The sequence below is a fragment of the Protopterus annectens genome, chromosome 6.part0 (assembly GCF_019279795.1).
Source record: "Protopterus annectens isolate FY-2018-M chromosome 6.part0, PAN1.0, whole genome shotgun sequence".
Lineage (NCBI taxonomy): Eukaryota > Metazoa > Chordata > Ceratodontiformes > Protopteridae > Protopterus > Protopterus annectens.
Window position 1 is genome coordinate 395,028,090 of NC_056737.1, and position 144,179 is coordinate 395,172,268.

Sequence of the window (144,179 nt, forward strand, 5' to 3'; positions counted from 1 at the left end):
GTCAGAGCATTTTTTGCATATCAGCTATGGGACACAATCTTCCTTGTTTATAATGTACTATTACTACTGAATTTCTTTGTACAATAAATCAAGTAGTTTATTATCAGTATTGACTGTGACAGACATATGAGACTGAGGGTCATTATGCCCAGGTATGGTTTGGGTCAGCTGCATTTACTTCCTCTTGAAAAATGGCACCGCAGACTAGGACATCAGATAATGCACTCCTTTTAGTTTGTTTAATGAGAGATTACAAATCCTAAGCTACATTTATGTTTCTTAAACCCTCCATTTATGCAACAGACACACTTAACATTATGTTCAAACATTAAGAAGAAATCCTTTAATCCTTGGAGGGAGCAGGGAAGAAAAATGATTACCAGAAAGATGGCTTCCAAAAAAAAAAAACAGTTTTCCCAACACCAATTCATTAAGACTGCTTCTATGTTGTGATTATTCCAAATGTATGCAGTTACATTGATGTTTTTTCATTAGAAACTGGAATGGTACCTGAGTAAAGATTTAAAGTTAGGGGCTGCAGTGAACAAAGGGAACTATAATTCTTTCCTTAGTTTTATGTATATATATATATATATATATATATATATATATATATATATATATATACACACACACACACACACACACACACACATATATATATATACACACACACACACACATATATATATATATATATATATATATATATATATATATATATATACATATATGTATAGATATATATATATATATGTGTGTATATATATATATATATATATGTATATGTTCCTGTTACATGATTGAATGCTAGAAATAGCGAACGCTCATTTGTCGAACACAAATGCACGAAACCACAGCATATCAAAGCAACAGATCAGTGAATTTTTTTCCCAGGGAAAAAAATTCGCTGGCTGTTCTCTAAACTTTGCTGTTTTCTTCACTGTGGTGTGATCTTGGAGTTGGTATATTTAAGGTGGGTGGATGTGGGGGCACAGCTCTCACATCGGTGGGTGTGGGGGTGAAGTCCCCCAGTTTATTTTGCCTGTACATTTTTTTTTGGATCAATACATTTTTTCCCTGTGAAAACATTTGCTGATCCGTTCCTTCAACATTTTGTGGTTTCATGCATTTGGGTTCGATAGTAGATCAACATCATTCGTTATTTCTAACGTTCGATCATATATATATATATATATATATATATATATATATATATATATATATATATATATATAGGGTTGATGTCACTTACTCAAAGTGCAGGACGTCGAACAGCTGATGTGCAAAGTGATGATTCATATGGGGCAGGAAATCGAATGACGAGCGGTCAAACGAGGTTAGTCGAAAAAGTGCGTATTGAGACTGTGGAGGGAGGTTGTGCTTCAGTGAGGAACAGGGAAGTAGCCCATTTCCTCACTGTAGTGTGATCTCGGAGTTGGCATATTTAAATAGGGGGGTGTTGGGGCAGAGCCCCCCACATTGGGGGTGCAGAGGGGCATAGCCCCCCTGAAAAATAGTAGCGGTGAGCTAACTGTTGTATCTGTAACAGGGGAATATCGATATTATGGAATGCACTTTTTCATGCACACTATTTTCAGCATTCCTTTTTTTTTTAGGTTTAGATGTTATTTTTCGGTCGAATGCACGTTTGATGTTAGTGCATTTGACCTTATCATGGTAAACCATATTTTATATACATATATATATATATATATATATATATATATATATATATATATGTGTGTGTGTGTGTGTGTGTGTGTGTGTGTGTGTGTGTGTGTGTGTGTGTGTGTGTGTGTGTGTGTGTGTGTGTGTGTGTGTGTGTGTGTGTGTGTGTGTGTGTGTGTGTGTGTGTGTGTGTGTGTGTGTGTGTGTGTGCGCTTGGGTGTGCTGAACCAAATAGCATAACGTAATAGTTAAGGTGGCAGGTATGAAATTGTACACCTTGATTTTATGTGACTATTTCTGATTGCATTCTGTGTAACAGACAGAATAACACTTAGGTTTCTACTATATTGGTAAAACAAGGATAAGAAATACAGCATCACTGTGTAACACAGTTGCTTATACTCCACATGTGTGTATATATATATATATATATATATATATATATATATATATATATATATATATATATATATATTGCAAACTAATGGTGAGGGGACAGGGAAGTAGTTTATCAACCCCTGCAGTTTTTCTGACTGTACATCCTCTTCTTAAACTCACTGAACTCCTAACAGATGATAATAAACATTCCATCAGGGTTTGCTGATCACCGAAAGCAGCATTGAAAATGCTCTCAGATGGTCACTTTATGGAAGTATCTTTACAAAATATATATATTCTTTGAAGATCATTAGAAATCTTGGGGTATAAAATCATGCACAAAAACAAATCATCTGTGGCCGAAACTAGGATTATTTAACTTCAAGGCTCTAAAACATATTCTTTGAAGCAAAATTAAATGAAATAATATTATCACAGATATTTGTTGATGGTAGTGTATGAATTAATTTCTGATGTTGCAGTAAATCCTGCAATGCAGATTAAAGTACTGAAAAGAAATTCATTTTCATTGAAGATGAATATTGTAACTGTAGATCGCGGAACCGTAAGTCATTGTTTTTCAGTCATCCTCATAAAAATGAATAAAAAGTTGAAGACATTTGTTTATTTTGTATGTCATGTTATGGGCCATTTGGCACTGCAAAACAAAAACATCTTAACAGACCATTGTGGAAAATAATGGTTTAGTCTCTGTTTTCATTTTATAGGAAAACAAATTACAAATATGACTACATTAACTTTCAGTGCATCCTACCCATCAGAAAACAGTCTTACCTTTGCACCAGCACCATTAGTTATGTCTCCTCCTTACTCAGCCATATCAAGTTAAGTATAATAAAATCCTTACCCTTTGATAGAAGCTTACATGTTTCAAGTGAATAGCTGGTTGGACAAAGCATGCATATGCCTCATCTGTTGTTTGTGTGCTAAAATTTCAGTGTGACTTTCTGAACGTTCCTTAGGTATGTGTAACTTTAGCATGCTGTAAATACTATATAATGCAGCTAACATGATGACCAGCTGTTAAACTATATGTGTATGTATATATATATATATATTTATTTATTTATTTTTCTCCCCAGGCCTTTACTAAAAAGCATCTTTGCCCTGTCATCCTTTCCAAGGAATCAAAGGCAAGCAAATCAAATAAATAAATAAATTACAACAGTAAGAAAGCATGGGTTGTGCCAAACAATATGTACAAACTGGAGCAAGTCATATTTCTTTTCGCCTTACAAAAGGTTGAAGATAATTGATAGAAGTTTCTAACTTTAAATGAAACAGACAAAAATGAGCTACATACATAAGAGACAGCAGAAGTAACTCTGAAGAAGAAGAAGAAGAGATGTATCAAGTGCATCTAAAATGCATCAAACTCCCATGGTGCTTATACTCCTTGCCTGCGTCCCAAAATAAAGGAGCCATATGCTGCTTTAAGTGTACCGAGTGACTGTGAATCAATTATGCTCTGCACAATTTGCTTTAAGGTTTTGCCGCTCTTGCTAGAAAGGAAAATATGTAATCTGCTTCCATATTACCAATGTGTTGGCTTCTTCCTCCTTTGTGTCCATGTCATACTACCTTTGTCTAACCTGTAATCCAGTCTATACAAGTTTAGCTTCCTAAACCTGTCTTCTTGTTTTCTACCACACCTTGACAATTTTCAGTAGGTAAGTTTCAAATTTCCTATAGGGTGTTGTGCATTAGATACAGCACTCTAGTTATGATCCCATAAGAACTTGGCAAAGGAAAGCATCAGGTCATCTACAGATGTAACCCTGCATTCTGGTGATCCTTAATGCACGTCTGTCTTGTCTGAGCTGTAGCTGTTTCTCAAGTCTGTGTGTGTCTATAACTTAAGTCAGTGTCTTCTTGTTCTTCTGTTGTTCCCAGGACAGTTCCCCCTGTCATATGCTTATATTTGTCTTCTGCACCCCAGAAAAATTGTGCATTACTTTGCAATATTTAGAATGGGATCTTCTTTAACTTTTGGTGACCCAAATGTTACTTCAGTTTAGGCCACTTTGAAGTGAGTAGACCTGATATACAATAACACTTTGAACTGAGTAGCCTTGAATTACAATAACAACCCTTTTTTGCCATCTGTAGTCAAATGTATATAGCTTTGTAGCTCTGGGGTGATACCAGATAAAAGCATGAAGAGGATGAGACCCTGTGCTGACCACTAATGAACTCTACTATTTGTCATTTTTGTATAGTTTTTCACAATATACCAATTATCTCTGACTTCTTGTTGGGAATCAGTTGCCTATGACATCAGTTTTATATTTTTATTTTTCTCAAGTAGCCTTTCTTGCTGATACCAAGTGGAACATTTGATTGATGTCATGGTATGCTCCACCCACAAGGTTCACATTTATATTAGATGTCACTCAGTCACAAACTAGATTGGATTGCTTTGTTATTATCATTAGTGTCTCAAACTGTGGCAGTTGTTTACAGTTATGAAATCATCTTCAGTGAACTTGCTACTGATACTTTCCCTTATTGAATTTTATTTAAGACTTTATGATGTTCAAGTATGGAGGTGAAATCTGCTCATCCATAGTTATCAGCCAACAGATATACACTTCCTTAATGCCTGCCTTCTGAGTCATTCTTCTCCTTTTAAAAAATGTAATACTGCTGTTAGGTTGCACCACAGTGTATTGCATAGTGAAAGCCAGTGGTGTACTTTTGCAGGTTTTTTGCCCTTTTCTCAACCATATTTCAACCATGCAGTTGGTATTAATAATGTAGGGAGAAATATTGGGCCAAGTCCCCCCCTCCACCCCCCCCCCCATAGGGATATGGAAAAACATATTTTTTTATGTTTTTTCATAGGTTCATAGGTGTGTACTAGGTTAATGGCCCTGGAGCCTTTACAAGCCTAGCCCATAGTAGTGCCCTGGCATTGTGCCAACCGACATTAGTTCCCAGTGCCTCTATCAAGGAGAGCCACTGGAGTGATCCCCGGGGTGAACTTTCTATTTCCCATCCACTCATCAAGATTTCTCTTGAATAAGGCTAGTGAGGTGCTCTGCTTGACATGTATGGGAAGTCTATTCCAGAGCATGGGCTGTCCCTGGGTTATGAACCTGTCCCTCCAGAATGTTCTGTTGATTGTGGTAATGAGGTTGAGGTCTCTGGAGCATGTGGTGTGGAGGGATTGGGATTTCTTTAGATATAGCATTTTTAACAGAGCTGGGTCAGACATGGCTTTATAAGTCAAGCAGAGATTGCCTCTTAGTAGACGATATGAGACAGAGAATAGCTGGAGTTTTTTGAGTCTGTCCATGTAGTACAAGTGTTTAAGGCCTAGGATCCTCTTCATGAAGTACTTTTGTGGCCTCTACAGTTGTTGCAGGGGTCTAGTGAGGTACATGCCAAATAGGGCATTATACTCTATGATTGGTCTAATGAGGGAAGAGTAGAGAGAAATGATGACCTCTTTCTTCCTGGATGCAAAACCCTTGGTAATGAGATGTGCCACAGAGAAAGACTTTCTGACCACAGTGGCAATGTGGCGGCCTAAGGAGAGGTTGCTGTCCCCAGATCTCTTATAATGTCTTCAGTGTTCAGTGGGCTCTCATCAATGTGGTAATTAGTGGGAACTGAGTTTTTCCAAAAGGGGATGACGACACATATTTTTGCATTAAGCTTAAGATAATGGTTTCAACACCAGTCATTGGTCTCAGTGAGGCCTTTCTGAAGGATGTCTGCATCACTTGGGGAGTTAATAATGGCTCTCAGCTTGCAGTCATCTGCAAACTTGGTCAGCCAGAGTCACTCCATGTTGGCATGGACTTCTGAGAAGTAGATGCCAAACAGGAGAGGACCCAGGACCAATCCCTGTAGGACTCCACTCGTGACTGGTCGGCAATCTGACTTGGAGTTCACTACTTTCACACTGTGGGTTCTATCTGTGAGCCAGTTTACAACCCACCTAACGATATAGGGGTCGATGCCTAGTTTGGTGAGTTTATCAGTAATTCCTGAGTGAGGAATGGTATCAAAGGCCTTGGCCAGATTGAGGAAGGCTGTATGAACTGCCTTACCCTCATCCACAGCTCTGGTGACTGACTCAAGGAAGTCAACTAGGTTGATTAGGCATGATCTACCTTTCACAAAACCAAATTGCGTGGGATCTAGAGTTTGGAGATTCCCTATATCCTTGTTAATTAGGTCCATGATGATGCACTCCATAGCCTTACATATCAGACTCGTCAGGCTAATGGGGCGATAATTTCCAGGGTCTGTAGTCACTCCTCCTTTATGGAGAGGGATGACTGTAGCAGTGTGCCATTTGGTAGGGACACTGCCTGAGGTGAGGCTGTGAGTGAACAGGCCACACAGATGTGGTGCCCATTCACTTTGTAATTCATGTAGAACATGACCAGGGATATTGTCGGGTCCCGTGGAAGCTGTATTCTTGGCCTTGGACAATGCAGCTTTAACCTGTGCTGTAGTAATGCTGGATGCCTGGCATTCCTCTGGTATTGAGATTGGTCCTGGGGGGGGGAGGTAAAGTTGGCACTGAATCTATCAGCCAGTATGTTGGCAATATCTGTTGGCTCAGTATAGGAGATACCATTGTACAGTAACTCAGAGCAAATCTGGGTATTGCAGTGGAGATTCTTGATATAACTATAGAAGGCTTTGTGGTCTTCAGAATTTATCACTTGGAAAACTAGTAATTAAAATACTGTCTCTGAATAGAACATATATAAACCATTAACAATCACCATTTTATTGGAGAATACCACAGCACTTTCCCCCATTCCTATGGAATGGTTGTAGAAGGCAAAACAGGTTTTAAAAAGTTACTCATAGTTTCACTTAGCACCTCCACTAACTTCTTCAGTATCTGGAGGTCCAGAGCATCTAGTCCCTGTGGCTTGCTCCACCCATATCGTTCTTTAATTACCTTAACCATGTTTCCGTAGTTATTTACCATTATTGTCTATCGCTATCTGTCCCACTCCCTTATATATTCATTTTCTTTTGTGTTTCACTGTCATACACACTGAAGCAAAAAAGTTATTAAGCAAATCATCCTGGTCAGACATGATCTCTTCACTTTTCTTCTTTCACCCACGATCCAAAAACTTGTTACGGCTACTCAAGGAGTTATTTGTTAATGTAATTCTATGGCTTATTTTGTTTGTTTTACCTTTATACGCAACTATTTCAGCCTTTGTTTGCTTCCACCTCTTTCCCACTTTAAAAAGTGAAAGCCAATCAACTGCAATGACTATTAACTTCTAAGAACACATAAAACATGAGGAATTCCACAAGAGTAATCTGACTGACCTCACTGAAAATATTTTACACTTTTACTACCAAACAACATGGTAGTTAAGGGCTTTTTTTCTCCCCGGACCTCATCAGAACTACCAAACACTTCCCTTCCCAGATCACATGTCAAAATCAAGACATTAAATAAAAAATGTCAAATGAATGCATTATAAAAATACAAACTATTGCTAAAATCCTGAGTACACAGTCTTAAACTACTCTAACATTATACAGTAATGAAGAAAACCACAGACTGAAAATTATATTGCACCACTAAAAATGTTCAAAAAGACATAGTGGTTGTCCTCTAGAGAAGGATGTATGAAAATTAATTAAATACAGCTACAATCTATCTGAATGCTTTTTAAGGTGCTGCTGATGGAAATGCTGTCATTAAGCCCATGGGGTACCCCTGCATTCAGCATAATTGACCATATTAATTCTTTGAATTTGAGTTTTAACTTTGATGGGCCACCCCTGAGTTCAACAGGTAGTTGCTCTAAAACAATGAGCATAATTTTTTTTGTGTTCCCCACAAACTTCAGTGTGGTTATATAGGGCATTAGTTTCATTGCATTTTTCGTATCATGCAAATGTTCGTGAATACATTCCAGGAGTATATGCTTTGTCTACCTACATAACAGTGACATGAATAACAGTAAGCTAGGCACACTAGCCTAATGCTGTTACAACTATATTTATTGGTAAACTTAAAATTATAATGAAAAGTTTTAAGCTTAAATTAAATACTAACATAGATATAAGAACATTCTGAACAGAGTCCTTATTCAGTTGTTCCAGACGCTCTGGTAGAAGGTTCAAACACTTATGTTCCCCCTTTCTAATCTCTCTTTAATATTCATATTTTTCTTATACACAAAGGCAGGTTTTTCACCAGTTTTTAGTATTATGTTGTTATTACAAGAAAATGCTTTCAAATTCTGCTCAACCAAATGTTTAATATACTGTATCCCTGGACAGTACTTCAGGACCATAGCTGTATTAAATCCACTGTTATCATGGGGAATGGTATCAGCTCTGTCCAATTCAGTACCACAAAGTAGTTTGTGCCTGGTGGGTCTGTCTTTTAAAACTTGTCTCTTTATATCATGTACAAGTTTTGTGTGTGTGTGTGTGTGTGTGTGTGTGTGTGTGTGTGTGTGTGTGTGTGTGTGTCTATTTCTGTCCTGAAACATATTTATGAACCTTTCTGTTTCAATAGCTAAGACTTCATCCTCTGACACCAGTCTTGATAGACTAACAAGCTACAGTTTAAGAAGGCTTTTTTCTGGTATATTACACGACTCCAGTTGCATTGCAAGTACATTTTAGAAAAAGTGGGCTTGCAGTATAAATTTAATTTAAATCTTTTGCATACAAAATATTTTTAAATAAACACATCCAGGTAATTAATACCCATTCTTGAAGTACTGTAAGTAAACTTAAGAACTGGCATAGTGATCAAAATTCATATAATTCATTTTCTCTGCCAAAAGGTGTCATCTATGTAACATTGATATAGCCTTCACTTTCATAAAAAATAAAGGAAATATATATACGCTTTCCCAGTACCATAAGACAAGGTTGGCAAAAGAAGTTGTGCAAGCTGCTCCCATAGCTATCTCTCTCTCCTGCCTATAATATTTTCCTTCTTAATATATAAAATTGCGGTCAAGTATTATATCAATGAGAGCTAATATACTATGTATATCCATGGTCTGATGAAGCCAACATTCATTTAATGCCTCCTCAAACCACTGTAGACTTTCCTGGAGAGATATGACTGAAAACAGGTCTACTATATCAATGGTAGTAAATATAATGCTATCATCATAACAGTTTTGTTTGAGTTTGCCTAGGAAAGTCCAGGAGTCTCTTATCATGTAGGGAACTTTGTGTAAAAGTGTTTGACTTTCCTGTCAATAAAATAGCTAAAGAATGTGTTTTTGATCCAACAGCAACTAAGGAACTATATGTTTTGAGGGGTGACAAATGCTCTTACGTACCTTGGGAATACAGAGTATTACCAGCAAACTGGGTTCTTTTCCTCTAACAATTTTGCATATCTCATAGGAAATACTTTGTTGCGTTAATAAATCATACAATATTGTGTATATTTTTTTCTATATTCAATATTAAACTCATTTTAGATAGCTATATTGTTCAGTATTATTTAACAACTGAAACATGGCACATGAATACTCAATATTAGGCCTTCACCCTTGTCCAGTTTCATTATCCTGATTTCTCAGTTGTTAACCAACTCATTTAATGTATTTCATTTTTCTAGAGTTATATTTGTGCACCCACTATTTTTTTAGACTTATAAAGATTCCTATGTCAAGTCAGCATATTTGTTCAAGTATTTCAACAGCAGGATGTAGTGGGGGATTATAAATACTTTGACACAAATACCCTCTGTAACCATGTTCTCACTGTGTTGATGAAATACAATAGAAAAATTCAGCTTCCCAGTGAACATTTTAACTCTAAAATAACATCAGTTAAATCAACAGCAAAGGTAAACCCTTGTTCAAAAAGATCAAAGTGCATTTCAGTCAAAACACATTCAGTGTAATTAAACACATTAAAACCATTCCTAAAAGCTCTAGTACAATCATCATGCCGCTGCATAAATAACTGGTGTCAACATCTCTGTCTTCTGTTGTTGCCTTTCCCTGTCCCTCTCAAGCACCCCTCCTGTTGCTCAACAACCTTTTTCCTGGAGGAGTGAGGGGTATATACACATGACTGGCCTTGAATATAATACTTGGTGGTGTAAGGGATGAAACTCGGTTTCTTCTAAAGAAACATCCTGTGGCCCTGTGTCAAAATTGCTATCCTAGTAGGAATTATTCACCTAGGATGTATCAGGACTAATTATCTTCCCCTTATTTTTATTCTAACTGTTGTGTAGGGGATACACCAAATTGTTAGTATAGTCAAAAGCATTGTCTATAGTTTCTTCAGTTTTCTCTTTTTATTATCACAAATCTGTTGTTTAATATTGTTAAATACCTTGTTAATTTTCTTAATTTTATGTTAAAAAATCTTCCTGTAACTTATTATAGCAACCATTAAGTTCATTAAGAAACTAAATTGAAAAGTTCATTGTCAGTGATAATAAGGTACCTAATCTTGCAACCAAAGTCATTAAAAACTTCATATAAGTCTATATAAGTTTGATTGGGGTACTGCCATAACCGCAAACATTTGGGAGCATGTTAATGCTCTAAACGTTCTTTCATAGAAAGGTTATCCAGCTGTAAATTGCAATAGTGGCTTATTTTTTTTCTCAAGATAGATTAATTGAACCTGAAATCTCATACCTGTTGTGTTTGTAGAACATTCAGGTTGAATTTTAGAAGTGAGTCAGTTGTTAAGACCCAAAATAGATGTTATATTAGCCGTTTGTAGATAAATCCTTGTTTGAAATTCACTAGTCTGTACTATTCATAGATAATGCTCTCTGCATGAAATGCACACTTCGTTCTCTGTGAATGGAAGTTAAATTAACTTCTGCAATGTCAAGGATCAATGCAGGAATGGATAGCAACCCACCAGTTCAGAATGGCATCTGAATTTTATTTTAGCAATAAACTGCAATTTTATCATTTTAGAATGCCTTCATTTAGCATTTTTTACTGAATGTCTTGAATGTTATTGGTTGATTTGATATGTATAAAATCATGTGATGGAAAATGTTTGGTAGCTCTGATGATATCCAGAGAGATGAAAGTGCGTAACTACTATGTTGTGTGGTGATAAAAGTGTCAAATATTTCCATTGTGGTTAAGCAGTTTATTCCTGTGGAATTCCTCAAGGTTTGTCTATTTCCCACTGTCCTACATCAAGCAATAAACAGTTATCTCTTGATTTTTTGGTGACTCATTCTTTTCATCCTCCAAATGACAACGTTTTCTTTCTTAACACGTCCTGCTGTTTCTAATGTATGATTACACCTTTTTAGGAAGTCACTTTGACATGTTTCCAGATATCTCCTACTTCATCTTTCCTTTCTTATCCCTCTAGGTATCCCTGAAGCTGACTCAGACTATGCTGAAATCTGAATTCTACAGCTCAGCCATCATTATATTTTGTTTTAGAGCTGGGAGTAGCTTTCACAAGTCCTGCTATCTCCACTTCCTAATATTTTTTCTCATATGTTTCAAGAGAAGTAAGTCTGATTCTATTATTATTACATTTACAAGGTAGTCAGTAATCACAATAATTTATGTGCAGTACCTGAAGGAGGTAATTTGTAGCCAGAAGGCAGAGTGGGGAGAAAAGAAACAAGTATTGTGTAGGTGACCAGAATCATATAGCTATTTCAGAATCAGAGAAATAACAATTTGTCTGCTTGATCTCAATAAGTCTCTTCCTGTTCAAACACCTCTGACAAAAAAGAGAGCAAGTAAGCATTTCCTGTAGAAGTTACTATGCTTTAAATCATGGTAACTTTACTGGCTTAATACTAAAGAGAAAATGCATGTGATAAGTAAAACCTGTTTTGTACATCCTACCTGCACATCAGGGTAATTTCCGATAAACTGTTAAGTTTGCTGCTACTTAGAATGCTAACTTTGATTGTTAAGAGACGTTCCCTTTCCATTTGGGAGAAACTCTGCACTCTTGCTTGCTTGTTCAACCTTCACACAGTGAGTCATAAGATCTACATGAGCATGCTAGGGTATTGGGAAGACATTATTTGACTGATGATAATGTTCACTTTTCTTTGATGCTGACATGCCATTTGTTTGCAGTTGTTAGTAGGGTTTCCTTTACCTTTAGAAGAGCCTTTGATGGTCCTGCAGAATGTAAGAAAGTGAAAATATGAAGAATAAGCCAGGACACTGAATTAATGTCACAGCAGAAGAAAGTCTTCATTTATAGTGAAGCAAACGGCAGGCAAAGGTTGAGCAAGACACCTATGTGCAGGTCATTGTTTAATTAACAAGAGGCAGGTCACCACTTCATACCTTTTAAACTCTTAGTGCAAAAAATCTGGAGAGAGCCAAAAATAATGGGGGCAGGGACAAAGGCCCAAAAGTATGGACCCATTTTAAATATTTCTGTTACAGACTTACAAAGTTATTAGAATAACAGATTTTGTATTAACATGCTTTTTCTGAAGGTTATGAAGCCTAAAACTCAAATGTCTGTCATTATTTAGTGACTTCAGTCCTCAGTGGTATATCAGAAAAAAACACAAATTTTATGAGGAATGGACCAAAAATATATGTCAAAAATCTAGACAGTTGAGAGGTATGTACCACTTTTGTGCTTCTGTGCACAAACAGATAGCATTATCCTTTTAGACCTGAACTTAAATATGTAAAAGGACAAATGGACATCAGGCACCTAGAGAGCCTAGGGACTAAGAGAAGATGAGTTAGGTAGTCTAAATGTCCATGAAAAGGACAAAGGGGAATCTAGCACTATATGATTTAAATTTACAAGTTGTCTAAAGTCTTTGTCCTCCAGTTATTAAATATATAATATTATAATTGTTTATTGCAAAGTATAAAGCAAATAGAGCAAACATAAGGGAATCTGTTTTTAGTGATCCATTTATTTTACTTATTGCTTCTGTCTAAATAAGATTTTGAAGAGTGAGTTACTGAGGTTAGGACATATTTTACATGTTTTTGTAAACTGGTACCACTCAAAAGGTAATGCAATTCTGGGTGATTGGAAGAAGGTAGCAGCAAACAATTTTAATCAAGGTGGGCAATTAGTCAAGTAAGATGTCTATGCCCTGGACTGTGATCATCAGGTCAACTTTGGAAATCTACAGGTCCATAAGCAACATCATCCATGACCACCTTTCCCCAATGAAGATGGTAACTGCATCAAGAATAATTGTAACTGTTTATTCATTGCCAAGCATAAAGTCAAAATTTGTATTCATTTCCACTTCTCACAAATGAGCATTGACATGGAAACTCACATGCAATAACAAATGACATGTAAATTGTAGTTACAACCATGAGGTAAGTGGCAGGTTTTACAGAACACTCAGCCATCAGAAAAACATCACTAACTGCAACCTCCACTAACTCAAAATACCCATGGAGGAGCATACCACATCACTAATTCCTACCACTAAATGTATCTGCCAAATATCATGGAAAAAGTGAAGGAGTCACTTAAACTTGCCCAACAGACTGCTAAAGCAGCCTATTCTCCCTTTTTCTCTCATCAGACACCAGTTAGCTCCTACAGCCTTATTCAGAATGCTTAACTATTTTCTGTAAAAAGCACAATATGTGAAGACTGAATAAGTCAAGGCTAACATCAGATAAATGAATGCCATCATATTTCTATCACACTTGAACCTTATCCACAAAATCCCAATGCTCAGTTACTAACAGCCCTAAAAAAATTAATTTCTCAAGTCATTCTATGATTAAAAAATCTCTTTGCCTGTTCAGTTGCAGATATTTTGACTTTTTCTCTTCAATGTAACTGCAGTACAATACCAGAATAAACTATCAAGCTACCCAAAAGTGTTGCTCCAGCTTTAACAAATCTCTAATAGTGAAGGACAGAAGCTTCCACTTTGACTCTTTGTCCAGGTCAAACTACCCAAAAGTGTTGCTCCAGCTTTAACAAATCTCTAATAGTGAAGGACAGAAGCTTCCACTTTGACTCTTTGTCCAGGTCAAACTACCCAAAAGTGTTGCTCCAGCTTTAACAAATCTCTAATAGTGAAGGACAGAAGCTTCCACTTTGACTCTTTGTCCAGGTCATTCCCACCCAAATGGAAAATAATAACTTCAACTGAAATGGCTAAGCACTGCAAATTATTAATTGCAGGTAACACCTGATGCCACAGCATACCCCTCTTCCTGTATGAAGACATTCTAACACACTAGGTTGGGACCCAAACAGTTTCATCTTAGCCTGACATCTGACCTGTTAGCAACCCAGTATACATAAAAATGAGAAACCATGAGGGTAATCATGTGTTTGTAAAAGAACTCCAACAATTGCCTCCACATTCATTTAGCAATTTAATAAACAACATACTTGCAAATAAGCTAACAACAAACAACCGTTGACAACTTAAGTTTTCCTAAGTAATGTTGTTGTTTGTCTTTCAGCTTTTCCCAGTAAGGGGTCGCCACAGCGGAACTCTGGTCCGCTAATGATTGGCAGTAGATTTTTACAAAATGCCAAGTTGCCAGCTCGACACCCAACCTTCAACGAAGGTATGCCCATTTACGCACACATGTCTTTCGAATGCTACACAACCGTGGGGAGGACATGCAGACTCCACACAGAAGGCACTCCCAAGCCCAGCCGAGAACCAACTACATACTTAAAAAAAAAACCTGGACTACTGCCATTTTGTCTGAAATTAGTAACTTCCTTCTCATGACTTAACTGCCTACTCCAAACCACCACTGTTGCACAAATCAGCATCAGTTCTAAGAAGGTAATATCCTTCTTCCAAGTCAAAGACCACTCCTGTGGCCACATAACCACAATTAACTTGCCTTTATGCACTTATACTGAAACTATCAGCAACATTTGTAAATAACTGCAACTCATCTGATGATATCCATTTCTCCTGCCACACAGTAAGCCCCATTGGAATGTATGAGACATTAATTCATTTTCTAAGGATCTTGTAAATGGCTACTAGGTCTACAAGCAAATTTCAGCAACCCCAATAGATTTGTGACTTCCTTAATTCTAGCTTTCTTTTTCTCTAGCATCCCAACAATCATATTCTACAGTTTAGACAACTTAGCACTGGGTAGATGAAAAAGGCTTGATGAATCATCTAACTCTAAATGTAAAAATGTAAGAGCTTTTACTGGAATTTCTTGCCTAAATGCTACTAAAGGGACTCCTAACTCACTCTACAGCTACAAAAAAAACCCCTCCCCCTCGTGTACCCCTTCAAAGGCTTTGCCAATCAACAAGAAATTATTTAAATAACAAACTCCCTTAGACCCTGATATCATTTGTTCTAGCCCATAGTAAAGTGAAAACAAACTTCTCAGAGAGTGCCTTGCCTTATGTTATCACATCCCATAGACATGGCTTTGCCAAAATGAAACTTACCCTTAAGAAGCATTCCTAACAATGACCATTCCTCTCTTCTACTCAGCAACAGCTTACATGCTGCCTCAGTATCTAACTTCACCATGCAAGAGTCAGCAAATCCACTTATCTATTGCACTGCATTATCCAGTGATGCATATTGGACTCGAACCTCACCCTTTTTAATAAAATCATTAAAGGACAAACCCTCAGGAACTGAGATGTGATGAATAAGTCTGCACTCCCCCACCTTCTGTTTGGGAAATAAGACCAAATGTGAAACCCTGAACTTTGCAAAGAGGGATAGTCCAAAGGACCTAACACCCTACCAGCTTGAACCTCCTTATTCAGCAAACCTGGAAGGAGCTTCCATGCCAATAACTGATTGTAATTTGTACAATACCTGCTCACTACTTTCTACCTGTGACTTAACTGAAAAGTTGCTACAGATAAAAAAATAAACTCCTTCTTGAGGAAAACCTCCAAGAAAGCAATCAGCCCATCAGTTCTGATGGAGGAATGCCACAGCCAGACAGCTGGCCCTCCCTCCAAAAGGAAACCAATTCCTTCATAAACCATGCCCCACTACTATCCTGGAAATAAGATTGTCCCAAATGACCTAACAAGGCTCCATCATGAGACAACTGGCATACTGCTCTCCTTGTCTTGACTTATTATGTGAACACCATGCTCAGCTGTGTAGGCTACCAAAAAACGAGCATGTGTGAGCAAACCTACATGCCACACAACTACATCTACCCACTTCAAAAGATGAAAACACCTTATTCTGAATCTCTGACTCATTTTGACTTACCTTTTGGCTACCATCATATCTTATCAATCAACATCCCGAGCCAAGTGTTAGTTTGCTCACATTCCCATCAACGAAATTATAACACTGCCTTCAACTTTTTGAACCACTGATCATATGGTAGCTACACATTCCCTCCCTTCAATTGCTGCACCTCTCAAGTTGTTACCAGGTAGGGTAACAAGGGGGTACTCTGCTTGCAGTTCTTTTCTAAGACTATCAAATCCAACACCTAATTATCCCAAGACCTGATATTAAATTTCACCAGTCTCATCCTGCCCAACCCAGCCAATGCTACTAGGAAATCTTTTGATCCTGGTGCCTCTGCTTTTGCAATTCTTTGGCCTCATCCACATCAATCAGCACAAAAACATCTACAAATCCTTCTCACCAGACCTTCTCCTTCACTACCTGGTGAATATGACAAGTGATAAACACACTTTGACCACACCCTAAAAAAGCATGAATGCATTGTTGCAGCAGTTCAGAGGTCATCTGACCCAACTCCTCTACCTCAGACAAATGCCATCCTGAGTTCAACAAACCCACTGGTCCTTCACAGAGGTCTTTATTTTGCATTTCATCCTGTTCCTCCCTCTCTATCTAAAGTAATTCATGGAACTTCCCTCTGCTTGTCTTGTCTAGACTCTGCAACAATTCTGTAAATAAGCATTACTATTATTTACTACAACTGCCTCACATTGAGTTAAAATATTATCATCATTGCATGCTGCCATTAGTATCTGCTGTACAAGTGCATTTGCTTTCACCACTTGCCACTTGTTAGCTTCTCCCCTTTGCCATTTTGAACTTTGCATACCTGCAGCCTTCTGAGTCTTTTTTTTTTGTATTTCCACCTTCCTGCCATTATCTCATTGTGAATCAGCTTGCTGGCCCCTCATCACCTTATTTCTCTCATCATATGTGTATGTCACTTCTTTCTTTCTCATTTCTTTCTTCTACAATTTAAATATATATATTTGGATAAGGAGAAGGTCATGGTTAGCTGCCTGTCTGGTGCCAGGATGCAGAGCATCACATGCGTTCAAGTCTCTCAGCAGCAAGTACTGTTATGACTCTGTCATAGTACATGTTAGGGTGAATGACTTGAGATGTACCTCTCTGGACTACATGAAAAGAGACATGACTGAGCTCTCAGATTATGTATCCCAGGCAGATATGACCCTAGCCTTGAGCAGAATACTGTCCTCACCCAGGATGATGCCACAATACAAGCAAAAGATGATTGACTTCAACAATTGGCTTAATTTCTGGTGTCATTCTAAGGGGATCCAGTTTCTGTCAGCCAGGGATGACATGATTGATAGACCTTGATGCTTTGTTATGAGATGGTATTCACCTGTCACCCCTAGGTTTTCGGCTTCTGGCTAAGGCTCTTGCCTCCCCCCAGTACCTTTTTTAGGCAATGTCTCAATGACAAAATTTCCAGTGTAAAGTCTTCATCAAAAAACAATATCAGGGTCATGCTGCTAAATGGTAGGAGTCTTAACCTGAAGCTGCACTCATTGGCGGCTGTCCTCACCTTGGAGGATGCTGACATCCGTGCTGTCAGAGAAACCTGGTTCAAAGATGTGGGGAGCACCCCGGCTATACTGGGTTACAACACTTACCACTCACTCAGACCATCAGAGAGCGGGAAGTCCAAAGGAGGGGGAATATCTATTTTTATTAAAGACAAATATTCCTCCAGATTGGTATGCCTAAATGAGCCTCTCAAACTTCTCCACGAACAACTCTCTGTAGGATTACCCTTCAGATTATTGCCAGTTACAGGAATCCCCTCCATGAACCAGGACACCCACAGTGCCTAACTGGACCTCCTGGAGTCCCTCAGCATACCACCAAACACCCTAATTTTGGGAGACTTCAGTTACCAATCAATAGATTGGTCTAGTCTAACTACTCCAGTAACAGGGTGCTCACCCAGAGATTCTTAAACTTTGTTAACTCCAATGCCCTAGACCAGCTGGTTGACACCTCTACTAGGGGCCAAAACATCCTGGATCTGGTGCTCACAAACATGAGTGACCAGTGCACCACTGCAATTGTTCACAAGTCAGTCACCCAAGAAATAACATTCGGATCCAACCCTCCTCTAACTGGAACTAAACTAAAAAATATCTCCAAAGCTAACTATAAACTCTTATGGGATGATATTACTAGTTTCATGGCCCTACCACTACTGAAGGCAAGAATACTTATGCCAAGGCCTACACCAGTGCCTTCTGCAAACACCTGCACAGCTGCATTGAATCAGCTGTACCTGATAGGATAAAATTAAGTTTTTCATACAAGAACAAGACAGCTTGGTGGGCATCTGCCATAAACAGACTATATAACAGCAGAAAGAAAAATGCTGTCCAAAAACAGTGGAAGATGGTCCCCTAACTCTAAAGATTCCCTCTTTAGTCTAAATAAGCAAATAAAACACCCATTGAGAAAATCCAAAGCTGACCACAAATGAAAATTGGCCACCCTAGCCAAGGAAAATCACAAAGCATTCTTTGGCTACATCTGCAACCTCAAAGAAAAAACCCATACTTGTTCTGAACTTGTCATTAGTGGCAAAACATACACCAATGCAGGTCATATTGCCAACCTGCTGGCAGATAGGTTCAGTGAAAACTTCTCACCACTGTCACCACCCAACACACCACAAGACATCGCTCACACATGCCATCCCCAGAGATCTCTAAGGAACAGGTCCTAAATGCCCTCTCCAAGGCTAAAAACACAGCATCTATGGGAACAGACAACATCCCTGGCTGCATCGTAAATTGCTTAAAGTAGGAGCTAGTGACACCTCCTACTATACTGGTTAACCACAGTCTAAGCACAGGGTATGTTCCTGCAGATTGGAAAACTGCCACTGTCATCCCCCAATAAAGGGGGCTACTCCATGGACCCCGGTATTTACAGACCAATAAGTCTGACCAACCTCATCTGCAAGGCCATGGAAAGAATTATCATGGACTTCATCAACAAGGACATAGGCAATCTCCAAATGCTGGACCCTTCCCAGTTTGGATTTGTCAAATGGAGATATTGCTTGCTGAACTAGGTGGACTTCTTTAAGTCAGTCACTAAAGCATTGGACAAAGGCAAAACCATGCATACTGTCTATTTAGACCTGGATAAGCATTTGACATCATCCCTCACTCAAGCATCATAGATAAACTTACCCAACTGAATGTAAACCAGTATATAGTCAGATTGGCTGCTAACTGGCTCACTAATAGAACACACACAGTTAAAATAGGAGACTCCCAATGTACCACCAGACCAGTAACTAGTGGAGTACCACATGATTCAGTGCTGGGACCCCTAGTGTTTGAAATTTACTTTCTAGAAGTACAGGCTAAAACAAAGAGTGTATGGCTAACAAAGTTTGCAGATGACTGCAAGCTGAGTGCTGTCATTGAGTCCTCCAATGCCACTGCAATCCTTCAAGAGAGTCTTACTCAAAGCAACTACTGGTGTCAGAGCCATGTGCTCAGGCTAAATGCTAAAAAGTGTATCATCATCCCCTTTGGAATAGGAGACATCCCTGCCAAGTATCACATTGACAACAGCACTCACTCACTCACTGGGCAACAGTGGTCAGGAAAACCTTCTATGTAGCCCATCACATAAATAAGGGCATTGCCTCCAGAAAAAAATAGGTCATAACCCCCCTGTAATCTTCCCTTATTAGATCAGTTACTGAGTACAATGTGCCCATTAGTTGGTACCTCACCAGGCACCTCCAACAATAGGAGAGATCGCAGAGGAACCTTTTAAAGAAAATTTAAGGTGTCTAACACCTATCCTATGCCGATAGACTAAAATCCCTGTTGCTATACTCTGTGTCCTACAGACTGCTCAGAGGTGACCTCTACTTAGCCTACAAGGCATCCACAGACCCTGCCCTGATGGAATTGCTGCACATTAGCAATTCAAATGGCATTTGCTGCATCCACTCTAGGATCTCAACATGAGAAGTGAAATTCACAAGACCTGGTAGAGAGTCTGTTTCATCTCCCAGAGGCTGCCCCTGTTCTGGAATAAGCTACCTATTCTCATGAAAGAGAACCCTTTGGTGACTCTCTTCAAATGTAACTTGGATGACTGGATGAGGAATCACAAATTCACTCCTAGGGTTCTACCTGCATCCCTTCTGGACAGGGGCAGCAGGTATTGAGTCATGGCTATTACTAGCACCATTCTAATAGGGAAAAACTTGTCTAGGTTTGTAAAGGCCCTGGGGCCATTAGCCTAGTAACTCCTATGATACTATATATATGTGTGTGTGTGTGTGTGTGTGTGTGTGTGTGTGTGTGTGTGTGTGTGTGTGTGTGTGTGTGTGTGTCTGTGTGTGTGTGTGTGTGTATATATATATATATATATATATATATATATATATATATATATATATATGTATATATAGTAAAACATTTTTTGCAGGAAAGCCTGCACCCCCTCTTGTGGGGGGGCTGTTCCCCACACACCAGGTGCTAATTATATATACTAACTTAGAGATCGCACAATACTAGGGAAAGGGCATATTTCCCATCTCTGGAAAGTGAACTCACACATCTGTTGATCTTCAGTTTATTCAACAAATTGTGTAAGCTAAATGGATGTCAACATGTCAACAAAACGGGCATCAACATTAGGGAGTTTTGTTTATTTTATGCTCTGCCATATAGCTTCTCTCTCTCTCTCTCTCTCTCTCTATATATATATATATATATATATATATATATATATATATATATATATATATATATATATCTATATCTATATCTATCTATCTATATATATATATATATATATATATATATATATATATATATATATATATATATCTATATATATATATATATATATATATATATATATATATATATATATATATATATATATATATATATATATATATATGGGTCTACTCAAAATTATCTAAACTCACAAATTTCTAAACACAAAAATATCTAAACTCAAAAATATTGACAAATTGAAGTTATACTAAAGAAGTATTCATGCCCCCAGATTCATGAAACTCCATGGAAGAATAAGACTATTCTTGCATGGATTGGTTCATGTCCGTTTCGAACAACGGCGTGCCTTGCATATTCATGAAGGCACACTGCTGTTTAATCTACACAGACATGAACCGTGAACAAGTGCAGGGGGCGTGTCCAAGTACTGCACAGACACTAAACATGCACACTGCACTCAGAAAGTGCAGTATGGCACTTTGTAAGCCAAACTAGCATAATATTAGAGCTTTGCTCTAATATTATGCCAGTATTTCAGTGTCCACAGACAATGAAATGAAAAAAAAAATGATCATTTCAGTGTCCAAAAATGGCAACAAGAAAGCAATGCAGGGTGTGTGTGCCGTACGACACTTTTGAAATCTGCTAAAGAATGAAATGTGTGTAAATGCACACAAAACAGGGGATAAATCCCCAAAAGTAAAAAAGCACAAGTACAGACCCAAAAACATAGAAAGTTGATAGAGAACAGGTCATGCATCAGCATGAATCACATAAGGGTAGAAATCTGAAAGCAAATGTATGCCAATATTCCCTCACAGTAGTGCATATTAACAAAGCCACAAATGATGGGGGGAATAAATACTACATTAGGGACATGCCTGAAAAATTGCCCTCACACACTTAGAAAGTTGACAGATAACAGGATATGTATCAGCAGGAATGCCTGAAGGATAGAAGCCTGAAAGCCAAATCAATGCCAGTATTTCATGATTCCAGTCCCAAGTAGTTGTCACAGAACCACAATACACACCCATCTAACCTAATAATATAATAATAATAATATATAACTTTTTTTCACTAGCCTAAGGAATGTTTAAGTGTAGCTAAGTGGGCATGCACGTCATGGCCGTCCACTTAGCATAGCTTAAATATCCCATAGGAGCTAAGTGCAAATAGACAAGTGAAGTTTTTAAGCCAAGGTAGTGTAGTGGTTAGAGTTGTGGCTTTACATGCAGGTGTTCATGGTTTCACTTCCAAGTAGTGTTAAAATTATAATCTTAAATTATGCAACAACTTTTTTTGTCAACCAAGGTAGTGTAGCAGTTCCAAAAGTGAGATGTCAGTGTAGAAAAGAGGTGAAACCCCCATATAAACACAAGTACCCCATACAGTATAGTCACACAAAAATATAATTTAATGAAAGCACATAGGGGGATGTCATGGAAGGTAAACGTAAAATTATAATGTGTATATAAATATTATTTTATAATATAAAATTATAAGTATAATATGCTTAAAAGTGCCTTAATCATTCTGTATCCATCAGACCTTGTTCTGCCCAGCAACAAAATAGTCAGCTCTGCCAAGTGTCGAACCTGGGAAGTTGTCCTCTATAATCACAGCAAAATGCCACTACACCATCTGAGCTGGGAGAATCCAAAGTGCTTTAACAAACATATCATGCATTCTGGTCATTTAACATTAATGAATAAAAGGCAGTCCTAAGTGTCAAACCCATGACCCTAAACACTACAGTTAGAGGAATGTACCACTATACCATCAGAACAATAGGAATTGATGTTGCTTTTTCAAACATATCATGCAATAGAGGCATACAACATTAGGGAGAAAGCTTTGTGGAACCATTCATGTGTTGTATATAGACTCACACACTCACACACACACACACACACACACACACACACACACACACACACACACACACACACACATATATATATATATATATATATATATATATATATATATACGTCTGATGAAACATATATATGAAAAAGCAGAGTCATAATATAGATATACATATGTAAAAATATAAAGGAAGGAAAAAAATATATATATATGTATGTATATAAGATGCAGTGTAGTTATACCTCAGAACCATCCCTCTCAACCTGTTAGTGCAAGAAACCTGTACAAAGGCTGTAAAAGGGGTGGGGGGTGGGCCACATATAGGGGCATATTTCAAATATTACTGTTACAAATGAAGACATTTACTACAGCAACATGGTGCATTTCAGCAAGCAATTACTGAAGGATATGAGGGTGGAAACTAAAATGTTGTCATTATTTACTGACATAAATCCTTGGATCATCACCATGATTTACCAGAAAATTACAAATAAATTGTGGAACTGAACAAAAGTATGGGTGAAACATTCAACATTCTGTGAAAATCCTGGTAGTGGAGAGGTATGCTCAGAACCCCTTAGTGCAATGAATCCGGACCAAGCCTGACAAAGTGGGGGGACAAAGGCATGAAAACAGGAACCTATCCAAAATACATCAGTAGATAAGCTGAGAAAGTTGATGTAATAACACTGTATGTCCTAAGATATATCTACTGAAACATCACAGTTCCAGGACTCAATTGCTTCTTATTAGTTAGTGACCTCAATCCCCACATCATTCCACTGATGTGTCAGGAATACACAACAGTTATGAGGACCAGACCAAAGATATCAGCCAGACAACTGGACATCCTACAAATATGTTGACATAACACAACAGTAGGGAAACTACACTGAGCTACCAAGCAATGTCCAAACCACAATCAGACTGACATAACACTACCCAAGTCCAGCGCAGGGGCTGTACAAATGCATTAGCAAATATAACAGGCACTACGGGGATGTAACACTAGTGGAAAACAGACACTGGTGTGAAAGTGCATACCCCCAAAAAATTGCACCACAGTCACAGCGACATACCAGTAAGTAAACTGAACACTACAGTAAAATGACTGTGTGAGCAATAAAATCCCATTTGCCATTCACACATTACCCCTACATATACTGCCCCAAGTCACAGTGTAGTGGGAATCATGAGGTGTTACAGGACATGTCACAGTCTGCATGTACAAACATATACAGGCGATAGGGAACCAGAAACTGGGGCAGCATGCACAGTCAGATAGAAAGGGTCCATGACACTCACATGTACCCCTCCCTACACAGCCCAAATAACATGCACACACTACACTGCTACACAATACTGATAGTCTGTTAACAATGACCCGACATACACAGACCTCTCAAATGTACAGTTTTCCACAGAATGTATAGGTACAGGACTCATATCTAAGGCTACTTCCTAGTTACATGTCTGGGGGTCTTTGACATAACTGGTATGGTAGCAAGAATGAATGCAATAAATAATGATACTTATATATCTCTGAACCTCTTATTGCATGACATCTGGACAAAGCCTGACATAATTGGGGGACAGATGCCCAAACACAGGGGTATATTGGACATATTGCTGTTATAAATGTAGACAGTTGCAGGTGTTACTGGCTTTGTTGTAACATATCTTTTCTGAGGGATATGAAGTCAGTAACACCAATGAATGTTAACATTTACTGACTGCATTCCCCAGAGTATCCTACTGATTAGCCAAAGACAACAACTGTCTGGGGAACAGACCAAACATATGAGACACACATCTGGACAGTGTCTAGGCCTCTGGACAGTGTATAGGTATGACCGCAGTGAAGTAACAGAATGGAAATCACCTGACAGCTGAAAAACATGTCACCCAGCACCTTATGAAGTGCAGTAAGACCAACATGACACTCCCCCACACATCACCTCTGGGTAATTACCCATGTATATTCAAATATAGCATGCACTACAGGGATGGAACTGTAGTGAAAAGCAGAGAGTGGTACAAAAATGTCCACCCAAAAACATTTACACCACAGTCACAGCAACATAGCAGTACACAAAATGATCTCTAGAGTAGAACGCCTGAACAAATATATCCTGATTGCCAGTCACACACTACACCAACATATACTGGCCCAATTCACAGTGTACTGGGAATCCTGAAGTGTTACAGGACATTTCACAGTCAGCCCCTACAAGCATACAGACATGATAGACCATGAGCAGCTATAGCAGCATGCAGAGTCAGATAAAAATAAAGGATGTATAGCACTCATATCTCCTACTCGTCCTACCCAGCCCAACAAACATCTATACACAACACTGCTACACAATCTTGGCAGTGTTCACAATGGCCAGACAGACATAACTGTCATATGTACAGATTTTCAAAGAATTACTAGGGTGTGGAGCCATAATCCTGGCCACCACTGCATACCATGGCCAGGAGTCTGCCAGGTCATTGGCATGATAACTGGAGTGCAGTTGGTAATTAATGATATGCCATACCTCTGCACCTCGTAGTGCAGGACATCTGGACAACACATGATGTACTTGTGGGACAGGGGGCTGGAAAGAGGGATATATCACACATAATGGTGTTACAAACTGGCACAGTAGCTGCTGTTACATATATTGTTGTAACATAACATCCCTGAAGGTTATGATGTCTGGAACACCAAAGGATGTCAACAGTTACTGAATACAATCCTCACATTATCTTACCAACTCCACAAAAACAGATGTTGTTTGAGGAACAGACCAATCATAACAGTCAAACATTTGGCCAGTCTGGGGACAACATGCCAGTTGAGAGGTATGTCAGAGACATATCACTGGTAGATGTCAAGTCACCCAGTAAATGCATGTCCAGATGAACCCTGCCAATCTAGCAACCGTCCATGTGTATAACAGCACTAATGACAAACAATATGTACCTAATTCTGGAGCTTTGTCCTCCATGTTGTTGGTCTGTCTCCACATATCCTATCTTGTGAGGTATTTCTACCTACTGTCTGTGAAGCTGTATCTCCCACACCTCCATAATGTCCCCTGCACAGGCAAGAAAAATGGGCAAGGCCCACATGAAGGGCATACCATATATTGGAACTAGCAGCAGTGTCCAGGCCAACACCACAATACTATGTGGGCACCTACATTGCTTTATGGCCTCAGCAATACCTGACAGGATAACATCAACTCCCTCAAGGTACGCTGAATTCCTGTGGTGGACAGCAGCAATACACAACTACCATTATAGGTGGAAATAATTGCAGGATGGGCCAAGAAGGAACAGGTGCCTCATTTGGAAGCCATGTCACCTTGTTCTGCACAAGCAAGTAAGGTCAGAGGTGATGTACCTTAAGGCTGTCTTTGAGTGCAACTGGAGACATCCACCAAAGCCAACCACTAGGTCTTCCAGATGTGTGTCTGCAATTCCAGAGGCAACACACATATCTGCTCTGTAGTGGTGGTCAGTAACACCACATACACATATGCCATGGATATAGGCAACCGGCTGCAGACAGGTGATGTGTAAACATCACCCCAATGTCCTCCAATAGGTACACATGTGCATGTACAGCAAATGCCCCCCTCCCCTCATGATTAGGAAGCAGGTCTGTAATGCCCTCTCAAAGGCAACACATAGAGGTCTCCATTGGCCTGATACCATTCCTGGCTGCATCCAACATGAACACAGGCATGGGCTCTCAGACCCATTCTGCAGTGTAGTCAACCATAGCCTGAGCACCGGTGTCAACCCATCTGCACAGAGGACAGACAGAAAGAAAGTTGATAGAAAACAGGTTATGCATTAGCATTAATGTTCAGAAGGCTACAAGTCTGACACTGAAATGTATGTCATAATGTCATGACAGCAGTCCTCAATGAACTGGCCAAAAACCTCAATACTCTCCATTTAATATAGTAATATAATATCAATATCCAATAGGCGATAAATAAAAATATGCAGCCCAAATCCCCAAACCAAGATAGTGTAGTGGTCAGAATCCCAGCTTTGCATGGAGGCATACATGGTTTGAGTAATACAACAGGTAATATAAATAAGTGGTAAGTTATTTTTGTCACCCAGGGTCATGTAGCTGGTGTAAATGGGATGTGTGAGTGCATATAACATGTGAAAACACCCATGTATACATGTGTCCCATACAGTATAGTTACACCCCTTACTACTGTAATGAAAGCACATACAGACATGTCATGTAATGGAAATCTTGCACACTTACTAAATTAAGTCATTAGTGTGGTATATTATGAGAATGAACTATGAGCAATGGTTAGCAATACTCAGCAATGCTTAGCAGTTTTAACAACACATTTCTGTTGTCCTCACCCCTCTCTCTCTGAGGTTTGAGTGTCCAAATTTACCTCCAAATTTTGTACAGATTCATAGCTGTTGCTGTATAAGAAATGGACAGCTATGGACCTTCTGTACACCCGTCCTGCACATCTGTAGATATCTTTCATATTGTTCTTCCGTCTGTGTGCCCCTTTTCCACCATTTTCCTATCACCCCTTTTTCTTTTCTTTTCTTTTAAAGACTTAGTGCGGGTATAAGCATGAGTAAGTGGTTGTAGGTGGGAGTAACAGCAACAAAATTACCAGCACTGCCAGGTCTTGAAACCAGTGCCCTGTACACCATAGTCAGAGCAATGTACCACTACACCATTTGAGGTGTAGGGATTGATGATGCTTTTTCCAACATATGCTCATTCAACAGTAGGGAAAAGATTCCTTAGAATCAGTCAGGATTCGTATTTATACATATGCACATGTATATATTTATGGAGATAATATAAATAGTGGTATATATATATATATATATATATATATATATATATATATATATATATATATAAAATACACACACACACACACACACACACACACACACACACACACACACACACACACACACACACACACATTTATATATATAATATATTTATATATATATATATATATATATATATATATATATATATATATGGTTCTACCTTACTTTAATGACACGCCGGAACATCGACAGGGAAATCGCAAGCCCCAGAAGATCGACAGCGCAGAAGACCGACGCAACGGGACCTAGAAGATCGACAAGCAGAAGACTGACCCGACGGATGAAAGCACCGACGCCGAGGATGCCGAAATGGGAAAAGGCTGTGTAAGTATGCGGTAGTGACGGACGTTAGGGTGCGAGTAAGGTAAGTGTGGATAGGGGTGGGTTAAGTGAGTTAGGGTTAGGGAGCAGGTCAGGTAAGTGTGCGGTAGTGATTGTGTTTGGGTTAGGGATAAGTGAGTTAGGGTTAGGAGCGGGTCAGGTAAGTGTGCGGTAGTGATTTTGTTTGGGTTAGGGGCCGGATCAGTGCGTTAGGGTTAGGAGCGGGTCAGGTAAGTGTGGTAGTGACGGACCTTAGGGTTAGGGTTTGGGTTAGGGTTGTAGGTAGTTGTGTATGTGAGGTTTAGTGTGGGTTTGTAGGGATTTTGGTGTGCTTGTGTTGTGTATGTGTTTTTTGGACGGGGAATGTGTTTTGTTTGTTGATTGTGGTGTGTGAAGTGTATGAGGTTTCGTGTTTGTGTACCGTCGGTTATTTCGTTGTCGGGCATGTGGGATTTCATGTTTTTGTACTGTCGGTTATGTGGTTTCGGTGATTGCGTTGTCGGTGTTTTGGTGTTTCGTTTATGTGAGGTAGAACCATATATATATATATATATATATATATATATATATATATATGGATCTACCTTAGTACATCGACATGTTAAAAGAGTGAACACGAATTAACCGACGCCAGAAGATCGCAAGTCACTTCACCGACGCCAGAAGATCGACAAGGCAGAAGACCGACGGAGGAAGACACCAACGCTGAGAACACTGCGATGGGGAAAGGATGTGTAAGTATGCGGTAGTGACGGACGATAGGGTGCAAGTAAGGTAAGTGTGCGATGTTGGTGGTCTGTAGGGGTAGGGGTGGGATAAGTGAGTTAGGGTTAGAGGCGGGTTAGGTAAGGGTGCGAGTAAGGTAAGTGTGCGATGTTGGTGGTCTGTAGGGGTAGGGGTGGGATAAGTGAGTTAGGGTTAGGGTGCGGGTTAGGTAAGGGTGCGAGTAAGGTAAGTGTGCGATGTTGGTGGTCTGTAGGGGTAGGGGTGGGATAAGTGAGTTAGGGTTAGAGGGTTAGGTGAGTGTGCGATAGTGACGGACCTTAGGGTAAGGGTTTGGGTTAGGGTTGTAGATAGTTGTGTATGTATGGGTTAGTGTTCGTTTGTAAGGATTTTGGTGTGCTTGTGTAGTGTGTGTGGGTTTTGGATAGGGGATTTGTTTTGTTTGTTGGTATGATGTGTCGGGTGTATGCAATGTCGTGTTTGTGCACTGTCGATCTTCTGGCGTCGGTGAAGTGACTTGCGATCTTCTGGCATCGGTTAATTCGTGTTCGCTCTTTTAACATGTCGATGTACTAAGGTAGATCCATATATATATATATATATATATATATATATATATATATAGATATATATATAAAGAAACAATACATATATAGAAAAACATATATATATATATATATATATATATATATATATATATATATATATGGGTTCCCATCAGATAGTCAATCTTCTGCAAGTTTGAACCTCATATGGTCAAGACCATAAGTTCAAATTTGCAGAAGTTTGAGCATTTCAATGGAAATCTCTGTAAGGGGAGGTTTCCATTTTGTTCAATGTGGTGCGATCTCGGAGTTGGTATATTTAAGTAGCGGGTGGTGTGGGAGGCGTAGCCCACCACATGGGGGGTGCAGAGGGGCTTGCTCCCCTGCTTACAGCAGTTTATTTTGTTTTCTTTTTTTTTTTGATTTTTATCTATAGTCGAAGTTTTTTAACTTCGAACAGGATGGTTCAAACATTCCGTGTTCGAAGTTATTAAATTTTGACTATGTGATGTAGACCCTATATATATATATATATATATATATATATATATATATATATATATATATATCTACAGATATATATATATATATATATATATATATATATATATATATATATATATATATATATATATATATATATACTCATAACATGTAGTGGAGTTATACCTCAGAACCATATCTACCAACCCCTTACTGCAAGAAATCTGGCCCAAGGCTGTCCAAATGGGGAGACAATGTGACAAAACTAGGGACATATTTCAAATATTGCTCTTATAAATATAGAATGTTGCCAGAGTGACAGGGTTTGTTTCAGCATACATGTTCTGAAGGATGTGAGTTCTGAAACTGAAATGTATGTCATCATTTACTGTCAGAAATCCTCAGATCATCACAGTGATTTACCAGGAATATGAAAATAATACATCTGTGAAACAGACCAGAAATATGAGCAATAAACCTGGACATACTGCAACAATCCAGACAGTCCCAAGGTAGACTCAGAACCCCTTTGTGCAATGAACCTGGGCCAGGCCTGACAAAGTGGGGGAGAAAGCCATGGAAATAGGGACATATCTGAAATACTGGAGTAGATAAGTTGACACAGTTGCTGCAGTAACACCCTCATGTCTGTCCTAACATATATTGACTAAAATAGCACAAGTCCAACACTTGATTACTTCCCACTAGTTATTAACTGAAATCCTCATATCAGCTCACTGATGTGTCAGAAATACACAACCCTTATGGAGGCCAGGCAACACTACATCCTTCAAATATCTCAACATAACATCACATTAGGGAAACTACACTCAGCTGCTAAGCATGTCACCAAGCAATGTCCAAACTACAGTCAGACTGACACAACACCAACCCAAATCTGCTAGGCAGAATTACACATGTATTGGCAAATATATCAGGCACTACATTAATGCCACAGCACTGAAAAACAGACACCAGTGTGAAAGTGCATACCCACAACCATTTAAACCACAGTCACAGTGACATACTAGTAAGCCAAAGGAACAGTACAGTATAAGGACTGTGTGAACAAAAACATCTCAACATGTTTTCCACTCACACACTACCCCCACATTTACTGGCCCAATTCACAGTGTACTATGATGTCTGACTGTGGTATGGGACATGTCTCAGTCTGCCCCTACAAACATATACAGCTAATAGACCACCAGAAACAGAAGCAGCATGCACAGGCAGATAGAAGAGAAGCCAGAACACATACATCCACATGCCTCCCTACACAGGCCAAATAACATTGACACAATACACTGCTACACAATACTGATAGTCTGTCAATAATTGCCAGAAATACAAAGTCCTCTCAACTGTACAGAGTCCCACAGAATGTCTAGACTTTCCCCTCATATATAAGGACTCTTCCACATAAAATGTCTGGCAGTCTGATACATCAATGGGATAATGCCAGGAATGTAGGCACTAAATAATCATATACCATACCTATCAATCTCTTACTGCATGACATCTGGACAAAGCCTGACATAATTGTGGGACAGAGGCCCAAAAACAGGGGCATATTTGAAATATTGCTGTTATATACTGATAATGTTAATGTTGTAACAGGGTTAGTTGTAACATATCTTTTCTGAGGGATATGAGGTCAGAAACACAAATGAGTGTTAGCAGTTACTGACTGAAACCCCCATAGTATACTACAGATTTTCCAAAGACAAAAAATGTCTGAGGAACACACCAAACAAAGGAGTTCAAATTCTGGCCATTCTGTGGATGGCCCTACAGGTGAAAGTTATGTCAAACACATAACACTGTCAGAGTTAAAATCACCCAGGAACTCCATGTCCACACAAACCCTGTTAGATTAGCATTAATCCAAATGTATAACAGCAATACTTACATTCTGTCCTTATGTCTGGAACATCCTCTCCCATTCTGTTGGCCTGTCTCCACAGTTTTGGTTGTAAGAGGTATTTCCAAATACCCTCTGTGATGCTGTTGGTCACACACCACCATGAAGTTCTCCTCACTGGCAAGGAAAAGGGCCAGTGCTCACATGACTTACTCAATGATAGGAGTGTGTTGCCATGCCGTTGACTATATGAATAACAACACAGCTGTCCTACATGCAATTATCAAGTGGGGGACACCAACTGGTGCACAGGCCATCAGCTGCTCATAAGCATTACTGACAAAAGGCAAGCTGCTGCCTATGCAAAACAAATGTACACCCTACATCCTTGAGAGAGAAAAAGAGAAACAGTGAAAATAAAAATAAAAAACAAGCAGGACATAACCACCTACACTTGAATAAAATAAACAGGTATGTCAAACAAGTAAGCATGTAATGGACTGCAGTAGGGGATATGTAAGAATGGGAAATAGGAACTGTAACATATATGTCTCAACAAGACATGCTGTACTGATATATTGCTGATCAGAACCTATGGCCATAGCATCTGGGTCTGTCTGCAGTGACATAGATCATAGCTCAGGCCCTGAGTCACCCCAGGAAAGGATGGCTCACATATGACTACTACTGCAGTGTGTGTTACACAATATTGACTGTGACAATGCTAGGCCAGCTACTGGGATGCTGTACATATCCATATCGTATTTGTGAAGGCAACTATGATATACCTGGTTGTCTCAGAAATGTGAGAGACCTATACATAGTATTTGCATTATTTGCATAGTAAAGTACTGTTGCACATGTGTGTGTTGAACTGCATGTGATATACTGAGCTCATACCATTAAACTGTCCAGTGTTATGCACACTGACCATATGTGTGTCTCATATTTGTAGTCATTTACTCATACAGTTGTGTTATGTCTGGCAAATCATTAGCAAATCTGTAAAGACTGACATCACAACATCTCCTTCTTTTTCTTCTGGCTGTTCCCATTAGGGGTCACCGCAGTGGATCATCTGTTATCATTTCTGCTTGTCCTCTGCATCCTGCTCTGTCACACCAACCACTTGCATGTCCTCTATCACGATATCCAGGAACCTTATCTGAGACATTCCTATTTTCCTCTTACCTGGCAGCTTCATCCTTACCATCCTTTTCCCAATATACTCAGCATCCCTCTATAGCACACGTCCAAACTGATGCAATCTTGCCTCTCTGGCTTTGTCTCAAAACTGTTCGACATGGGCTGACCCTGTCATATACACATTGCTAATCCTGTCCACCCTTGTCCCAACCAGTGCAAATCCTAACATCTGTAACTCTGCCACGTCCAACTCTGACTCCTGCCTTTTTGTCAGTGAGACTGTCTCCAACCCATATAACATAGCTGGTCTTACTACCCTGTTGTAGACCTCCCCTTTCACTTTTACTGGTACTCGTCTGTCACAAATCAGTACTGAAACTCTTCTCCACCCTCTCCATCTTGCCTGTACTCTCTTCTTTACCTGTCCTCCACAGTCATCATTACTCTGAAATGTTGATCCCAAGCATTTATACTCATCCATCTTTGCCAGCTTTACTCCCTGCATCCTCAACATTCCACTACCCTCCCTCTCATTCACACATAGATATTCTGTCTTAGTCCTGCTGACATTCATGCCTCTCCGCTCTAGAGCATATATCCACCTCGGCAGGGTCTCCTAAATCTGTACCATACTCTCAGTACAGATCACAATGTCATCTGCAAACATCATAGTCAACGGGGACTCCTGTATGATCTTGTCTGTCAACCTGTCCATCACCATTGCAAATAAGAAAGGGCTCACAGCTGATGCCTGATGTCATCCCACATCCACCTTAAATGCATCTGTCACTCCCACCAACAGACCTCACCACTGTCACACCACCCTTGTACATATCCTGTACCAGTCTTACATGTATCTCTGCCACTCATGACTTCCTCATACACTAATACAACTCCACTCTAGGCACCCTGTCATATGATTTCTCTATGTCCAGAAAGACACAAAGCAACTCCTAACCTTCTCTGTACTACCTCATCAACACTCTCAGAGAAAACATTGCATCTGTAGTGCTCTTACCTGGCATGAAAACATACTGCTGACCACTATTCATCACTGCCCTGATTAACATAGCTTCCACTATTCTTTCTAGTGACTTCATGCTGTGAATGATTAATGTTATCCCTCTGTAGTTACTACAGCTCTGCACATCAACCTTATTCTTAAAATGGTACACAAACACTTTCTCTCCACTCCACATGCAGCCTCTCACTTTCCAAGATATCATTAAACAATCTGTTGAAAAATGCCACTGCCATTTTCCCTAAAGGGTCTATATTATAAGATTGACGTTTGAAAACATCGAACATATGGTCGATGTCTTCAAACATCAACCTTATATAAACACAAAAAGAAAAAAGTACCCTAATGGGTTTAAGCAGGGGGGCAAGCCCCCCTGTATCCCCCACATGGGGGGCAAGCCCCCTACACCTAAATATACCTACTCTGAGACCACACTACATTGCAGTAAATGGAAATCTCCCCTTACGGAGATTTCCGTTTACATGCTCGAGATTCTAAGCGTTCGATATTCTCATGTCGACAATGTCAGATTCGACATTGTCGGCTTTTGAGAATATAATATAGACCCTCTAAACACCTCCATGCTACCACAGGTATATCATGTGGATCATCAGGCTTTCCAGTATTCATCCTCTTCATAGCTATCCTTACTTCCTCCTTGGTAAGCCGTTGCACTTCCTGATTCACCATACCCACAACATCCAACCATCTCTCTCTCATTGTCTTCATTCATCAGCCTCTCAAAATACTTTGTCCATCTGCTCAACACACTCTCCTCACTTGTGAGTAAGTTTCCCTCATTATCCTTTATCGCCCTTATCTGTTGCACATCTTTCCTAGCTCAGTCCCTCTATCTAGCCAACTGGTACAAGTCCTTTCATCCCTCCTTAGTGACTAACCTGTCATACAAGTCATCATATGCCTCATCCTTAGCCTTTGTCACCTCTGTCTTTGCCGTGCACCTTATCTCCTTATACTCCTGTCTATGTTCCTCATCTCTCCGACAATCCCAATCCTTCATCCCCAACCTCTTTTTCTGTATACTGTCCTGTACTTCCTCAGTCCACCACCAGGTGTCCTTGTACTTCTTCCTCCATCCACATATCACACCAAGCACCTTTCTAGCCATAACCCTTATTAGCTCTGCTATACTTACCCAGATGTTTGGTAAATTGTCGCTGTCACCCAGTGCCTATCTTAACTCTTCCCTGAAGTCCACCTCACAATCATCCTTTTCCAGTTCCCACCATTTGATCCTTGGTGCTGCCCTCACACTCCTCCTCTTCTTGATCATCAATGTCATCTTACAGACCAACAGTCTCTGCTGCCTAACTACACTGCCCCCTGTCACTACTTTAACGTCTCCAATCTCCTTCAAACTTGGCCTCCTACACTGGATATATTCTACCTGTGTGCATCTCCCTCCACTCATGTATGTCACTCTATGCTCCTCCCTCTTGTTATAGTATGTATTCACCACAGCCATGTCCATCCTTTTTGCAAAATCCACTACGATCTCACCATCTGCATTCCTTTGCTTAACACCATACATACCCATCTCTTCCTCATCCCCACTGTTCCCTTCATCAACATGGCCATTGAAATCTGCTGCAATGAACACTCTCTCACCCTTGGGTACAGTCATCACCACGTCATCCAACTGAATTCACATTTCTCTTTCTCATCCATTGCACAAGCAACTTGCATATAATATGCACTAACAACATTCATCATTGCACCAACAATTTCAAGATTCATGAATATCACTCTATCAGACACTCATGTCATCCTCCAATAACACCCTTGACATACTGTTCCTTCAGGATAACCCCTACCCCCTTTCCCCTCCCATCCACACCCTGATAGCACAATTGTGACCTGCCTTAGATACACCTAGCTGTACTCCCCTTTCCATCTGGTCTCATGCACACACAATATATCCACCTTCCTCTGGCCATCATATCAGCTAGCTCTGTCCCTATGCCAGTCACACTGCCAACATTAAAAGTTCTTACCCTCACTACCACACTCCTAGCCTTTCTCCTCTCTTCCTGCAATATGAGTGTTAGACATCCTCCAGGGTATGTCTGTCAATGCAAAGGCTACTGTGCTATTGAATGACTCAAGTGTGTTACAGCAATATTAAGACAGTGTCACTAATTTTGCCCCATTGCCCCCATGTATGTGTGTGGTGTCCTACAGATGTCCTGCTCTAATGGGTTGAGAGGGATGACTGGGCAACAAGAGTATGAATAAAGTGTGCCATACTGACATACAACAGAAATGTATATTAGGTATTACCTGTGCACGTGTCAGTATGAGTAGGTGTATCTGCCCCCCTCATAACAACAGACATGGGTTGCAAAATGTCAGTTAAATAAGCTGTACATATTCTACACATGTGTAATCTTAGTTACTGTGCATCCAACAGAGTGACATTTCTACAGCTACTGGTTGTTGCATTGACCTGACACAGCCATGGGTACTACAATAAGCATGATTATCTGTTTGGAATTGGAGAGATGTCCAACTGTGTTATGACTGTGTGTCCATGCCTACTACCAACAGCTATATGAATACCAACATAGCTGTATGGACTCAGCAATACTTTACTTGTAAAGCCTGCCTCCACCAAAGTAGAGTAATCCCCTTTGCTGGGCAGCAGCAATACACAAACTTGGTCCCTATATTGGCTGTACAGGACAAATTAGGAGCAGGCAGCAACTTAGCATCAAGTCAGCCTTTGTCTGATCAAGCATATAAGATCATAGGCAAAGTACTCTAAAGCTAACTATGAGTACTAATTGGACACATCCACCAAGGCCAATCACAAGGCAATCTTCACATATGTCTGCATCTCAGAGGCAACAAACCAACCCACCATGCAATGGTGGTCAATCAGACCATATACACACACTCCTCTCATCACCAGTGAGCAGATACATATTGCCTACTGAAAGGCAACAAATGTAAGTATCCATGGGACCTGATAACATCCCTGTCCACCCAGCTCCATTACCCACTGTCATCACACCAAGCCTTAGCACCATCCACACCCCATCCATATGGAAGATGGCCAGTGTTATCCCTCTACACAGACATGAATGAGGAGCACAGGTTTATGAAATTAACTAGCCCTCATTGGGGGAAATATGGCACATCAGGACCAGTAGTTCAATGCAAGCAGATACAGTGCTGACAGACTATAGGGGTATGGTGTGGTTGTGAGTGGTGGCTACTGGTTTCAATGTAGCTGTGCAGGTTCTGTACATAATGTTGCCAAATGTATGAGGTCCTGTGATGTGTTTCCCTTTTTATGTCTTCCAAGTGCAATGTCACATCAGCAAAGGTCAACTTTCTCAGCAGCTGAGACAAATATAATCATAGAAGCCATACTACAAAACAATGCCATAATGTTTGGCCAGAGCCAGCAACATCTGCAGGAGAGGACTAGCCTGTGGGATGACCTTGTCCACAGGGTAAACAATGTTGGCCTGCATGTATGTACATACGAGCAGGTCCGGCATCATACAAATTACCTCATATGCCATGCCCTGCAAAGGGCTGCTGCAGTGGCCAGGGACTGCTCAGCCACAGGTGGGGGCCCAGCCATGCAGCCCCCACTGACACCCACCGTGGAGCTCCTCAGCAATCTTAGGGCACCCATCCCAGTACAGCATCAGAGTACAGACTCCCCACATGCTGGAGGTGTGTGGCACCCAGACAATGTATGAGAAGTGTGCAGGTAAGGCCCCAGTGGACATTACTAGACTAGTGTAGCAGACATACTTGTATTTGTAGCGTATCTACGTGCATGTGTCAAGTCAGATTGCAGTTGTGGATGGGGTTATCTAATGCACAGAAGTACATATCTATGGAGAAGGACAGCAACTTGTGTAGTATTGGGGGTTGTACTGCAAATGTGCAGACATGCTGCATCCATCCTGTACCAATGCCACATGTGAGTCTGCTGACAATACTTCTCTCCCACAACTACCTAGGTCCCTCAGGTCTGCATGTGGGACAGCAGCTTGAAGCTGGGGACTATGGAATTGTTCTGTTGTGGTTTGCCAGTACCCCAGGCATGTGAAGACCATGCACACAAATGTCACTCATAGCTATAGTGTTTTATGTGCATGTTCACTTGTGGTGGGGTTAACTGCATTGCATCACAGTGGTCACCACAAGGGCCTACCTAAAGATAATGTAACATCCCTGTAGCATACTTCACAACCTGTCAGTGCAAGACTTCTGGACAGAGACCAACAAAATGGGGGGGCAAACAGCCTAAGGTAGGGACATGTGTGAAACATTACTCTCATACAGCAGATATAAACAGTGTACACACCCCTGTTAAGATGTCAGGTGTTTGTGTGATATATATATATATATATATATATATATATATATATATATATATATATATATATACATATATACAAACTGAGACCACAATATGTTAGTCCGCACCTTTTCCGACCTGTAATGTGGCCTATGACATGAACAATTCACTTGTAAAACCAATCAATCTGTTGGGCACCAGATATGGAGTATACAAACCTTACAATAAGGTGGATGCATATGTGTGCACACCCTTCAAATAATATTTTATTGCATCAGCTTGTGATTTACTGACAGCATTCAGTCTGCTTGGGTACACACCTGCCATCTAGTAAAGGCACTCTGAGTAACACCAAATAACAGTCTGCTGCCAAGTAGGATATTCATGACATTTGCTCAGTTGCCTGCAACAGCAACAGCCATGGCTTGCAGACAGCTTACAAAGCAGCAAAGGGATCTCATATTTGAAAGCTATTAGACAAGAGTAGTGTACTACAGCATTACCACAGCATTGCATACACCATGGAACACAGTGGTGACATTTGTCAAAAGGTGGATTGAATATGGGACAACAGTGCTGTTGAAAAGAACCTGACGTCCCTCAAAAAATTATGACAAGACATGTCAAAACCTGGTCAGGGAGGCTGCCAGGAGACATACAGCAACACTGAGGGAGTTGCAGGAATCTCTTGCAAGTACTGGTGTTGTGTACTACATGTGAGAACACTCTCCCGTATCCTGCATACGTCTGGCCTATGGGGTAGGGTCAGAAGATGGAAGCATTTCCCCACACCAGAAAACATCCAGGAGTGGATACAATTTGCAACATAGCACATCAAGTCTCCCAAAGGCATGTGTGAAAATCTGTTATAGTGTAATGAGACTATGTATTGACCTCACAGCTGCAATACCAAATGGTATGTGTAGTGCACAAGCAACACCTCTCTTAACCTGAAGACCAACATCCCCATGGTGAATCACACTAGTGGCAGTGGCCTGCTGTGGGGATGCTGTTCCAAAGACAGAACTGGTCCTGTAGTCATGATGGTGGGAATTCTGAACAGTTCTAAATAACACCCACGTCTGGCCAAAATCCATCAGGCATCTGCGAGAACACTGAGGATGGGGAGGTTGTCAGCCTTCAACATAATAAAAACCCGAAGCATACATCCAAAGCTACCTAAGAATGGCTCCACCTGAACACACTCATGGTCATGGATTGGCCCAGCCAGAGCCTAGACCTACACCAGATAGAAAAACCCCAGTGTGACCCGACAAGGGCTGTGCACATGAGCTGCCCTTGCAATCTGACAGAGTTGGGTGACCTTTGCATGGAAGAATGGCCAAATAATGCCAAGCCAAGATGTGCCATGCTGATAGACACCTTCAGAAGAAGAGTGACTGCTATAAGTCATTTACAAGGTGCTTCAACAAAGTATAATTTTAAGGGTGTGCTCACTTATGCAACCACCATATTGTACATATTGCAGTCATTATATTTTACAAATAACACATTTGTTTATCGATTGGATTGTAGAGGTCATATGTCACATGAAAGGTGGGTAATATATTTGAATGCATTATTGCAGTCTCACCTTATATATTACAAGAACATGGCATGTTAACAGGGTTGTGTACACTTATCATATCCACTGTAAGCTTAGAAGAATGGTGGTGTAACAGGATTTGTGTGAACATGTATTTACTGCTGGTTTGGAGGTCTGAAACTCAAATGTGTATCATTAATTAGTGACGTCACTCCTCAGATCATCCCAGTTATGTATCAGACAAACACAGAGGTTATGAGAAACAGAGCAAACATATGAGCCAGACATCTACACATCCTGCAAGGATCTGTACAGTTGTGAGTTATGTTCTGTAGTACTTGCCACTGTGCTATACAGGTGAACAGCAATAATGTGCACATGGGTGCAGTCTGTGCTGGGGAAGGGCCATCACCTACTAACACTAATCACGTATCCCAGAGATCTATATTGTTAGTTACATGTAGTAAAACTGTCTGCAATGCATGATGTTGAGGGCCATGTGTCATGCATGTCACCATTTGGGTAATGCGTGGTATGTGTAACAGATTTGTGCCACCTCACCTGCAAGTGGCTGTGTGTGTGTGTGTGTGTGTGTGTGTGTGTGTGTGTGTGTGTGCGTGTGTGTGCGTGTGTGTGTGTGTGTGCATGTGTGTGTACCAGCCAATCTCAAAGTGCAGGTATTAATGTACATATGTTGTCTTCCCCTCACAGGTGACGATGGGGTTTGGGGTCCTTCCTGCTTGGAAACTGATGTCATTATCTCTCCAGACTCTGACAATGATGATAGGAATAGTGAGGTACAGGAGGGGTTGTCAGGGGTTGAATCTGTGCTATTGGTTGACATCCCACTCTTGTCCACATCATCCCCGCACACAGTGACAATGCCTACACATACCCTGTCACCAGTGGCTACAGATGATAGACAGTTGGCAGGTGGTGGCATTGAACAGGCTAGTGTGGTGACTATGGCAGGTGTGAGTGTAGACAGTGGCCATAGCCAGAGTACAGGTGAGGACTTACACAGGTGGATGGACAGGGGTGGTTGCAGGAGGACCACTGTTCATCAAGCCGCTGTCACAAGTGCCACAGCAGGTGTCACCAGATGCATGTTTTGGGCTGTCAGGATGTACAGGCGCGTAGTGAATGCCACACCAGACAAATACTCAGGGTGGTGGATGCAACCCTTCCTGATTTACTTGGTGACATACATGACCTTGTTGAGGCCACAGGTCAAAATACTGAGGTCATGAATAGATGGTGGGGTGAGACGTTGGCAATCCTTGACTGTGGCATATCTGTGCTAGAGTATGTGGTGGGAGATGGACATCAGATACGTGGATGTAGGTCAGCACCAACAACAGCTGAGAGTCTACGGGGCAGTACACCTTCAAACTCCCATAGTGGCAGTGACACCAGCATTACTGAAGGGGGGTTGCTGTCCACATCACACCAGAGCAGGCCATGGGCATGTGGTCCTGTCTGATCCCATCAGGGGCACAGATCCAGCAGACAGCAGTCACCATCAGGAAGCAGTACTGTATGTGGCCTTGGGCCTGGTGGTGCCAGTGATACCCCTGGTAAGATCAGTTCCCATGTCCGTGGCTAGAGATGGTAAACTGGGCACCCTGCCATGCATGGACCACAGCTGTCCAATGTACCCCTGTGTAGGGAAGCCACATGGCATGACTCTGCGCATACATATAGACACACATCTGTATTACAGGCAGGTCACCTCCAGACACACACAGCACCTCTGCACAACTCATCTATTGGATACCCCTCCAAATACACACGCATAATGTCAACCATATGGCCCAGCCTAGGCCTCTGGCAAACCCACACCACACCCTGTGCATATGATGATACCTGTGCCAAATCCCTGTCATCCATACCATCGATGCAGGGACATGTTAATATGGTTCTGATGCACAGGGTGAATATAGTAAAATGTAGCTATGTAATACTATGTAAAGTGTTGTCTGCTTGCATTTGTTATGGGTACACATACAGGTGTATGTACCTTATTAGCCAGGATGCATTATTGATGTTAGTACTACTGACTGAATGTAGTCTGACATGCTGTATTCTGTTTGTGTTCCAAGTGTCTGTGTGTCTGAAGGCTATGGCCCTGCAGACATTTCCAAGTGAGAGTATGGCAGAGTGGGAATACACCGACCGTGTCATAGGTAAGGTACAGCTTTCTATGTACATGTACCAGGTGTGTATGCTTGCAACAGTGCGTGAGAGACACTGTTGTCAGACAGTGTAACCTTGTATACATACCCCTTGTCACAGACAGGTAGCCTTCAGACATGTCAGCTCAGTGTTGTGTAGTACCACAGGCTAATACGTACAGAACATGTTACTGCAGTACTGTCAGCAGGTCCCCCACAAGCATAGCAATTACATTAACTGCAACAGATTCACCTGTCAACATCTGTTGGCCCTGCAATTTCTTTCCCATACACTCAACCCTGATACAGTTGATGAGGGCATGCATGATACTGTGAATGACAGGTTTGTGGTATGTATTTCTGAGTTTACCGGGTGGAACAGGGAGACAAAATGGTATATCCTTTGCATACACACAGTAAGGACTGACAGATTAGTAAACCTACATTTCCACCTTGATGTACTGTACTACTACATACACATGACATGCCCCACATAGATTATATGCATGGGACATCACACACTACCTCTTATAACACGTAATGTTCTGAATGCCTTCATGGATGGTGAGATAACCCACCAGGAATAGGATGTGGAGTCATGTATTGCTCCTACAAGCCTGGACAAGTGATAGTGTAGCCCCTACCTATGTAGTTATTTCTACTATAGTGCTATGCAGTTATCAGACGTGCCACGGAGCTTCCATGATTTCACCTCATCCCAAGGTACTTCTAAGGTGAATGACATTGGCAAGCCTAGTAAAGTAGGGTTATGGGAAGTTTACAGGGTGGTAAACAACTCAAAATAGTATCTCTCTCACACACACACACACACACACACACACACACACACACACACACACACACACACACACACACACACACACACACACACACACACACACACACACACACACACACACACACACACACACACACACACACACTTGCCAGTATTAAGGTTAGAACCCCTGCCTATCTAGTTATTTGTATTATAGAGTTACAAAGTTATTGCACATGCTAGAGACCTTACTGGGCTGACAACTGGCCAAAGAAAAGATGCTGAGAACTGCACAGCTGAGTTAAACTGTTACAGGTGTCAGAAAGTCTGCCTTCAAATTTTCCCTTAGATTTTATTAGTTCTTTCTCTCCTGCACTTCAAATTGCCTAATAGCTTTGCACTTTAAAAGTTTTTTTATCAATTATTCTAGCACACCTGAGAGCCATCAGCAGTAGTCATTCCTCACAGAATTAGCTCCAGTACTTAGTAGTTATGATCACCCCTCCTGGCATGATTAAAGTGCAGTTCTCTGTGCTTTTCCCCATTAACCTGGTGCACTTGGGAATTCTGAGGCACTGTTGTAACTGCCTCCTGTACACAGACAAGTCTCTCCTCTAAACTTCTAACACTCAGGCCTGTTAGAGTTACCTCTATATCACCAAACTGGATGATAAGCACTCTTCAGCAAAGACTGGACTAGCTGGTCAAGAGGAGAATGGTCAACACCTGCAACACACCACATGGAACACATGCCCCTCCAGAACACCCACTATCACAGCTCTGGCATACAAACAATAATCACACACCCACCTTTAGAGAGGAACTCAGTAGACATTTACCCAAACAGGGGAGACCACCAAGACAAACATCCACTCAGCAAACACAACACAGCACAAACCACAGGATACATATCTCACCTACACAGTGTGCCACTCAACCTAAGCTCTAAAGGTTAACTACCTTGCCTGATACAGTAATCATAGGTGACTCAGTAGTGAGGTACACAGATGTCCCACTCACTAGACTGAACATGGAGGAGGTAACAGTCAGCTGTCTATCAGGTGCCAGAATCCAACACATAATGCAACCAGTCAGGTCACTTAACAACAACTACAAGTATCACTCTGTCATCATCCATGTGTGTGTGAATGACCTGAGACACACCTCCATGAATGATATGAAAAGAGATATAGTAGAGCTCTCAGATTATGTGGGCCAGGCAGGTATGACAGCAGCCCTGAGCAGTATACTACTGGCACCCAGAATTATACCACAGTACAAACAACAAATGATTGACTTCAACAATTGGCTTAAGTGTCTGGTGTCACTCTCATGGGATCCAGTATCTGTCTGCTTGGGATGACATGACTGACAGACTGCAATGGCTTTCCAGAGATGGCCTGCATCTGTCACCCCTGGGTTACCAGGCACTGGCTAAGTGTCTTGTCACCTCTATAGTGCCTTTTAAGGCAGTGTACCAAATGAAATTACCACCATAACAGCTATATATATATATATATATATATATATATATATATATATATATATATATATATATATATGTATATACAATCTGAAGGTCATGCTGCACAACACTATACATCTACATCCTGAGATGCAGCCACTCAAAGCACTCCTCCCAATGGAGAACATTGACATTTGTGCTGTAACAGAGACCTGGTTTACAGCAGCAGACAGCACCTCTGCACTACCAGTCTACCAGTCTATAACTCATTCCACACCTGTCAGTCCCAAAACATGGACCACAGCTCCAAAGGTGGTGGTGTCTCCATATTAATAATAGATATGCACACATTCAGAATAGTATCCCAGCATAATGCACCTGAGAAACTTCAGATACAACTGACATTGGGTAATAGTGCAATTCAGGTCATAGCTTGCTATAGGTCCCCATCCATGTCCCTAGCCTCTCAATCTACATTCCTCAACACCCTGGAATCTATCAAAGTCCACCCAAACACTCTAATAGTAGAAGAGTTCAACTACCCCTCCATCAACTGGGAAAGATACTCAAGCACCAATACACTGTCCCAACGCTTCCTGGAATTCAGCAGTTCTAATGCCCTGGACCAGCTCATTCTGATATCCAGTAGAGGAAGCAATCTGGCATAGAAGCCATTAGGGACTTATTAAATCATAATGTTAGTTTCAAGCAGGATCAACAGATACTTATATGTGCCTTACTAGACATGGTTTTAGCTAATAATGTCTTCATGTTTAGGGACAAGTTATATTTGCAAAAATGGGGTGTCGCCATGGGCACCCCATGCACAAATACATATGCTAACCTGGTAGTTTACTACTGGGAAAAGAACCACCTTTTTAATAGTAGATATTATGATAAAGTCCTGCTTTATAGAAGGTTTGTGGATGATAACCTTATTTTTTGGAATGGAACAATAGATGAATTAAAGGATTTCATCTTTTATTTAGAGTCCACTACCAGTTTTCTGAGATTCACGATGGATTGTTCTAGTGAAGTTATTAGTTTTCTAGATATCAACATAAGCATAGATAGACATGGTAAGGTCCTAACTTCTTTATACAGGAAACCATGCTGGAAAAACACTCTGCTTCAGTTTAATAGCATGCATCCCCACCATATATTCCCCAACATAGTCAGGAGTCAGTTTATGAGACTCATTAGGCTATATAAGGTGAGCCACGAATTAGAGAAACAGGCTGATATAATGGAATGCCTCTTCGTTGAGAGAGGCTATGATAGAGGCATGGTCAAAGATATTAGGAATTTGATATTAAATAAAAATAAAAATAATAATAACGCTAACATAGGTAAAAAAGGGTACATTGGCTCTAAGAGGCTCACATCAGCTACTAGGGAGATGAATGATAAGAGATTAACTTTCACTACTAGATTCACTAATGACAATAAAGAAATAACAAGGATTATAAGAAAAAATTGGCATATTTTAACAATAGATTCATCTATTGCAGATATTGTGGGTATAACACCTCGTTTTACTTATAGAAATAGTAAAAAGCTGAAGCGGCTACTTTGTATTGAACATGAACAGAATTCAGAGAAACAATGTTCAGATAAGATGAGAATGGGTACATATCCTTGTAAGAAGTGTAATATGTATGGTTTGATTACTGATATACAAGTATTTATGCATCCGGATATTGACTATGTTTTTGAACCCAGATTTTTTGCTTCTTGTAATAGCACCAATCTTATATATTTAGCTACATGCGTACAATGTGAAGCGTTCTATGTTGGTTTAACAAAGAGAAAGCTTAAGGATAGGATGTATAATCATTCTTATGAGATCAAAAAGTCTAACCAACAGAATGTTTTAGCTAGACATGTTATGTTAAATGAGGGACATGACTTCAGATTTAGAGTGTTACAACTAGTAACCCCTAGAAGAAGAGGGGGTAGTAACATGAATTATTTGGAGACTTTAGAGCTACAATGGATTTTTAAACTGAGAGCACACTTATCATCTGGTCTTAATCAGTCTATAAATATAAAGCCCGTACTTGAAGCACGTAGCAATAAATGAAGATTTTTATACTTCATATATTTATTTATATTCACAATAGCATTAGTATTTGTTTTACCAATAAGTACAACATAGGGTCTTATTGAATACAGGTTTTTTTGTTATATATTTATTTATTTATTTATTTATATATTTTATACATTTTATATGTTTGTAATTATAGTTGTATTTATAGTATAATAGGCATTATTTCATGATAAATTAATTAACAATCAATAATTTTGTATATGAATTAATATAGTATAACAGGTATTTTTATTCTTTTTATATATTTTGTCATGTTATACATATACAGATACATACATTTTTTCACTACATGTATATGTATTTTCATAGATCATATATATTTTTTGGAAAATATGTGCTAGAAGTGATGAGTATTTGGTGGCTTTAAAACATTGTTATTTCATCACTCATTCGCATTATCTATTTTATTTAATCCCACTATTCTGTGGAACGCACAGTTACCTGGAGTGACAGGATTTTTAGGCATGCTTTATTCTTTTTGTGCTTTCTGCTCATAGTGTTTACAGAGATATTAGGCAGCTAGTATATTTCCATTGTATTGCACTGATTATTTAATTGTAGAATTGTCAATTTAATAGATTGATTAATTGATCATTCTTGAGTATGAGCTTTTGTATAAAAGTGGTTTTAAAAAATTTAGATGTTAAGATCTGAAGAAGCGTACTGGTTGGTACGCGAAAGCGCTCATCTGTTCTTTTTATTTGTATTTGTTCTAATAAATCAGTTGGATTTTTATACAGCAGTTTTTTCTCATGGTGGTTTCACTCGTGTATGACTTATATATATATATATATATATATATATATATATATATATATATATACACAATCTGAGGGTCATGCTGCTCAACACTATACATCTACATCCTGAGATGCAGCCACTCAAAGCACTCCTCCCAATGGAGAACATTGACAGTTGTGCTGTAACAGAGATCTGGTTTACAGCAGCAGACAGCACCCCTGCACTACCAGTCTATAACTCATTCCATACCTGTCAGCCCCAAAACATGGACCACAGCTCCAAAGGTGGTGGTGTCTCCATATTAATAATAGATATGCACACATTCAGAGTAGTATCCCAGCATAATGCACCTGAGAAACTTCAGATACAACTGACATTGAGTAATAGTGCAATTCAGGTCATAGCTTGCTATAGGTCCCCATCCATGTCCCTAGCCTCTCAATCCACATTCCTCAACACCCTGGAATCTATCAAAGTCCACCCAAACACTCTCATAGTATAAGAGTTCAACTATCCCTCCATCAACTGGGAAAGATACTCAAGCACCAATACACTGTCCCAACGCTTCCTGGAATTCATCAGTTCCAATGCCCTGGACCAGCTCATTCTGATATCCAGTAGAGGAAGCAACATCCTTGACCTGTGTTGATTGCTAACATATGGGACAGTAGCCAATCACTACCTGGTCAGATCCAACATAGAGTAATCACCACAGATATCCACATCTCACCCACATCCCCCGCAAAGGTAACCACCTTGAAAAGCTTCTTTAAAGCTGACTTTGGAGTCATAAGAACAGAGATGGCTAACTTAACAGCACCCACGCCAATGGAAAATAACTGCATGACTGCAGAATCATACACAAATGCACTGTACAAACATGTACATCAATGCATGGGACTAGCCATAAACAATAGAACCATGACACTCTCCACCAAACACTAGAGGCCAATCTGGTGGTCCCCTGCCATTAATAACCTGTACAACAGAAGGAAAAAACTGTTGCAGAAAAAGGTGGAGTCCCGAGAGTGGTAAAACTCACTTTTTAGCCTCAGCAACAACTTGAGATCCCTCAAGAAATTATCTAAAGCCACCTATGATGGCAGAATTGCAGCAGACACTGACAACAATCACAAATCCTTTGATAGTTATATCAAGAACCTCCACTCCAATACCCAGAAGTGCTCTGAGTTACTGCACAATGCTACCTCCTATACTGACCCAACAGATATTGCCAACATTCTTGACAACACATTCAGTGCCAGCTTTACTCCTCCCATCCCCTCCAGGGGAACAATCAGAATGCCAGGAGAATTCCAGGCACCCAGGATTACTGCCGGCCAGGTTACACCTGCATTATTGGGCATGAATACAGCTTCCATGGGACCCCACATTATTCCTGGCTGTGTTCTATGTGAACTACAAAGATACCTTGCACCATATCTGTGTGGCCTGTTCAGTCACAGCCTCACCTCAGGCTTTGTCCATCCCAAATGGCACATTGCTACAGTCATCCCTTTCCATAAAGGTGTGGCAAATACAGATCCTGGGAATTATCAATCCATTAGCCTGATGAGTCTGATGTCTACAGCTATGGAGCACATCATCAGGGACCTGATCGACAAACATATAGGTAATCTCCTAACTCTGGACCCCACACAGTTTGGCTTTGTTAAAGGGAGATCATGCCTGCTCAACCTAGTTGACTTCTTTGAGTCAGTCACCAGGGTAGTGTATGACAGTAAGGCAATGCATACAGCCTACATCAATCTAGCCAAGGCTCTTGATACCATTCTTCAGTCAGGAATTATGGATGATCCCACCAAACTAGGCATCAGCCCCTATATCACTGGAGGGTTGCAAATTGGCTCACAGACAGAACACACAGTGTGAAAGTAGTGAGCTCCAATTCAGACTGGCAGCCAATCACGAGTGGACTCCTACAGGGATCAGTCCTGGGTACTCTCCTGTTTAGCATCTACTTCTCAGGAGTCCAGGCCAACACAAAGGAACTCTAGCTGACCAAGATCACAGACAACTGCAAGCTGGTAGCCATCATTAACTCCACAAGTGATGCAGACATCCTATAGAATGGCCTCACTGAGACCACTGACTCATGTGGAAAACATGGCCTGAAGCTCAACACCACAAAATGCATCATTAGACCCTATGGTAAAAATCTCAGTTCCCAGTAAGTACCACATCGATGGGAGCCCATTGAACACTGTAGGCATTATTAGAGGGGACACAGGTTGACAGCAACATCTCCTTTAACCACCACATTGCCACTGTGGTCAGGAAATCCTTCTATGTGGCACATCTCATTACCAAGGGTTTTGCATCCAGGAAGAAACAAGTCATCATCTCTGTGTACTCTTCTCTCATTAGACCAACCATCAACTATAATGGCCCATTTGGCATGTACCTCACTAGACACCTGCAACAGCTGGAGAGGCCACATAAGTACCTCAAAATGAGGATCCTAGGCATTAAACACATGTCCTATACAGACAGACTCAAACAAATCCAGCTATTCTCTGTCTCATATCACCAACTTAGAGGCAATCTCTGCTTGACTTGCAAAGCCATGTCTGACCCAGCTCTTTCACAAATGCTACATCTAAAGACATCCCAATTTCTCTGCACCACATACTGCAGGGACCTCAACCTCATTACCACAATCAACACAATATGCTGGTGGGACAGGTTCCTCACCCAGAGACTGCACATGCCCTGGAATATACTTCCCATACATGTCAGTCAAAGCACCTAGATGACCCTGTTGCAGAGAGATCTTGATGAGTGGATGGGTTATAGAAAGTTCACCTCAGGGATTACTCCAGTGGCTCTACTTGATGGGGGCACTGGGAACTAATGTCAGGTTGCACAATGGCAGGGCACTTCTATGGGCTAGGCTTGTAATGGCTCCAGGGCCATTAACCTAGCACCCACCTATGAACTTATAAGATGAGTGACATCGACATGACTGATAAAGTAGGCCAGTGGGTGGGTAACTTATCTAAATACGTCTTCCTGCAAACATACACACTTAAAGACACACTTATACACCTACACACACATTTGCCAGATCTGAGGGTAGAACCCCTGCCTATCTAGTTATTTGTACTGCAGTGTTACACAGTTATCATACATGCTATAGAGCTTACTGGATTGACAACTGGCCAAAGGTGCTGATAAGGGTAAAGACATCAGCATGACTGATAAAGTATGCCATTGGGTGGGGAACTTATCAAAATACTTCTTCCTATAAACATACACACTTTCACACACACTTATACACTCACACACATTTCCCAGATCTGAGAGTAGAACCCTGCCTATTTAGGTATTTGTACTATAGTGTTACACAGTTATCACACACACTACAGAGCTTACTGGGTTGCCAACTGGCCAAATGTGCCAATAAGGGGAATGACATCAGCAGGACTGATAAAGTGGGGCAATGGGAAGTGATGTGGGTGGGAATGGCCTAAAACAGTTTCACCTACAAGAAAACAAACACACACACTCTCATTCTCACATACACAACTGTCACACACGTACGGTTGCCAGTATTGAGATTAGAACCCCTACCTATCTCGTTACTTGTATTGTAGTATTACACATTTATTACACATGCTACAGAGCATATAGGGGTGTTCAGTGTCCAATGGTACTTCTAAAGTGAATGAAAGCAGCAGATCATGTGAAGTAGGGCAATGTGAAGTATACTGAGTGGGAAGAGTCTCCTAATACTTGGACCTATAGAGACACACACACACACACACACACACACACACACACACACACACACACACACACACACACACACACACACACACACACACACGGAGGTGATGTGATATTATAAAGTCAACCTCAGTACTGTTACATAATGGGGCTCACATTTTATGGTGGCACATGCAACTGTTTACAACTGGTATGCCACTGTCCACAGCAGAACATCACTATATGCCATTCAGGGTATCCATGTGTGTGACTCACTCTGTCTGTGTCACCCTGTGTCTCTCTCTGTATCACTGTCTGTCTCTCAGTTCCCCACATCTATGTGTGTGTATGCTTGACATATGTTATCTGTTGCCCATATATATATGTGAATCTTATGCAACAGATGCATTTATATCACATATGGGCCACCTACAGCTAGCTGAGGGTAATTCTGCCTGATATGTGTGTGTGGGGACAGTTGAGGTATGTATAGCTGTCTGTATGCATGGATATATATATATATATATATATATATATATATATATATATATATATGTGTGTGTGTGTATATACACTACAGTCATATAGTCTGATATGGGTTCCAACATGTCCTGTGATTCTGTAAGTGTAGGAGTATGCCCAGTGTGACCTTCTATAGTTAAGGTGTGACTCCATCCCAGAGTTAGGTGTACTCCAGTCCAGGGTTTTGTGTGCTACAGCCATACCTCTCACAGGACTTTCCTCAGGGTATGTGTTTTGTTTAGCAGACATTTTATGACATACCTGTAGTCTGAAACTGCAATGTATTGTGTCATTACCTAGTGCCAGACATCCTCAGATCATCACAATGCTTTACCAGAGGAATACTAGTTGTATGATCCATAGACCAATATTATGAGGGCAGCTATGTAAATTCTTGCCCAACAAGGCCATTCGTGAGGTGTGGCTACAGCCAGTGTAGTAATGACACACAGCTGTATAAACAGTCCACCAACCTGGTGACATACTGGCTGAGGATCTCCTGCTTGTGTGGTATCTTTCTAACCTGACATGTGTCCTTGTGTGTGCATACCTCTGACCTGTACATTTTTTGGCAGGATGTCCAGGAGTTTGTCTAGAAGTTTCATTCTTTCTATGTAAACTTATATATTTATGGCAAATTAGTTACATATAATTAAAGTGTGATGTTACAAAATAATACAGACATTACTGTTTCAGAATACATAACCTTCAGACCATTGCCGCTACTGCAAACCCCTCACCCTAACAACTTTCTCAGTATGTAAGGGCGATATTTACAACACATGCCTATCATAGTGCCTTTGTTCCACTTTTATTTCTGCCCTTGTCCACACATCTTACTGTCAGAGGTTGGGAGTCATGGGTGTGGGTACAAAGTGCATTCGACTGTGCAGGCATGTCCATTATTTGTAAAAGAAAACATAAGCAACATAATTATTGAGAATGACCACTGGCAACAGTACCTCAAAGCACTTATATTCACAAAAGCCTTGGCACCTCTGCTACACATCCTTCAAGATGCCACTAATATGTGTAGTATATTCCACATAGCACTGGGACTTACAGGTATGTCAGTGGCAGAGCAGTGGGTTTCACTGACATTCATAACAGTTGGCACTGCAGTTATATGCACATGGCCCTGTCAAAGGCAGCACTGTACCTAGGGCAGTACAAGACGACTGCCAGAAGAACGTGCTGGCCAGATCCAGACTGTATTAACCACACATACACATAGCTCATAGACTCCTGCATATTGTAGACAGGCAACATATTGTCATGTGTATTGGTACAGCCCTGCCAATGTGTGCTATGCTGCTATTTCCATGCAAACATATATGTTACTGCATTTGTGTGGGTATATGGGGGGCACACCTGTCAACTGTACACATTTGCACAAACTGTGCTGATATTTGCTTTACATTTTGGTTCCATTTACCATACTATTGTGCCCTGTCTTGAGGACTAGAGGCATGTCAGTAAAGATCCCAGGTCAGATTGTACTGGCATACATTTGAGTTTCAGACATCTTACCCTTCATAGCCTTACTGCAACTGCAGGTCCTGCTGTGCTATCACTGTATGAGTCTGTAGGGGGTTAATTCATCATTGCTGCCATTTTTGTGCCTTTACCAGACATTTATCTGTGGTTTTCTACAGCTGACTTGCTGTGTGGGTGTGAGAGGTGGTTATGGGATCCTCACCCTAACATCCATGCCTGTGACTTATGACCCCCTAGTTAGTTGTCCCCATACATATACTGCAGTAGGATTTGCCATCTTGGGTATTACTGCATAGTGTGTGGAGGCTAGTTTTGGCCAGACATTTCCTGGTGTCCCACATAGCTGTCAGTTGTGTGCTGCTATCCCAGTAGGCCACCCCATTCCCTTGCATGCATGGAGCATTACCATAGGTATGCTAGCAGAACATACTATTCCATTCATTTATTGATAAGAAGACTGACTTACGTAGTGCTTACAGCAGTTGTGAGGATGGTGCTTGAGGGCCACCTATGTTGGATGCACACAGCACACTGCCTATATATGGTAAGTTACAGGTAATGTGATGTGTGTGTCATCCATTTTACTGTGTGTGCGAGTCAGAGAGAGGTGTCAGTCCCTGGGGTCCCTACACTGTCAGTGTGTGTGCTATGTGTTGCCTCTTTGCCAAGGCATGGGCATACTGGGCATGCCTCTGTCTACCTACAGGATCAGGCTCAGAGGCTTCCTCCTGTGAGTCTCTCTGTGCCTGTGGGGACCTTGGCAATGGTGGTGGGCTGTGTGGCCCTTCCCCGTGCTGTTCCTGCTGCAGCTGTTTTTACAGGATCATATTGTGTAGCATGGCACATACTATGAATATGTGTGCACATGTGGCTGGAGAGTACTGGAAGGCTCCACCAGATATGTCAAGGCAGTGGAACCATGACTTGAGCATCCCAAACACATGCTCTATAATGATCCTGGTTTGTGCATGTGCCTCATTATGGAGTTCTTGTGTGGGTGTGTGTGCATTTCTGGTGGGTGTCATCATCCATGGCTCCAATGCATAGCCAGCATCCCCCACCAGATGCCCATATGGGATGCTCCCACTGGCAAATGCCTGGTACATCTGTGATGAATGCCAGATGTGGGAGTCGTGATAGCTTCCAGGCCTGCCAGAACACACATTCATGATAATGTCCTGGGCATTGCACATGACCTGGCAGTTGATGGAGTGGAAGCCCTTGTGGTTTATGTGGACCCTACCCTGTTCACTGGGTGGTGCTTTGATGTGGATATGTGTGCAGTCCATGGCATCCAGTACCTCCGGTATTCTGCTACATGGTGGAAGAGACACATATTGCTGGTCCTATCCTCACAGGTGTTGGGGAAGTAAATGTGCTCACCGGCATGTGGTAGCATGGTATCCAGAAACTGGTGGAGTACCCTGGATGCAGATGCCTGTGAGACCCCATGATGTCCCCAGTAGGTCTTTGGAAAGTACCTGTAGCTAGAATTCTTTAGGCTATACATACCTTGGTATCCACTGGGATGGGTTCCCCTCTGTTGGTTCTAGCTATGAGTTGAGGCTGGCACAGCTCAGTGATTTGCTGATGTATGTCTCTGTCCACCCTGTAGCACTCTACTATCTCCAGATCATGTAACCCCTGGTAGGTTACGCTGGGTCTGAACACTCTTCTCATCCTCCTTGGTCTGTGGCAGTTGTCAGCATTATCCTTCTCTCCATCGTCAGCCTCTAGCACATACTGATGGATCAAAGCAATGTCAGCCCCTAACATTTTCCAGTTAAAATTCCCCCGCATGTGTACACCAATGGTGAAGAGTTTGTGGGGAAAAAAACAGGCTGTAAGGTGTTTCCATGCTTTGTACTGTTGTGCTGCAGATGCTGCCTGTATGATTGGCTGACTATGATACATTCAGGCTGACACCTATATTATTCACGCCTTTGGTTTGGCCACTGTGAGTGTTAGAGGCATTAGTGGTAATTTGTGCATGATTGCTTTTATTCTGCTGTTTCCCTTTTTTTTAATTATTTTTACTTACATCTCCTCCCATTTTCAGCTATGCAGCCACCTGCCAGCTGTATTATTGTGTGCTTTGCATGGCTCATTGTGAGTTGCAAGAGTCCCATATTAGTGATTTCTACTTCATTTCTTTTGTATTGTGGTGTTGCCCTTTATTTCTTTTTTTTACATCTCCTCCCATTTTCACCTATGCAGCCCCCTGCCAGCTGTATTATTGTGTGCTTTGCATGGCCCATTGTGAGCTGCAAGAGTCCCATATTAGTGATGTCTCCTTCATTTCTCCTTTATTGTGCTGTTGCTTTTTATTTTTTTTTTACATCTGCTCCCATTTTCAGCTATGCAGCCACCTGCCAGCTGTATTATTGTGTGCTTTGCATGGCCCATTGTGAGTTGCAAGAGTTCCATATTACTGATTTCTACTTCATTTCTCTTTTATTGTGCTGTTGCCCTTTATTTTTTTTACATCTCCTCCCATTTTTAGCTATACAGCCACCTTCCAGCTGTATTATTGAATGCTTTCAATGGCCCATTGTGGGTTGCAGAATCCCATATTACTGATTTGTACTGCATTTCCCTTGTTCTGCTATTTCCTTTCTTTTTCCTATATCCTTCCTGTTAAAGCCCTGTAACTAGTGTAAATCACAAGAAATGGCCCTCCCCTGGGTGCGAACATGCTCATCAGTTTATGGAATAAGATTATAAAGCCTCAGACACACCCCCTCGCTTAGCTGTGCTTAGCTAAGCTCAAACCCAGGCAACGGAGCTCCAATGTGCTTACAGCAAGCATGACACACCCCCTTTTCATATTAGTTGCTCCTCCTGCCTACACAATGGTGCTACAGCACCTGCACAGTTAGGTGCAATATGATGCTTAGAAGAAATTTGTGATTCAGTATAAGTCCCCTCATTAACATATCCCACTGCCTTAATCCGTAGTTACTGCACTACACAAGAGCCTTCCCCCTTAGCAACCACTGTTCCCTACCATTATTTTGATTCTGCTTGCCATTGAGTATAATGGCAAAATGCAGGGTTTTTTTTAAAATGGACTTTTCACATTCATTTTTTTATTTTCCCCACAATCTCATTTGTGTGGCGCTTACCTATGCTTAAACGTCCAAGAGTGACGAAAAAATAATAAACTTTTATTTTTTAAAAAATTAAGCAAACATGCCAATGGCCATATATTTGGCCATTGGCATGCCTACAAATTAGGGTACATGCTTTTATTGGAGCTTTCAAGGCTTGATTTTCATTTCTGCAGCTTACACTGTTCCTGCACAGTTACCTACCTGCTTCCTGGATTGCTAATTCACTTCATTTGCATGGTTTTCACCAGCAAATGAGTTAACTAGAATCCCACATGGGTTTCTGTGCAGGAACAGTGTAGGGACGCATGTGCACGTCAAAACTGCATGTTCCTGGATCACTCAGCGGCCATATTCCATGCAGGAGTGGCTACACCACTCCTGCACAGACAAAATTGTTTCACGAATCCCGGGGATAACCTTTCCCCACCATTGTACAACCACGGCATTGGTGTATATAATTAGCTGAGGGTGTGGGGAGTGCTATACAAAATGTCAAAAAATCTAACCACGTCCAAAACTAATGTTTTTGTGGGGGGGTGGTGTTTGCACTCTCACACCCACTGCTAATTACATATACCAACTCAGAGATCACCCAACAGTGCGGAAAGAGATATAAATACTTCCTTAGTATAACTTCAATTTTGTGAATATTTTTCAGATTAGATATTTTTGTGTTTAGATATTTTTGACTTTAGATCTTTTCAGATAATATTAATTATTTAGATATTACTATGTTTAGATAATTTTAAATAAACCTGTATATATATATATATATATATATATATATATATACACACACACACACACACACACACACATATATATATATATATATATATATATATATATATATATATATACATATATGTGTGTGTATATAAGATATATATATATATATATATATATATATATATATATATATATTGTGTGTGTGTATGTGTTTGTGTATGTGTGTGTGTGTGTATGTGTGTGTGTATGTGTGTGTTTGTATGCATATATATATATATATATATATATATATATATATATATATATATATATACATATGTGTGTATACTCATGCCTTTCCCCCAACTTACTGAACAGTAACTCCCACAGCTCTCTGACATATAAACTTCATTTCCTCATCTCCAACTTTGCCCTTCGGGACTCCCCCTCCCCCTCCCCATCCCTCCTTGTTATGCTGGAGATTCTAGTAGGGGGCACAATCTCCGTCACACTATATGCTTTTCCTCCTAAAACTGTGGTTATCTGGAAACTATTTAAGGATTGATAGTGGCAGGCTTCCTGAATATTTGCTGCCACAAATCTATTATTCCAGTAACTTCTCCCTGAGTTTCAGCCTTTGTCTACCCCTCCAATCTGCTGAATCTCATTTATTGCACTAAGAAATTGATGGAAGGGGCAAGAATCCAGTCCTTCTCTTGTTCTTTTCTTATTCTTCCCATGCACCATTGATTTCACTGATCTCAACAGACTAATGCTGCTTAGCTGCTTATATCTGTCACTGTCTACATAACTCTTACAGCCCTACTTGCTGCTAGCTCCCAGTTACAGGCCTTTCAATCTGCTAACCCCTTTTCCTGCAGACTTATTGATCTTTTGCTGCACGAAATTGTTTCTCCCCTTTCCTTCTTTTCTCTCTTTTGTTTGTTATATACAAGGAAGCACAAATGTTTCCCCATTGACCAGATCAGCACAAAGAACTATCAAAGGCTACCACATCCTCTCAGCCTTGGCATTCCTTCCTGCTTCTTTTCTGGAAATGGCTAGGCCTCAGTCTGCAGCATACTTTCAAACTTCCTTTTTTTTTCACTTGGTTGCAGCTAGTTCTTCACCCCCCCCCCCCCACATTCAGCCTTACCCACGATGGATTCTTCCACTTGTATATTAACATCACCTGAGCAAGTCCATCCTATGTCCCAAAGCCTAAACGTTGAGATGATGAGCCAGGTCATCTAAACTATCAGTCACGCTCCACCAGACCACCAATGACTACTGTATGCATGGTGAGGTTAATACTTTTCAACTGTTCAGATTTTCACAGAATGTCGAGATTTTTGCTCATATTTTTGTTCTGTTCCTCATAAAATCTGTGCCTTTCTGGCAAAACAATGAGGACTGAAGTCTCTAATTTAAGTCTGAGACATCATATCCATCAAAAAATGCATGTTAACACAAATCCTGTTGTTTTAGCACCTTTTTAAGTTGATAAGAGCAATATTTGTCCCCCCATTATTTTTGGCTTTGTCTGGATTTCTTGTACTAAGAAATTGAGAGGTATGGTGAGGCCGAACCTTTGGGCTGATATCGCCTATGAGTACCTAAATCCACATTTCACTCCTTCTCTTCATTATTTATTGTATTTTTTTTTTGTTTTTTGTTTTTTAAACCTCAACACTTGAGCCAGCAGAGGCACCAGATTGACTCACTACACCACATGCTCCTTGGCAATCTAAAATGGGGGGAATAAGGATATAATCCATTCAAGTTAAACATAAGCCTATATTTTATTTTTTTCATGCTAGTAATCCCCCTTTAGTAGCTCCTGGATTTTTTTTTTTTATTTATTGCCACAATTCCAACCACTGATAACCTCATATCAAAGTGCGGACCTTCAACTCTCTCTTCTTTAATGACTTTATTTCAGTATTCATGTGTTTGTGTAACTGAGGGAGAAGGGGGCAGGGAGCACTTCCTCCACCAATGGAACCCCATGTTGCCTTAATCACTACCACCAATAACCCAAGCATAGCATGTATCAAACCTATAGACTAGCCCTCAGTATCAGCTAAATCACTCCCTGACACCTTCTAGTCACACGATGACACCACAACACACAGACATCATCCTGACAACCTCTCTGTATTCCCACATTACTTACCTGCTCTGAGAAAGCCTATTGGCTTAGTTAGACCTTACACAGTGGTGTGGCTTACAGCCGGTTTGTCTCTAACAAAAAAAAATTAAAGCAGTGCCAAAAAGAATGAGCCCTGCACTTTTCCTCCTTAAAAAAAGACCTATCCTCTCCCATTCCTAAACCAACATTAGCTACCTCACTTCCACTGACTAATTATCCTGTTCAATTAATCACCCCTTCTCATTTTCCTCGAGCAGGCTTCACAGACAATAAACTCTGCTTAAGCAAACCTGTATTACATAAAAACAGCACATTGATGTTACAGCCCCCTGGATTCACTAACCTTCCATGCAGGACCAGCTTAGTCCTGCACGGAAGCACCCATTTAGGAGCAGGACAGCAGCGCACCATGCATAGTAATCAAGGTGCGCTGGCCGAGCTCCTAGGCTTACACGGAGCATGTACGAGTGCAGGGGGCATGTTTGAGAGCAGAGCTCTCAGAATATACATGCCCCTGCAATGAAGGACTGCAGAAAGGTAGTAAACAATGACCGAGACCGCCCATAGATGTACGCATACACCCAGCAACATCCCCCCACAAGTATAAGAGCAATAGAGAATAAAAAAAATAAAAAAGATATGTATTGTTAATGAATCGGATGAGGTTTAACCGTAGGTGCATGGGTTTGCCCATCGCTTAGCTACGGTTAATGTAGCTTAAATAGCAAAAGGAGGATAAAAAGCAAGATATGTGCAAATGGAGCAGTGCAGTAATACTGTAATGGGAAGAGCGTTCGCCTCATGAGTGGCCAATCCTGGTTCGAGTCCCACTGCAGTATATTCCATTTCCATGTCAAATCACTGCTATAATCAATATATTTAGTTGTATAACCTAATAAATAACATATATTTGTGAACAGGAGTAGTAAGCTGTGTAATGAATGCTAACCCCATACACTTGCCAAATTCACCACCTCATCAAGAACCAGTAGACTGTTACTGTCTAAAATATAGCAGTAGTAAGGATAACTAAGCAATAGTAAGCAGGTACAAGTCTGCTTGCATGACTGTAAGCAATGCTTACACAGAGCAAGCAATAGTGAGGCTACCCATGTGTAAGCGGATGTCAACGGAAGTTAGCAATGCTTACCATCACACAAACTCGCTGACAACTGCATAAAAGTGCTTCAGTCACTCCATATCCAACAGGCCTTATTCTGGCCAGCAACAAATTAAACAGCCTCGAACCCAGGAGCCTGCACACCATAGCTAATAGTAGTTTACCACTAAGCCACTGCAGATATACATAACTCTGATGTTTCCACAAACATAGCATCCACCAATACCATTCAACATTACAGGAGATGTAGCTATACATATATATATATATATATATATATATATATATATATATATAGTTAGGGGGGTGTGGGGGGCAAATCCCCCCACTTAATTTCATATTATATTGTGTGGTTTTGCTTTAATATTCACCCCCCACACCCCCCCAACTATATATTCTAACTCCAGGGTCGCACTACAGTGGGGAAGGGGACATATTCCATTCACTTGCCTTACAGTGCTCTTGAGACTGCCAATAATACTTGTCAGTCAAGTGAAGTGTCAGGCAAATGAAATTTCAGTCATTTGGTCTCAGTCAAATGGGTGTCAGTCAATTGGAAGTTAGGGCAAATGAAGTAGACATATATATATATATATATATATATATATATATATATATATATATATATATATATATGTATATATATACACATCTATATAAATATCCACATATAGATATATACATATGCAGACATCCATACATCTATATGTCGTTAGATATATATATATATATATATATAGCAATATATATATATATATATATATATATATATATATATATGTGTGTGTGTGTGTGTGTGTGCGTGTGTGTGTGTGTGTGTGTGTGTGTGTGTGTGTGTGTGTGTGTGTGTGTGTGTGTGTGTGTGTGTGTGTACACACAGATATATATCTATAGATAGGATACAGCACATACAGATGACATATATGACCACAGGCACTGCCAATGGGGATGAGGGGGCTCAATCAACATACGTGTTACACGTACCCATATCCCCCCCCAGCCAAACAGGTGAAACATACAAACACACAAAAAAAGTAAACAAACCACTGCTTCCCAAACTACAGGCAGGATACTACCAGTGGGAAAAACATTGTTGATCGACTAAGTCTAATCTAGAAACAAAGATAGGAATGTCCCTTGCGAGACAACCCACAAATTGATGGGTATTTGCGTTCCTTCCATTACACAGATATGCAATGGCAGAGCACATATGTTCTTGGACTACAAGGTTGGGAAAGCCTGATGATCCATGGGTCAAGGCAATGTATGTGATGGGTCCTGAGAAGTGGAGAGTGGGCAGTGTGTAGTGGTGTGGTTAGACCCGACCTACACCCAGAGAAAGGATAATTGCTGCAGAGGAGGAACGGGGGGGGGGGACGATGGGTAAGAAATTATGCGTCTAAGCGTGCTGGTGTTGGATGGAGTGGTTCTAATTGGACTGCCTCATAGATGTAAGCAATAGTGTGTATTGGACAGAACATTTGCCTAATGAGCAGGCATTCCCGGTTCGAGACCCACTGCAGCACAGTCTATCTTACATGGCAAAACACTTTATAACCAATAGTTTTGTGGCAAAACCCACTAAATAACATATATGTATAAACTAGAGTACTGCAGGAAGTGCACATGTGATGTAGCAGTGTCATAATGAATAAGGCACTAGTAACCAAGTGTAAGCACAACTAAGCAGTAGCAAGCATATGTAAGCACTAGTAAGCATGTTTATGTGCGTTTGCATGACGATAAGCACTGCCTACACAGATTAAGCAATATGGAAGCTAACAGAGTATAAGAAACTGTAACCAGAAGTTAGCAGTGCTGAACTCTGCACAAACCTGTGTACAACTGCTTTAAAGTGCCTTAATCGCTCTGTATCCAATGACCCGTGTTGTTCCCAGCCACAAGATAAACACCCTTTGCAAGGCTCAAACCCATGATCATGTACACCATACACAAAGTAATGTACCACTAAGCCATGCCAGATACACATTAAGCTCATGTTGTCATAAACATAACATCCAGCCCAGTCATTAACAGTACAGAGAATGTATACCTACATCTAGATGTATGTGTGTGTGTAAATATATTAATATCTCAACAGATACAGCATATCTATATATGTAGTAATATATATATATATATATATATATATATATATATATATATATATATATATATATATATAAATATCCAGACATATACACACACATATATATATATATATATATATATATATATATATATATATGAATATATGAACATATCTACATGCAAATGCCGACAACTACACATATATATGTCAACACCTATATGTCCACATATACACAGCAAGTTACATATATGTACGCAGAGATATATCTCCATAGGTATAGACGGACATAGTTATAAATATGTAAGCAAATATATATACCCAGACATCTGTAGATAGTAATGGTAGATTAACAGAAACATATATGTCCACATGCACTATTAATGGGATGGAGAGGCCCCAAACAATATACGTATCGTACGAATTGGCATACCACTCCAGCCAAACACATACACCCTGCAATACACTACCAAGGTCATTTTATTGTAAGTGTTTCATTTAAATAGGGATTTAAATTAGTCTTATTTTATGTTTCACATGTTTATATCACATTCCACTCTCCCCCGCCCAATAGGCAGGCTGACCAGTACAGGCCCATCCAACCCACCCTCTCCTCGATCCATATTTAGTTTACCCACAATTCTGCCCCCCCCCCACCCTGCTGCACACAAGCAGCCATCATCCCTTCTCTGGTTACCAGCCCGTAACAACCACCCCACCACACTTTGCCCACCCTCCACTCCTCCTCACCTAGGGACTCATCCTCTATGTTGTCCCAACCCAAGTATCCTAGGTCTGCCACACGTTGTAGTCCATGCACATAGCCATGCATACTTTTGCAGCCATGCTTTTAGAGGAAAGCAGAATACCCAATTTTTGGATTGTCCCACATGGGCCAAATGTTTTCTTGGTAATAACAATAGACTTCATGTGTGACATTGTTGACACTAACGGTTTTATTTGTAGGTATCGCAAAGCAGACGTAGCACACAAGGTTGCCCGGTATGCACACAAAACCTACTAGGAACGTCTAATTCAGGTATACAGGAAACACACGACCCTGGTATACACACGGCACTACAAGATCCCCCCCCTCATAATGAAAATATTGTCTAATGAAGATGCACTTCTTTAAAATGCCTTAATCAGTCAGTATCCAACGGCCTGTGTTCAGCCCAGCAACAAAATAAACAGCTTCTGAAAAGCTGGCACCCAAGACCATACACACCATACTCAAAGTGGTATACCATTTAGCCATGCCAGATATACATTAAGCTGATGTTTTCATTAACATAACATCCAGCCCAGTCATGCAACAGTACAGAGAATGTATACCAACATCTAGATGTATGTGTATGTGTAATTATATCCCTATCTAAACCGATACATATATATATATATATATATATATATATATATATATATATATATATGTATATGAATAGTCTGAAATATATACAGAGATATAGATGTATATATGAACATATGTACATGCAAATCTACACACATACACACACACACACACACACACACACACACACACACACACACACACACACACACATATATATATATATATATATATATATATATCTATATATATATATATATATATATATATATGACAACACCTATATGTCCACATATACACAGCAGGTTACATATATGTACGCAGATGTATATCTCCGTAGGTATATACGGACATATTTAGACATATGTAAGCATATATATCTATATATATATATATATATATATATATATATATATATCTATATAGATATATATATATATATATATATATATATATATATATATATATATATATATATATACCTATATAGGTATATATGGGCATACATCCGTAGATAACAATGGTAGATTGACAGAAACACATATGTCCACATGCACAGTCAATGGGGTTGGGAGGCCCCAAACAATATACGTATTGTAGTAATTGGCAAACCCCCCAGTCAAACAAGTCTGCCCTGCAATACACTTCCAAGTGTTGCAGATCCCATAACCAAGACCTGACATGGCATGGGCACAAGATGTTAACAGTACTACATCCCAGCTGTATGATGTCAGACTGGTAATGGTAACATAGGTTAATAGGGTCATAGGTAGGTACTAGGCTATTTTGCTGAGGGCATTTATAAGCCTAACCAGAGTGTGTTAGCTTTCATTGCCCCATTGATTAATTAACTGATCTTCTGTCAAGCAGAGCCAATGAAGTGATCCCAGGGGTGTATTTTCTGTTACCCATCCACTCGTCAAGATTTCTCTTGAAGAGTGTTAGTGAGGGGCTCTGCCTGATGTAATTTGAAATTTTGTTCCAAAGCATGGGGAGTCTCTGTGACAGGAATCTATCCCTCCAGCATGTTCTATTTATTGTTGTGGTGAGGTTTAGCTGAGTATCATGCAGTACAGTCTGGCTCCCATGGGAGATTTACAATGTGGAGGCTATCAACATCCCAGAATACATATACACAGGCACATATATTCAGATACAGATATACATATATATATATATATATATATATATATATATATATATATATATATATATATATATATATATATATATATATATATATATATATATATATATATATATAGATATAGATATATTTACATATATATATATATAGCTATACATGTGACTACACATTCACACACAGAGATGTGTACAGTCAGATACATATGTAGAAGGTGCACAAAATACAGAACAGCCACTATGCCTGCAGTTCACACCTGAACAACAGGACACTGTATGGACCATCCATACAAATGTCAATCATTGCGTGCAACATATACCCACAGAAGGGTCATAGGGAAAGACACCACACACAAGTTTGCAGGAGTGGAAGACCTTTATTTGTGTACTATTACAGTTCTATATACTATTGCTACTGTACTTGGGATTGTCCTCACAGACATGGTGTGTGTGTGGGGGGGGTCACATCTGCTTTCCACATGTGTGCCATTGGCTACAGACAGACATCCTAAGGACAACATAGTTAAGTACCACTGCTTGCACATACAGCCCCTCTCAACTGCAGCAGAGATATTGGCCAATATGTGTGGACATTCTGACACACTCTTTACAGTCCAGAGGTATACACAGAACCCCTTAGTGCAAAACATGTGTACCATGTCTGACAACATGGATGTTTACAGCCATGTAGATGGGTATAACACATAACAACCGGTATACATATGCCACCATAGGTTCTGCATTCACACACGCCTTTCTGGCCTAACACGTAATAGCCACTGGTACAGGGGTGCCATGACCACGTACTACACACTAGATACTGACATACATCTGTACAGAATTCCACTGCTCTGTCTGACATACATAACTGTTAAGTGAGGGCCAGCAGCAGTACGTCTGGCAAGAATCTTCACATGACATCTAACTGGGTAAGTACACTAAGCTGCTAGGCATGTAACAATGCACTGTGCAGGCTACAGGCATTCTGGCTCAACACCGGACTACATCTCCTATGGGGGAATGCACATGTGCCTGCATATATAGCAGGCTGTACAGGCATGTCACAGCACAGGGTAAGATACACCTGTGGGAAAGTGCATAACCACAACCAATGAGAACAGAGCCACAGCCACATATGGCAAGCTAGCATAACATTACAGTATATGGACTATCTGTTCAACACCAGCCTCATATGTGCCACTCACACACTATCCCTACATATACTGGGCCACTACACAGTGTGGTGTGAAGGCTGACTGTGGTATGGGACATGTGTGTGTATGGTCCTACAAACATGTAAGCCAATATGGTAACATACAGTGGAGCAGCATGTAACATCAGATAGGATGGGACCTGGGACGATGACAACTACCACAGTCTGTACACAGGCCAAGGTACATATTAACAATACACACACACTGTTGACATTCACCATACATACACAGACCTCAGTACTGTACATACAACCACAGCATGTCCAGGTTATGCCATCACTTATAATCCCCACTGTACATTACATGTGTAGCAGTCTATCTCACTGACTTGTTATCAGATATGATGACACTTCTTATGGTGTACAGCACATATGCACCTCTACATGCATGACATATGTGCAAAGGTTGACAGAGTTGGGGCTGGAAGCACATACACAGGGCCAATATTGACATGATGGTGTGATAACCTCATACATTTACTGTTGTTACAGGGTTTGTTGCAACATATGTCCTATGAGGGATATGAAGTTTGTAACTGTCATGGCTTTCACCATCTAAAGACTGCAATCCTCACAGTACTTTCTGCAGTCCACAAATAGATGTTCCGTGGGTAGCACATGACACCAATGGCACAATACACCACCCAGTCTGCAGATGACCCTGCAGATGGGGATTCCTCATAAACATAGAACTGACATGGCAGGTATTGAGACATGTGGGACAGCCATATCCACATACACACTGTTAAACCAGCATAACTCCAAATGCAGTATAGCAGCACTTACAGTCTGTAGTCAGGTCAGGCACATCTCCCTCCTGTGTGTTGGCCTGTTTCCACAGTATATGTTGTCAAAGGTAAATCCCCATCCCATCTGAGATGCTGTTTGCCAAACAACAGAACAAGTTCCTGCTCACAGTGAATGAAAAGGACCAACACAAACATGATGTTCCTAGATATTGGAGTGCATTTCCATGCAATTGGTTATGAGAATGTTACCACAGCTGTTCCACATGCAATCAGCAAGGGGAGGGCTGCAATTCATGCAGAGGTCATCAGCTGATCATGAGCATTACCTAAAATACACATGCTGCTGCCTAAGAAAAGCAGGTATAGGTCTCCACAGCCACTAGTGAGGGAGGCAGACAGAGGCACCAGCAAGTCAGGGAAGGGTGGGAAGAGTATGAAGTAAGCATGTTTGTGTCGCACACCTACCTGCACAGGGTATCAAACCCCTGATGACTATGTAGTGCTATCACAGTCTTATGCAGCTGTTGGATGCACCACATAGGTTACCTGCTGTGGAGTCCGCAAAACATATATGTGATGGTGAGTGACATCTGCAACAGGGATATGGTAGCTATATGGTAGGTGATGTACATGTGCCTATCCACATGAACAGGTGCCAGCATCAACACAGCCCCATTCTCACAGGGACACACACACATACTGACACACTTGGCAGGGCCAGAGATACAGCTCATCACCAGTGAGATTGCCACAACACAGTACTGTGCAGGTATCACATACACCACACGGGTCATATGGAGGTTATATGGGAAAAGGGTATGGGGAGGTGTCTGACATCAGACAGCATGCTTCAGTATGCCACTGGGGTTTGTAGTGGGTGTGGATGTGATCATACGTATCACACAACACACACACAAACACACAGAGTGCCAGTACTAACATGCATGGGTGCATTTCTGCACGGGTATGTGGTGGTCGACTGTGCCAGATGGCTATACAAGGCTAGGTGATGGGTATACCTTGGCATCAGGCCACATGACAATGGTCTGCATTGTGGCTTAGGCCTGTGGTTTCTGTATTTGCCCACACAAGTGGGTATTGTATCCACCATCCAGTCACCTGGGTGGCTATTGCATGTGGCCAATGCTATGCATTGCTTGCCATGTATGTGTTCCCTAGTACAAGACATGGATGGTGTCTAGGATGTGCACACCTCCTACATGCATGTACAGTGACATGTGGAACTGCACCTGGGGTGTCAGGCCCATGTTGTGTACACAGATTATCATCAGATGTGCCAGTCATGGCCACCTGTGGTGGGAACTGGTAATGGGCAGCAGGTTAACCCTGCACCTACATTGATAGCATGCTACCGGCATTCCCTAGGGTCAGTGGCATCTGTCCATACAGGGCATGTTTTCAGGCATGGTATGTCCTTTGTGGGTCATATATGATGGCACCACAAGTGTTGCAGGTGTCCAGTGGGGAACATAGGGAAGGTGGACTGCCTGCATGTATGTGCCTAGTGGATGGATGGACAGGGTGCCATGCCCTCTGTAGGCCACTGCAATAACTCTATAGTTACTATCAGTCACCAATATGCAGTGGACTGCACACATATTGGCTGTTGCCTCGACATGTGTGTGTGTGTATGTGACATGGGTTGAGAGTGTGCTCTGGGTAATGTTGGGGTTGCTAACTGTGATTGCCTGGCCTTGATGTCACATGTATGGGTATGGATTTGCACTCCAGCCTCTCGGCTATTTTACATCTGTTATCCCTGTACAGTGGGCATTGTGATATAGGGCCACCATAAAAACATTTGCAAAACCCACCCCACAATGGGCCCAAGTGTCACACACACACACCTCCACACAGGATACAAGTTACAAACACACACCCACACCTGTCATGTCTGGGAGTTGAACCCCTACCTACTTTAGTACACTACGCAGTTATAGTACACACCATGGAGATTACTGGAGTACCCCTTCCCCAAAGGTGTATTTCACATTGGATGACATCAGCAGGACTGCCTAAGTAGGCCATTGGACATGTACTGAGTTTAACTAGCCAAAAATGCATTGCTCCCTACATAGACAGTGGAACAGACACAAAACATCCACAACCAACATGCGTGGGTACAGAACCCCTAACAGAGGTCTAAATCACACTACAGCAGTATGCATTTACAGGACATGCTACAGAAATTACTGGCCTACAGCTTCCCAGAGGTGTATTTCTAGGTGGATGACATCAGTAGCCTTGCCAAAGATGAGCATTTGAATTGTAGGGAGTGTGACTACCCTAAAAAGCATTGCTCCCTACAGAGACAGACAAACACACACAGTTGTCATGTCTGGGAATTAAACTCCTACTTAACTACTATATCACACTATGGCAGTATGCAGTTATGGGATGCACCACAGAGATTAATGGGATGTAACCTTTCCATGAATGTATTTCTAGGTGGATGACATCAGCAGCCTTACCAATGTAGAGCATTGCAATTGTATGAAGTGTGACTACCCTAAAAAGCATTGCTCTTTACACAGATAAGGTCAGACAAACACACACACAAACGCACTTGCCATGTCTGGGAGTAGAACAACTACCTACCTAATTTATCACACTACAGCAATACACAGCTATAGAACATGTTACAGAAAATACTGGGCTGCATTTTTCTCAGATGTGTATTTCTAGGTGGATGACATCAGCAGCTTTGCCAAAGTAGAGCATACAAATTGTATGGAGTGTGACTACCCTAAAAAGAATTGCTCTCTACACAGATGGGGTGAGACAGAGACACACACTTGACATGTCTGAGAGTAGAACAGCTGCCTACCTCATTTATCACACTACAGCAGTATGCAGTTGCAGTATGCGCTATGGAAATCACTGGGCTGCATTCTTCCCAGAGGTGTATTTCTAGGTGGATGACATCAGCAGCTTTCCCAAAGTAGATCATTGCAATTGTATGAAGTGTGACTACCCTAAAAAGCATTGCTCTCTACACAGACAGGCACACACACTTGCCGTGTCTGGGAATAGAACAGCAATCTTCCTAATTTATCACACTACAGCAGTACTCAGTTACAGGACATGCTACAGAGATTACTGGAATATGGCCTTCCCAGAGGTGTATGTCTAGGTAGATGACATCAGCAGTTTTGCCAAAGTAGTGCATTTAAATTGTAGGGGGTGTGACTACCCTAAAAACATGGCTCTCTACACAGACACACACACACACAGTTGCCATGTCTGGGAATTGCACTCCTACCTAACTATTTTATCACACTATAGCAATACATAGTTATAGGACACACCACAGAGATTACTAAGATACAACCTTTCCAGGGATGTATTTCTAGGTGGATGACATCCGCAGCCTTACCAAAGTAGAGCATTGCTATTGTAGGGAGTGTGACCACCCTAAAAAGCATTGTTCTCTACTCAGAGACAGACACATACACATGCACACACAGTTGCCAAGGCTGGGGTTAAAATTCCTACCTAACTAGTTTATTACACTAGAGCAGTACGCAGTTATGGGACATGCCACAGAAATTACTGGGGTGTACTTGTCCCAAAGGTGCATTTCACAGTATATGACCTCAGCAGGCTTGTCATACTGTGGGTCTGGGGAGGGCAGTGTGTGTGCATGGGACATAGCCCATTCATCTAGGGGTTGACACGCCACACGCGGGCACAACCTGGGTCATATTCCACAGGTATGTGTATACAGCTGCTAGATAACTACTTCCTTGAACAGTCATGCTGCACAGCTGGCACATGCACCACATACTCTGTAATGCTGACAGATACCAGTGGCTAGTATATGCAGTGTGTGACATCAGACTCTCATGTGGTTGTGGCCCTTTGGCTGTGTGCTGGGTGGGAGAATCCTGGATGGCTCTTTGCCACAGTCACCGTCTTCTACACATCTATGTATGTCTACCTTTGGCTTATTATAGTGTGTTGTCCTTACATATATGCCTGTATTCCTATCCACTGTGTGTGCAAAGCATGCGTGGTGCATACAGAGGAGTGTCTGTGCTAACATCTGTGGCTGCCAGATATGTCTGGTCCACTGGTGTTTGCAGACATGGCCTTCATGTGTTTAAGTGTGTGAGCATGCCCAGTATGACCTTTCAGTATGTTGTTGACTGACATTGCCTTCATTACTCTAAGTGTGTGGGCATGCCCAGTATGGCCATCTGTATTGCATGTGTGGATCGTGTCCAGGTAGTTTGTACTTCAGTGCTGAATTTTGTGTTGTACACCTACAACTAGCATGCTGTCTCTGCAGGGTATCCGTCGGTCATTTGGCATGGACTGTTACTACATTTCTGCATAGGATGGGGGACCACACCTGACTATTTCTACATTTCTACACAGGATTGGGGGGGCACACCTGGCTGTTACTATATTTCTACATAGGATGGGGGGCACACCTGACTATTTCTACATTTCTACACAAGATTTGGGGGGGCACACCTGACTGTTATTATATTTCTATGTAGGATCGGGGGGTGGCACACTTGACACTTGTACACATTTGCTAGGACTGTACAGGTATGTCGGGTACTCCATTTCAGTCTGTAGTCCTCTCTATCATGCTGGCTAGAGGCATACCAGTGTACTACAGACCTTAGCTTTTACTTACCTACATATTAGTTACTGACTTCCTAGCCTTCAGAACTGACATCCCACTGCCTGACTGGCTGTAGTCTGTCTGTGTAGGCCTGGGGGGAAGGTTACCCATGGGCCTCATTCTAAAGCCTTAGCACAGCCTTTGTTTGTGTTTGTCTACACCTGTCCTGCTGGCTGTGACTGTTGTTGGGTATGTGACCCCCCCCCCAACTGACATGTGTGAGTCACTTACCTTGTGGGTGTCCCTGTATTGAGGATGGTGCTGCAGGGCTGCCTATGTCAGATGCACATAGTACACTCCCTACACATGGTTTGGCACAGGTAGTGTAATGTTTGGCATCCCTTTTACTGTATGTGAGAGACGGAGAGAGGTGTTATTCCCTGGGTCCATCCCGTGTCAGTGTATGTGCTATGCGTTGCCTCTTTGCCAAGGCCAGGGCATACTGGGCACACCTCCTTCCGCCTACTGGGGCAGGCTCAGGTTGTTCCTCCTCTGAGTCACTCTGTGCCTGTGCAGCCTTGGCATTGGTGGGGGGCTGTGTAGCCCTGCCCTGTGCTCTTCCTGCTGCAGCTGTTTCCACAGGATCATATTGTGTAGCATGGCACATTCAAGGACAATTTGGGTACATGTAGCTGGTGAGTACTGCAAGGCTCCACCGGATGTGTCCAGGCACCGGAACTGTGACTTGAGCATCCCAGACACATGCTCTATTATGATTCTTGTTTGTGCATGTGCCTCATTATGGAGTTCTTGTTCGGGTGTGTGTTCATTTCTGATGGATGTCATCAGCCACGGCTCCAGTGGGTATCCAGCATCCCCAACTAGGTGACCGTGTGGGATGTCCCCATTGGCAAATCTCTGGTACAGCTGTGTCAGATGTCAGATGTGGGAATCGTGATAGCTTTCAGGGCAGCCAGCACACACATTCATTATTATGCCCTGGGCATCACACATGACCTGGCAGTTGATGGAGGGGAAGCCCTTGAGGTTGATGTAGACCATACCCCGCTCACCAGGTGGTGCTTTGGTGCATATGTGCGTGCAGTCTATTGCACCCACTACCTCAGGGTAATTTGCTATTTGGTAGAAGAGACACATATTGCTGGCCAATGCCTCACGGGTGTTGGGGAAATATACATGCTCACCGACATGTGCTGACATGGCATCCAGGAACTTGTGGAGTACCCTGGATGCTGATGCCTGTGAAATCCCCATCATATCCCCAGTTGGCCTTTGGAAGGTACCTGTAGCTAGTATTCTTAGGCCGACACATACCTTGGTATCCACTTTGATGAGTTCTCCTCTGTTAGTTCTGTTTTTCAGGCGTGGCCGGTAGAGCTGAACAATTTGTTGTAGGAGGTCCCTGTCCACAATATAGTGGTCCACTATCTCCAGCTCATGTAGCCTCTGATAGGTTAGCCTGGGTCTGTACACTCTTCTCTGTCTCCTCACTGTGGGTTGGTCGGCAGCATTCACATCCTCACCACTCTCAGCCTCTTCCAGAATTTGTTGTATGATAGCTATTGCAGCCCCTATAATTTTGCTGTTGTGAGTGTTAAAAATTTCCTGTTTGTTTACACCGGTGGTGTAGGTTGTGGGAAAACCAGAGGGGAAGGTGTTTTGCTTAGTTTATAGTAGTGTTCTGGGCTGGGCTGGCCTGCTGCCTGTGTAATTGGCTGATTCTGATACATTTCACCTGCCAGCTAAGCTAGCTCTCCTTGATTACCTTCCTACTACTGTTTTCCCGTCCCATTGCCTTCCTGTTTAAGCTCGTGTACGCACTGCGCAAACAAAGTGCTCAAATGTTCACACTGCTGCTATTTCCTGGTTTCACCTATTTTTCTTCCTGTAAATCCCGGTGACTGGTGCACACACCTGCTTAGGCTTTGTAAACAGTGCTATGCAGGTTTAGACACCCCCCCCCCCAGCTAAGCTCTGCTAAGCTAGGAGGAGACCCGGGCCACAGGGCTCCACTCTACTTACAGTATGCCTGACACAACCCCCATGATATCACCTAAATTCTAGGCTTGCACCAGACTATTCCTGCCCTTACACTGTTAGGACGTGCCTCACATCCTGGGGTAAACTGGGATTCACTATCTTTCCCCTCATTTGCATAGGATTGCCTGCTAATGCATTGCTACATGTCTCACACTGAGCCTCCCCCCTTATCAATCACTACTCACTGGCCATGTTGTCTTCTGCCGGGCCATTGACTTGCATGGCGGAATACTGATTTTAGTTAGAATGCTTAATTTAGGTTAATTTTGTTATTCCCCCCCAATCCCATTTGTGCTCCACTGCCCTACGCTTAAACAGCCGAGTTCAGCTAAAAAATAATAAAAGTTGATTTTTGTATTTATTTTTATGTTGGCAATGCCAATGGCCTTATACTTGGCCATTGGCATGCTTACTACATGATATGCAGCTTTTATTTGGAGCTGTCGTAGCTCTGTTTTGGATTTTGAAGTAATGTACTCGGTTACTAACCGAGTACATTTCTGCAGTTAGCACTAGTCTTGCACGGTCTGCTGCAAGCTTCCTGGATTGCAAAATCACCTAATTTGCATAGATTCCTCCTGCAAATGGGGTGATTTGCATACCAGGGCTTAGTCTGTGCAGGAGTAGTGCAAGTGCGCTCGTGCACACCCCTGCAGGCTGTTTCTGGATCGCACGGCAGACATATTGCCTGCTTGTGCTCCTGCACCGATCTTGCACTCTATGCAAGCATTTGAGAATCTGGGGAAGTGCTTCTCTCATGTGCAGAGATGGAATAGAAAGGAGTAATGAGATGGTATCCAAAAAACTATGTGGACATAAAGGAAAATATCTGGGCTGAAAGGAATTTGGAAATAAATCTGTTTACTGTTAATCAAATCATACTTTTATTTTAGTTATCTTTCTAAGCTGTATATGGTGGAAGATGCACAGAAGAGGTAAAGTGTGGAACTGTTCAGTTTTCAGTGTTACAAGATGATCCATTAATATTTTTCTGGCACTGCATATCTACTGGTAAGGCTTTGTTGAAGAAGATGTATTTTTCCATTTAGCAGATTACTGTAGAGCTATGACATGTATGTGCAGACGTCTGAGGAGAAGAAAAGCTTAAGATGATTTTTTTTTAGCAAAACACGCTTGACAGTTTGTATATAAGACACAAAGAAAAATATGTTTTGTTAAGTAGTGAGCTGGCATTGGGAAAATGATTTACTGATTACATAATGTCTATTGCATAATACTATTTATAAGAGTGTAGATCTGATATATTTGCAGAGATGCAGCTGGCAATTTTTATTTGTAGAGTGCTTGAGAACCCAGTTTATGGACAGGTGTATTCAAAAGATTGAATAAAATAATGACCATTCAGGAAACTGATGAAATATAAATAGCCATTATGTATCATACATTCATCTGCAGATGTTTATGATATTCTATTGTTTCCTAGTGAGAATATGCCATTAGGTATGTACCGAGCGTTTCTGTTTTTTTTTTTTCAATGTATATTTCCTTGCATTATCATACTCAACTTAGCTAAGCTTTTATTATAATGACTTATCACAAACCAAATTACAAAACTGGGGAAATTCCAGTAATCAAATATAAACATATCTGCAAAAATAAAACAAAATGCCAATGTATAGATAAAACAAAGAATACCAGCAGACAAATTTACAAATAGTTTAAATGGAGTAAGATAATATAGCAATAACCCACGCCTGGGTGTGGGTAATGCTGGATTTACCCACGGTTGGCGTGGTTTCGCCCGAGGGACCAAACAAAGCCAATCGTGGGTAAATACAGCATTACCCACACCCAGAAGTGGGTTATTGCTATTATACAATGACATTATTTAAAAAAAGAAATAATTACTTTTCTTAAATAATGGCATTGTATAATGCCTCTTTACTGCCCTTCTGCAGCTGTCTGGTATTCTGCGGCAGTTCTGATGTACTGCGCATGGCTACGCAGTACATCAGAGCTGTGGGCAAAAGCACTGTTTTGCTATGTTAAATGGGTTTAACATAGCGAGACAGCTTTAAAATAAGCAACGGAGATCTCCTGTCTCGCTATGTTAAACCCATTTAATATAGCGAGACAGCTTTAAAAAAAAAGCAACGGAGATCACAAGATCTCCGTTGCTTTTTACACACTGTGTCGCTATGTTAAAGGAGTTTAACATAGCGAGATAGCTTTAAAATAAGCAACGGAGATCTTCTGTCTCGCTATGTTAAACCCATTTAATATAGCGAGACAGCTTTAAAAGAAAAGCAACGGAGATCACAAGATCTCCGTTGCTTTTTACACACTGTGTCGCTATGTTAAAGGAGTTTAACATAGCGAGATAGCTTTAAAAAAAGCAACGGAGATCTCCATTACTTTTTTTAAACCTGTGTCGCTATGTTAAACTCTTTTAACATAGCGAGACAGTGTTTTATACTAACGGAAAAAGTCCGGGCGACCGGACCTTTTTCCGTTAGTATATTGAGGGATTTACAACGGGCACGCTGGTTGGGCTGGCCAATCAGTGTGCACGTTTTAGGGGAGGAATTGTATAATAATACTAATAAACCATAAAATCTAAATTTACATCAGTGTTACTGCAAACATAAAAATCATTATCTCAAAGATAGCAAATAGTTTGCTTTCAGTATTAACATCTAAATAACAATCAATAATCTGCTAAGATAGAAAATAAACTGGAGAGCAAAGAAAGTTCATAAGCAACATGCAGTCATTTTCAAATCTCTATATAAGATACACATTTAGCACCACAGTTGGAATTAGCACACAATATACAGAGCATAACACTAGAGTTATGTTTACTAAATATATGGTACACTGGAATATCTGCAGTGTGAATGTGCCATAATACTGCTGTATTATTTTCTGGAAAATATTTCTATAGGGTAAGGTCAGTAGTGTGGAGAATAAAAAAATCATACACCTATAACTGTTTATATGGGGTAAAGTCTGTAGTATGGAGAATGAAAAATCTAACAGACATACTTGAACTGACAGTGCAACATCTTTATTTATGCATGTGGGAAACCACATTTCTGTGCTTTATAACAGCGAATGTGTTTTGAATTAAACCTTACATATGGATGGAGGATCTCTTACTCAGAAGACTGATTATAGTGATATCTGCTGGTATAATTACTCACAAAATGGCAGATCATCAGTGACATCTGTATGTTTCATTAGTTTAAGGCCACAGAAGTTTACTTAGAGGCGATCTCTGCTTGACATACAGAGCCATGGCTGACTCAGTTTTTCTAGACATGCTTCATCTGAAAAAATCCCAATCCCTCCGTGCTACTCGTTTCAAAGACCTCAACCTTATCACCACATTAAACAGAACCTGCTGGAGAGATAGATTCCTAATCCAGGGACTTCCAATACTCTGGAATAAACTCTCCATTCACATCAATCAGAGCACCTCATTGGCTCTCTTCAAGAGAAATCTTGATGAGTGGATGGAAATAGGAAATTTACCCTGGGGATCAATTCAATACCATTGCTAGATAGGGGCACTGGGAACTAATGTCTGGTAAGCCAGATGGCTAGGAGCACTATTGGGCTAGGCTTGCATTGGCTCCAGGGCCTTTAGCCTAGTACTTACCTATGAACCTATGAGCCAGGCAATTGGTCAGCAGACCATTGCAAGCCATGCCAAAAACTCATATTCAACAGTTGCTATGGGGCAAGACAAAATAGACTAGGGGAGAATTTTAGGATACTCATTCAGTTATCTAGTTTTATCTTCAAGGTGCCAAAGTACTACTCTGCTTGACATTTAGTAGAAATCTGTTCCAGAGGTGGGGATATGTTGGGACATGTTGGGATATGACTATATCCCTCCAACATATATTTATCTGTTGATAAAGATTGTTTCTTTAACCTGGTTTTTGAGGCACCACATATATTGTGTGAAGGAAAAGATGGTCAAAGATGGATGAATCTTTCATAGTTCAAAAAGCTAGTCACAGATATTCACTGAGAAGACTATAAGAGACTAAGTGCAGAGAGAGGGCTTTCATTATGTCATGCTAAGCAGGATTTTTGAGGCCACTGACCTTTTTAATTATGAATCTCTAATAATGATTGTGATGAGTTATGATTAAAGGAGAGTTAAAACTTCTCTGGATTTAGAGGATATGCCTTTGGAAATTAGATGAGGCAGACAGAAGGTTTTCTGAACCAGTATGTTGACATGATGGTCAAATGATAAGGGATTATCAACAAGATTGCCTAGAATTCTTACGACAATGCCTGATTAGAGGGATGTGTCATTTATACTCAATGCAAAAATGTTTTGTTTACCAAAATGAACCATTCAACCTTTTTTCACATTTATATAAAACAACTCTGACCACAAACCACTTGTTATTGTGAAAAAGGCAACCAGGAAAATCAAATTTCTTTTATTCTCTCTAGCGCTTCGGTGTTTCCACCTTCAAGGAATATCAAACAGTAAAATCACAAACCAAACTTTCTTATATATTACATTCAATTAGCAGCACATTTAATTTGAGACCATTGTCTTTGTACAAATTCTTAACATGGTTTAGCCCATGAAGGAGCAGCTGGGAGTCACTGGAAGACTGAATAACAGCACCCAGTTCACAGGTGTCCACAAGCTTAGATAACAATAGGCCAGGAGTGTTGGCCTAAAGGTCTGAGAAATAGATGCCAAATAGAAGACTGCTTAACCCTGAGCCCTGTGGTACATCACTATGTTTTGCTTTCAGAAGTGGCACCTGCTGTTCTAACCACATGGATTCTGTCAGACAACCATTTATCTATCCACCACACAACATAAAGATTTATATTTGGATTTACACATCTGTCAATAATGTCTGCATGGGGTATACAGTCAAAGGCCTTGGGCAGGTCTGATATGCTGTATGCAACTGCATAACCACTATCTACTGCTTCCATTACTTTTTCAAAGAAATTAATGAGGTCAAAGAGACATGACCTTCCTTTGACTAATTTGAATTGATGAAGGACCTGGGTTAAGAAATGTTCAATGTCAAGATTAATGAGATTTAAAATAATACATTCCATAGCTTTACATATGAGGATAGAGAGATTAATGGGTCTGTAGTTGCTAGGATTTGTGGTCGGGCCTTCCTTGCATAATGATATTTTAATGGCTGTTTTCCAGGCTTCAGTAATATAGTCAGTGGAGAGGCTTAGATTTAAGAGGTTATTGTGACCAATGGATGGTATTCTTAGCTTTTGAGAGGGCTGAAAATCCTCATTCCAAAGTAATTTAAGGGGGTGGCTTGGACTGTGGAATCTGTGGAATAAATATGACTGTGGGTGGAGTAACATTTAAACTAAATGTGTTTTTAGGTTGTTAGCTATTTCCTTGGGGTCAAAGTGTGCAGAATTACCTCATTACAGCTGAGTGCGGCTCCAGGCGTTTCTGCAATTACATCCTACTGTGCCTCTAGGCATCAAATTGTGCTTGTTCATATTTGCATTAATAATTCCAAAACCATGCTACATACAAGGTATCAGAATATTTTATCTTAAAGCATACATAATGGAAAACACAATTGTATTGATATTTGGCCTCTGTCAATCAGTATTTGTTAGAACTGTAAGTTGATAACTTCATTTTTTAAAGGCTCAAACATACCCATAGGGAGTTAAAAGTACACACCTAAAAAAACTATACTGCAGGGAATGAGTTACTGTGGACTAGCTCATAACACTGTTGAGTATTCGTTCTTAATGTCCTCTCTTACATGGTCAAAGAAAAGTGATTTTATTTCATTCTCAGCTTTATGCTTCCTATTGGTTACCTTAAGCAGTTTACCAGTTTCTTTAAATGTGATCTTAAGGTAGTTAGAATGACACCTCTTATAAGCACTAAGTAATTTCTTTCTCTTGGTATATAATCTATTTATATGGATATTTTACCACAGTGGGTTGTTTTTATAGATTCATAGATTGTTACTAGTTTAATGACCTGAGGGCCCTTTCTAAGCCTAGCCAAGTTTTTCAGAAAGAATAATGATGTCCTGTATCCAAATAGGACACTGAGGGCCAAAGATTTGTAACCTACCTCTGTCCATACGGGACATGAGTGCCAGGCCTGGTGCAAATTTCATATTCCCCATCCACTGGTCTAGATTGTGCTTACACTTGGTAATAGACAAACTCAGCTTCACATGGATGGGAAGCCTGTTCCATAGGAGCAACAATCTCTGGAACACATATCTGTCTCTCCAGTATGCTCTGTTTAAGTCAAAGACAAAATTCATATCCCTAGACCTTGTATTTCTGGTACTCTTTGACTTATGAATATGTAGGAGATTCATAAGTGTGGGGTTTGCAGATTCCTTGTAAGCCAGGCATAGATCATCCTTCAGTAATCTATAGGAGACTAAGTAGAGGGAAACGGCTTTAAGGTGCTCTGCATAAGGCAGGTTTGTTATGCCTTGTATTCTTTTTGTAAGGAACCTTTGAGTTTGCTCTAGTTGCTGCATATGCCTGGTCAGGTACATACCAAAGAAAGCATTGTACTCTGTGACTGGTCTGATAAGGGCACAGAACAGTCATATAATGACTTCTTTGGACCTAGATATCATACCCTTACTTATAATTTGTGCAACATAAAAGGATTTACTCACCACTGTCACCACATGGTGGTTGAAGGTAAGGCTACTGTCTATGTGTGCATCCAGATCACTGACCGCTGGTTTGACTCTTAGGGGCGTATTATCAATATGGTAGTTAGCCAGGATCATTTGACTTCCCAAAGGGTACAATTATGCATTTCTTAGCACTTAGTTTAAGACCATGGCTTTGGCAACATTTGTTAGTTGAGATATACCTTCTTAATGAATGCTAGTGTCTGTATAGGAGTCAATAATAACCCCCAGCTTGCAATCATCTACAAACTTAGTCAGCCATAAACCTTCAACATTTGCTTCCATTTCAGAGAAATAGATGCCAAAAAGGAGCAGGCCAAATACCAAGCCATGGGAGATTCCACTAGTGATTGGCCTCTTAGTGCAAGTGGCCTCACTTATTTTGACCTCCTGGGTCATATCAGTGAGCCAGCTGGCTATCCAGTGGGTGAGAAAAGGTATTATACCTAAATTAGTGAACTTGTCTATAATGCTTGAGTGGGATATTGTATCAAAAGCCTTGGCCATGTATTATACCTAAATTAGTGAACTTGTCTATAATGCTTGAGTGGGATATTGTATCAAAAGCCTTGGCCATGTCAAGGTAAGCTATGTGCACAGTCTTACCTACATCCAGTGCTTTGGTGACACTCTCAAAAAAGTCTACAAGATTTAATAGGCATGACATTTCTTTTAAAAAGCCAAAGTGTGATGGGTCCAGCATTTGTGTCTTCATTTATCATGTCCATGATAATTCTTTTCTTGGCCTTACATATGAGTCTGATAAGACTTATGGGCCTGTAGTCACCCTGATCAGTAGTTGGAAATCCTTTGTGCAGCGGAATGACTGGAGCCATCTTTCATTCCTTGAGCACAAAACCTGACTGAGGGCTCCAGCTGAAAAGTGGTTCAAGTGGACCAAAGGGGTCATATTTTATGTTATTTATTAAACATCCCAGGATGTTATCAGGGTCCATCGATGCAGTGCTATTGGTCTTGAAAAGTGCACTGATGACCTGTTCCCTAGTAATGGTTGGAGGGATTGTGGTATGTGGTATTTCCTTTGGACTATTGGGGGAGGAGTAGGAGGAGAAATTTGAGCTAAACCTGTCAGCCAAAAGGTTGGCAATGGCTTCCAGTTCAGTGTGGGTGATGTCATTTACAATAAGTTCTGTGTATTGTTGTGTAGTTCCCCTGAGGTTTCGGACATAGCTGTAGAAAGCTTTGTGGTTGTCCTTTGCCAGAGAAGCTATTGTTTTCCTTCAATTTTAGCCTTTTAAGTATTAGTTAACCCTCTTAGCTGCCTGTTTAGATTGGTCGGGGGGCTTTTAGTACTTATGCCTTTGTTCCTTCTCTGCTTGGCCAAGATAAATTTTTTTTGTTGCATAACCGATTGAGATTGTGATTCCACTAAGGTAGCTTGTCTTTTGAGTTTGCCTTATTCTTAATACAAGTGGTCACTACTTGCCTTATACAACTATCAATATGGCTGTACAGAGATTTTGTAAATAGTTCAGCATATGCTATGGTGTTTACTGGGTTTGGGGGTACTCGGAATTTAGCCAAGATGCTGCTTAGTGGAGAGAGGTTGGCCTTGGAATAGTTCCTAAAGGTTTTTGGTTTTGCTGGATCTCCGTAATTAATTTTTATTTCAAGTAATACTGCCTTATGGTCAAATCTGATGAATGAAGACATTACATTGTCAAGGATGTTTGTATCTCTAGTAGGAGAATGGACCACCTGTTCCGGGATATTGGTATTAAAGTTTAGGAATCGCTGGGCTTGTGCATTAGACATGGAATAGTATTCCCAATCTATAGAGGGGTTGTTGAGATCCCCCATGAATATCATATTGGGATGAATGGTGAGGGACTCTAGTACATTGAGATAGGTAGTATGAGTTTACTGAGACATGGAGGGGGACCTGTTGGTTGCAAGAATATAGTATGAGATCCCGTTAATAGTGAGTTGCATATGTATGAGTTCAGTGGGTCATACACTTTAACTAGTATGAATGTGAGGTTGGCTTTAATATAGACTGAGACTCCTCCACCTTTACTAGCAGTAGCTGGTTTAAAGGTGTGAAAGGGATTATGACCTTGCATTGCTGGGGTAATGTCCATGACTTCAAACCATGTTCAAACCATGTCTCTGTTACAGCAATGATGTCTAAACTCTTCAGGAAGAGGAAGGCTTGCAGGGAGTCAAGTTTCTTGTTAAGACTTGTAGTATTGAGCAGTACCACGTTCAGATATTCCTTCATAGGTTTAGTTAAGTCGGTAGGTTTATCAGTCTGGCATTGCCTAAAATGGTGCTATGGGGGTGGAAAAGGTCTTTGCCAGTATCCAAAAGCTTTGAGTGAATAAGTGCAGACCATCCCTGACAAAGCAGCAAGGTCTGTCAACCATGTACTAAAAGGCCAGCAAATAATGTACCCACTATCCACCTGGACTGATACTAGAAGCTAAGCCAATTGTTAAAATCAATCATTTTCTGTTAATAACATGACATCACCCTTGGAGAAGGTAGTATACTGCTCAGTGCTAGGATCATAACTGCCTGAGACATTTAATCAGTGATCTTGATTATGTCTTACTTCATATAGTCAAGGGAGGTACGTCTCAGGTCATTAACACCCAAGTGAACTATGACAGAGTCATACTGGCACCTGTGGTTCAATGACCTGAGTACTTGTGTGACATGATGGATCCTAGCCATGGAAAGACAGGTTCCTGTGACTCCCTCCTTACTCAGTCTGGTGAGGAGGACATTGGTGTGCCTCAGTATAGAATCACCAATGACCAGAAAATTTGGCTGTGTGCTGGTTTGCCTTACCTCATTACATCTGAGTGATTTCTCCAGGTGCATCTGCAGTTAACACCTACTGATGCCTCTAGGTATCAAACATTGCTTGTTCATATTTGCATCAATAACTCCAAAATCATGCTATTTACAAGGTTTTAAAAGATTTTGTCTTAAAGCTTACACAATCGCAAACGCACCTGCATTAATATTTGACCTCTGTCTAGTGCAGTTAAATAGATATTAATTGATATTAAGTGTTGTTTTATGATATTAATTGATATAGATATAATTTCCACATTTTTTTAAATATCTCAACAACCAAGTAACATAGACAGAACTCCTTAGCCCATATGAAAGCTCTCGGCTAGATGAATAAAATGCTGCTGATAGTATGTGTGTAACTTGAGTGGTTGCTGAGATATTGTCAGTTTACAAAATGTTACACCTGTAATAGTTACTGTGTTTACTGTGATTTATAAAATTCGGTGTAAGACCTAGAACCTAAAGAATACTACCACTATAAAATCAGTTTGTTCTGAAGAGTTTGCCATTTATACTTCTTCCATAACCCCTATGGTTCCAGAGATATGAACATTTGTTTGTAATGTGAGGACATAATTTGATTCTGTTAAAATGCTTAGGCTTTGCCCATTGGAAGTTACAGTGCAAACTTCCTGAGCACAACTGAAGTTAATGAGTTAAGGGTTTAGCAGTAGAGGCATTGGGTACAGTGTTACTATGTGTAGCTGCAGCTTTTGTTTTAATGCAGTGTTTACATGATGACTGGGGACCCTTTCTTTGATTGTACTTTGCAGGAGGTCTTAGTGTCTAAGGAAGATTACCTCTAAGTGCCTCAGCATGTGTAAGGGTCTTTATCCTGTGCAGTAGGTGTTGTGCAAGTGTCACTGACAACCTCTATAGGAATAGTTTTAGTTATATGAGAGAATTTTGCCTCCAAGTGTATTGAAACTTCTCACATACTTTATCTTATTTATTAAGAATAAGTGTGTTGTTAGTGTACATGAGACAATTGCTACAAAGCTTGAGAATACCCATCTGAACCAGAATGGCTACAAAGAGAGTCGGGAATTGCATATCCATAGCTGCTGATCCACTAGGGAGGAGTGAGAGAAATTTAAATATTAAACCACTCAATAAGACAAGGAACTTGATGAGCAATGCTCAGCAATGAGTAAACTAGATGCTCTAGTAGTTAAAAAAATCTGTCTAGACAGTAATGCTACAAGAGCGCAGACAGCAAACCTTCCTAATGTAAAATAATTGGTTTGGAGCCCAAATGCTTAAACCAGAACAAAGTCATTTAGCAGGCACAATAAACCTTTGTCAGCAATTCCCAACTTAGAAGGGTGGAAGCTACCATATCCTCCTACCAGAGTGTAGACCACAAACCTTCTTAATGTAAAATAACTGGTTTGGAGCCCAAGTGTTTTAGAATAACAGACACAATAAGCCTTCAATCAGCAATTCCCAGTTCAGAAAGCTGTAAGCTACCTCTCCTGCCACAAGAGTGTAGACCACAAACCTTCCCTATGTAATATAAGAGGGTTAGAATAATAGTTACAAGTAGTAATAAATGCAGAAAATTAAATGCAACTGAACACTAAAAAGTGCAGTAAAAAGTTAAAGTGGAAGAAGTACAAATACAGTAAAAGCAACCGAATAAAGTGCAATTTTATTAAGTGGGAACAGAAGAAACAGAAGGCAGTTCACGTTTAAGAGTCTAAGGGGGAGTGTCTTCAATCTTTCACTGCTCAGTAGAATGAACTGATGAGATGGAACCACTGTATTACTGTGGTTTTCTGTCAGTATACCTCCTGCTGACCTACTTTCAGCTGACATTCACAAACATTTTTACTATCTCTGTTTTTATATTTTCACCATATTCTCTTGCTCTGACTTACTGTGGTCCTTCCTCTATCTCTTTTTATAATAAGTATTAACTTTATTGTGTCAATGTACTATAACAGTTTAGTAGAGTTTTTCTCATTTCTTTGCTGTCAGAGCCTCTGGTCACTTCATCTGACCCATAAACTGCAGAACCTCTGCCACAATGGCTAACTCACAAAGATTTTCACTAAGACATTTGCCTTTTTACAATGTAAGCAAACGTAACTTAAACAGCCTTGGTCTGTTTTAACTTCATCTAGTCAAACACATGCCTGCCTGTGCTGGAAATTAGTTTTTAATACACCCTTCATCAACAGGGTTATCTTTGCACTCTAAGAACCACTTACTAAGTTGGCCACAGTCCCTTCTCTTGACCAGTAGATTACACTGTATATGCCAGTTACTTAGTCTTCCTGGCTGACAGGTATTCTGCATTCAGGAAATGAAGAAAACTTGTTCAACTTTGTACCTGTCTGCTAATAGCTTTGTATTGGCTATAAACTGATGAATCGGTGTTACAATTTGACCTGAGGGTGGGAGGGTCACTATAGTAGAATGCATTACTAAATATCCCCTCACTGTTATCTCTTCTTTCATTTAGTCATCAACTTCCTCACAGTGCAGGTATGTGTCATATTTTATTGGATTTCTATTTGTTTTAAGACTGTGAAGAACAGTGAGCAGAGCTTGGTAGCATGTTGTATTTGAATCAATTTCATTCAAGTCATATAAGCTTTATGTTTGCTGAGCCTGAGTGTTAGGGTTAGGGTTAGCACCAATTACAAAGGTGGTGCAGGGGAGTGTAGCCTTAATGTCCTTAAACCTTAAACCATAACGTCATTAAAACATTTCAATAACACTGCAACTATTTGGTCAAATTTTAGGATAGTGCTACAGTGGGTTTTAGTTTTAATATCGGGAGGGAGAATAGCTTTCCTATCTTGATATTATTGTTTTGTTTAATTTTTTATGCTATTGTGTATGATTGATTTTATTTTGTTGATGTTTTACATTCAACATTAGGGCAGTTCTGTCATATATATGATTAACTAAAATAATCTGAAACAGTATGAGATAGACAATAAAATTATCATCAACAACATTTCTAAACATAAAAACATCTAAACACAAAATATTGACAAAACTGAATTTATACTAGGGAAGGGTTTATACCCTTTTCCCACTGTTGTGTAACCTTGGAGTTGGACTATATAATTAGCATGGAGATGTGAGGTGCAACCCCACCACATGGGGGTGCTGGGAGGCTTGTTCCCCCTGCAAAAACATTGGTTTTGCAATGTAGTTGGATTTTTTCAATATTTTGTGTTTATATGTTTTTTTCATTTTGGAGCATTAGATATTTTACTGTTGATATTTTTTTCAGCTGATCTTATGATGTTTTTGATCATATTTGGTAATCCTCACTCCCTCTCTCTGTCTCTGTCTCTCTCTCTCTCTTATATGGCTCTATTTAAATTGATTGAATACCATTTATGTTGACTTGCATAATGTCAAAACAAATTGATCAATATTATGCACATTAGCACACTACTATGCATGTGCTGAGAATTAATCTCAGCTCATGGAAAACAAAAAAAAAAAAATCAGTTTTTGCACCCATCACACCCATTGCTAATTATATATTCTAACTCCTAGATCCCACAGGACAGTGGAAAAAGGTATATTCTCCTAACTTGGGATTGTTGATTCTGCAAGCTGTCAACCATCTGTTTAGTCTACCAAATAGTGTTGATTAAAAAGGTGTCGACCAAAGTGCCATTCAACAAACTTATTGGGATAATAATATATAATAGTGAACAGGAACATGTATAGGATCCAATATGGTGCACTTATTTAGAAGTGAAAAAAAAAAGAGGACATCAAATTGTCAGTATCTGTAGATGTTGATTCCTCTGCCCCCCACCTCAAGATGTTAAAAATTAAAAACAGCTCAGAAAAAAGTAAATCAATGACATTAAATTTTTGAGGAAGCTATTATAAAAGTTGATGAGGACGGTCTGGATGGAGTTAATGGAACTTTATACTTTGAGAACCTAATTTTTTTGTTAGAAGATACTGTAACAGTGATATGTGTAAAGGAAATGCATAAAAGTCAAAATCTAAGTGCATGGTGCAGGGTATTATTCCCTTTGGAATAAGAGATGTTAAATAATTCATAGATGCATAGAGAATATAGAGCTGGGATGTGAAGATGCTAGACAATGATTATGAATGAAGAAGAAGAAGAAGTGAAGATGAGAGGGAAGTCAGAAGGATCAGAGAGGTATGTTGTAATTTAAATGTGTCAGAGGAGATGTCAAAATCATCATAGTTCAATATCCTAACAGTGGTAGACGAAAGATTATACAGTAAAAAACAAGCCTTGAAGATGTTATGTGAGGTTGTCTTGGCTAGAGTTGAACAACATGAACTAAAATAAATTGAAAAACATCACAAATAGAGCTGTAGAATTCTAGAACATTATATGATGATTTGAACTAGCAAGTAAGATATTCCAAACACGGCTATAAAACAACAACAGAAAAGACTTTATTCCAAAGTGGAACAGTTAGCTCTTTCACAGGGTCACCTCTGCTTCTTCAGACCATAATCACAAAAAAATTTAAATGACATTTAAAATATTAATCAATCAATCACATGAAGATTAAATAACCATGAGTTGTTGTTGTGTCTTTCGGCTTTTCCTGGTTAGTGGTCGCCACGGTGGAACTCCAATCCACTAATGATTGGTAGTTGATTTTTACGTGCTGAGTTACCAGCCCTGATGCACAACCTTCAACGAAGGTATGCCCATTCATGCATATCTCCACGCAGAAGACGCTCTAGCTGAGAATCAAACCGGACAGTGTCTTACTGTGAGGCGACAACGCTACCGCAGCACCACCACCGCGGGTAGATATTAAATAACCATGAGTACTACAGTCAAATGGATTTGTCCCACCCACTAATAAACTAAAGCCTACCTAATATTGCAAATAAAGCTAAAGTCTGGACTAATCAAATTAACATTCATAAAACCGTGCACAAGTAACAGAAATATCAAAAAAGTAGCATTGTCATTTTTGTAATTAAAACACTACTGCACTATGTATCAAAATGCCAGAAAAGCATCAGAACAATGGTAGCCTTACTCTCATAGGTACAGATGTAAACAATCAAAACTAAATATCCTCAGCTCACCATGAAAATAAATCTGCAGAAATATCATAAAGACTTGTGCGGGCGGCACAGTGGTGCAGCGGTTAATGTTGTCGCCTCACAGCAAGAGGTTCTCCAGTTTGATTCTCATGTTCTCCTGTGTGTTGGGGGTTTCCTCCGGGTACTCCGGTTTCCTCCCACATTCCAAAGACATGCATCTGGAGCATTTCTCCCCAGGCCTCCGCTGAAAACAGGCTCTGTGGAACCTAGTCGGACATTCCCGGTCAACAAATGATAAATAAATAAATAAAATAAACTTGTCAGTGCAGTCAGAAAAAAAATTGACACTTGCTACATTCAGAACAGAGACTATTCCCTGTGCATAATGCAAAACAAAACTTAACAAATCAGCATTCATAAAGCCATACAGAATTAACATCATCATTTTTGTAGTTGAAAACAGTACTGCACCTTATACCAAATCCTAACAGTTGAAACACCAACAAAAGCGTCAATACATCGGTGGCTTTGTTACTGTAAATATAAAAGTAAACAATCAAAACTAAATAACCTCCACTCACCATACCAATAAACCTATAAGGATGTCATCAGCTTGTTAGTGCTGCCGAAAAGCCATTGACACATACTAAATTCAAAACAAGGTATATTCCTTGCACATAATGCTAAACAATCATGTGACCAGTCTTAAAGCACCATTGAGGATGAAAACACATCAATAACTTTATTGACAAAAAATATATAACTCCAACTTACCTTAAAGGTTGGAACTATTAAAGTCTAAGGCAAATAGAGCCATGAAGAAGTCTATCAAAACTATTAAATAAAGCTAACACTAAAATAACAAGAAAAAAACATCTCCTATATGTGCTGTTAAACAATTACATGACAGCTAGTAGCCAAAAGGCTACCAAGATCCGTAAAGTTCATGAAATCAAATACCAAACAAATATCAAATGCAGAAGATATTGATAAATATTACAATCAGATGAACTTCAAATTCCAAAAAACAAACATATCTAAAAATAATCCACAATAATATTACAGTCATCAAATAATATAGACATAAATGTAAACTAACAGAATAACACTAACTTACTTTACAACCTGAACCCTGAAGTATTCAAAAACTTAAAAAAATGTATAGTGTAACATAACTGAAGTGATTGATGAAACAAATAATGCTCGCTTATAGCACATCAAACTAGATGTCCTAAGACCAATAGAATAACAGCATAAAGAAAATTCTATAAATAAGAAAAAAGTCAACATTGTAAAAAATTTAAAGTAATATAAAAGTGCAGCAGAAAATACAAGGTATATAAAAATACATCATAAATGTCGCAAAGGTTTCTTCTTAAGTATCAATTTAAGTGAGACCCTCTCATTTAACCCTGCTTCCTGATATGCTCTCAGCAATAATATCTATCTCTGCTCATAATTCTCGGTCTTATTTTTTATCAATTTCCCTAGAATTGCTACTCATTAACTCCAAAAAAAAATTTAAATGAGTGTCTTGTTCCTTTCTGCATAATATGCTTAGCTAAAGCACTGGTACTTTTACACTTAGCAATATCATTCAGGTGTTTCAAAATCCTGTCCTTGAACATCCTATTAGTCTTCTCAATATTATATATAACTCAATTATTATGGTAGGACTAGTGATACTAGAAGGAGTCAATAGTATGCCAGGTGACTGAATAGATGGACCTTAGGGAATTAGCTTGAAATATTGCTGGAATATTCAATAAAATAGTTACTGGATGAGGTTAGATGATTATGATATACTGATTTTTTTAATAAACATAGTTGGATAACAAATCAGGGTTTCATATACTAGATTTCATAAAGCTTTAAGTGCCAGCAGTTAAAGAGATGAAATATGAAAGAATGAAAGGAGAGATTACAAAATTAATTAAAGTCTGGTCTAGGGCTGAAACCAAAGTTATCCATGCTAAGACACATGTTGCTGATGTGCTGCTACTTGCAATAATTGGTGTCTGTTCTTTTTTATTTTATTATCTTCCTTGATTTGAAAAAAAATTTGCATGCTTTAAGAAAACATTAACTTTTAGCCTTGAAGAAACCAGTGCATTGGCTTTTTGAAACATAAGGAATAAATGTAGTCCTCCTTTACAGGCTTCTAAAGATATGCTGAAACATTTATTGATAAGTTCAGAAGTAATTACTAGGCTAACAACCCCAGGGTGCCTTTGTAAGCCTAGCGGTGCTTCTCAAATGTGAGAATCATACCCTGTATCTTATATCTACAAAGTGAATACCTTAACCATTATGCCAAACCCCAGCTTATATATTGATAAAGGAAAACTTTTCAATATATTCAGTGTTCTCTTTTCATAGGATCATAGAATCATAGGAAGTTACTAGGCTAATGGCCTTAGGGCCCTTACAAACATAGCCAATTCAACCCTAGTCTGTTCTGAGCAGACACTAAAATCAGCACTTACTGCCCATGTCCAAGAGGGACACAGGTATAACTCCCGGGGTAAATTTTCAGTTTCCCATTCAATCATCCAAATAACACTTAAAGAAGGTCAACAGGGGACTTTGTTTAACATGAATTGGAAGTTTGTTCCAAAGGTGAGGTAACCTCTGTAAGACAAATCTGTCCCTCTATAAAGTTCTGTTTGTGTCACATACCAGGTTAAGGTCCTTTGAGTGAGTGATTCATGTACCATTTGACTTATGAATGTGCAGCATTTCCATTAAGCAAGGTCAAGGATTGCCCTATATGCAAGGCACAGGTTGCCTCTGAGCAGTCTGTATGACACAGAGTAAAGCAACAGTGATTTCAGTCTGTCCATATATGACAGATGATGAAGACCCTGAATTTTCTTAGTAAGGAACCTTTGTGGTCTCTCCAGTTGCTGCAGGTATCTGGAAAGGTGCATACCAAAGGAAGTGTTGCACTCTATTATTTGCTTGATGAGGGAAGAGTACAAGGGGGTTATGACCTCCTTTTTTCTGGAGGCAATGCCCTTACTTATGAGATGAGCAGTATATAATGCCCTTCTTACCACTGTGGAAACATGGTGATCAAAGGTAAGGTTGCTGTCAACCTGTGTTCCCAGATCTCTCACCACTGAATGTGTGCTTCAGGTATTGTTATTGATGTGGTAGTTAGCAGGAACAGCGCCCTTGCTGAAGGGGATGATAATGCATTTTTAGCATTAAGTTTAAGACCATGACTTTGGCACAAATCATTAGTCTGTGTAAGTCCAACTTACAGGATGTTGACCTCTTTAGGGGACTCAATGACCACTCCTAGTTTACAGTCATCAGCAACCTTTGCCAGCCACATACCTTTAGCAAAAGCCTGTACTTTGGAGAAGTGGATTCTGAACAGTAGGGGTCCCAGAACCAACCCCTGTGAAAGACCACTGGTTACAGGTTGGTTGGAGGAGGTGGAGCCCCTTATTTTGACCATATGAGTTCTATCAGTGAGCCAGTTTGCAATCCACCTGGCAATATATGGATTGATACCCAGCTGGGTGAGTTTATCAATGATGGCTGAGTGGGGGACTGTGTCAAAGGCCTTGGCTAAGTCTAGATAGGCTGTATGCACAGATTTGCCCTCATCTAGGGCTTTGGTAACTGTCTCAAAGAAATCCAACAAGTTTAATAGGTATGATCTCCCCTTGCGAAAGCCAAACTGGGTTGGGTTGAGCATTTAAAGGTTTCCTATGTCATTTTGATAAGGTCCATGATGATTCGCTCCATGGCCTTACAGATAAGGCTGGTCAGGATAATGGGTTTATAGCTCCCAGGGTCAGTGGATGCAACCCCTTTATGCAAGGGGATGGCAGTAGCTGTTTTCCATTCTGAAAGGATGAAGCCAGTGCTTAGGCTGTGATTGAAAAGAGTACCCAACGGTGTTGCTAATTCCTGTTTTAACCTGTGTAAAACACAGCCTGGGATGTTATCTGATCTCATAGAGGGTTCATTTTTGCACCTGGAAATGGTATTTAAGACCCACTCCTTAGAGATACTAGGAGGTCAACAGGTGGTAGGGATGCTTTGGGGTATGTGTGGTGGTGATAGGGGAGCGAAGTTTTCACTGAACCTATCCGACAGCAGATTTGCTATATACATTGGTTCTGTATGTGTAGTACCATTAACTACAAGTTCCATGCAGATCTGGACCTTTCCTTTGAGGTTATAGATGTAACTAAAGAATGTCTTATGATTGTCCTTACTTAGGGATGATAATTTGGATTCTAAGCTAGCTTTGGAGGAGTTCACAAGAAGTCTTATTTGCTTGTTTAAATTGAGGAGGGAGTGTTTCCAGTTTTGGGATCATTCCTTCCTACTCTTAGACAGTAATTTCTTTATCTTCTTATTGTACAGCTTGTTGATGGCAGATGTCCAACAGGCAGGTTTGTTTTTCCTTGAAGATCTTGCATTGATCCTATCTGGTACAGCTGAGTCAATACAATTGTAGAGATTGTTGTATTTATGCATTGGTGTATATCCTGTCATAGGTGTCTATTCCGTCAGTGGGGGATAGGGTATGCAGCTCTTTATGCTGTCTCATAAGAGGTTGTAATTAGCCTTGCAGAAGTTTTTTAGTCTAGTTGTTACTGGGGGGGGGCGGGGGTTGTGTTTTAGTTACTTCAAGTGAGACTGATTTGTGCTCAGATCTCACCAGGGAGGACCACACACTGGGGATAGTACAATGGTCCCCCATGTTAGTGATCACCAGACCCAGTATGTTTGTGCCCCTTGTGGGGGTGTCAACCAGCTGGTCCAGGGCATTGGAGTTTACAAAGTCTAAGAACCTTTGGGCAAGTGAGGTATAATTTACCGAGTCAATGGACGGGTAATTAAAGTCAGTTCTATTTTGTACCACCAGTGGTAACCACCTCTGCGTGGCAGTTGCAGATAGCTGGCCATGACTTAAAAAGAGGTCTTACCAACAGTCAATTACACCTGAATTAATTCAAGAGAATCATGCTATTTTACAAATCTAGAGGAGTATTTATCTTTAATGAATATTGATGCACCACCTGCTTTAGTTTTCACACCTTCAGTTTGTGGTCTGAATGTGTGGAAGGAAATGTAACCCAGTATGACTAGGGTGCTGTCTGCAGCCTTAAACTAGATCTCTGTGACTGCAGAAATGTCAGCATCTTCCAAGGTAAGAACTTCTTCCAGTGAGTGCAGTTTCAGGGATACACTCCTAACATTTAGCATCATAACCTTGAGGTTGTTTTTTAGGGTCTATATTACATTGATGAACGCTTAAATGTTCGAATCTCTAAAGGTCGACCTTTAGAGATCAAACATTTAAGTGTTCAAAAATGTAATAAAATAAACAAAAAAAAAAAAAAAGTAAACTGAAAGGGTTTTAGCAGGGGGCAAGTCCACCTGCACCCCCCACACACCCCCTACTTAATTATACCAAGTCCGAGATCGCACTTCAGTGCATGGCAGAGCAGAAATGGGAAATTTCCCATTCCCTACACTGTAGCTCGATCTTGGAGTTGGTATATTTAAGTAGCGGGGGGTGTGGGGGGCACAGCCCCCCATGTGGGGTGTGCAGGGGCCTTGCCCCCTGCTTTCACCCTTTAGTTTTTTTGTTTTACTTTTATTTTTTTTTTAATTTTTAAAGATATTCGAACACTTAAATGTTCAATCTCTAAAAGTCGACCTTTAGAGATTCGAACATTTAAACATTCGTTTATCTAATATAGACCCATTTTTAGAGTGTATTTTTATGTTGGGAATTTTGTTCTTGTGACATTGCCTAAAAAAAGCGCTATGGGTGTGGCAAGAGCATGAGTCAGTAATAGAAATCCCAGAGGTGGCAGATGAAGACCATCTCTGGCAAAGCATTGTTGTCTGTCAACAATGTCCTCCCAGGCTGACAGATACTGGATCCCCTTAGAATGACACCAGAAACTAAGCAAGTTGTTGAAGTCAATAATTTTTTTGTTTGTGTTGTGGCATCACCCTAGGCAAAGGTAAAATGCTGCTTAAGGCTATGGACATACCTGCCTGAGACACATAATCAGAGAGCTCAGTCAAGTCTCACTTCATATAGTTCAGTGAGGTACATATCAAGTCACTCACATCAACATAGAATATGATGGAGTCATAACAGTACCTGTTAGTGAGAATCTTAAGTGTGTGTGTGTAATGTGATGGATCCTGGCACCTGACAGGCAGCTAACCATGACCATTTTCCCTATCCAACCTGGTGAGAGGGACATCTGTGTGTCTCACAATGGAGTTGCCTGTGATTAAGATATTAGGGTTTATGAGACACTGGTGTGTGAGGTATTATGTGTGCTTTTTTTTCTGCATGTCATGTATTACATGGTGTGCTTGTGTTCTGGAGGTCTCTGATGTTTAGGTAAGCTTCTGGTAAGAACCTCCTCATATGTAGGGTTATGTGTTGTTGGTTTGGTTGTTGCTGATGGTGAGTTGTGCATGCTGACAGCCTGTTTTTGTCAGATGTACTGACTGGTAAGTCAGAGAGCCTGGATTCTAAGTTCTTAATATAGATACATCTTTCACATATTGAATTTGTGTGAACTAAAATAAGTGGGTTGTCAGTGTACATGAGGCCATTGTAACATTGCCTCAAGATGCCCATGTTGACCAGGCTGGCTGGAGAAACTGTGGAAAATTGTCCGTCCATAATCCTAGGTAAATTAATGAAATCAGAAATTGGGAAATGACAGGAAGGACCAGATAGGACAGATGAACAGGAGAAGAGTTACAAATAATGAAGGTTTGGTGGGTGAGACCAGTGCTGGTATCTCAGAAGTTATGTTGAAAGTTTCACTTGACTGTGAAGCACAATTGTGCAAACCCCCCGATGGAGAACAAGCAGTGTACTAAGGGAAAAAATGAACATGTGAAAAGTTTGCATCTATAACTGCCAACAGTAACCACCTTCGTGCATCATTGCACAATGGTGAGCTCCACATAAACAAAAGAAAAGCAGGTAATGCAAAGAAACCAATGAATAAGCTCAAACCGAGCCCTGCAACAATGAAATAACTCAAACTTGAACCCTGCATCAATGAAATAACTCAAACTGAGACCTAAAATCAGTAACCTTATTATCAGAAAAATGACAAGCAGAGTCCTCGTCTACTTTATAGCTCACTTCATGTTGGACAGACTTTTGCATTTCCTCCTCAACCTGTTCTACATCAAAAAATGACTTTCATCCTCCAGGAAAAAATAATCTGTACACAGCTGGATATAGCAGCTTGAATCTCCCATCTGCCTCTTGACATTCCCTGATTGCTTGAATATATTGGTTTCTCTTTTGCTTGTTGTGCAGCAAAAAGTCTTTTTCTGCAAATATTCTACTGTCTTCAAGTTTTAATACTTTACCCTTCTGTTAATTTTGTCAGGATTACCTCTTTCTGCAGGTAGGAATGAATCTTTACTAATACAGGTCTTGGCTACATTTTCTTGACCAGGTTGGAGCATACAGACAATGTGACCTTTCAGTTAACAGCTCCTGCTGTGGAATACCAGCCCAGTTGCTTATTTGTGCCTTCATACAATGAATACAGTCTGTTCCTTCCAGTTTCTCTGGTACAGCAGAAAATCTAAGATTTTCCCTACATGCTCTGTCCTCTAATTCTACCATTTTTTTTAAATATCTTTTCTTGAGCAGTCTCATACTCAGCCAGCCTTTTCTTCATTTCATCCTCTGATTTTTACAGTTTTATCAGCTCGTCTGAATATCTGCTTACAGCTTCTCCCATTTTTCTTGGCATTTTATTTGAATTGATATAATCCTTCAGTGTTTGGTTTATTTTAATCAGATCTGAGCACATTTGGCTTATTTTTCCTCTAGATTGCTAGAAGCCATTTCTTGCACCAAATCTGGGCTTGAACTACTTTTTGCTGAATGGCTGCAGGATTATTTCCTGTAAGTGTTTTCTCTTCACCTTTTCTAGATTTTCTTGCAGGCTCTAACTTTATTCTTTGCTGGCACACAGACAGTGTACTTACTAGCCAGTAACTGAAATTATTAAAAGTGACTGAGTTCCTGGCTGTTGGCTTTCAGTTTCTTTTTTCATACTGGGAGAGCTGAAGTTAAGTTGTTGATCAGTGTGCAACTATCTTGGAAAGTTCAGCTGAAACTGAAGTTAGTAAAGACAACCATAAACACATTTTTGATAATGATTAGTTTTTTGAACAGTAAAGTAAGATTGGTGAATGTATATAATACCACACAGATGTGACAGAAAGACTGTGAAGAGAATTTTTAGCAGGGGTTAATTATGACTATATTAGAAAGTCAAAAAAGAAGGAAGGTAATAATTTTATTGAAATATTTTAAGGATACAATAGCCGCATATCAGAATTATGAAAGTTGTCTCAAAATAAAACAGAGCTTGATGTGCAAAACTCAAATCATGATAAATTAATAAGGTAATCATTTAATGAACTTAATTTCAGCATGTAATCTGGCAGTATTGACTGAAAGACATAATTAATATTAGCTATACATTTTATGCAAGAACAATAGGATTTGTGCTTGACTATGTAATATTGTCTGTGAGGTTAATATCATGATTCAGTCTGAGAATGGATATAAGACTGATGAATGATCATTTGTTGTTGTTGACAAGGTTGAAAGGATGGTGCACATATTTTTCATAGGAAATAAGAAGAGAGAAAACTTCAGAAATTCATTTCTGGGTAAGGAGATCCTCAAAGGACAGGATAATATAGCAAAACTATTGTCAAAATGATGTGAACAAGTGTTAAGATTTAAAACTATCAGAAATATGGTTGAAATTTTGCAAAACAGAGTTGAAGGGTAGTCTGATGAGTATTTAAAAGCAAAAATTGAATAGGAGACATGAAGAAAGTTATAAAGTTGTACTTCTTTATAAACCAATGCATATTTTTACTTAGAGCTCCTGTATTTTGGATTTATAGGAATATCATTGGGGCTCAGTTCAAGGTTAATAAATCTCTCAGTATACTTCTCCATTTTCTTTTCTTCAATATCAGAGTAAAGGAATACCAACCTCTTACTTTCATCTTATTAGTTAGATAAATCTCCCTCTGATAACTGTACTTCAGAACACATTTTATTTTCAGTTTTAGGTTTTTCCCTTACTTATAAGTACCTTCTGCCTACAGTCTTTTCTTATTTGACTTTTTTTAGCTTTTCACTGACAAAAGTGGATTTAGACTCTGCCCATGTGCTATTTCATGTGCTTTAACTATACTAGTGACATCTCTCTTATTGGCATGCTTTTCTTTATAACAAACACCTGCTTCTTAGAATTTTGTATGTCTAGGAAGGAGGCTTGACAAAATGTTTAGAATTCTGCACAGGATGCATATTTTCCTTACATTCTAACTTTCTTTCCCTAGAAAACACCATGCCAGTCAGAGTTTCCTTCTCTTTAGTTCTGCTAGTCCCTTCTACTCCCTGCTTTGCAATACTTTCAGGATAGAGTGTCACTTTTACTCTCTGCTTTGGAAGACTTTCAACTGCAATACTACTTTCACTCACTCCTTTTCAATACTCTCAGTATTTTATTGCATAGCACTCTTCCTTCTACTGGTTCCACTTTTGCATTTTGGTCTACAGTAGGTGTAAGTTGACATTTTATTTATTTATACTGGAATAGTCTGACTGGACACAGGTCCATTTTCAGTGGAGGCCCGGGGAGAAAAGCTCCACATGTGGATAGTTACATAAGAGTTAAACAGTAGCAGTTTTATACAGTCACATATAGATACCAGTACAGAATTATAGGATTATATGCATACTTGGAATACATACATACTTAAACTTATCATTGTAGTTTTCTTGTTTGAACTTAGACATTTTTAGTGGTACAAGGCTGAAAAAGGTAGCATTTCATTCAGTAGTACAATACATATGAAAATGAGACTAAGTCTGAAACATTGACTATTTTACAAATAGCCAGGTAGTGAAGAGAGTGGTAAGCTGGTTAGTCAGGGTTGGTACAGGGGCACAGCCAGTGACATTTTTGGAATTTTTTGAGAGATGTTTTAAATTGGTTAATAGTCTGGTTTGCTGTAAGTTCGGCAGGGAGCCAATTCCAGATTGTTCCAACAGAGTTGCAAAACAATGAGTCACCTGCTGAGTTTTTAGATTTAACAGTTTGTGCCAGTATTTTGTCAGAAGACCGGAGAGTTTTTAGGTTACTGTAAGGGGTAATTATATTTTTGAGTATGGGTGTGCTTTCGGGCTGATGGAAGACTTTGTGGGCTATTATTAATTGATTATACTGGATTTGAGAGGGAAACTCTAGCTAGCCTAGAGATTGTAGGATAATACAGTGGTGGGTTCTATATGCTGAGCCTGTGGCAAATCTGGCTATGGTGTTGTAGCAGCTATTGAGTTTATTGAGGTCAGATTTACTCAGGTTTGTATAGACTGGGGAGGCATAAAGAAGGGTTGAAAGTAAACGTGTTTGGGCAATAACTATCCTAAGCAGTTGGGGTTAGAAATGTCTTAATTCTATATAGAGATCCTAGCTTTTTGTTGACTGTTTTAATGGTTTTGTTGATGTGAGTGTCAAACTTAAGGTTATTGTCAACAATTACACCTAATAGCTTTGTATTACTTTCTGGGGGAATTATTGTGCCATTATTAGATGTTATGGTAAATGATGGGAGTGTAGCTTTCTTTAAATTGTATAACTTATTCTTCTTACTAAATCCTCAGCCAGTGTTTGTACCTTTAGGGCTTTCTAACACTATACCTTTATCTATGTTTGGGTCATACACCCTAACTAGTAGTTCTGGGAGATTCTCTCCCCTTTTTCACATTTGGCAGAGGAATGTTTTAGTAGGTGTATTCACTTTCTGGTTCTCTTCCATAAAATGACAGAGTGATTTGTTAAAAGGAATACATTCTTCCCCTGTCTCCATAATCTTTAACTGATTAAACCTTAGTGATGTATCCAGGTATTTTCTCTAAGATTCTCCAAATGATACCTTCTCCTCATGAAATATTGTCTGTTCTTATTTACATTAGTAATTGCAAAAACATGCTGCATACCATCTATTGAAAGATTTCATCTTACAGCTTACACAATGGGCAGCATAACCGCATCGATACCTCAGAACTGTCTAGGGCAGCTACAGAGTTTCTAAATTTTCTTCAAATACTATTTATTTCTGTATATTGTCATGATTTTCACATTTCTGTAAATATCTTAACAACCAAGCAAAACAAACAGAACTGTTAAGTCTCAGAAGAATGCTCACAACTGGATGATCAAAACACAGCAGACAATATGTGAGTAACTTAATGTGCTTAGTTATTGTAAGTTGTTTACTAAACACTGCAAAAATTAATATTTAATGCGTTTGCTGTGACATATAAAATCCAGCTTAGGACTAGAATCTAATGAGTGCTGTCAAGGTAAAGATTAGTTTGAGCTGAACATTTTGCCATTTATACTTCTTTAATAAAGCACTGGAGAAACTAGTTCCCTATTATCATATCATGCATTATATCAGGCACTAAGCAACAGCATGAACTTCCCTGCTAAACATACTTCATATTTCTAGATGCATAGTGGGGAGTTCCTATTACATTATCGAAAGATAACATAATTGAACGTCCGAAACATCGAACTGGCCACATTTCAAAACGTCCACACCCCCCCGCTAAATATATATTCCAACTCCGAGATCACACTACAGTGAGGAAAGGGCAAATATCCCAGTCTTCAATGTACTGCGAGCCCACAATGCGAACTTCGAAATGCGGCTGTTTCGATGTTTTGGCCGGTCAATTATGTTATCTTTCGATAACATAATAGGAACCCCATAATGGAATATTGGTTCTTAACTCTAAGAATGCAGACTACTTAAACACTTTTTTTAAATAGAAGTCCTTGCAACTCTTTGCCGCTAGATAACACATGACAGTTAATTAACTTTGCAGCAGCAAGTAAAATAATGCAGTCTCAACCATTCTAGCAGATGATTTATTACACTCAAAAGGCATAATGCCACTAATACTACACTTTCCAGAGCCATAGTTTTCACACCTGTAATGCTGTTGATGCCACTATTCCAAAAATCTACAGAATAAATCTACAGCTGATACTTTTTTGTTTGCTACAAACATTTAGCACATGTTTTACTGTAGGCTTATACTGTTTAATACTGTATGTAGTTTCATAGCTTTCTACTAGTATAAGAAATTTTAAGGGTCTTTAGCATTAGGATGACACACCCAGTTTCTTAATGCAGTAGGTAAACATTTCTTAAATGTATCAATGGCAAGCATTTCTACCATTTTATTTTAGAATGTTGACCATCAGTTTCAGCCATACATTATTTATCTGCTTAAGTCATGTAATACCATTTTGTTATGATAAAAACACAAGTTATGAAATTTTTGAGCTTGTGTATTTGAGGTGACACCAGCTCTGGAAAGCAATACCTTTTTTAAAACTTTTCATAGCCTTGACACTCAGTTCATTCCATGTCCTTGAGGGCTTTTGGTGGTTCTGTGATCAGCTAGTCTAGTAAGATCATGACTAAGATTGCTCAGTCCCTTTTCTTCTGGTGTGCACACCATTTAAGGGTGACAAGATAAGCCCCTAATTCTGGGTTATTGTTGTAGAGGTGGAACTGTCCCTGGCATATCCATTTATTTGGCTACTGCCATGATCCCTTTGGCTACAGTATTGATGGTCTGCAGTAATTGTTCTAAAGTTGTCATCCAGAAAAGTGAAGCAATGCTCTTCTTAACTATGCCCGTACAAGTCCTACCAAGGACAGACTTCGAACTGACTGCTGTACATAGTATTGCTAAAGACTACCATGTGAGCGCAACTGATTTTAAAAGTGCTGTGAAGACTTTTAGCCCTGAATTTTGCATCAGCACTTTTACGGAGTGTCTACTAGAAGAACAGCAAGTAAAATTAATCATTTGTTTCATGATACAGACTGTTCTGCTGAGTAGATGTTTTATTTTTCATCTTTTCCTACTTTCTGACTCTTGTTGTGGCAAAGCCAGCCTGATATTATGTCTGTCCCAATAAATCATTGTTTGGATAAGACCTCTGGTGCTTGCTGCTTGCTTGAAACTTTTATAACTGACAGATGCAGTGGGAAGCCAAGCTTTCAGACTCTAATTGAAGTTTCTATAATCTGTTACTGCTTAACAATGAGTATTAATTAATTATGGCAATCTAAGAGATGGGTACTAGTAACTGTTGTGCAATCTTTCTCTCTCTGTCACTCTCTCTTTCTTTCTTTTGCTGAAGGGATGATAGCATTAACCACTTCCATCACCCAGCCAAAGTCCGCAGCTCCTCTAAAGCCTCTCAACAGTGATAATAACCTTGAGGAATACTTAATAACCTTTGAGAGAATCACCAACTGGGGTGATGAGGGCTGGGATCAATCAAACTGTGCTTGGGTTTTGACAGAGGATCTCATGAGGGAGCACCAGTATGCCTATGTGGATATTCCTAGTATAGACTGCAATAATTGTGACAGAATGAAGAAAATGTTTATTGGCAAGGGATGGGATTATTTTGGAGACCCAAACCCTTAAGTATCTTGTAAAGAGTTTCTCCAAGTCTAAAATGGTAAGACCAAAATTGTTTGAACTAAAACACGTTATAAAATTTTGGCTAGATGTAGAAGGTCTTAATAGCAAGGAAGTCATATTAGAAATTCTTGCAAAAGATGGATTTAAGAGAGTTCTACAACAACTATTAACGGATGTTTGTATCTGTCAGACCCACAAGATGCTGAGAGCTATACGGTTTTGCTAGAAAGAATATTGTGTTATTAGACTGTGTTCAAAGAGACATTTACTAAGTTAATAAAGCTGTAAACAAACTGAACAGTACAATGTCTTGTAATATAAGTACAGTACGTGAGAATACAGTACCAGATATTGTGGAAAAGTATGCTATGGACTCCAATGCAACCCAATGTGGAGGGGGGGGGGTAAAGAGACCATGGAATTTGATAAAGTAACAACCAGGAGGGCTGAGACAACATTCTATTATTGTGTTACTGCTAAACAGATGAAATCTTTGGTAAAATCAGACGGACAAAAACTACTGAGGCTAGTAGATTGTGTTGGCATGTTTAGCTTAACAAAAGCCTAATATATTTGAATAAAGAAGGCCCAGTTTTCAAAGCCATCAAAATCATGTACATTGATGGGGAAAGAAGACACTACTGATTCACCTGTGGGGGAGGTACAAAGCTGGTGGTAACAGTGCCCCATCTCATTCATGATGTAAAAATAGGAAATCTCTTCCCATTTTAAGACCTTTGCAGACAATGGAAGGGGGACAACATTAGCTCATTACTGCTGAGTGGCCCCTCCAGATGCTTTTACATCCTACTGACGCCTCTAGGCATCAAGTATTGCTTGTTCATATTTGAATTACTAATTCCAAAACCATGCTACATATGAGGTATTAAAGATTTCATCTTAAAGCTTATACAATGGCAAACTCAGCTGTATTAATATGTGAATTTTGTGTAGTGCAGGTAAAGCGATATTAATTGTTGTTCATATAATATTTATATTGTCATGAATTTCATGTTTTTTTCTGAATATCTTGACAACCAAGTAGCACAGATAGAATTGCTTAGCCTCCCATTAAATCTCTCAGCTGGATGAACAAAATACTGCTGACAGTATGTGTGTAACCTGAGTGGTTGATGAGATATTGTAAATTGTTTACAAAATATAACAAAACATAATAGTTATTGTGTTTACTGTGATTTATAAAATTCTTCTTAAGACCTAGAACCAAAACAATGCTAACACTGTAAAAATGGTTTATGCTGAAGAGTTTGGAATTTACACTGTTTTTAGTAACCTTTGTAATTCCAGACATATGAGCAATTGTTTGAAATGTGAGGACATAATTTTATTATTTCCACAACCTTAGGCTCCATCCATTGGAAGCTACAATGCAACCTTCCAGTGCTCCATTGGAGGAAATGAATTAAGGGAACCTATGCAGCCCCTGCTACAGACATAAAAGCAAATATTTCATCAGTTAACAGGATGCAAATGCCCCAGCAATCTAGTGACTTACAATAGCTGGAACAATATGAGAAGTAAGAGGAACCTGCCTATGTATTGCAAAGAATCTCATTAAGGATACTGGAAGGAGAGCATCCAGAGAAGGGACTAGGTCCCAGGAACCCAAGATTGGGAGGAAGTTACTAGATAAAGTTAAGGAGACAGAGAAACCCCTAAAACCAAAAGTTAGGGTAAAACTACAAGAACTGGTTGAGGCAAGTAAAACCTCAGTGTGGGATTAAGGCTTCAAGTCAGGAGGACAGTAAGGAGGGCACTTTAAAACATAAGACACAGACCCTCATATTTGTTTTAGTAGGAGAAGAAGTAAATCCTTCTATCTCTCAGGATGTAATAACTGAAGAGGATCTCAGACTATCAGTGTTTCAAATATAAAGGTTGAATTTTAAGATGACTATGAGGATGAAGAGACACTGATCCATGCCAGGGAGAATGTATCTTGGGTAGTGTGGGAGGATTCTCTTTTTTGGGTCACCACCAGCCTACCCATACTTTGAAATGCAAAACAACCTGATGTATAGGATAGCAAAAGAAAGAGAGAGAGAGATAACACAACCATCAGTAGTACCCAAACTATTTAGACAAATAGTCGTGGAAATGGTACACAGCCACGTAATGGGAGGCCACTTGGGTATGTGTAACACCAAAGCAAAGGTTCTAGCCAATTTCTGTTGGTCTTGTGAGCTGAATGAGATTGAAAGTTACTTTGCCAGTTGTCCTGAATGTCAGAAGACAGTCTGAAACCTGGAATTTAAGAATCCCTTAATTCCAATAAGATGCCATTGAAAAGAATCACAATGAAAGAGCAGGGATATTAGTTCAGTCCAGTAATGGGCTGTAGTATAATTATTAGCGATGGTTTATAACACTAGGTTTTGTTTGGCTATTCCCCTCAGAAAAGCCAACTCCAAGGTGATTGCAAAAGACTTGATATCCAAAGACATGCATCTGGAGCATTTCTCCCTGGGTCTCCGCTGAAAACAGGCTCTGTGGAACCTAGTCAGACATTCCCGGTCAACAAATGTTAAATAAATAAATAAATAAATATTATTAGTTTCCAGGGAAGAGATTTCAAGGGAAGATCCTAATAGATTAAGGTACCCCCTTAAAGTTCAAATTCACATGGCACCTTTGCCAAAGCTTCCATGCAAAATAGCTAAGAACTTCTGTTATCACCTTCAGATGGATGATTTGGTGGAAGAGTTTAATAGGACCTAAAATCTGTGCTACAAAGCGTTATTGAGAAAGACATGAAAAGCTGTGATCAGCTGTTGCCCTATTTGATGTTCATGAAGGATGTTTCCCAAGCCTCTTCAGGATTTAGCCCTTTTGAACAGTATGTCACACACCCTGGAGGGCTATTAGACATAGTAAAAGAAACGGGAAGAAGAACCCCCTTTAATATTGTAGCAGAGCACAATATATCAGTTCACACGAAAGGATGAAGCTGATAATTCCCATTGTGCAACAGCATCCAGAGAGGCACAAGTTATTCATCAAGGTCTATATAACATAAATGACCAGAAGAGAGAAATGAATTAGGAGACCAGGTTTTGCTTTTGGTCCCTCTAACTGACAATAATTTCCTGACCAAGTGGGAGACCTTATGAAGTCAATGAAGGGGTAAATGACGTGAACTATAAATGCAGTGAAACTCTCTTGAGAAGCACAATTAAACAAGTGATACTGCATTGGAGGTTACAGATTGAAAAGAAGAGAAATTAATGTTATCTACCCCCCGAAAAGTGGTGGTAGATAACACCCTTTCAAAATCATAAAAGTAGGATTTCCAATAATTTCTTTTGAGAAATACAGATTTTTTTTTTTGAGTTACTGAGTACAGCCTCCCTTATTCAGCACCACATATAAACCACTACAGAGGAATAAAGTTAACTTAAAGCCCTACAGAATGCCAGAAGTCCAGAAGCAAGCAATATAAGAGGAAATCAAAAGGATGTGAAAGCCTGACAAATTGAGGAGTTGATTAGTGGGTGGAACAGCCTGATTGTGGAAGTGCCAAAATCATATAGTACTGTCTGATTTTGTATTGATTTCTATAAGCTTAATAGCATCTCCGGGTATGACAGTTACCCTCTGCCTAGGGTAAAATGAAATGGCGTAGCAGCCTGGTAAACAAAGATTCCTTACTACGCTGGGACTAACAAAGGGAATACTGACAGATTCCTGTTGAGACTAAGAAGAAAATTGCATTCTCCACTGCAGATGGTCTGTTCCAATACAATGTTCTCTTCTTTGTCTCAGTCAAATATCAAAGACTGATGGACTACAGTTTGAGACCCCACCAGTCTTATACAGTGGCCTACTTGGAAAACATAGTCATCCTTTCAGAGGTCTGGAGTACTCACCTTGTCAAAGTTTGGACTCATTGAAGTAGGCCAGGCACACTGTCAATGCTCTTGAGATGTAAAGGTGGCATGGCTGAGATTACATGCTTGGGATATGTAATATGAAGGGGTTAATTAAGCCATATAGAGAAACAGTGAAAGACAGAGAGAGACAGATGACACAGAGAAAAAAAAGTTTGTGAGGGAATGACCAGTTCCAAAGACAGAAAAAGAATTAAAGGCTTTCCTAGGACTTGATGGGAGTTACAGAAAATGTATTCCAGAATTTGCTTCCATACCCTGGTCCCTAATGAATCTGAGGAAATGGAGGATGCCATCATACGTCAGATGGACACCAGAGGCTTGTTGGGTTAGAGGTAGTGCTCACTCATTGGATAAACAATGAGGAAATGCTATCAAAGCAGAAAGCTGAATAAAGCTGAGACAAAACACTCTACAATTGCTAGGGAATGCCTGGCTATAAAATGGGCCTTAGTGTCCCTATGATACCATCTGCTTGGTATGTAGTTTATTCTGATTAGATCTCATATCCCTCTGCAGTAAAATATCACACCCTTCTGCAGTAGTCTCATCAGCAAAAGGAAGACAATGTTACACTCTGCTGGCAGAAGAATATCTGGAACAACTAGTGTCCTGTGCTGGTCCCAAGAACTAGTTTCCCATCCCCTCAGATCTTCAAGTGAACAACAGCAACAAAAAAAGTAAAAAAAAAGGTGCAGTCCTCATCTTTATTACTTCTCCAGTCTAAGTGAGTTGTAACCTTTTAAACCACCAGCCAAAAATCCCGCCAGAAATATCCATCTATAGAGCACCTCCTAGATCAGTCCTGAAAGCACCCCTTTTATGATAACAGCCCTTCAAACCCAGCATTATGGACAGTTGGACTACCCTTGTTTTTCCTGCCAGCCTTGTTGACTTGGGTTTCCTGAGGCAGTGTACCAAATACCTTATCTACACTGACAACCTTCTACTAATAGTGCACTCTAGTACAGAGTGCAAGAGATGTATCTACAGCAGGAATCTTGAATTTCTGCTCTCTCGAACTCAAAACAGTAACACTGAAGAGATTGCCATCTAACCCACTACTCATGCACATAGTACCCCTACACATATATGCATCCAACACATAAATCAACATATGTGGAGGTTCTCTCAAAAAACTTACCAAAACACCAGAGATCTCCAAAACAAAAGACTGCTACAACTAACACAGTTCCTGCAGCACCCAAGACACATAGCAACACCAATGTCTCTCATACCAAGCCCTTAAGGCGTAACACTCAAAAAACTATTTTTCTAGACATTGTAGACTCAATAGTGAGACACACGGATGTCCCACTCACCAGGTTAGATAAGGAGAAAGTCATGGTCAGCTGCCTGTCCAGTGCCAGGATTTGTCAGATCACGCATGCACTAAGGTCTCTCAGCAACAAGTACCATTTTGACTCTGTCATAGCTCATGTTGGAGTGAAAGAAAGGAGACATATCTCACTGGACTATATGAAGAGAGACATGATTGAGCTCTCTGAGTCTGTGCCCCAGACAGGTATGTTCCTAGCCTTGAGCAGCATATTATCCTTACCTAGAATGATGCCACAGTACAAACAAAAAATTATCGATTTCAATAATTGGCTTAGTTTTTGGTTTCATTCAAAGGGGGTCCAGGTTCTGTCAGCCTGGGATGATACGGTTGACAAACATCGCTGGTTTGCCAGACAAGGTTTGCACGTGACACCATTAGGCTTTTAGAGGCTAGTGAAGGGTCTGGCCTCCCCCATAGTGCCTTTTTAAGCAAGGTCTCAAAAACAAAACTGCTGAAGTGAAAATTGCCAACCATAACAAAATAAGGGTTATGCTGCTAAATGCTAGGAGCTTAAACAAAAAATTGCACACCCTGGAAGCACTTGTATTGCTGGAGGATGTCGATATCTGTGCAATTACAGAAACTTGGTTCAAGGCCTCAGAGAGTACCCTGAACTTGCAAGGCTGCAATGCCTTCCACACCTTCAGACTGCAAAACGAACTTGTGAGAGCCAGAGGAGGCGGTGTTTCTATCTATATTAGAGATAAATTCACCTCCTGACTAGTTAGACTGAACAATTCCATGGAGTTACTTCAAGTTCAGATTACTGTGGGCAAGACCCCATTTCAAGTCATAGCTAGTTATAGATTCTCCTCCATGGATGATGATATGCATGAGGCCTACTTGATCAAACTGGAGTCAATCCAAATATTGCCAAACACTCTGGTCATGGGAGATTTCAATTATCCCACCATCAACTGGGAAACCTACTCTAGCCCTAACTCACTAGTGTAAAAGCTCCTTGACTTTGTTAACTCAAATGAAATGGAACAAATTGTTCAACCCCCAACAAGAGGAACAAACATACTAGATCTGGTCATCACTAACATGACAAATAGATGCACCATTGCAACTGTTGGACCCTCAGTAGTTAAATCTGACCACAAAGCAGTCACCTTCAAACTGGCACTAACACCAGAACTCACAAAGGGAGAAGTCAGACTAAAAAATTTCACAAAAGCAAACTATACCCTCCTAGCATTCCAAGCCCCACCCCCAGCTGGAAGTGGTAAATACACCAAAGCTTACACTGAAGCCCTGTACAGTCGGGTTTCTATCATGAAATCAAACTTCCTGAAGTTTGAACACCAGAAGGTCGAACTTGGAAGTTCAAAAGTTGAAAATGTTGAAGCAGCAGAAATCCAAATTCTTTCCCAGGGAAAGAATTTGGTTGGCTGTTTCAGAGGCTTCGATATTTTCTCCACTGTTGTGCGAAAGTTACAGAATGGGTTAAAGTAAGTGTGCAGTTGTGACAGATGTTGGGATTAGGGTGTGGGTAAGGTAAGTGTGCGATAGTGACGGACTTTAGGGTTAGGGTGTGGGTAAGGTAAGTGTGCGATAGTGATGGACCTTAGGGTTAGGGTGCGGGTAAGGTAAGTATGGGATAGTGACGGACTTTAGGGTTAGGGTGCAGATAAGGTAAGTGTGCGATAGTGACGGACCTTAGGGTTATGGCTTGGGTTAAGGTTAGTGCATAGATAGTTGTGTATGCAAGGTGTAGTGTAGGTTTATAAGGTTTTTGGTGTGCTTGTGTTATATGTATGTTTTTCGGAACAGCAAATTTTTCCCCTGGGAAAAAAATTTGGTATTCTGAAGTTTCGATGTTATCACATTTCGATCTTCCAAGTTCAAACTTATAGTGTTCGACATTTTGGAAGTTCGATTTCGTGATATAGACCCATATAATCACATGTATAAGTGTATAGACTTGGCTGTTCCAAGCAGAATCAACACCAGATCCCCAAGTAAAAAAAGCTGCCCTGGTAAACATCCAGCATCAACAAACTTTATAACAAATGCAAAATGTTGCTGTCTAAGAAAACTAAGGTGAGGCCCCAACAATGGAAAAGCACCCTCTTCAGCTTTAAAAGGCAAATAAGACAACATATCAAATCCTCTAAGGGTAACTTTGAGGAAAAACTTAGCAATCACAGCCAAGGATAATCATATAATAATATAATTATGTAAGGATAATAAGGCCTTTTACAGCTATGCATGTAGCTTAAAAGGTAGGACCCAAGCATGTGCCGAACTAGTGAATAATGATATCACACACTAATCATGCAGAAATAGCAAACCTGGTAGCAGACAGATATGGTAAAAAATTCACTCCTTTATGCCCTCCAAACTTATCACAAACCTTGACCCAAACTCCCACTTCACCCTACATGTCCGAAGAGCAGGTCATTAAAGCCATGTCTAAGGCAAAAAACACAGCCTCTTAGGGACCAAATGGCATCCCAGGCTGTCTTCTGAACAAACTAAAACATTAACTAGTATTCCCATCAAGTACCCTATGAAATCACAGCCTAACCATTCTCTTTGTTTCTGTGGAATGGAGAACAGCAACAGTTATTCCCCTCCACAAAGATGACTTAGCAACAGACCCAGGGAATTATAGACCCATAAGTCTGACCAGCTTCATCTGTAAAGCCATGGAACGTATCATCATGGACCTCATAAATAAAGATATTGGTGATCTCCAGACCCTGGATGTGAACCAATTCAGCTTCGTCAAGGACAGATCTTGCCTTTTAAACCTGGTGAATTACTTTGAAAATGTGACCAGGGCCATTGATGAGGGGAAATCTGTGCACAAAACATACCTCAACTTGGCAAAGGCCTTTGACACAATCCCACACTCAGGTATTACCAATAAACTCAGAAAACTGATTGTAAATCCCTTTGTTGTAAGATGGGTTGCCAACTGGCTCACAAACTGGTCAGACACTATCAAAGTGGGTGACTCCCACCAGCAGACCTGTCACCAGCTGGGTGCCATAATGGTCAGTGCTGGGCCCCCTACTGTTTGGTATACACTTCTCAGAAGTTCAGGCCAAAACTAAGGGGCAGTGGCTAACCAAGTTTGCAGATGACTGCAAATTGGATGCAATTATTGAATCCCCAAATGATGTCAGTATACTTCAGGAGGGTCTTACACAGACCAACGAATGGTGTCTTAGTCATGGTCTCAGACTGAATGGAAGGAAATGTATCATCATTCCTTTAGGTAAAAACAAAGTCCCTGCACACTATCAAATTAACAGTAATACCCTATGTACTTATGAAGTGGTAAGAGATCTGAGATCACAAGTAGACTGTAACCTTAACTTTGACCACCATGTGTCTACTGTAGTAAGGAAGGCTTTCTACACAGCACACTTCATTAGCAAAGGCATTGTTTCTAGAGCAAAGAAGGTTATAACCCATCTATACTAGTCACTAATCAGGCCCATAATTGAGTATAATGCCCCTTTCAGCATATATCATACAAAGCACCTGCAGAAATTGGAGAGACCTCAGAGATTTCTAACTAAGAAGATAAAGGGACTCTAGCACGTGCCTTACACAGACCGACTAAAGTCCCAGTCACTATACTCAGTATTGTATAGACTTCTTAGGGGAGATTTTTGCCTTGCTTACAGTGCCATCTCTGACCCAAACTGAATGAATTTGTTACACATCCGTAAATCAAACAGGACCAGAGCTACCCATTCCAGGGACCTAAATATGGCAACTTGAATAGGACTTGCTGGAAGGACAGATTTGTCTCCCAGGGACTGTTGCATCTTTGGAATAGGCTGCCAATTCAAGTGAAGCAGAGCCAGCTCTATGGCACTGTTTAAAAGGAACCTGGATGAGTGGATGGTGCACCATAAATTCTTACTGTGGATAGCACCCACAACCCTCCTGGACATGTGCAGTCATTAATAGATAAAATCCTGGGTATTGACTAGAGTATCTATGGTATTACAATGGGATAAAATGGCTAGGATTGAAATTACCTCCAGGTTTATAGCCTAGTAACCCTCTATGATCCTATGATCCTAGGGTGCTTTCTGCAATACCTGATCTGTGCCCACAACTTTCTCACCCCAAGCTCTTCAAGTGAAGAGCAAAAAAGTTATTTTGACTGACTGGCACACCAGCCAGATGGTCAGATGCATGACACATCCCCTATCCTTCTCATTGTAGATAGGCTACCTAGTGCTTACCACTCCCACTGATAAGCGAGAAGGCTTCCCTCCAACACAGAAAGGCTTGGGGGGCTCAGAAGCTTACCAACAGTCCTGGATACAGCAAGTCTGTATCTGGACTAGACTAGTTACAGGAAAGGCAGGACACAAGCTTAGAATTTTATTTATTTATTTATTTTACAGAAAAGAAGCTAAAACAGCAGTAAATACAATTCAAATTGCAGTGCAGGCCAGCACACCTGAGTGTGTAGCAACACCACAGCAAATACAATTCAAATAAATGCAATTAAATTAACAAATGACTAAAAAACAAGTGCAGAAGGCAGTAAATTAGAAGGCTACTAACAAGCAGCAGTAATAATAAATTTTACTCTCATCTTCTTCTTTTGCAATGTCCTCTTCCCTTAGTTCAGTCTTTGTTTAAAATGTGAATACTATGCAGTTCCAATAAATGAATTAACTACACATGAAAATGAATAGTTTCTATAAAACATGCTGAATATTTCAACAGTCTTCAACATTTACAGAGACAGTTTGCAACTGGCACCTCTAGGCTTTCAGCTGCTGGCAAAGCCTCTTGCTTCACCATAGTGCCTTTTTAGGCAAGGTCTCAAAAACAACAGTACTGACATGAAATTAACTAATCAGAACAAAATAATGGTCATGCTGCTAGTTGACAGAATCTAATCATATAGAGACAGAGACTCACAGCCCCTCACAGATACTAAGTAATGGGAGAGAGAACCAAGGTGAGTTAGGTGAGAGTTTGACAGGTTGCATCACAGACGTACAGAGATCAGGTGCAGCAGTAGTTAGACCAAAAGCAAACAGTGCCATTTTCAATTCAAACAGATGTCCGGCCCCCCTCCCCATAGCCCAGAACCATTTTTTGGACAAAAGAAGGTCCACAAGCAGGGGGAGACAGAAAAGGAAAGGCTCAATAGACGAACAGGAACAACTAGGCCCCACAATCAAGAAAATGTAGGGAGACAAAATCGTTAATCATGAATTTATCTGGTAGGGCACTGAATGAATATGAAATACAGGTCTTAAGTAAAGGCCTAGGTTTTATTCCTACAAAACCTAACGATCTAGTAGATACTATTATAGAAACAAAAATGTATGTTCGGAATTTACAATTAAGGTTGGATTTTGGCAACTCAGATAGTAGCCAAGTTATGAGTAAGCATCGTCCAAATAGTACATATGTTCCACAACTGAACCCGACTATAGAGGTATTTGGGAATGTAGTGGAAGATGAAATATATAGAAGTCATCAAGAGAATAAACCATCCAAACATGGACGTAATTTAAACTATAAACAAAGGCAAGCTTTGAATTCATTGAGAAATGACAGGTCTATTGTAATAAGACCAGCAGATAAAGGAGGACCGGTTGTCATTATGGACTATACTTACTATGCAAATAAAATGTTTCAGATGCTTGAAGATACAACTACATATACAAAAGTAACTAAGGCTAATTTAAATAACATGGTCTTTAGTGTTTACAATACCCTAGATGACCTGGTACTATCGCATGACATAACACAAGAGCTGTATGGATACCTAAAGGTGAACAATCCCACTATACCGATCATACAGGGACTTCCTAAAGTCCATAAGAACAGCAGAGACCCACCATTTAGACCTATTGTTGCAGGTCAAGGGTGGGTAACAGAACCCCTATCTATTTATCTAGAGAGTGTACTTAGACCGTTAGTTAATGGTAATAAGAAGATCCTGAAAGATAGTAAGCAATTTCTTTTAGACCTATATTCTCAAACTCACTCATTGGATACGAACCAACATTTTTCTTTGTGACACTTGATGTGGTTAGCTTATTCACAGTGATCCCCAATGACGAGGAATAAGACTGATCACTGAATATTTGAAAGCACATTCAGACTTCACTGATAGAAAGATTGACCTTGTGACCCTGCTATTAGAGACTATATTAACTAATAATGTCTTTGCATTTGAAGAAGTCATTTACTTACAGAAGGATGGCGTGGCTATGGGCACATCATGTGCAAATAGCTACGCCAACCTAGTCATGGCCAGATGGGAAGATATTTTTCTCTTCAATAATCTATCATTTATAGAACATGCTGCAATGTACTGTCGCTTTGTGGATCTACCTCTTTTTATATGGCTTGAGATGAACCCTCCCTATTAAACTTTGTTTCTTACTTGGACAATACCACGGACTTCTTAAAATTTACTGCAAACTTCTCAGTTAGCAATCTTCCATTTTGGACGTGGAAGTATTTAGAATGACCAATGGTATGATCAACACAACTATTTATAGGAAAGATTGCCAAAGAAACAATATATTACATAGACAAAGTATGCATCCCGGCCATGTATTTCAAAACGTCCTTAAAGGACAATTTATGAGGGTATCTAGATTGAATCCACAACAAGAAACTTATGTTTCAGGAATAGAGGACATGAAGGAGAGATTTCTGGAGAGAGGTTACAAAGAAAAAGAAATATTAGACACTATTAACACAGTGGAGACCTTAAGAACAAGTACTGAAACCATATTTTATGGCACATGAAGCAATGACCACTAGCTCAGGTTCCCCTAGGAATGAAGTTAGAGCTAACCTTACTTTTAGTAAAATGAGCCTGCAAGTGAAAAGCATTATGAAGAAACACTGGGGTATTTTGAATTCAGATATAGAAGTTAGTGAGATTGCTGGCCCCACACCTCGTATAGCTTATAAAACCTTCCCAATCTGAAGAGTATCCTATGTAGACCAAGACATCCACTAGTTAACAGGTTGACAGTGAATAGAAACACAGTACCCTGTGGTCATTGCAATCAATGTATTTATATTAATAAAGAAACTAGTTTTGAGCACCCTACTACAGGACGATTTACAATTTTAACACTAACACCAACTGTGAAAGTAAAATGTCATATATATGGCTAAATGTTTAGGATGTAATAGTTACTACATAGGAAAACAAATAGATCATTTAAGGAGAGGATTAGGGAACACACGTACCACCTTAGAGTAGGTACAGAAACCAATGCATTGGCTAGACATAAAAGTTCAACTGGTACCAGTCATTCCTTTAAGTTCTGTGCCATTCAATGTGTGTATGAAGGATTCAGAGGTGGTGATCTAATTAACAGAACTTTAGAACAAGAAACAAGATGGATCATAAGATTAAGGTCCGATAAACCACCAGGCCTTAACGATAAAATCCAAATAAAGCCATTTTGAAAAGTAGAAGATTACGCAGGTAAAGAGATCTCCCACTAACTGTTCTAAATTCCACATTAGTTAGGTACATTTTCCTCACAACATTATGACCATAGTGTAGATGACCTATCTATATACTCAGACATATTGTAGGCATTTCATATACTTTCAACATTTGTCATAAGAAATGAATCTTTGCACACATATATTTAGTATTGAAAAGTACTGTTTATAAAAACTAATGTAAGACACCTCAGGATGCCATTCGATTAACAGAATATATGTGCCAAAATACTTCCCATTTTCCCCTTCCCCCTCATGTATTCCTTCCCTATATTTTCCGCTTCACCACATAAGAGTTTTAACATTTCACAATGTCTATATTTTAAATTTGGGTATCAAGGATGTAACAATTATAAAGTGCAATTAATGGTTGCTTAAGTCAGTGTGCTTATTTCCACCATTGTGGATCTGTACGAGAGTCAAGTTAATTATTAAGATATTGCTCTGTTTCCATATAGACGTTTTGTTGCTTCGTTTATTGTTGAAGCATTCTTCCACCCACATTTTTGTAAGTTACGTTCACATCCTGAAATGTCAAATGTCCCTGTTTATTAACGGAGATTGAAGAGACTAAGGCATGAACTAATGGACAGCTATTGAAAAGCTCGTCATGTACTTATGCCTGTTGTAAGCCTAATCGGCTTTTTAAATAGACACAATGTTTATTTTATGAACGCTATGGTACGTAAATGCACAGTAGCGTTCTTTGTTTTGCATTCAAGAATTAACCAGGCACATACGCAAGGAATACTTTGTTGTGCTGTGATTTTTAAAAGCGCTTTCAGAGTCTGCAGAAAATAAGTAATTTTGAAAAACTGGTTTTAACTTTTGATTTATACGAGAATAGCCTAACTAATGTGATACAAGTTTTTAACCACCTGTAATTGTTGACTGTTTTACGAGTCTACTCTGGATAGTATGAACTTCCAGTAAAACACGGAAATATCTAAAGTCACACTTTGTAAATATGTGCATTACAAGCAGTTTGGGTTATACTAACCAAGTCTGAAATGGCTTTTTTGATATATACTGCCTGAAAGTTCAGTACGAGATTTTCCTAAAGCACCATGAGATGATAAGTAAATATGACAAGGCTCTGAGATATACTCAATTGTTTAATATAATATAATGTGTGTTTGGGCACCGATGCATTTTTATGTATGTTTTTATGTATGTTTTTTTATGTATGTTTATTTTGAACTATTCAGTTCTTACTTTTAATATACCAGTATTTTTCTTAGCTGAACAAGGTAACATTCATGGAACTGAGTTTAATGGGTTACTGTATTTTTAAATGAAGGAAACATGTGATTATAGAGATCCTATCACAAGCTTTTGTTGGTTTTAAAAGTGATGTTCAAAGTTTTAGTTTGTGTAAAGAGTCTGAAGAAGCCTTTGGCGAAAGCGCTTACTCGTTTGGAATAAACAATTTGCTAACTTACATGGATTTATTTGTTTGAATTTCTACTTTCATTTTATTGCTCATTGGAAAGTCACGCATCTTTTTGGACTGAGTTTTACTAGTGTTTTAGCGTGAGTATCCTACCTCAACTAACAGCAGCTCTGAGTTTTGGATTTGTGCATTTGTTTAAAATGTGAATACTATGCAGTTCCAATAAATGAATTAACTACACATGAAAATGAATAGTTTCTATAAAACATGCTGAATATTTCAACAGTCTTCAACATTTACAGAGACAGTTTGCAACTGGCACCTCTAGGCTTTCAGCTGCTGGCAAAGCCTCTTGCTTCACCATAGTGCCTTTTTAGGCAAGGTCTCAAAAACAACAGTACTGACATGAAATTAACTAATCAGAACAAAATAATGGTCATGCTGCTAAATGCTTGGAGCTTAAACCAAAAACTGCACTCCCTGGAAGTACTTCTACCACTAGAAGATGTAGATGTCCGTGCAGTCACAGAAATCTAGTTTAAGGCCTCAGAGAGTACACTGGCCATGCAAGGCAACAATGCCTTCCACACCTTTAGACTGCAAAATGAATGTGTGAAAATCAAAGGAGGTTGTGTTTCAATCTATATTAGAGATAAATTCACCTCACGTCTAGTTAGACTGGACAACTCCATGGAGCTACGCCAGGTCCAGTTTACAATGGGTAAGACCCTCATTCAAGTCCTAGCCAGTTATAGATCCCCCTCCATGGGTCACAACACCCATGAAGCCTACATAACCAAATTGAAGACAATCCAGATTTTACTGAACACACTGGTTATGGGGTAATTCAGTTATGCCACCATCAAATGCAAAACCTACTGTAGCCCAAACTCACTTGCAGAAAAGTTCCTTGACTTTGTGAATTCAAATGCCCTAGGGAAAATTTCCCATACCCCGTCAAGAGAAACAAACATTCTAGATCTGGTCTTCACCAACATGTCACTGCTGCAACTGTTAGACCCTCATTAGTTAAGACTGACCACAAAACAGTCACCTTCAAAATGACACTATCACCATAACTCACAAAGGGTGAAATCAGCCTAATAAACTTCACCAAGGCAAACTATACCCTTCTAGGTGAATGTATAAATACATTCCAAGCCCCATCCCAAGCTGAAAGTGGTAACTATGCCAAAGCATACATTAAAGCCCTGTACAATCACTTACATAAGTGTATAAACTTGGCTGTATCAGACAGAATCAAAGCCACAGCCCCAAGTAAAATCAAGCTGCCATGGTGGACTTCCAGCATCAACAAACTCTAAAATAAATGCAAAAAAGTTGCTGTCTAAGAAAACAAAGACAAGGACCCAACAATGGAAAAGCACCCTCCCCAGCCTTAACAGGCAAATAAGACAGCTTGTCAAATCCTCCAACAGCTCCTTTGAAAGAAACTTAGCAAATACTGTCAAGGATAACTGTAAGGTCTTTTACAGCTATGTATGTAACCTAATGGGTAGTACCCAAACATGTGCAGAACTGATGGCCAACAGTATCACACACACTGACCCCACAAAATAGTGAACCTGCTAGTGGATAGGTTTGGTGAACATTTCACTCCCTTATCCCCTCCCAACTTACAACAAACCCTCCCCCAAATTCCCCCTCACCTTACATATCTGAAGAGCAGGTTCTCAAAGCCCTGTCCAAGGCAAAGAACATGGCCTCTATGGGACCAGATGATATCCTAGGCTGTCATCTAAACAGGCTAAAACATGAACTAGCATCACCACTAAGTACCCTTTTCAATCATAGCCTAACTACAGGAGAATGGAGAACACCTACAGTTATTCCCTTCCACAAAGGTGGTCTAGCAACAGACCTGAGGAATTACACACCCATAAGCCTGACCAGCTTCATCTGTAAGACCATGGAGTGTAACATTATGGGCCTCATAAATAAAGACATAGGTGATCTCCAAATCCTGGATCCTACCCAATTCAGCTTCATGAAGGGCAGATCCTGCCTATTAAATCTGGTGGATTTCTTTGAAAGTGTGACCAAGGCCATTGATGAGGGCAAATCTGTGCACACAGCGTACCTTGACTTGGCAAAGGCTTTCAACACAATCCCACATTCAGGCATTACCAATAAACTTAGCAAACTGAATGTAACCCCCTTAGTTGTAAGATGTGTTGCCAACTGACTCACAAACTGGACACACACTTTGAAAGTGGGTGACTCCACATCGATCAGCAGACCTGTTATCAGTGGGGTGCCACAGGGGTCAGTGCTGGGCCCCCTACTGTTTGGTATATACTTCTCAGAAGTTCAGGTCAAAACAAAGAGTTGTGGCTGACCAAGTTTGCAGGTGACTGTAAACTAGGTGCAGTCATTGAATCCCCAAATGATACCAATATACTCCAGTAGGGTCTCACACAGACCTACAACTGGTGTATTAGTCACAGCCTCAAAATGAATGCAAAGAAATGCATCATTAATCCCTTCTGTACAAACAATGTCCCTTCACACTATCAAATCAATAACAATACCCTAAGAACCCATGAAGTGGTAAGGGACCTGGGATCACCGGTTGACCGCGACTTTTACTTAGACCACCACGTGTCTACCATTGTAAGAAAAGCTTTCCACATTGCTCACTTGGTTAGTAAAGGCATTGCCTCAAGAGCAAAATAAGTTATAACCCCCCTATGCTCAGCACTTATCTGGCCCATAATTGAGTATAATGCCCCATTCGGTATGTACTGTACTAAACACCTACAGCAATTAGAGAGACCTCAGATATTTCTAACAAAGAAGATCAAGGGCCATCAGCATGTGCCTTACACAGACCAACTAAAATCCCTGTCCCTATACTCCTTATCATATAGACTTCTTAGGGGAGACTTATGCCTAGCCTACAGAGCAATCCAAGACCCAAGCCTAATGAACTTATGGCATATCCGTAAATCAAATGGGTCTAGGGCTACCCATTCCAGAGACTTAAATAGGATATGCTGGAGGGACAAATTTATCTCCCAGTGACTGCCATGTTGTTGGAACAGGCTACTAATTCATGTGAGACAGAGCACCTCTATGACACTGTTCAAGAGGAACCCGGATGAGTGGATGGGGCACGGCAAATTCTTACCAGGGATAGCATCCACAACCCTCCTGGACATGGACAATCATCATTAAATGCAATCTTGGGTATTGACTAGTACTTCTATTACACTAGGTTGATATGGCTAGGATAAAAATGACCATTGGGTCGATAGCCTAGTAATCTCCTATGATCCTGTGATCCTATGATGAAAGGCAAAACAAAGCATTCTGAGATGAGTGCAAATGCAAAGTAAACTATTAACATCACAGCTTTAAAAAGATAAGCAAAATGTAAGTGCATTATACAAAAAAATTACAATACAAGGAAATAAAGAATCCTACTTAAAATATAGTTTTGGGCTAGTAACCTTGAATTTAATTTTCTTTTCTTTCTGCTAGCATCATAATTTTAAAGAATGCTTTCAGCTATGAATAAAAGCATCAGTGATTATTTCTAATAAATATCAAACTCTGTAAAATGTGTAAGAGATAATAATAGGCTCAAGATTTCAACTTCTTCAGGAAAAAAAAGTCTTCAACACGCACCTTACATTAAGACAAGAAACTATTAATGTTAATGAGTGCCACAAGTTTAAAATGGAAGGGTATGGAATAAACTCTTTGTAAGCATTAAGATGCCTTCAGCACTGTACATAAACAAATCTGAACTATGGAACATGAAATGGTAAAAATTTCTGAACAGCATTATATATTAGACAACAGAAATAACTAGATCTTGTTCAGAAACAGGATCTAGCTAGTTCAATAACTGCTATATGTCAATTTTCAAAACAATAGAGATGAACGCGGCTGGCAAGTTTCCTGTATCAGATGGTCTTCACATTAAATTATTTAGCCCCATTACAAATTAAATCACTTAAATTTTGCTAGACAAGCACCAGAAAGTAATTAAAATACAGAACCAAATGGGTCATCTTTTGAACCCCTTGTTTATTGTCTATGTCCTGGTTAAGACAAATATGTTAGTAGATAGCTCCCAAGCTGCAAGCTTATATTTTATTAAACTAATGCATAACATTCTTGGCAAAGTGTTACCTGAAATATTTTATTTGAAGTAGTGTATTTTCAAAACACCCAGTCCAGATAGGATATTTAAAGAGACATTTTTCATAACACTTATCAAGTGCCCAGGTTTCTTATGTACCACAGGGAAATAAATCTATGTGCTTTCATCTGTGACAGAATTATGTTGTATAAAAATCAGCATAATGAAAGTAATGTCTTGTGCTGAAGCTACGGAAATATCTGCATAACAGGGCTAGATTTCCATGGGTCAGTTAATATATATTACTGTTTAGCTGCTCTTAAAGGTGTCTGAAGAGGACTACAGGTGCACAGTGAGGATTAATAGCATTCCTTCATAAACTTCAAAATAACTATCAACAGGGAATGGATGCCCATCAGCTCTGCTGCCTTGACTGGCAATAAAATCCCTGCCAATACAAAGTACTTACTTATTCAGTCAGTCAGTCTTCACTTACTCATTTAATTCATTCAAGAAATGCAAGGGAGCTGGAATTAATCCTAAGTACACATGTACACACACACACACACACACACACACACACACACACACACACACAGATATTTATATGTGTATGTATGTATATATATATATATATATATATATATATATATATATATGTGTAGATGTATATCTATATCTATATAGCTTACATTCTTTCTTTCTGTCTATCATTCTATCTTTCTGTCTATATATCTACATGGATGCATTATCATGACACAAATGGCATTCATACAGCCAAAATATATACTCAACTTCATTATCAGCCAAAACCACATAAACATAGAAATATTTTTATGCAAGGGGGCAAGCCCCTTGCCACCTCCACAAACTCACTACTCATATATATATATATATATATATATATATATATATATATATATATATATATATATATATATATATATATATAAACCCACTGTCCAATGATCTCACACAAACTCCAACCCCACATGTTCAATGTAGTGCAAATTACCCAAACTATTTGGGTGTTCACACTGCAACTAAACAGCACATTCAAAAGAAAGGATTGCATCCTCCTGTAGATATATATATATATATATATATATATATTCACATTATCACATTACTTTTGAATTAAAAAAAATTAAATGTGTTTTCATAATGTCTCAGTGGCATTGGCATCTTCTCCTTTATGAATACACACATCTTTAATACAATGCATACACCAGTGTGGATGTAATGTAAACATGTTCCACATGAGAGAAGCACACATAATTTAACTTGAGTTGCATAGCCATTCTTTTATTTGTAAGTTTAAAGCCATTCTTAAGGTGTGTGTGCGTGCATATATGTGTGTGTGTAATGCCCTAGTTAAGGATGGCAGTTTAGTCAGTTAACTCACTCAGCCTCAAACCCTGTACCTTGGTTACAGGAAACAAGATCCGAAATCCTCTACACCAACTACCAGACTGCTAAAGGAATTATGAGTTCCAATGCATTTTCAAGGAATTCTGTGTTTCAATGGAAGAGAAATTTACTGCTCATGCTAAGTCTGTTTTGAATGTGCAATTGTTTGTTTGGCAAATGGCAGTCAATGTTTGTGCTGTAGAATTTGAAAGCAGTTTTAGTAGCATAACAGGTAGCATGTTTAACTTTGGTGCAGAAGGCTGTGGGTTCTAATTTCACACCATGTGGATGGATTGTGTGTCCTTCCTTGGATGAGATGATTAGTAACTATGAACTTGTCAGTTTGCCAACCATTCCCTATTGCAATATTACCAGCTTACCAACTTTTTTGTAATGTAACATAGGCAATTAATTCTTCAAGGGCAACAAGCACTGAATTTGTAGATGAAACGCTGAAATGTAAAGTTGTTTGCCCAGTAGCAACTCTTCATTAGATACAGATCTCTTTAACGTGAAATTATTGAGATTACTTTTACTTCAAATAAGATTGTGCATGTTAACTGATATTGTTGGATTGTGATGACAGAAGGAGTGGCATTTTCATAACTCTCAACTGTCCAGATTTTCACAGAATGCCCAGATTTTTGTCTCATAATTTTGGTTTGTTCCACATAAAATGTGTGGTTTTCTGTCAAATCACTGGGATGATCTGTGGGCTGAAGTCAATAAATAATGACATACATTTAAGTTTCAGACTTCATATTCTTCTGAAAAATATATGCTAATACAAATCCTGTTATTCTAACAACTTTCTTAGATTAAAAAAAAAAAAAAAAAAAAAAAGAAAAAGTCCAAGAACTGTAGCAGGAAAACAAAGACTCCCCTTGGAAAAAGCTGGAGGAACTTAGTAACACAAAATCCACTGGAGTCACCACGCGAAGATTCTCACTGGAGATAAAACCTTCTTTATTAAGAACAAAAACACAAGCGCTTTCACGTAGCTATACTACGCTTCTTCAGGTGTGATAAAACATTAAAAATGGCAAGCTTATATACAAAAACTTTTGGCGCTCAAACCAATGAATTAAACAATAATTGATTAATTACTAGCACATAATCTTTCCCTCCGTAATCTGTTTAAAGAAACAGTATTGAAATGATCTAAAAACAGTATACAAACTAAAGCATAAATGCCTTTACTAAACAATATTTAAATAAGACAGCGAATCCTGTCGCTGTGTAACGGCTCGAACTAACTGAAACAATTGTCTCACAGTACTGTGTAATAGTACGAGATCATGATCAAAACAAGAAACAGCATGAAATGAATGTAAACAAACCATATTCCAGTTTACACATGCATCTAAAACATACTTCACAACTTATTCTAGGGTCGCTATCTAAATACAGACAATCCCTAAAGCAACGCCACAAAAATGCAGACATACTCTATAAAAAACTATCCTGCGGTCAGAACTGATCCAGAATATAAGTGCGGTGCAATGCAACGGATAACAGTCCGAATGTGAAGGGCAGCCTACTCACGTATGCTGTTTACAAACACGAAAGACATTCGAACATGCAACTGTTGGCGGATTCTCAAAAGCAACTTTCCGCTAACATAATGCCATCAAATTCCATATTTATCAAGAGTCATTGTTTAAACTAATGCTGAGTGGCCCAAACAGCCCAACTACAGCATCAAGATGAGATACTAAAAAATAAAGAATGAACAACATATAGTTGGTGGAAAGACCACTCCGCCTCCGCAGACATGCGCACATTGTGCAACCCTGTCAGAGAACCGTTGGGCCAAGCTGGAATACCAAAGTATATGCCCGAACTCATCTCTATCCAAGAGGTGATCGCACATTATGGGCTGATGTACCGCATATATAACAATAATAAAAAATAAACTAATAAACTACAATGATATATATAGTATAGATGTAAAACAGGTATACATTTGGCAAAAACATCTACCATACATATATTATATCTGAAACATCAAATCATGAAATTTCCACGAAACGTAAACAAAAACTAGATTGAACGCATGCAGAAGCAAGGATCTTGAAACAAAAAGGAGTTATCGATCTAAGTCAGACAGTTACCACACCTGTAGGAGCCAGACATGGGACATGCTAAATAAAAAGAGTGTGACTGTTGTACAAATTCATGGTCCTCTAGGGACACATGAACTGTGTGTCCAAGGCAAATGGAAAGGGACATATAAAAGGTCAAGCAAAGAATAATATCTAACTGCGGCACTGACATGGGAAGTGGTGAAATAGCAACAGCGACTGGGATACTAATGTGGCCTAAAAAATAACCAACAAACACATTAAGGTCATAAATCACATTATATCAAAATCTTAGGTCATAACTAAGTTACTGGTAACTTTAAAAATAAAAAATGTCCAAGGTATACGGTCAGAAAAAACACACTAACCTTGGAGAAACCTAAACACTAAAATACATAAAAACATGCTAAATCCAACAAAAACACCTAATAGGTGTACCTAACAAATAATGAAAAAAATTAAATACTAAACCATCTATTATCAACCCTCATAAGTGGACATAAAGGGAGGTAAAAAGCATAAAAAGAAGCTCAGGCCAGATATCATGAAATACATATCAGCATTACAACTTCCTGTTGTTAAGAACAGGTTTAACAGATACGTACTGATTAATACCTGGGTGTACATGCGCTTTCAATATAAGTATCCATTTGAGTTCCCTAACAGCCAACTGATTCATATTATCTCCTTCCCTATTGTTAATGGCCAATAATTCCAAGACCATAAAGCTGAACCTATGTGTATTATATTCTACTATGTGCTTAGCCAAGGCATTACTTTCATTGCCTTTCTTGATGTCGTAACAGTGGTTGTAGACCCTATCACGAAGTCTCCTCTTCGTGAGGCCTACATAAAAGGCTTCACAAGAGTCACATGTTGCTAAATAGATTAAGTTGATGCTGTTACAATCACTATGAAATCTAGGTGTAAAAGTAAAAGATCCATCAGGATGTGAAAAACAGACATTTTTGGATATGTATGGACACATATGACAATGTCCACAAGGGAAAGTCCCCTGTGGATCACTGAAATGGTTACCTAATGAAAAAGTCTGTTCTAGACATAAAGTATGTTTCAAATTATGGCATGTCTATTAACTAAACCTTGGATGGTCACCCACAATTTTCCTGGTAAACGGATCAGTGATCAGAACATTCCAATTTCTACTGATGATTTTATTATGATGGACAACATCACTGGTATATTTAGTGACGTAACTCAGTCTATCAGTAAACCTATCATTTCTCATTGTATGAGATGAAGGAATGCTCCCAACAGAAACAAGCTCATCTGTCCTGCCCAATACTTTCAGGATAACTTCCTGCTTACATTCATTTACTAACCTAGGGGGATAACCCCTTTGTTTGAATAAGCCTTCCAAGTTACTAAGTTCTAAAAATAGAATGTTCCTATCGCTACATATTCTACAAATTCTATACATTTGACTTAAAACTATCCCTTTGAAGGTAAACCTGGGGTGCATACTTTCAAAACGTAAGAGTGTGTTCCTCCAGGTGGGTTTTCTATATAAGGAGGTAACAATCCTGTTGGCATTAAATTCCAACTTTAGATCCAAGAAGTGTGCCTGATCTGAGGATATTTCAGCTGTAAACCTTAAAAATGTGGTGGTCATTTCTAATTCTGTAATAAAATTCAGACATTCTGCTTCTGTCCCCTCCCATACAAAAAGGACGTCATCAACAAACCTCTTATACATTCTAACTTTGTTGTAATCTACATGTTTAAACAAATGGTTCAACTCCCAATGGTGGACTACAAGGTTAGCGTAACTATTCGCACAGGGGGTGCCCATGGCAACCCCCCATTTTTGCAAATATAGCTGGTCCTGAAACAAGAAGACATTGTTGTCAAGTATCATTTCAAGAAGGCAATTAATCAGGATTTGTCTGTTGCCACTATAGCCTGAATTGGTAACAAGAATCTCTCTGATGGCCTGAAGTCCCAAATCATTGGGAATACTAGTGAAAAGATTCTTGACATCCATGGTTACTAATAACAGAATTGTTCCCCTCTTGTCTAACTCAAAACCTTTAAGAAACTCAATAAGTTGATATGAGTCTTTCAAAATAACAGGAATATCATCCACCAGGGGTCGTAATAGCCCTTCCACAAAGGATGAGATGGTGGAAGTTATCCATCGTTCACCAGAGACTATAGGTCTCATTGGTACTGGTTTAATGCCTTTGTGTATTTTGGGTAGACCTTTAATCATAGGAATGGTAGGAAATTCTATTAAGAAATACTCATATAACTCACAGCTTATCTGACCACACATCAGGAGGTCATAAAGATTATCATGCAACATTTTGACAATTTTTTTAACCTTTTCTCTAGTAATTGTTTCATAGACTTTATCATCTGATAACATACTATTCATAGTGTCAGAGTATTCTGAAGAATTCATGATAACCACTGCCCCACCCTTGTCGGCTGGCTTGACAACAATATGTTCATTATTCTTCAGGGATTGAATAGAGCACTGTTCAGCTTTGCTGACATTGAAAAAACAACACCTTCTCTTATTGGACCCAAACCATTCATAAAAATCATTCTCACACATTTTTAAGAAACTCTCCACATTGTGTGGCATCATAGGGGTAAAACTACTTTTAACTCTGAAAAAATTTTTTAGAGTGCTAGTATCCAAAACACTGTTATTTTTAAACAAAATCTTCAGTGAGACATTGCGACAAAATAACCTCAAATCTATTAAAACGTCACTCAAAAAACTTACTTGTGAGGGAATAAAATTAAGACCTTTCTCCAGTAAAGAAAGATCTGATTCAGACAAGACATAATCTGATATGTTACATACTAAAGAGTTCAGTTCCTTTGTTTCCTGGTATTCGCATACTTTTCTATGGAACCCTTTCTTTTCCTTGGTCCTCTGCTGTTCGACCGGCCTCTCCATCCTGGCTGTTGCTTGACCGGGAAAGGTAAAAAACAGTTACTGGCAGAAGATGTATCCTTCGGTTTAGCACCTGCTAGTAAAAACGCTTTAGCTGCCTGTTGATTAGGAGGAGGTGTGCCACTATCCAAACTGACATCATTGGCAAGAATAGAGGCAGGATTGTTGGGCGCTAATGCTGTATGGACCATGGTGTTAACTGTAGATGGAACAGAGTGAGCCAAAATGGCTTCAGTGCTAGAGATGACTGTTGGCGTCGATGGAAAACTTGAAGCATTACTTTGAGACCCATCATTGTGTATACTCTGTGTTCGTACATTTTCAGTTCTGGGCCATAAAAAGACTTGACCATTGGCAAAATCATTAGCATCCCTGATGAGTTTTTTATGCTTGACATTCTTTAGTCTTTCACTGAAAGAGTGTACCTGAGCCCAAAGCCATTCTTAAGGTGTGTGTGCGTGCATATATGTGTGTGTGTAATGCCCTAGTTAAGGATGGCAGTTTAGTCAGTTAACTCACTCAGCCTCAAACCCTGTACCTTGGTTACAGGAAATAAGATCCGAAATCCTCTACACCAACTACCAGACTGCTAAAGGAATTATGAGTTCCAATGCATTTTCAAGGAATTCTGTGTTTCAAGGGAAGAGAAATTTACTGCTCATGCTAAGTCTGTTTTGAATGTGCAATTGTTTGTTTGGCAAATGGCAGTCAATGTTTGTGCTGTAGAATTTGAAAGCAGTTTTAGTAGCACAACAGGTAGCATGTTTAACTTTGGTGCAGAAGGCTGTGGGTTCTAATTTCACACCATGTGGATGGATTGTGTGTCCTTCCTTGGATGAGATGATTAGTAACTATGAACTTGTCAGTTTGCCAACCATTCCCTATTGCAATATTACCAGCTTACCAACTTTTTTGTAATGTAACATAGGCAATTAATTCTTCAAGGGCAACAGGCACTGAATTTGTAGATGAAACACTGAAATGTAAAGTTGTTTGCCCAGTAGCAACTCTTCATTAGATACAGATCTCTTTAACGTGAAATTATTGAGATTACTTTTACTTCAAATAAGATTGTGCATGTTAACTGATATTGGTGGATTGTGATGACAGAAGGAGTGGCATTTTCATAACTCTCAACTGTCCAGATTTTCACAGAATGCCCAGATTTTTGTCTCATATTTTTGGTTTGTTCCACATAAAATGTGTGGTTTTCTGTCAAATCACTGGGATGATCTGTGGGCTGAAGTCAATAAATAATGACATACATTTAAGTTTCAGACTTCATATTCTTCTGAAAAATATATGCTAATACAAATCCTGTTATTCTAACAACTTTCTTAGATTATAAGTGCAGTATATTTAAAATATGTCCCTATTTTTGGGTCTTTGTCCCTCCATTATGTCAGGCTTTGTCCAGATTTATTTTTTTAAGAGCTTGAGAAGTATAGGCCTTTTATGGCTGTGATGTCCTGAAATGGGTAGTTTTGTCATTATTGGTTCAAACATTTTGTTTTATTGCTTACTGGAAAAATGTTCAAAACTACCATTTTAAAATGCATTCTAACAAGTAGTGGTGTATTATACAAGGAATAAAATTTAATACAATTTAATACAATTAGGAAGCTAAATAAAAGAACAGGCATGTATGTATGGTCCTAAAATATGTGTAAGGAATCTATGGTTTGAAAACAGTCCAAAGTTAAATTCAATCCACTGCTGGCCAGATGCATTTTCTTTGAAGGTGGGTTTCAATGCCATTTCAATGAATGTGAGTTTGAAGGGAAAATATGTTTATTGTTCATGCTAAATCTGTCTTCATTGTGAGACTGTATTGTTTGTTTAGCAAATGGCTCAGTGTTTGTGCTATAAAATCTGAAACAAAAGTTTTAAATTAAATCCAAGTATCTTTAAGCATTGTAAAAGTAAAGAAGGAAGCAGTATGCATACTGACAGGCTTGAACAGTGTTTATACTAAATGGAGAGAGATAGCCAATTATTGGGACACTGGAATGACTGCGGGGGAGGGGAAATTGCTGTGGGGGACTTGGTTCATTACCCTGCCTAGGGCCCCATTTGACCATGATCCAGCTCTGTGTATGAAGGAAGTTGCTGAAAGGATTTATGTAGTTTACAAGTTAATATACTGAAGAACAGAGGACCAAGAATAAAGCCCTGTAGCATGCCAATATTGACAGGAAGAAAGAAAGGAAGAGAGAGAAGGTGGAGGGCCATTTAACAGACTGGTATCTATTGGTTAAGCACTGTTGAACCATATTGTGATAGCCCTAGGGAAGACAGTTATTAGAGGAGTTTTTGATGAGAGATTAGATCAAACACTTTAGAGAGATCAAAGAATACAGAAGAAACATATTTGCCTTTGTCTCTGGCTTTGTTAATAGTATCTGTGGAGGTTAATAAGGCTGTGGTAGTGTTATGAACGGGCCTAAAACCATGCTTTGTGGGGGCTCAGGAGCTTTTCTTGATATATGTGTTCAAGTAGCTGTTTGTGAATGCACTTTTCCAGAAACATTGACAAAGGGGATAATATAGCAATAGGTCTGAAACTGGTTATATTAGATGAGTTTCCTCCTTTATGAAAGGGGATGATGAATATTTTTTCCATAAAAATGGAATGTATGATTCCTTGATGGATTTATTCATTAAAACAGACACAAGATAGGCTATGGAATTAGCAGCTAACTTAAGGAATTCTGGTGAGAGATTATCTGCAGAAGGAGAGCAGGTTTCATTTCAAGGAGTAGCAATTTGATGTAGGAGGTCTTGATGGGTTTTAGGGTGAAAAAGAGGGTGTTTTCTGTCTGAGGAGAGGGCATGAGATTATTAGGTGGAAAATCTTTAGTATAGGCTTGAATGATTTCTATAGCATGTCTGTTAAAGTAAGAAGTGGTGGTTGTTCCATGACTGAGTATATTATTAATAGAATACCAGAATTTTCTGGAATTGGAATGCTGATTTATTAAGGGGTTAATGTATCTATCTCTGGGTATGTGGTTGTTCGTTTATATGAAGTTTCGGAGTTCTCGTCTTGGCCTTCTCATCTTCGAGCTTGTGAAGCAGACCCCTTTCTCTGTATATATATATATATATATATATATATATATATATATAGAGAGAGAGAGAGAGAGAGAGAGAGAGATATCTGTATTAAAAAAAAAAATATATATATATATATATATATATATATATATATATATATATATATATATATATATATATATATACAGATAGATATAGATGTAGATTGTAGAATATGAATAGCCAAAGTATGTGCTTAAGGAAATTGAGTATGTGAAAATCTGTATGCATTGAGATGAACTTTGTATTGTGAACTCTGAGTAAGCTGTGAATAGTGGAGAAGTACTGAAAAACAGGAGCCTGCTTGAAAGCAGGAAATATGCCTTGTATGGAAGTGTATCCAATTTTCTTTCTCTGCCTAGAGATGTAGTAATGTGAACTGCTTTAAGCCTACGGGTAAACCACTGATTCGTTAATTGTCTTTTGTACTAATTTAATTGGTCTAGTTTATATTTTTGTACTGTCAGCAGTATCACCAGCATATAAGCTTATGCATTCCTTTGTTCGGAGTGTCTCCCTGGTACTTTCCATGAGGCTCCCACACGTGTGTAATAAATACCACTGAAAGAGAGGAAGAAGTGTCTTGTCTTTATTTAAGGTAAAATGTTAAATGCAACAATTGGTGACGTTTACTCGGATCTGAATTGACAACAGCTGCGGCAGTTGGGAATTGAACGAAATACTGCTAGTGAAAGGGCCCATAACATAATTTTCTGTTCTGGCAGTGTTTCTTTCATTTCCTGTACTTGCCTGCTTTAAAAATTTGGTATTGATAATTTTATAGAAATGTAATAATTCATCTCATTCAGTTGTTTTGAGGTAAGTGGCATGCATTTTTTTTGTGCTATTGATTGTGCAGTATGAGAGTGGGTTAAAACGAAAAACTGGCGACATAAGAGTGAAAGGATATACGAGAGAGGGGAAAACGATGTTTACAAAACATCACAGCTACATCTGTAAAATACAGAATAGCTTATTGTGTGAAAATGGGAGCAAGTGTGGAACCATAAAAGAGCCAGAAAGAGGTACACCAGCTGGTTATATGTATTTTCATGTGTCCCGGGACAGTGGTATGTTTATAAGTCAGTGGATCACCCTCACTGAAGGTGATGGTAAACTCGCCTTTCCAGAAAATGGTAGTTTTAATAAAAATATTTTGCTTAATCTCCAAGGAAAATTAAAGAAAAAAGGGAGAAGAATACCAGGGTTGTGCTGGGCAGCATTTAATGATTGGATGACAGAGGCAAAAGAAAGAAAAAAGGATTTGGTTATTAGTAGTCTAAAAGATAATCAGCAGAAATTAAAAGAGCAATTGAGGGAATTACAACAAACTGATAGTAATTTAGATATAGTAAACGGCAAATGCTTGAAGGACCCACCCTTTAAGGGGCTTTATCCTGTGAAGGAATTAGCTAAATTGCAGATAACTGAATCATCAAAAGACGATAATGCCTGGCTCCCCCATCACCGACTGCACCACTGATTGCACCCCTGCAATATCAGCCCCCCCTCACTCAACAAGGAGCAGAAGCACAGCAGCCAGATTCCACCACTAAAGATTCCACCCCTAGAGAAAGATAACAAGCTGCAGACAGTCACTCTAGTGAATCTGATCCAGACACAAATGATAGAAAAAAGGGACCAAAAACTTGTAGTAAGACTCATAAAGAAGCAAAAGCTGTAATGTATTTTAAAGCTAAACACTATTATAAAGGAAAAGGAAAGCGACATTTACACCGATGAAGGCATTTTGGCCAGTTCCCCGCTATAACTGACAGTAGGGATGGGTATTTTGGGCCAGATAAATTTAGTCCAGATTCAGGATCAGAGTCGTCAGACGACAACAAATTGTTACCTTTGAGGGAGGTACCTAACCCAGCCCATGCTAGAAGTGCACAGGAACCACCGACCATTGTAGTACCTAGGGCGTGGTCGGCGGTTGATTTTCAAGCCATTACCAAATCATTACCGCCTATTCGTACTAATCCAGCTAAGTTCCAGCGTGTGCTGGTGGGACATATTTGTTTACAAAATCCTACAATAGAAGAAGTCAGGGCAGTTCTTCAGTACACTATACCGGTTGACCTGATGAAATGGATTTGGGACCATGCTAATGTCCCTACTCTGATTCCAAAACATGATGCACAAGGAGATAATGGGTTCGAAGTGGTCAGACAGCATACAGTAGTTGCTATTACAGTAATAGTTCCATCCACACCCAACTGGTCCAAAATCAAGTCAGTTCTTCAAAAAGAAGACAAACCTGTGGACAAGTATTTAAATCATCTCACTGAAGCCTTTGAGGCTTATTCTGGTACTCAGAACAAGCCTTTGAGGCTTATTCTGGTTACCCAGAACCCACTGAAGGGCCAGCACAGAGCGGATTGTCGGCTGCTTTCATAGATGGGTTACGCCCACAAGTACGGGATAAGTTAAAGGAAGTATGTTTAAATGGCCTAGTCTTGGACTGCAGGAATTAATCACACAAGTGCAATACCTCTCCGACCACTTAGCACAGAAAAAAAGGACTTACAGGAAAAATTGGTTAAAGCGCAGATTCAGATGTGCACTACCTTTGGGCAGCGTGGACGGGGAGGACGGGGAAGAGGGAGAGGTGAATGCCAAGGGGCTGGAAACCAAAACAGACAAAACTGGCAGGAAAATCGATCAGCCCCACCCCAAAGCTATAATAATCAAATGGAGTGTATCAATTGTGGCCAAGTAGGTCATTGGAGAAATGAATGTCCGTATCTGGCTGAGCAACCTGCCCCACCCACTGATATGTCACCTCAGTGGAATTCTAATTGGACTCCATCCAATCGGCAGCCATCACAATGAAGATTCCCTGAACAAAGACAACAGCAGTTGTGCCCTTTCATCCCTGTGGATCAAGATGGACCACATGTTATGTTACTTGTCAAAAATAAACCATACCCCTTTTTGATTGACACTGGATCATCCAAATCTATGTTAGCTGGTGAAGTAGCAATAAATGTTCCCCTCTCCAGTAACATAACTAGAGGGGTAGGTGTCTCTGGCATTCCTATTGAATATTCTGAAACCGTCCCAGTCCCAGTAACTTTAGGACCTTTACAAGACCATCATGCATTTTTAGTAGGACCCTCAGCACCTTTAAATTGATTGGGAAGAGATTTGCTGTGTAAGATGGGAGCAACCATCTTCTGCACTGCTGAAGGAGTATATTTATAAGTACCTTCAGATAAACAAGATAGTATTTTGGCTACTTTAGATGAAAACATCACTCTGCAAACAATGTGTATGCAGTCTGACCTCGATAAGAATAAGCATCTAAATTCATTACCCTCTCATCTATGGACGACTCATGATAATGATGTTGGGTTTCTAATCTCAGCCACTCCTGTAAAAATAACCTTAAAACCCGGAGCAAAGTTACCTCGGGTACCACAGTACCCTTTGATGGTAGAGGCCACATCTGGTATTGCCCCCTGTCATTTCTGCTTTGGTACAACAAGGAATTATAGCACCTACAACAAGTCCATGTAATACTCCAATTCTACCGGTAAAGAAACCTGGTAAACAAGCTTACAGATTTGTGCAAGACTTGTGAGAAGTCAATAAAGCTGTCTTGCCTGTTTTTCCAATCGTACCAAATCCAGCTACGATTTTAAGCTGTATCCCACCTACAGCACGTTGTTTTATGGTTATAGATATCTCATCGGGTTTCTTCTCTATCCCAGTTCATTCAGATAGTCAGTATTTGTTTGCATTCACTTATAAGGGCCAACAGTATACTTGGACCCGACTACCCAAGGATATGTAGAATCTCCAACCCTATTCTCCAGAGAAATGCACAGACAACTGCAGGATTTACAGTTACCACCACGTTCAGTATTGGTCCAATATGTAGACGATATTCTTATAGCTTCACAAGATGCCAAGTCTTGTATAGAGGACTCACTTTTAGTTTTAAAGATTTTAGCTGAACGAGGTTTTAAGGTAAATACATCTACACTGCAGTTCTGTCAAGAAAAGATACAGTACCTGGGACATATCATTTCTATGGGTTCACGTCAAATACTTCCAAGTAGAATTACCTCCATTCAGACTGCCCCCCACCCTGTAACTCAGAGACAACTCAAGGGATTCCTTGGCCTAGCAGGTTATTATAGACAGTGGGTGCCCAATTTTTCAGAAATTTTGGCCCCTCTGTTACAGCTTCTAAAAAAGAAGGTCACGGACCCTCTGCCTTGGTCCCCTAAACATGAAAATGCCTTTCAGGCTATTAAAACGGCACTGATAAACCCATCTGCCCTGGGGCTCCCAGATTATTCTAAACCCTTTGTTTTCTTCTGTTGTGAAAGAAATAAAACTGCCCTGGGCCTGCTGGCACAAGCGTGCACGGGAGGCTATCGACCTATAGCATATTACAGCACTCAGTTAGACCCTGTTGCTTCTGGCTATCCACCCTGTTTACGAGCAGTGGTAGCCGCTGCTGTTTTGATTGATATGGCAGCACCATTGACATTAGGACATGACACTATACTAGCAGTACCTCATGCGGTGCAAGCATTACTTTTAAAAACAAAAACACAATATCTTTCTAATGCTTGCCTCACTAAATATGAGTTAAGTCTATTAAGTAATCCCACTGTTCAAATTACATGTTGCCCACCACTAAACCCTGCTTCATTAATTCCAACTAGTGACGGGGGTGAACCACATGACTGTGTGCTTGTAGTTAACACTGTTCTTTCTCCTAGATTAGATTTGCAAGATGTTCCTTTGCTTAATCCTGATTTACTTCTTTTTGTAGATGGGTCCTGTTTACAAAATAATCTTGGCAAACTCCAGGCTGCATGGTCAGTCTGCTCGCCATCTGAGGTTTTACAAATTGAACAATTACCACCTGGCACTTCCGCACAAGCTGTGGAATTAGTGGCACTTTCGCATGCATGTAAAATGGCCAAAGACAGATCTGTTACTATTTATACTGATTCATGTTATGCCCATGGTGTTGTCCATGATTTTGGTACCCTATGGAAGGAAAGGGGGTTTTTGACATCCTCTGGGGCACCAATTAACAATTACCTGTATATTGATCACCTCTTACAAGATTTAATATTACCTTCCAAAATTGCTGTTGTCAAGTGTGCAGCTCACCAGTCTAACGACTCCCTAGTAGCTAAGGGAAATAATTTAGCTGACTGGGCTGCCAAGCAGGCTGCTCTTTCACTGTTCAGGGACAATTTCTGCAGCCTATCTTACAAATGATTACTTTTGACACTACTGTTTTGAAAGCTTTACAAAGTGAAGCATCGGAATCAGAAAGAAAAACATGGCTGGCCCACAGTTGTTTCCAATGCTCTGATTCAATTTGGCAGCATCCTGATGGCAGATTAATTTGCCCTATATCTATGTTAAATTCTCTCATTAAAGCATATCATTTTCCAGCTCATGTAGGGGTACAAGCATTAATCAAACAAATCCAGCAGGATTGGTTTGCCCCAGGACTTTCTGCTTCTCTGCAACATATTTTGAGTACGTGCTCCATTTGTTTACAGCATAACATTTCAAAAGGCACTTTGGCTCCCGCTCAACCGGTGCCAAAACTAATGGGACCATTTTGTGCTTTACAGTGGGACTTTATTAAACTCCCACCTTGTACTCATTTTAAATATGTTTTGACTATTGTTTATATTTTTTTGGGGTGGTTAGAAGCCTACCCATGTGCTAAAAACGATGCTATTTCAGTTGCAAAAAAATTGTGTTATGAATTGATACCTCGTTTTGGTGTTCCTTGTCAAATATACTCTGACCATGGAATGCATTTTACTGCTAAGTTAGTTGAATCATTGTGTACAATGCTAGGCATTACTTTGAAATTTCATTGCCCATATAGACCACAGGCATCAGGTATTATTGAACGCATGAATCGGACATTAAAAACTAGACTTGCTAAAGTCACTTCCAAAACAGGCTTAACTTGGGTGCAAGCCTTACTAGTAGCCTTATTTTCTATGTGGTCACAACTGCATCCTACTAAGGTTCTTTCTCCACATGAAATTCTCATGGGTCGCCCTTTGCATATGCCCATGACACCACCTCCACCTTTTTCTGAATATGATGCATTTGATAATATTCTTTTGTACTGCAAATCTCTTGTTTCTTTCCTACAGTTTCACCACCGACAAGTAGCAGCTGCTCAACATTTTCCAGATCCTTTCCTGTCATCTGCACTACAACCTGGAGATTGGGTTTACATTAAGTCTTTCTCTAGAAAAACAGAGCTCCAGCCGTACTGGAAGGGGCCTTTCCTGGTTCTCCTGACAATGTCATCTGCTGTGCGACTGCAAGGATCTCCAATCTGGATCCACATTTCACACGTCCAAAAAGTTGTGCCGTCTGAAGACCAACAACCTTTACCTTTTTCAACTCCAGATTCTCCTCCCATTGCTACTCGTACTCACAGTAGAACTGTTCCAGTACCTGACGATGCTTAACATTTACCCTTTTGGAAAACTCCAAACTTCTGACACTACGCAGACTCCACAACCATTTTCACAAAAATATTGGACAGCCATTTTGGTGGTTATTCTTTTTATACTGTTATTTTTGATGTGGCCATTTTTATTTCCTGCTCCATCGATGCATCACACCAAGCGAGCTATTTGGCACCCACCTTTCAACACCTACCAAGCCATTAAATATGTTTAATCTTCTACATTCAACTTCTCTAACTGTTGGATCTGCACTGCCATTCCCTCCATACATGGGGGATTGTCATTGGCTGCGGCTCCACTAAGTATCATTGATACGTAGACTAGCTTACTCAACAACACTGCTAACATTACATCCACTAAATCTATTGCATTACAACTTTCTCTCCATCGCAATGGACTCTGTGTTTCCGACGAAATTACTCAAGTCAACATCATTGGACTCGAAAAATGGGACAAAGTATCTGCAACACAACAATCGAATACCAGTGCAATTATACAGAAGGAAAATGCATAGCCTCGGGCTGTCAAGTTTCATTTGATGCCATTCAGCCGACATTGAGAAATGTCTCATTACTTGGTTCTCGCAATATTGTATTTCTTGCCATATTCCATGGCATAACTATGGGCAGTGACCATTCTTCAAACGTTACCACCCTGGTGCAGGACTGTTATTTTATATGCGGAAGAAAGGCCTATAAATGGCTACTGGAAAACTGGTCTAGTAGCTGTTTCTTAGGTTATTTAGTCCCAGCCATCTGACATAGATCTGCTTTACCTCAAGAAAAAATTCAGAACATTTGAGAGGTTAAAAAGCCTGTCAATCCATTAGGCCAAATTGACACATCATAGATTTATCATCAGGACTTAGCTCATGCTGGCACCAATGGACTATCTCATATGGACTTGGGTGATGACGTCATATCGTGGGCTGGTATAATTCCAGCATACAGAGCAGTAAAATCAATCTGGGAACTGAGAAAACTATCGAAATTGCTTGAATTATTAAGCAATGCCACATTTTCTGCTTTAGAACTAGGGACTGATGAACTAACTGCTATGAGAGCTGTAGTCCTCCAAAACCGTATGGCTCTCGATTTCACCCTAGCAGAGAAAGGCGGAACTTGCACTTTAATCCAGGAGGAGTGCTGTATGTTTATTCCTGACAATCAACATGAAATTGAAAGTCATCTCAAACTTATTCAGAGAGTCTTCAAACTCTCTAAGGCCAAGTAGGCTGATAACTCAACGTGGGCATGGTTAACCAACCTGTTTTTAGGTTGGGGAGGTGGACTATTAAAGTTAATTTTATTAATCGCAGAATTAGCTCTTATTGCTTTTCTTGTTGTGTTTTTAATCAAAGCATTGATTTTGAAATTAATGTCTTTTAAGACTACCAAAAAGGGGACAGAGTTTTATATGCCTGCAGTTATGAATATGGATGATGAAATAAAAATGTGTGACAATGTTGAAGGAACCAGCCACATGGTTATGCTAGACTTAGGGCAAATGTATGATCGACTAAATGGTGATGCTTATATAGCATCAAATGGGGGATTGTAGAATATGAATAGCCAAAGTATGTGCTTAAGGAAATTGAGTCTGTGAAAATCTGTATGCATTGAGATGAACTTTGTATTGCGAACTCTGAGTAACCTGTGAATAGTGGAGAAGTACTGAAAAACAGGAGCCTGTTTGAAAGCAGGAAATGTGCCTTAAATGGAAGTGTATCCGATTTTCTTTCTCTGCCTAGAGATGTAGTAATGTGAACTGCTTTAAGCCTACGGGTAAACCATTGATTGGTTAATTGTCTTTTGTACAAAATTTAATTGGTCTAGTTTATATTTTTTTACTGTCAGCAGTATCACCAGCATATAAGCTTATGCATTCCTTTGCTCGGGGAGTCTCCCTGGTACTTTCCATGAGGCTCCCACAAGTGTGTAATAAATACCACTAAAAGAGAAGAAGAAGTGTTTCGTCTTCATTTAAGATAAAATGTTAAATGCAACAAGATGCAGATATAGATAAAGATAAACACACATGCACACACACACACACACACACACACACACACACACACACACACACACACACACACACACACACACACACTCTCTCTCTGTCTGTATATGCGTATATATATATATATATATATATATATAGATAGATAGATAGATCTGTGGCAAACTCACAATATTTATTTATTTATGTATTTGTTTTTGTTTACTGGGAAAGTCCTTCTGGAAACTGAAATGCCCATATTCAGCAGTGGCCCGGGGATAAAAGCTCCAAAAACAAGGATATAAATAAAGTTTTTACAATCCAAAATAAAAACTGTCAACCAGCATTATTTATAAAGTATTTCAAGGCAAAGAGTCTGCAAACATTATTTACAAAGCATATCAGCTTAAGAAAATACACATTTTTAAGATATTGTGAGTAGAATCAAAATTACTATACACTTGTATCCATAGTGGCCAGAGTTTGGATTTTATACTTCAAACTGTAGATGTGGTACAGTTGCTTAGATTATTAGTTGTCTGGTGATATTTTAGAGTGGATTTAAATTGTTGCATGTAAATTAAAAGCCTGATATGGTTTGGAAGTTTGTTCCATGCCTTGGGGATGGCGACAGAGAATAGTGAGTCACCATAATAATTATTAGATTTATTAGCAAAAGTTAGTTTAAGTTCTGAAGATCTTTGAGTTCTGTTTGGTAAATGCCATTGGATAAGATTTGATAGCAAGGGTGTTTCAAGTGGATGAAGTATTTTGTGTGGTCTGAGTGGATAGGAGAGGGTAATATTTGAGAAAGTTCAAACCAATTGAGGGTAATGAGCACCATAGAGTGATGGGAGCACGTTGGGAGACTGCTGACAAATTTGTCAGATTTGTTGTAGATGCTTTCTACTTTGTGTTTGGTGGAAGAGTTGAGGTTTGTGAATATTTTTGATGCATATAGGAGGGTTGGTAGGAGAAGGGAGGTGACAGCTATTTTTACTATAATCATGTAGCAGGTGCTTTGCTTTGTAAAGAGTGTCTTTTTTGACTGCAGTATTAATGTGCAGGTCAAATTGTAATTTGTTATCAGTGATAACTCCCAGTAATTCTTTGTTGGTAACTTCAATTTTTGTGCTGTTTGAAGAGATGATATTAAGGTCAGTGTTGTAAAGGAAGAGCATTAGTTCAGTTGGGGATTAAGAGCAATCAAGATTAATTTAGACAGTTTTCTAAAGAGGTAAAAGCTTCCTGTGTGATGGTTTCTAAGGTGGGAATCTGGAGCTGAACAAACTAAATTTGAGTCATCAGCATATTGCATTATGGTGGCAAGTTCTGATTCCTTGAACATGTCATTAGTGAAGATACTGAAAAGTGGTGGCTCAAGTATGGAGTCTTGGGAGACTCCTATAGTGATTGGAAGGAAGGTAGAGTGGGAGTCATTCCATTTTACAGATTGGGTGTGAGTTTTTAGGTAGCTGGTGAACCACCTGATTGAGAGATTTGCGAGGTCTATAAGATTTAATCTTTGGAGAAACAGTTGACATGAGACTGTGCTGAAGGCTTTTGACAATTCCAGGAAAAGGGTGGATTCAAACTTTTTACTTTTATTAATGGTATCTAGGAAATGTAGCGAGGCAGTTTTGGTGTTGTGGCATGGATAAAAGCCATGTTGTGTAGGAGAAAGTAATTGGTTATCAAGCAGAAAGGCTAGGAGTTGCTAATGCATTTTTCAAGTACTTTGGAGAGGGAAGGAAGGATTGCTATAGGGCGATACTTAGGTTTGGTGGATGTCCCACCTTTGTGTAATGGGATTATGAAGGAAGCTTTCCATAAGGTTGGGATGCAGTTTTTTGTAATAGATCTATTAATTAGGATAGGTAAAAGGTAACAAGCATACCTCTCAAGTGTACCTCATTATGAGGAACGTACCTGATTTGGGGTCTTAAAAAGTTCATGTTCCTCAAAGTTCCTCAATGCTCCACATTGAAAGACTCTGTCACACATTCAGTGTTAGGAATATTTTTAAGTTAAATCCATGGTAAATAGAAATGAATCATATTAATTCATTAAAAGATCTACTTTATAAGTAAAACCAGCATATTTTAACCATCCTATGGCCTTCCTAGTTGAAGTTGTTAGTAAGCCATTAGTATGTGCTCCACATTTTGCCCATTTGTTCCACATAATGAGGGCTAGTGTTCCTCATTTTGGAGATGGAAGGTGGAGAGCTATGGTAACAAGTGGTGTCAGTGGCTATTGGATGGCATGTTGTCAGGTGCTAGTATTGTGGGTTTCAGTTTTTTTAATGTATTTAGACATGTTTTTTTATAGCTGTTAGGTTGAGTTGGGGTGTGGACCTATGGGGTGTGGGGGGTTATGTGGGGTGTGTATAGGTTGTTATTGTTTGAGTTACGTAGAGTACTGGATATGACATATTTGTTGAATTTGCCTGCAATGTTCCTGCTGGTTTTAGATGAGAGAGGATTTGGAGTGGATTTTCTACCTGGTATTAGGAGGGTGTTTAAATATTGCCAAAATATTTTTTTTTGTATTTGTGGAGAAGAACTTCTTTTTATCACAACAAACGTGTGCCTTTGTGCAGTTTCTGCGACACCAATATATGTCTAGGCAGGACTGTGTCCTAGTTTTGTGCCATTTTTTATAGGCTTTGTCTTTGTCTCTCATGAGTTTTTTAGTTTGACAGGTTAGCCATAGGGCAGAGTTTATTTTCACTTACTTATTTTTTGCATTTATTTACTTTATTTTATTTTAAGATGAAAATGCAATACATTGAAAATAATAAAAAAAATAAATAAAACATCTTTTATGCAGGAGGGGGCACGTTCTCCTGCACCCTCCACATCCTGCTTCTTATGTATACCAACTCTGAAATCGCAGCAGAGTAGGTAAAAGGCAAAATCCCACTCTTCACTGTCCCATGACTAATGCGAGGAAATGTTTGTTATTCTGCCAACTTTCTAAGTTTAACAAAAATAGTTAACATATTTTCCTGACTTTGAACCTCTCTCCCCCTAGTAGTTTTTACTTTGTCTGAAAAATTGCACTAACAACTTGAGAGATATGCTGTGACATCAAAAGACAGGCTACTGTCATTTTTCAAAATTCAGAAATTTCAGAATAAAATGCCAGTAGCAAATGGGTTTGACATTCCAATCATTCAATTACATGAGTAGAGCCTGTATATATATATATATATATATATATATATATATATATATATATATATATATATATATATATATATATATATATACACCCTTATAATTCCTGACTCCTATCTCCACTTTCTCTCTTTGACCTGCTTTTCCTAAAACTCTATTGCCACTCCGAGATTTGCACTTTTTTCATAAACGTGCACAAGCTGCCTTGTACTACTTTATCTTAAATCGTTCTCCCTATTTCTCTCACTCACAAATGATGTTGCTGTAGACCCTACTATACTTAATTACTGCCTAATGTAACAGCCTTTTATCCCTCATCACTTATTTCAGAGATGTTAGTACTGCTTCTGCCCATAGCAATCAGGCCTACCTTAGAAATTGTGTTTCTTCTTTCTTCTTTTCAGCCACTCCATACCGGGAACGAGTTGCCTCTCCCCCTACCCACCAGCCTGAATTAATTGCTTCTTTGAACAACACCTTAGACAACTTGGGGAACCATTCCTTAACAGCACATAAAATAGGAAGGAAACCTCACTTTTTCAACAATGTGTGTGCAGATTTAGTTTTAGTTGCCATTAGGGTCCCAGTCCTGATTAAATTTGCTTGTAATGATTCTTTTTGTGAACTTAGATATAACCACTGTTTATTTGTGAACAGTCAGCATCTCAGACTCCACTTGGGCTTGCAAACTCGCAGAAGGGCTCCCAACAGTGTTCGTCTCCCCACCCACCCCTTCCTTCTTATCCATGGACCTTCTTTTTTAGTACTTTCATTCCCTCTCTTTGCCCACAAGATGGCATTGTAATCACTGGGTAAAGCAGCTCACTCAACTAACCCACATAAACTACATTTCCAGAGACTCCTTTACACTGTCCCAATCACTGTATTCTCATCTTTTAGTAAACTACCACACTTCCCACTAGTGCATGCTCTGACCACTGACTCTTAGGGCCTAGTCGTCTGAACTCTGCTTGCTCCCTCTCCCTATCTCCCTCTTTCTATAACCCCCAAATTCCAGACTAGCATACTTTCCTGAAAAAAGCAAACATTACAATTACTGATTGTTTTCTGTGCCTTCCACTTACCTTGTTCAGCTGGGCCAACCCTCTCCATTTGCCTTCGCTGCACTTGAGCTCACTCCACTCTCCTTCCCCCACCCCCATTCCCATCCACCCCTGACATAATTTCCTTTATTCTCTTGCCCTACACAACACTCCCCCACAAACCACACCTCTTAATTCCATACTCTCCAATCACATTCCTCCTACATCTCCACCCTCCTCCACTCCTAATGATCACCTATAATGCTACTTGTTAAACCTCAGCCTCACTTGAAAAGACTTGAACTCATTCTACTCTTACTCTTTAGCCATATAACTACCTTATACCTTCATCTGCTTCTACACACACAATCATTACCACACCCACCCACCCTTCACCATGATGTCCCTCACCCTCCTCCTAGCACTACTAACTACTTCCACCCTAACTATCTTATACAACCTCTCCTTCTATAACTTTCCCATCAAACCCAACTACCACTCACCTACCTCTACCAATCCCCCAGTCTTCACACAACTCCCTCAGTCATTCATGATTTTACCACCTTCCACTCTGTCACGAACCTTCCCTCCAAACACACAACTAAGCACATTAAAGCCAAACCTCCCCAGAGGAAAACCTAAATGCTGTCTACTTTATATCCCCAAGCCTCATCCAATTCCTATTCTCCTCTCCCTTCTACACGCAGGTGACATACACCCCAACCTTGGCCCAGGTCTCTTCTCCCCTTATGATGATACCTCCATATAATCCATGGTTCCCCACTCGTATATCCCACTAAGACACATATCTATATATTCCATTAACTTGAGCAGCACAATGAACAAAACTACTAAATTCCATTCTTGGATATCCCTACACTCCCCAAACATCATAGCCCTTTGTGAAACTTGACTTAAACCCCACATTCCAGACAAAGACATCCTCCCCCCATGGCTACAACATTTTAGGACTAAATTGAACCAAAAAAGGAGGAGGTGTTGCTATCATGTACACTGACCACCTCATTCTAACCCCCTCTAGTTATCTCCTCTCCTCCAGACTCACCTGTAGAACTTCTTGTAGCTAACTGTAAAATAAATAGCCACACCTCACTTAACATAGCTGTAATCTACATTCCACTGGGCGACAACATCACAGTACTGGAAAGTATCCTTTCCTCTGTCTGCTCTGACCTTCCCAATGAAACAATACTCATGGGAGATGTCAACATTAACTGGTCAGCTCTCTCCACTGAATCCCCCTCCACCTCCATTAATTTACATGGTTTCACCCAACTAATAACTACTCCTACCTATACCTCTAAATCTACTACTCACTGAGCTCTTCTTGACTGGATTCTAGTATCACTTCCCCAGAAATATCACTTCCCCGAAACTATACTCAATACCCTTATTGACCACTGCCCAATCAAAGTCCTCCGTTTTACCGCACACATATGCAAACCTCATAAGATCAAAGCATGTCATAAATTAAAAAAAAACTTTGATCCTAATGAATTAAACAGCCAACTCTCAGCTATCAACTGGTCCTTCCTCAGCCAGTTACCCCTTGATGAAACCGTTATGGAATTTAATAACATATTCCTTAACATACTCAACTCACTAGCCCCCATACGCAATGTCAGAATAAAATCAGCTATATCCCCTTGGCTAATGCACTCCACCCACTACATAATGGCTCAGAGGGACAAAACCTGGAAGCTCTGGACTAAAACCAAACTCCCCCTCCACCTACAACAGTATAGACATCTTCGTAACCCTACTAAGAAAGCCATTACCAACGACGAGAGAAATTATTACTCAAATCCCCCCGAAACACTCCAACATAATGCTAAGAAACTCTGGCATACTATTAACCAAATCCTTCATCCAGGAAATGCCTCCTCTCCCCAACCTAGCCCCAAAAATACTCTCCTCCAAACTGCTGCAGACTTTAACTCCTACTTTATTACTCCATTAGCAAACTAACCAATATTCAAACTTTAACTCCTCCTACTTTATTACTCCATTATCAAACTATCCAACCATCCAAACTCCAATATTACCCCACCCACCAACCCTCCTATACCCTCTAACATCTACTCAACCTTCTGCCTAAAAACTGTATCCACCAGATACATTAAATCCCTGCTTTTTAAACTTAAATGTTGCTCTCCCTCAATAGATGGTCACCCTCCACTCTTTCTGCAGATAGCTGCCAACTCCATAGCCCTACCCATCTGTATTCTCATCAACCAATCCATTACTGAAGCCAAAGTCCCTGCTATTTGGAAAAAGTTCTACACCCTACCCATCCATAAAGGAGGCAGTTCTACTGAACTATCCAACTTTAGGACCATTGCAATTCTATCACTCCTCTCTAAGATTTTGGACAAATGTTTACACAAACAAATCCTAAAATACCTCATACAAGATAACCTAATCATCCCACCCAACATGGCTTTTGTCCTGGTCATAGTACCTCTACTGCTCTCATCTCCTTCATCAACACCATCTCATAAGCCAGAGACCAGAAAAAATTAG